At 41.1% G+C, this 144,179-nt stretch overlaps 1 protein-coding gene across 1 annotated transcript; it reads right to left on the bottom strand.

Moving 5' to 3' along the window:
* Positions 1–2,559: 2,559 nt before the first annotated feature.
* elfn1a (extracellular leucine-rich repeat and fibronectin type III domain containing 1a) lies at positions 2,560–89,519 on the bottom strand. The gene is made up of 3 exons (XM_020486566.2): positions 89,071–89,519; positions 44,230–44,325; positions 2,560–7,518 (listed from the first exon to the last, which is right to left on the bottom strand). Exon 3 carries the CDS (start codon positions 7,127–7,129, stop codon positions 4,721–4,723), a length of 2,409 nt encoding a protein of 802 aa, XP_020342155.2. The 5' UTR covers positions 7,130–7,518; positions 44,230–44,325; positions 89,071–89,519; the 3' UTR covers positions 2,560–4,720.
* Positions 89,520–144,179: the final 54,660 nt, after the last annotated feature.

Genomic DNA, 144,179 nt, shown 5'->3' on the forward strand with positions numbered 1-144,179 from the left:
AGGTCAAATAAAAAAATCTGGTTTTTGGTCACCTCTCTGACCAAGGTCCTTCTCCCCCGATTGCTCAGTTTGGCCCGGCGGCCAGCTCTAGGAAGAGTCTTGGTGGTTCCAAACTTCCAAACTCCAAGAATGATGGAGGCCACTGTGTTCTTGTGGACCTTCAATGCGGCAGACATTTTTTGGTGCCCTTCCCCTGATCTGTGTCTCAACACAATCCTGTCTCGGAGCTCTATGGACAATTCCTTCGACCTCATAGCTTGGTTTTTGCTCTGACATGTATTGTCAACTGTGGGACCTTAAATATATCCTGTCCAAATCATTGGAATTTACCATAAGTGGACTCCAATCAAGTTGTTGAAACATCTCAAGGATGATCAATGAAAACAGCATGCACCTGAGCTCAATTTCGAGTCTCATAGCAAAATGTCTGAATGCTTATTTTTTTATTCTAAAAAGCTGTTTGGTGGTGTATTGTCTATAGATTGCTGAGGAAAAACATTTATTTAATAAATTGTAGAATAAGGCTGTAACGTAACAACATGTGGAAAAAGTAGACAAATGTGGCACTGTAGACAAACGTGGCACTGTAGACAAATGTGTGCCTTTCCAAATCATGTCCAATCAATTGAATTTACAACAGGTGGACTCCAATCAAGTTGAAGAAACATCTCAAGGATGAGCATTGGAAACAGGATGCACACTTTCGAGTCACATAGCAAAGGGTCTGAATACTGAATACTGAAAACATGTATTTTGAATACATACGCAAAAATGTCTACGAACTTTGTCGTTATGGGTACTGTGCGTAGATTCATGATATTTTTTATTTATTTAATCCATTTTAGAATAAGGCTGTAACATAACAAAATGTGGAAAAAGTCAAGTGGTCTGCACTGTATTCTGATAACACCTGAGATTCTCTGGAGACAGTTACGTCATGTCTGAGAGAAAAGGAAATAGCTTTTTTTTCAAATGGTACCACAATTGCTAACAATCTCCTGACTCCTTATCTATTGAACGCTTTCCAGTCACTTTCAGTTGCTGAAATCTTATCTGAGATATGAAGATACACTTTCATAACAAATACCTGTGTTATTTCCCATCATTCCTCACAATTCTTTTTTTTTAAAGTACTGTTTTAACCTACAAAACAAATAGAATACATATATGTATTAGGTGACCCTTACATTTTGTGAATGATAGTGATTTTTCAAGAAAAGTATTAACTAAAATATTAAAATATAACTTTCTAAGCCAAATACACTTTAAGTGATAGTTCACCCAAATTAGAAATGACATATTGGTTTCCTTTCCCTGCCAGCAGTCTATGGACAAAGTATAACAGCAATACATGCTTTGGATTTTGCTTTGCAGGTTGGCATTTATTGTCAGGAATCTTGCCCTGGATGCAGCTCTGCAGAATGGTCACTAGCACAGCGACAAAGTCATAAAATCTGATTTTAAACTTAACCCTAACCTTAACCACACTGCTAACCCTAATGTCTATCCTTATATTTTGTTTTCATTAATTTTTATGATATAGCCAATTTTGACTTAGCAGCTTGCCCATATAGTGAAAAATTGCTCAGTTCTTTATTCAGGGCAAGATTCATGACAATAAATGTCAACCTGCTTTTGCTTTGAATGTTTTGGAAGCATATTGGTTTCCTTACTCATTCCACGGTCCTGTGTAGATTGTCAGACAAGCGTGATTGACTCTAAGAGCATTGCTTATAGAAGCGACACAGTATGTGCAGTCAATATGGGGTTTTAGGTTTTGAAGTTCAGTGTTCCACAGTTGGCACTTTTAAGGTTAAGATATCTGACAACCTTTGGGGACAAGAAAATTGATGTTTGTTTTTCAAAGTATAGGCAGTCCTAGGGCTCGATTCAATCCATGCAGCTGAAGATAAGCGCTGTAGTGCGATTGAAATGTAAAGGTAATTACCGATTGAGACGACATGTAGCGTTTATCGTGAATGCAGTCTCCGTGAACGCAGGAACATTAAATGAAATGTATATCGCTCTTCAGCGCAGATCTTCAGCGCTGCATACTGAATCTAGCCCTCAGCATTTTGTGAACGTAATAAATATCTTCAGCTCCCAAGATAAATGCATGCAGTCACTTCTTCATAAGCACTTGCTTGGATATGTTCAGCAGAGCATTGGAAACACTGCCAATACTCCGATGGAAAAGGTGTTGTATTACAGGGTAGCTTACATTAGAATATTTAGCTATACATGAAGAGTGGTGCAGTTGCTGAATTTCCTTGACTGCAGTATATTATGGACATTTCATAGTTTGGTAGAACCACTAACCTATCATAAAAACATGATAATGATGTGTGTGACACAAATAAGCAAGTCTTCTCATACATTCAGGATTCCATACATTCAGGATTCCATACATTCAGGATTCCATACATTCAGGATTCCATACATTCAGGATTCCATACATTCAGGATTCCATACATTCAGGATTCCATACATTCAGGATTCCATACATTCAGGATTCATGCCTTGATTCAGAATTCAAAAGCAGCAAAAGAACAATGAAGATACTGATGGGTGAACCCTTCCCTTTATTTCACAGTACTTTGTCTGAAAGCAGGTAACATAGTATTAAGAAATGAAATAAAAACACTTTATTGTGCTCTTGTTTGTTTCTGGTGTACTTAAACAACAGCTTTTCACTGTTTTTTCCACCGGTTTCCCAACAATTCTAACTTTTATGAGCCACAGAAGTGCTACAATATGCAATATAAAAACATGTAGCTTACTTGCTAATTTATCTATAAATCTGACAGCTCTTGGAATCTATTGAAATGCATTTAGAAAAATTACATCAAATAAGGACTTGTCAACAATATCAACACTGAAAGAAAAATAAAGAAAATTACAGTCGCACACATATCCCAGAAATTTAAGGCGGTTGAAATAAGAACTCAGACAGCCAAGTTACCTCTTGTATCCACTCAAAAATAGTGTATAGATAATGTACAAATCCAGCGGCAGAAGTTTAGTTCAGGCATTCATGGGATATTATTTCATAGTTAACCCAGGCATGTGGATATACCTCTGATAGGTGACTTCTAATTTACAAAAGTGTCATAACAGCCACACAGTATAGGAAAATATCCTTCAACAAGAGCTTTCAGTGAAACCAACAACTTTGCTGTTTTTTTACTTTGTTGGCTGAGACAAATATAAAATATGATAAGTTATGGGAAATATATTAATTGAAAAACCAAGTAGAGACAAAGGAAACTCAAGATTATGGTTGTAAATAGCAAAAAATTGCTCCGAAATCAAATTAAAAAGCTGCCACATACAGATGTCATCATCTATATTGTACATTCATCCATCGGGCTATAGGACAGATATTCCAGTAGAGAATGTGAACTGCATTCGCAGCATTCTGCCTAAACAACAGGTGGGAAACTAATGTTGCCTTCTGTGGAAAATATTGGTAATATAAAGGTGAACGGTCAATTACACTTTCAACAAAACTAACTCTTAAAATGTTTTGGCTCTTTGAAACACAGTTGAACAAATTCAAATTAAATGCATATGGAACCTGATTTACTATGTTCACACATATCTAAGACCAGTGTTTCCCAACCCCCAACTGTACATATTTTTGTTGTAGCCCCAGACAACCACACCTGATTCTACTTATCAACTAATCGTCAAGCCCTTGACCAAGTTGAATCAGGGGTTTTTGTGCTTGGGCTACAACTCAAATGTGTGCTGTTGGGGGTACTTGAGGACCGGAGTTGGGAAAAACTTTCTTAGACCATGCAGAAAGAAAATGTAAACACTTCAGCTTTTTCTACTTTGGTTCTAAAGATATGACTAATGGCTCACCATGCCGATGTCTAAGACAGACCATCAGCATCAGAATAATACAATGAACTGTCTTATGTGGAATATTACATTTAGAAAACTCCAGCCTTTTAATATTTTGTGCAGTTTGTTTAGTGGCCTCTAAAATGTATTATGTGAAAGTGCTGCAAATAGGGGAAGGGAAAGTTAAGTGGTCTGGGTAAGATAATACCAATTATCTGACCAGTGTAATGTTTATCAGTTAGGACACGGAAATCATTAGAAAACAAATAATGAGCTGTCTTTGAAATCCATGGGCTAAACCTGAATCAAACATCATTTTTTTAAATCTTATTAACAGCAAACATTGCAGATATAGAAACTGTATCAGTACATAGTTCCATTGTAGAATTAAATATATGTGAGGAGAAAAAATGTTCTTTTTCGTATGATTGTTCAGTAGTTCTTGAAGAAAAAATTTTGAGGTTTCAGTAGACATGTTTTTCAATATTTGTTACAGTATTTTCTCAAAGTACACAACAGCAAATCCACTGTCACAGGACTTGGCCATGCGATACCCAAATACCTATAATCCATTGCAACATATAATATGTATATTCTTAATTTGCAATATGTTTTCTTCTTGAAACGTTAGATTACAGTTTATTCCCATAAATTCCATACATAATGTGACAAATTTAAGATGGTCATTTCCAAGAAGGTCATTCCCAAGGTTCTTTTCCTATTTTACTCACAGTCAAAATATGTTGCTATATATACGTTTAAGTAGTTGATCGCAATATGGAAGTATCCATCCAATCAATAGTGAGTTTCACATATAAGGTTTCTGTGTCATTTCTGAAAGTTGTGGTCCAGTAGAAAATACTTGGAGAGATTAAGATTTCTGTTGAGCAGATACACCTTTCCAGTAGTCTAAAATGTCATGCAGGTCTTCATCCTTGGCAAACTGCACTTTTTTACGTAACGCATGCCCTGCAGCCATGTACTCGTCCTCGTCTTTGTGCCGTTTGCCGCGGAGTTTGAAGCGCTCCCAGATAGTGTGATGTGGTTTGCAGTAGTACTCAGGACTGGAGGAGTAGCTGAGGTTATGGTACTGAGGTGAGAGCGGAGAGTACGCCATGTCTCTGGGACGGGGCCGAGTTAGGGGCTCCAGGATGGAGGGCTTGTGGCTTCCGGGCCCTTCCAGCTCCTCGATCTGCAGCTGGTGGCTGTCGGGATAGGAGTGTCGGTGCTCATTGTACTGCCTGATCTTCTCCGCCTCTGCCCTAAGGATGGCAGCGGCTGGCGTTACAGTGAGGATGGTCTCACCCGTTGGCGAGGTCTTCTCTATGTACTTGGACTCTGAGCGGTAAGGCCTTGGGCTCCGCATTGGACCTCCAGTGGCAGTACTGGGCCGCTTTGGCGGGACATCCGAGCTGTGGTGCCTCTGTAACGAGTGGTGGTAGCTGTCCTTATACACCGGGGACAGGAAGCCAGACTTGCTCTGCGGCTGCTCTGATATTAGGACCAGCTGGGGCTCCTGGGTGGACACAGCTCCTGATTTCACCCCTTGAAAAGATGTGGATTCTGACTTCAGAGCATCGATGCAGTTGTTAATGATCTGATTGACCTTATCCACCTCTTTTGCAATGGTTGAAATCTCGGCCACTGACCCTTGGCTGTTCCCAGGCATGGACATCCCAGGCATGGACATCTCACACTCTCTGCGTTCATGGTGGTCCCCGGTTCCTCGCACCTCTATGTAACTTCCCTTGGCCATTTTAGGCGTGTCATCTCTTATCTCCTGCAGTTTGTACTGCTCCATTTCACTACCAGATGGTAGGTATGGCATGCGGGACATACTCTCCCCACCCATCATTTGCTTCTGTGACATCCTGGAAATGGTTCCCCCTTCGAGCTCTTGTCCATATTTTAGTTCAATTATACTTTTCTTTAGGCTGCCTGCCTTTTTGTGCTTTTCATCTTGCTGACGTTTTTTGCGCAAGCAATAGTAGACCACCCCTAGGACAATCACCATACTAAAGAGACAACCTAGGATGGTCATAATGTAGTGGGTAGCTGTTGCATGGTTTTGTGATCTCTCTTTCCCATTCCAGGGTCCTGTGGAGACTGCCAGACAAGTATGATTGAATCTAAGATTATTCTTTATAGAAGCGACACAGTACGTGTATTCAGTATGGGGTTTCAGGTTTTTAAGTTCAATGTCCTCATTCTGAATTTTGAGGTTTTGAATATCAGTGAAAAAACTGTTATTGTAGAGAACCAGGCTGTACATCTTCTTGAAGGGATGGGGGATCTGAACAGTGATGGTGGCGCTTGTTTTAGAGACTTGCTTGAGCTTCATACTGGGTTTTATATCCACATTAATCACCGTTGGGTTGATACTCATACTCTCATCTGGCTCAGTTCCGGAGGGACAGTCCTCCAGCCCACAGGGAGTGTAGTCTGGTGGGAGTGTGGTGGTCTCAGGAGGCACAGGTATGTACGGCGTCACATAGTCATCTGTACACACAGTAGAGAGCATATGGAGGGCATTCCGAAATGTCGGATTGTTAGGGTTCTGGCTGAGCAGACTGTAGCCAGAGACACCTGATGGGGAGTCACAGACCATCCGTTCATTTGTCCTGTTGGGGAATGCAGAGAGCCACTTCACAAAGCCAAGTAGTTCACAGGAACAGTTGAAAGGGTTGGTGTAAAGCTCACAGGTAGTCAGTTTAGTCAGGCTGGTAAACGTGGACCCATCTAGTTGCTGGATACGGTTCATGGAGAGGTCAATGTTTTCCAGGCTATAGCACTCCAAAAAGGCATTGGGTGTCACAGTCTCAATCAGATTGGCCTGGAGGTAGAGGTACTGCAGCTTGCCCAAACCCCTGAGGATGCCCTCAGTAAGGTTACGGAGTTTGTTGAAGCCTAACTGAAGGACCTGTAAGTTGAACTGGGCAGAAAAGGCCCCGTCATCTATGTAGTTGATCTCGTTCTTGGTCAGGTTTAGGTAGGTCAGGTTGGCGAAGCGGCTGAGGGCAGAGAAATGGATACTTTTGATCTTGTTTTCATTGAGCCGAAGGTCCACAATGGTGCTGTTGATATGCGTGGGGATTGCCTCGTATGGAGGCTGGTTTTGGCTGCAGATGGCCAGCCACACAAAACCCTTCTCGCCTTCGATGAGCCAGCAGTCCCCATTGACTCTGCCTATATGGGTCAAATATACTATGGCCACAGACCAGAAAAAGGCACTCATTACCATAGCTCCACCGCAGGCCATTGGTGCTCCTCTTGATTTCATGGGCAGGGCCCAAAAGCTCTAAGACGGGAACACCACTGTGGTTTCTAAAGATGCTGAACTGAACTCTTTGTAATCTAGCTGGACTTTCAAGTGTTCTCCTCCGCGAGGACAATCAATATATTGGCCTTGTGTCCAGGGAAGGATAATTCGGTCCCAATGTTCCAGCCATTTACAAAAAGGTGTTGGGCATGTGCATTTAGACCAGCATCCATCCAATGACTTTAGCCTGGAATGAAGTTCTAGAGATGGTTCGCTGAGATTCAGTATTTCACCACCTCAGATTGTCTTGTGCTTATTTCCCCAGGGATAACATCGTTGATCGGTCTCATCCTATTGTTTCTTCCTCTGTCTTTCTTGCTGTGCCACATTCATGGGCTCAGAGGAACTCCCTGTGAAGAAAAGAGAAGCAGGCACATGTTAGGGGAATCAATAACTGCTTGAATGTGAGGTTTTCAATTTGAATATAACCACATTAACACCACAAAACGTAAAAAGTATATATTATTTTGGCCAGAAATATTCAGAATACATGACATGCTGCACAAGTAGAATTAGATTTCTCCTCTATAGACCTTGTGTAGCAGTCAAACAACATGGTACCCAATCTGTATTTTATATTCTACATCCTGTTAATCTGTCATGTATACTGCACATATCAAATCAAATCAAAGTTTATTTGTCACGTGCGCCGAATACAACAGGTGTAGTAGACCTTACAGTGAAATGCTTACTTACAGGCTCTAACCAATAGTGCAACAATTGGTGAACAATAGGTAGGTAAAGAAATAAAAACAACAGTAAAAAGACAGTGAAAAATAACATTACGGATCCAAATAATCAAGACACATTTTCATTTTGCACGTTAAGTAAAAATAGCAAATATCATTTTAAAGGCAAAATAGGATTCATGTGTATGCTTCCTCTTTCATCGCCATCCAATTATTTCGTACACAATTTCAGAGGTGCTTTGCGTTCCCTGTGGCATATTGCTATTAAAGGAAACCTTTGGCCAATTACCACTTGACAGGTCGGGGAAAGCAGGGTCCCTATTCTCACATCAATAACCTGTGGACTGTCAAACACAACTGAGTCCAACTAATGTTTAGATGCAGCATGAAATTCATTAATTACTCTGCACCATACTGAAATGTTCCTTTGAAACGGTCTTCCCGAGAACCTTATAGAACCGAGAACTCGAGAACCTTATAGAACCTTACAGAAATAGAACTTAATGTCTTTCAGTGTCATGGATGTATCTCTTAAACATCTTACGGTAACTACTGCGGATACAAACCGTGAACCAAAAATAGCAAACTGTTCATTGTCAATTTAACCCTGTCAGACAGCTCCCCTGGGAAATTGCAGTGTTCCATTGGGTCTGGTTAAATCATTTGACCCAATCAATTTGATCAAAAAAAGACACAGCACACAGACTGTCCAAACAGCCCAAGGTTTCCGAACAAAGTTGATAGCTGCAGGAGGAAACCTTGGAGCCTATTATTCCTGTTTTTATGGAGAGGTATTAATGAATTATTAGTAATAAACAGCAGGTGACCTCAGCATGGGAGGTGCAGAGAGGAAGGAAAGTGAAATGTTTAAGTATATGAGTCATTCTCGTAATAGTCTTAGGTATTAACTTGCACCACAGTCGACCAGCACAGCCGTGGTCATAATCAGCAGCAGTGGCCAGCGAGGAATACGTCTTCAGCGAGGAACACGTCTTCAGCGAGGAACACACGTGGCCAGCGAGGAATACGTCTTCAGCGAGGAACACACATGGCAAGCGAGGAATACGTCTTCAGCGAGGAACACACGTGGCCAGCGAGGAACACGTCTTCAGCGAGGAACACACGTGGCCAGCGAGGAATACGTCTTCAGCAAGGAACACACGTGGCCAGCGAGGAATACGTCTTCAGCGAGGAACACACGTGGCCAGCGAGGAACACATCTTCAGCGAGGAACACACGTGGCCAGCGAGGAATACGTCTTCAGCGAGGAACACACATGGCCAGCGAGGAATACGTCTTCAGCGAGGAACACACGTGGCCAGCGAGGGAATACGTCTTCAGCGAGGAACACACGCGGCCAGCGAGGAACACGGAGACACTTCACGTCTTCCTGGAACAATACTTTTGTGTTTGGACTATGAATTGCATACACTAGTTCCATTCAAAGAACTACCTTATAACTTTGCTATTCCCACCATACTAAATCATGATAATTTTTTCCATTTCTTAACGGATTTCATTGTGCTGAAAATAAATTTAAAAAATGATGGGATAGGCTACTGCACGTGCCAATTACGATATTGATTTATATGTTATGACTGCATGCCAAATATAAAAGTATTTGTTCTGCTTTTTGAGAATAAGAACTGAGGCTGCAAAATGCTTATGGAGGAATGAAAAGGATTTACTGCATGCCAGACATTTCTGAGTGAGGGGGGAAACATTTCATCTGCATTCACTAATGTGTAGTCAATACATCTTGCTGACCCAAGGGCTACAGTATACTTCATTGTCAGTGGCACCTAGTATTGCTTTTTATCCAAACCTGAGCCACTTAACTAGCTTTCAAATCAGATTGGACTCAGTCAGATATTAATTTTTCATTGTTAAAATTCAATATGATGGCAAACATAGCCACAGAAGAAACGCTCACCACCAAGGCAGGGGTCTCGGCTCAGAGCGATGAATTACACATTCTCTTCTCCGGTCCACTTAAAGCAGCCCAGACATCTCAGAGGGAGATATTTGTTTAGACCTCACAGAGATGTGTAGGCTACTGTATAGAACAACACCCGGTACCTCGTCTGCCATGCTTACTGCTGTCACACTTGAATATTTCTAAGAACAATGAGAATCAAGAAGACAAGCAACCTCCAACCTGCAAAGACAGAGAGGGATTTGTGTATATTCATAATTTAACAAAGCCAATGAGAGATGTTTCAATTGTGAAAATCATGTTTATGAGGAGAAGTCATTTCTTTTTCATATTATACATATTATTCATATTAAGACCTGGAAGTATTCCTACTGTAGTTAACGTTTTTTTTTTAAAGAAAGCAAATCAAATTTTTATCCAATCGAATACAATATATTAGAAATCCAAGTCACTGTTCGAGAAATGGTACTTGTGGACTTCCCTTAAGTAACATCAAATGTTCAACTCTTCTAGATCCGGTGACTGTGTTATTACAGCCATTAATTCGTTGCGAATGGTGTGGGAGTGACTGACCATGAAAGTGGGCTGGAAACTCAAGTGATGGATAGGTTAAGCATAGAGGACAGCAGTTGAATACTTTAAACCCAGAGGTATGTGGTGTCCGCCCTCATCACTGGCCTCTCTTAGCCCTCTGATGCAGCTGCTGACACAGGCCAGGAAGTGGATGTGTTGCCTTGTGGGAGGCCACAGAGGGTGAGAAGAAAGGTGTCCCTAGGTGGTAGAGGACACGGGCCTTTACATAAAGGGGATAATCATGTTCCTACAACAGGATAATTGTGACAGTTAAGTGCAGAGGGAATACACCTCAAATTGGAACCGTGGACCTAAGGTCATTCCAGCAGTCTGTTGACCTTTCGTGTGGTCTGCCCACCGCGCTCCAATTAGGCCTAAACAAATATTGTATTGCCATCTAGCATTGCTATCATAAATGAGGAAGTGAGCATATGTTTTCAGGAAGTCAAATAACAAACAGCCATACCATGATCTCTAGGGCACAATACGGAACAGTTCATATTCAAAAACAAAACTGTCCGCAATCCACGAACTAAAGGACAATATGAATACCATTTCCATTGTTTAGTATCCTCTTACCACACAGTGTACATGATGCTGGCTTGATTCTAATGGGAATCCCTGGTAATAGAGGAAGTATGTCCATTGTTCAACATAAACCTATTCAGGACTACACTGGTCAGCATGTTTGCACATAAGTGCTGATTGGGACAGGAACAGGGTTGTTGAGGCTGAGATTCATCACTATGTAGTACTGACACAGTCATCAGTCAGTGGAAACCTTCCAGTGTTTTCATCTTCTCAATATGCTCTACCTTGAAAAGAACATTTATTATATCCGTGCAATGATTAATTATACGCTTAGCACCTTTCATTCAAATCACTGCTGTAACTGAGTCAAGCTATGCATTTTCCATTTTGATTGAGATGTTTAAGCCTAACTGAAACAAAAGAGTGGAGCCATTCGTAGCGCTGCCTTGTGTGGGGGGAAAGCATACTGTGGCTATGGATGAGTTCTGACAGTAAATGTGTACCATTGGATCGGAGGGAGCAGTGCTGAAGTAACCTACTGAGGGACTGTTTGTTTTGCTTGGATTTGTATGAGCCCCGAGGGAGAGATTACACACAAATCTAAAGCCCAGCTTTGTCTACTCGTGCCTGTGTTATGTGGGAATCGTAAACCCATTTGAATACTAAATAAGGAAGCACACTGTAATACAGCACAGTAGCAAACTGGGTTGTCTCCCCTTCTCATATTTCTGCACCCTCACCATTCCCGTACACAATCTGTCCCCATACATACCAAAGATCCCCCATTTTGGGTATGCGTATTGTGGGGGGACTTCGAAGCAGTGTTACAATAATTGACTTTGTTTCCATTGAGCTTGGGGATGTCTTGAGGCAGTAATATGCTGTGAGCTGCTCAACATAAAATGATCAGGTGGATGTTTGGGTTTGACAGGTTTCTATAAGGCCGGGCCCACTCACATCACTGTGTTCCACTGCTGTATGACATGGTCACCAGAGGAGGCTGGTAGGAGGAGCTATAGGAGGATGGGCTTATTGTAAAGACTGGAATGGAATAAATCAAATCAAATCAAAGTGTATTTGTCATGTGCGCCGAATTCGAAAGTTATAGACCTTACAGTGAAATGCTTACTTACAGGCCCTAACCAACAGTGCGTATTAGGTGAACAATAGATAAGTAAAGAAATAAAAACAATAGTAAAAAGACAATGAAAAATAACAGTAGCGAGGCTATCTATATACAGTAGTGGAACTGTATCAAACACAATAAACATGTGGAAACTGTTCCATTGACTCAATTCAATGGAACGTCCTCCTATAGCTCCTCCCACCAGGCTCCACTGATGGCCACACTTTATGTGGAGCTCTCTTTTAATGTCTGTCCATTGAAACTGGAGGATTTTGTTCACACTGAAGAGGACTGTGCCCATTGGCTGAAAAATGCATGTGGCCCAGATTTTAATCAAAAGCACATTAAGACAAAAAAAAATTGAGAACATGGATGGCATCTGTCCAAAGTATTTAAGTGACATTTAGTTTAGTATACCTATTTCCCACTATATCATGGGCATGGTAAAGTGGGTGGAGTCACTCTGTCACCTGCTAACCTAGACATAGAACCAGGAAGTACATTGTGCACCTCCATGTACTGTGTGGAACGCTCTGCAAGGAAATGCCAAAAGGCTACCACTACAAAAACCACCTACCACAGAAGTGCATTTACCAAGGGGCATTCAAATATAATCACTTTTAAACCCTCTGAAATAAAGAAGGTTCCCGTTTGGAAACCAAAACCAAATGTTCCATGAAATGAATATGAAAAGTATGGCTCTGGGAAATATCTGGCGAGGCTAAACTTTTTAAAGAGAAAATTGTCTCCTATCATTGTCCCCTCATTCTCTGACCTTTATCGTAAATACCGGCTGGCAGTGTCTGAGAGCCGTTCTGACCCGTCCTCAGCTCTCTCTTAGCATGGTGTTGTTGCGGGACCCCTTTAAGTGTTACATGGAAGTTGACGTTAAACCTGAAAAGACTCATTAATAATGCATAGAGGGGTTTGTTTGTCCACTGTGACTCACTCCAGTGGGCTCCGCATCAATTCCACCACCGCTACTGCGGTCCACAGCATAAATTACAACCCTGCTAGTTCGCCTCGTTAGAGTCACCCGCTGTTGCATATGAATGTTAGTGATTTAGTAAACTACCTTTTGCATAAACAAACCTCTCATCATACATTCAGGTTTAGTGTCTCCGAGTGCTTTAATGCCACCCTGGTGCCTGTATGCTTAACCAACAAATACTGCAGTGCTCACTAATAAAAAGAGCTTGGAGATGATGGGAAAAGAACAACCAACATTGGAATCCATGTGTATGCATTAGTTTCACCTAAATCAAATCAAATGTTATTATTTGTCACATACACGTGTTCAGCAGATGTTATTGCGGGTGTAGCGAAATGCTTGTAAAACGTGTCACATACTAACAATGAGCTTAAGGCAGTTAGGGCAGCATGGCATGTTCATCCTCAGAACAGCCTATTGGTCTATTTGCAGCCCTGGAATCTTTCCCCATTGGCAGCAATCTTTATGGTCCAGTGGTAGTGTAGCCCTGAGGGCAGTAGGCCAGAACACCCAGGGCATCAGAGCCAAGCTCCTCTCCCAGTGGACACCCAGGCAGCCCAGGCAGCCATTCCCCAGTCTACTTGTTCCCATTGGGTCCCTGCTGCATACAGATTAATTATGGATTTTCTTGTCATCCCCTATGAACAACTAATGAAGCCCTGATTCAATGGTCCTACATTAAGTTGTTGTAAATTCCCACTGTTTTGCTTGCTCAGGGCACTTTCATACACTTACGTAGCCACACTTTTTTGCATTGAATATGTTATTGATGGATTTTATTTGAGAGAGATACTGTATTCTCCATTAGCAGTCAGCGTTGAGGAAAGATACTTCTTTCAAATTATGTTTATCTCAGAGTGTAGATGCTATTTGATCTTTGTTGTAAGTAGTTGCCTTCAAAGTGCCTACAATTAACATATTGGGGCAATACATAGACCCAATGTTTACCATATGACAACTGACTTAACACTGTGTAACTGTGAGGCCAACTAGCGTTACTGTTTGATGTTAGGGGACAGACAAGGGTGCTTCGGGAGCTGAGAGCTCATGTTACCTTGAAGGGGAAGTCTTTCAATGCACTGAATTCAAGTCTGTGATTGTGAGACAGGCTTCTACTCTCATATGTCGAGCCTCTGGGGTTCTCTCCTCCGCAGCGGCGAGCCTGGGCTTCAAGGCAAAGACATGACAGAATCTCCCATAAGCCTTGTGGATGAAACAGATACAGTAACAAGTGCAACTGTCTCCCAATGAGGTATACTGTATGTAAAGCTGTCATACTGTATCCTTTCTCTCTCTGTCTCTGTCTCTGTCTCTCCTTCTCTCTTGCTCTCTCGTAGGAAAACACACATTTGCAAATTGTATTAGACAGCCTGTATTGGTCAGAAGGGCACAGCGAGACTGGATTCTCAGTTTAATCTGGTCATATCTGTACTGCTATATATAGTCATGTTATCTCCCTCTCATGTCTATGTGTCCAAGGCCTCACCCCCCCCCGTCTCTGCTGTTAGTCTTTATATCTTGCTCCGTCTTTCTCTTTCGGATGGTGACGGTGCCTCAGTCCCCTGAGACCGTCCTCATCCCTCCCAATGACTGCCCTTTATTTGATGTCATTGAAAATGCATGCGCTTCTTGCTTGGAAAGAATGAAAAAGGTAAAGATGGGCGACCAGAAGTGGAGAATCAATTGAGCTGAAATGGAACTGCTTCTCTTGGGGGAGAAAAACATTGTGCTCACTGAGGTACTGAATTGCTTTGGAGAGAAAGGGAGGAGGTGGATGCATGCTTCAGCTATATCCAAGGATATTAAAGTCATGCATTAATTACTAAAAGGAATATTGCCTGGAATTGAATGGAATGTTCTCCCTAGCCCCCAATCCTGTTTGTTTGGAAATGTGCTTGCTTCCTTTGTGGCATCAATGGTATACTTTGTGGACATGCCAGGCCTTTTCAGAAAAAGGGCTTCGTACAGGAGCACAAACAGCTGCAAGGCACTGCACACTAATGAGTTTATATCTAACTTTACTTCCCTGATAAGTGAGGGGTATTGTGCCGCATCTCTGTGATTTCAATTGTTTTTCAGACAAAGCCCTTTTCTTTCCCCATGATAATTGGAATCGCCTCATATAAATTCAGCCAGGAAAAGCTTTCACAATGGTATTTATCTCAATGGAGGAGAATGAATGTCACCGCAGTGATCAAAAACGTGACGAAAACGAATAAAGGAAATACGTAATGATAAAGTTGTGAATGTGGAGATGCACACAATTTCCAGGTTCGTGCTCTCAATGTGCTCTTCAGACGTTCTTTGAAACCACTTGAAATGCAGTACTCATGACCTTCTACAGCAGAGTCAGAAAAGGACGTGTAGCAAAAGCTATACCAGTTTTCTTAATGTTTTGCTAGATTGCTTTTCAGTGTTGTCACATACGGTATATCCTGTGGCGGTGTTGGGGGATGGTGGTTGTGGTGGAATGACACGCATGCACTATGTATGGACAGTGCACTACAAACCAGCCAACAACTTCAGCACGTTGGACAGCAGCAAGGGGGAAAAAAACAATACGTAAAGACGTAGGATCTTCATTTGAGTCCGTTTTCTACAGCAGGAACATAATCCTGCAGTAACAGGAAATGTGGATTATTATGTGGATTATAATTGATCTATATTTTTGTAGGGGTTGATACATTTTCCGTAAGGGAAAATCAAGTCTGAAATTTCAAAGTGGCAATTACAATCTTCAGAAGCCTTTTTAAACCTCAAATATACGACACGTTTTACATTTTCTGCATTGCAGGAACGTTCTCCTGCAACTGGGTGATCAAATTAAGATCTTGCAACTGTATGAAGTGCTGGAAGAAGGAAGTAAAGGCTGCGCTTACACAGGCAGCCCAATGCTGATTTTTTTGCCCAATTGTTGGCAAAGAGCTGATCTGATTGGTCAAAAGACCAATTAGTAGAAAAATATCATAATTGTGCTGCCTGTGTAAACACAGCCTTACACAACTCTTCCCCTCAGGGGGAATCCTAAAGAGCAACATTTATCCTTTCGTCAGGATGAACTGTAATATATGTAAATGTTGACCATTTGTGCGGAATCTATTTCCAATGCATATCTACTGGGAGAGCACTTTTTAAGTTGCTGAAAACAGCTCCACTTGCCCACCCAAATGAGGGTGAAACTGTGCTCACCCTTTTGCATGCCTGTTTCCATCTCCCCCAGCTAATTATTCGAAATAGCCAATTAGCCACATATATTAGCATTTCATACATCCACCTCCGTCATAAATCTATCTTAAGTGTAGTGTATTTGGTCATTTTGAAGGTAGAACATTTGCTTAAATAGTGAATGATTGGGCTAATTAAGAGCTTGAGGGCCAAGGGTGGAGGCCAACTATGTAAGTCCAGACCTCGAGAATTAGAATTTGACACAAATGTTCTGTTCTACAACAGAGGCTATTTGGTATTCCTGACGATGTGATGCTTTGTAAAACGTTAAATGACTCTTACTGCTCTGGCATCTCTTGTAAATTCCCAATACCACACTCAATTGTTCTTCAGTGGATCAAGTCCTTCAACAGGCTGATGACCTAGTACGATTCTCACCTTTCCAGGGAGCAAGAAATCTCATTACAAAGCACAAACTCCATTCTGGATGGCCCTTTAAAAAAAGATGATACGCCATGGAGAATGGCTTAGAATTACAGTGTGCAGTGATGGAAACAGTAGCCTTTAATGGAGAGAGCTTTTAGAGCTAAAGTCATATCCAAAGTGGAGTTATTGGGAACTGCGGTATGAAAGCACTTCGGACAGTTTGCTCAGTTGGTACTATGAGCAAAAAAAGAAAATATCATGGTCTGAAACTGTAGATCTAATATGCAAAACCTTCCTTTAACAACATTCATTGATTTGCCACATAAACAAACAAAAAAGTTATGGATTTGTCCCAACAATTGTGCATTATGCCACAGACTTGTATTGAGTAAACTTGTAGACAATTCAATTATACTAAGGCCTATTACAAACCGACAAACCAACCGAGCTATTGTCAGAATTGTCTTAACCAACAGCAGTAGAACAAATCCAATGAGAAAACAATTAGGTTGCAGACAGCCTGTATTTGTCATAAGAACAAGGAGAGCACAACCAACACTTACAGTTTAATTTAATTCCGTTCATGTAAGAGTAAGATACAACTTGGGATAATACCTGCAGGTTTTATTGCAATTTTCCAGACCATCAACTCACGTCTCTGGTCTTTGAGCTCACCAGCTGCCGGTGGGCAGGAGGATGTATGCCGACACCTCTTCTGCTGCTGACTCAAGACATGGCAGACTAAACTGGGATCTACTGTACAGTCTTACCTGGATAGTTCACCCAAATTACGAAATTACATATTGGTTTCCTTACGCTGTAAGCAGTCTTTGGACAAGGTTTGGCATCAACCCATGCTTTGGTTTAGTTTACCTGGCACTCTTTCCAACGTTTTAGCATTTGTGGCACAAATCCCATTCAAGTCATGGTACTGATAATATAATAATCTGTGACTTTGTTGAGCTTCACAGTCAATTTCGGTACTTTCGGGTGATTCAGACATGATGCGTGAAAAATGCTAATATCGGTACCATAACTTGAATGGGTTTTGAGCCAAAAATGCTAAAAGGTTAGCATTTAAAAATGGTACAAGGAAAATAAAACCACATTTTTTATTTTCTATTTTACCTTTATTTAACTAGGCAAGTCAGTTAAGAACAAATTCTTATTTTCAATGACGGCCTAGGAACAGTGGGTTAACTGCCTGTTCAGGGGCAGAACGACAGATTTGTACCTTGTCAGCACGGGGATTTGAACTTGCAACCTTTCGGTTACTAGCATGGATTACTGTCATACCTTGTCCATAGACTGCGTACAGGGTAAGAAAACCAATGTGTCATTTTGTATTTTAAGTGAACTATCCCTTTAAGTGTGACGTTAGATGGAGCACATATTGTAAAGCCTGAGTGTTTGTATTGATATGTTCCATTTGCCTGCTGCACAGTCCTGCTGCTGTTGTCAGTACATGTTGTGTCATACTGTATATAGGGGCTGTCTGTGAGGTAAAATCAGTGCATAAAGTTAAACGTCTGCTAACTATGCGTGTACAGGAACAACGGCACTAATTCCCTCTTCTTGTCAATTACTTTGCTCTGCCAAAGCAGCTTTCTACCCCACCAATTAACCTTCTGAAACCGAGTGGAGTTCCTCAATCAAATTATGCCGTGGGAGAGAACCATGGTTCTGAGTGACAGCGAACCCTGCCTCAGCACTCTCATTAAGAGGATATGAGCAGAATGATTCACTGTCTCCTCCTTTTTCTCCACTCAAGTCCATCAAATTACACATTAACATTTTTATCCGTCCAGGAACCTGTGAGGTTACATGGCGTGTTTAGGGACAGAACACTGACACTGTGTGATATCCAGCTTGGCCAAAAACAAATGTCAGAGTGGCCAAAAACAGATTGGTGGGAGACAGAGAACACCTGGGGGCCTGAGCTTAAAGGTCATGAACAGTCAAAATCCAGTTTTTCATGAAATTGGATGATATTTGAGGGAAACGAGATCAAAATATGTTGACCAACGTATGAAAAATGACTGTTGCTTCTACACTGACAAAGTTTGATCTTAAAGTTACTGGCCCCCTCCCCCATGTCCAAAACTTTGAATCATTATTAAGGGGACAAGGTGACATCACCTTAACTCTCATTTTAATACACCAATGGTAACATGACATTCTCTTACCTAATTTAAGTATGTACCGGCTTGTAACCAACATCGGTGTGTTTGCAGAGGGGCGTGGTTTAAATAGCTCGACTAAGGTGTCAGCAAATATAATTCAGAGTTTACCCTATTCATCTACGGCAAAGATACTTATATGTTTCACCTGTCATCTGTATCGGGTGTTAGCTAGTTACTGGCTAACTAGGTCTTCAGCCAACATGGAATAGAAAAGAGCGGGGGTTGTCGTTCAAAACTCAGACGCAGTTGTCAAGTCAACACGTCTGTCAGTGTTGCTATGAACGGCTTCAAAAGAAACATGCCAAATGGGAGATGAATAAAAATCTATATATATTATTGATGCAATTTCAATGTTGTTTGAGTTGCTTTGTGTATCACCAAATTAGCTTGAGATGATCTCACTGCAACACTGCTCACTGCATCCAAGTTTCTTGACATAGGAGTTTCAAAGAGCTGTCAGTCAAGGTGGGCTCATGAATTGAAGCCCTCCGCCCACTCAGCCTGTCTTTTCAAACTTCCTGGTAGTTAGCCATGAGTACTTTTCAGAACTTTTCAGAATGACTGTTCAGGACCTTTAGCCTAGCGAAGAGATTCTCACGGTTGAAATCCCAACAGCACCTGGAACCACTACAGCAGAGTACACTGTACGTCTGTGACACTGTGACTCACCTGCCCAAGGACCAAGTACCTACATCAACATAACATTGCAGAATGTGGGGAGAAGCTATTTCCCAGCCAACACGTAGGGCTTATTTCAGAGCTGTATTGGTTGTTTCCTTGAATCATTCCTCTGCCAGATTCTTACGCACACAGTCTGTAAGTCCTTGTGCCAATCATTTGACATTATCAGCACTCAGTGGAGTTACTGTATATAATGTACATATTAAGTTGTGGTATTTTAGCTATTGATTAATACATGGAATGTTGGGAGATAAGGAAGGTACTTTGGCAATCTATCGTTGAGGATTTGTACACATGTTAAAAAAAAAACAATACATAATGTTCAAGGCAAAAGCACTGTTGGTTTGTGAAAAAATCTAAACTTTTTTTTAAATATATGAATACACCAGCAAATTGCTCTTCTTTATCTTTTTAAATACTAATCACAATTCCCTGACAGAATATTTCATGCTGCATGTCTTATGATAATGGCTTTGTGTGGTTGTTTACGTTTTATATGTACTTCAATAATGGAACTGCATTCTGGACTCTTAGGCTAATTGTTGCAAGTCACTATTCAGCTTTACAAGGTCCAGCGAACCAGAGAACTGCATTACACATATCAACCCCCAATGCTCTCCCAGTCTGTGGTGACAAGGAACTATGCCAACAACAGACATGGCGCATCTGATTCACTCTGACCTTGGCAGCCCTCAGAGGTCACCGTTCCTCTCCAATACATCACCCATAAAGAAACCCAGCCTGCCTTATAATAGTGCTGTGGCAGCTGTACCATGAACTCATATTGTCCTGCAGCCGCCACCATGATGTGCAGTGCATCTTTATTAAAAGTTGGCTTGGGAGTTAAGACGTGGAACATAGAAGCATTAGCATAAGACTTTATGTGTATTTCTTTGTTACGCTTTAGTTTCATACAGTATTCTGCAGTGCTCGTATTTTCTACTTTGTGTATATTTCAACTTCTCTTAAATAATTATCTGAGCATTTCCTTTCAGCTTGTAATAGGACTCCTCAATACTTGGCGATGCAGACATCTGATTCAGTAGAGTTGAAGATGGAAATACCAGTAGTGGTTACTGAATATACTGTATCCTCCGACTTAGCAACAGATAAGGAAATACAATCTACTTAGTCATTCTGCTACGGTACTGTAGTCATTTCAGTACAAGAAGCATGTTCAGAATAATCTATGTTTGTGACTGTGCATGATAGGCTACATCTCCTTGTCACTATGGAGATACTGTACAATATCTCTAACCTCCATTCCCAAACATAGAAGATATGAGTAGCAGATGATAGCAGCCAGCAACGGAATGAAGGAAAGCTTCAGGATTGGATGAGATAGTAAGGAATGGAATCAATCATTGAGAGGCACAGTGGCAGCAAGGACATTGGGCTTGTCAGACTATTCCACTGGCCACATTTGATCTATACAGAAAGCCTCAGACTCTTGGCTGGAGAAAGCGATGGAAATAGGAAGGTTGGAGGCAAAATGGAGACATTGAAAGCTGTCTAGTGAGATGGCTATGTTGGGGAATAAAATTGTTTTTGTCTTTTGAAATGAAAGAATTTGACATGGTATATATTCCAGAGAGGACAATATGGAAGTGATTTTTTTTTTTTGTTAAGGTTAAGCTATACTGAACTGACAGGGTAGGATGTCTGGCATACAGTATCACAAAAAATGAATAGTAAAGTTATACTCTGAGAGGGGAGGTAGGCAAGAACATGCAGGTAGCAAGGATATTATCTCAGTTAAGGTGGGAGTGATGCAACAGTTTAAAAAGCATTTAAATGCTGACTGCTGGTAGAATTGATCTGTCACAAAATGTTCTGATTTGCATTTTTTCAGCATTTGCATTTTTATTGCTATTGTCCATTTGAATGTTCTCCCAAAAACTCATTGATAATGGGATGAGCATTTTGCGAGGCTGTGTATGAGCAGATGCTACCTCAGGTAAAAGGCAGAACAGACATCAAATGTGATGCTACATTCCCTGTGAAATGAAAGAATCAAGTGCTGAAGTTAAAGCCCTCCCAAGTAATGTCACAGCTATGCCGGCACCCTTCTGGTTCGATATACAGCAGTTCCCTTCCCTGGCAGAATGTCTCCTTCCCCGGCAGCAGCCTGGCTGTGGAAGCTGCGCCCTCCATCCGCCCACCCACAGTGATCCACAGGTTCCCTCACAAACAGGGATACCCAACCAACCAACATCAGGTGTTCCTCTGGCAGGTGTCATGTCATTTTGTATTCCCAGTGACTGGTGCCTTCCTGGCCTGACAGCTTCACAGCTACTCACACTAGCAAATATACATTACAGTATAAGTGCCATGTATTCATTTTTCTAACATGTTTATGCACTTACTGGAGTTACTTCACATCAAAATATGAAGTTAGGAGGGCTACTTTTGTGCAGTAGAGTACAATGGAATATTTTGAGTTATGTAAAGCAAAACAAAGAGACTCCATAATACCGAAATATATCTAAACCAACTTCACAAAAGACTTCAAACAAATGCTTGTTCAGTCATTTTGAGACTTACTCTTGAATAATTGCCCCAACAACATTACTAATAAAGTGTGTCCTGGAGCTGCGTCCATTGTAAAGTCTGAATCCTGTAGGAAGTGTACAAAGGGCGCAATGTGGTGTAATGATCCCTCGATTCATAATGTTCTGAATTTAATTAGCTATCGAGTATCTTTGTTGGGTTCCCTTGAACTGAGTTATGATACGGTTCACTGCAGAGACATGTTGCACAATCAGGTCCCATAGCTGTTTTGTTCACACAGTGACACATTCAAGGTCTTTGCCTGTTCCATAAATAGTTGAGAGACAAGAAGGTGCAGATACAGAAAGAGACAACCGAATAGAAAAGACAGGTTCTTTTCTTAAATACTCCCTCCACACTCGCTGTAATAATCACAGAATGCTAGGATTGATGGCTCCATAGCGGAGGCCACTTAAATAAAAAAAATCCACATGTATGTCGACACACTCCTGGACGGTCTGACAGCAGTTTATTTTGTCGTTTGATGTGATGATCCGATTCGAGTTAATAGTCATGACATGTATCTGTAGTGCGTGTCTGATGAAGTATAAACCAGCTTACAGTGCAGAATGTGTTGTAGGGAGGCTCCAGCAGGGAGAATGCTGGTTTATCGTCAGCAACTATAATCTAATCTATTCTGAAGGAGAGGCTCAGGTATAGATGTAAAGATCAAGACTAGATTGGATGCCATTCTCTAATTACTTTTGACACAATTACCCTTATAGAGCAATATGGGAGTCCTCTCTAAGGTCCTCTTAACTCTCCTCTGAACTTTGTCCCAGACCCAATCCTTTGAGCAGACGGGGCACTCGCCCAAATGAATTAAGGTTTCAATTAGTCACGCTAAATGGAGCCTCATCCAAAACGGATTGGATGGGATACAGAGACTGGTGCCTTTAGGCTACTTCTAAAAGAAAGGCCTGTGAACTGAGTCATCCTCATCAAAATAATCCAGGACCCATTGAAGATGCAGGTTCGATACCTGCAGGGAAATGAGAAGCCTGAACTGTAGCTTTCTTCCATTGATCATCAGTATTATTTCAAATAAGAGTCTCCCTTGGGGGTAAGCATCTGCAATACAGCACAGTATGTGGTGGGATTTAGGCTGAACTGAATTTAGACACGGAATGACTGTACTCATCCGTTCATATTACATTGATGAGCTAACTACAGGGTGTAAAGATTGGACAGTAGAAATGTAGTCTTTCATACCAATTTGAACTCTGAAAAGGCAGATTACATTGAAGTGTTTACCAAAATAGTAAACTATTGTTAGAGCCAAGGGTTGACTAAGCCCTGGAGTGAGGAAAAATGGATTAGGATAACCAGTATTCAAACTTAAAACGATTCTTCTGCCAGTAGATGGCACTTTTCCCACTTCACACGGTCTACTATCTCACCTCCCACAATCCGGTTATCACTGAGATCACTGCACACATCTCAAAAGCATTACTACGGCAGCCATAGACATGTAAAATGAAGCCTGCAAAAGGGAGAGGACAGTCTATGATATGTTCTTTCTTCAAGTACTGTACATTCGGCACAAACAGTTTCCAGTTTTTTTTTAAACCCTTTCACGCTATTTCAAGGAAATTCTCAACGCAAGATCACATTACATTAGAAAACACCAACACACATCTCTCCGTCTGGTCAATAGCCTGTTCTCAGGCAGTTAAGGAGAATAATGTTCTCATTCAGAGAACTGTGCATTCTGAGTCATGTTCAGTGTTGCCATACATTACTTACAGAACAGACTTATTTAACAGTGGTTTATGTCTGGGACAATAGTAAGAAGTCACCAAACAGCAGCTATGACCAATAGGGTCTCACCAAATATTATGAATTGTTTTAAGTACAGGTATGCCCAATTGTTCCTTCAATGTGTTTTCACACACAGTCTCAGCATTTACGAAACTGCCAAACGACTTCAGCAGAAGGATTCTCAGTGTTCTTACAACACAAGATTGAATAGCAAATGTTACAAATACATCTTCAAAGGAGCGGCAGGTGGTGGTTCGAGCATTGGGCCAGTAACAGAAAGGTTGCTAGGTTGAATCTCCGAGCTGACAAGGTAAAAATCTGTCGTTCTGCCCTTGAACAAGGCAGTTAACAGGCCGTCATTGTAAATAAGAATTTTTTCTTAACTGACTCGCCTAGTTAAATAAAGGTTAAATAAAAAAATAAAAAAAATAAAAAAAGGAAATGAACCTCTTGATGAGTGTGGGGGAGGGGAGGCATAAAAACAGATGGTCAAGTATCCTACTTTAAAGGTGAGTGGCCTCAGGTCTAAGCTTTTGTTGTGAGCTGTGAAAGATAAACCAAAGCCTGTACCGTTCCTTTCCTCGCCTGAGTACGCTACACAGTGAAGTGAAGGCAATTCTTCAATCTCATGTACTATGCGAGTAAATTAAACATTCCTTGTGCAATCCGTCACTCGTTATGTGAATCAGAGCATCAGATATTCACATGTTAAATGGATTTCCAATTGTCACAATGTTACAAAGCCCCACCAACCGTTCAATCTCTATCCGAGAGCTTGACATGACTTGAAGGTCAACTGGGGTGTCTAGCTGGCTTCAACGTGAATTGGGATGCGACGGAACAGAGAGCACAAAGGAAGTTTCACGCAGGGCAACCTCGTCACAGCTTACTGTCAGCAGTGAGGAGAGAATCGTCAGGGGTGTCTGTAATAAATGGGTGACAGCTGTCTCTCAATACGGCATCCATCTCCCTGTTTTAACTTACATTTATTTTCCCCATGATTGCCTCTCTCAATGCTAATTCGCTGCGGAGCAGGCTGCGCCAGCCTCTATTAACAGGCTAGTTTGCGCCGCGACACTAATCGCACTCATTATTAATCATGAAGTGCAAACCAACCATTTACCCTTTTCAATATGGATGATCCCCTCATGGGGAATAGGGCATGCTTCATCCATCTTGTGGCAAGGTCACAGTGAAATAGTAAGCAACGATACCCCACTTTGGTTTTATGATGTCACACTGCATTTAAGACATTACCATGGTGATATGGCGCTAACGTAATCATTAATAGTGCCTGCGGAGAACATAAGCAGGTCTGATCACTGCTCTCAGGGCTGAATGAAATAGAATGACTGAGACATAAACAGGCATTCTATTTCGTTCCGCCCTTGAGAGCACTGATCATTTCTATCTTCGCATTACTGGAACGCAGGGATGGAAAAATCACCACAGGAACAAGGCCTATATATATGTTTCAGTTTGCAAGTCACAACAGCAGCTTGCATGACAGCATGCCTTTGAAGAATGGGAAAGAAAGGGTTAGATTCCCTCTCTGCTGAGTTTGAGAAGCATCAATGGCTGACTCTATAATGTTGTTTTATGATCACTTTATGTGTCCACCTATGTTCCCTCTAGAACTCCATATTTCATGGGCTAATCATAGATGGTCTGTGGTAATCCATTCAAATGACTCTTCACTTCAATTAATTACTGTCCCAGGTGGACTAGAACCGGGCACTTAAAGCTAGAACCCTTAATTGAAGCAATAACAAAGTGTCACCCCGCCTGTGTTTTGGTACAAAGCTGAGGGAGGGCCTGAAGAAATGTAACCACTCTCAAATTCATAGACAGAGATGTGGATACAAGGACTGACCATCCATGATATCTAAATTATAGTTGAACCCTTTTTTAAGGCTATACAGTGTTTGTTTACATTTACATTGTTTACAGACATTGGAGTAAAACATGCTTGTAATCTGGGTTCTGATGGGGTACGACTGTTGAGCTAAGCTCATGAGGCATTTACAGTATAAGTTATTTTCTTCACAAATCAATGGGTATACACTGAGTATACCAAACATTAGAACACCCGCCATAAAAAAGCGAAACTATGGTTTGCAACTGCACATGTGGACAAAGATCGTAGTTTTTTGAGAAATGTCCTCGGGTCTGATGAAACAGAAATGGAATTGTTTGGCCATAATGACCATCGTTATGTTTGGAGGAAGAAGGAGGAGGCTTGCAAGTCGAAGAGCACCATCCCAACCGTGAAGTACGGGGGTGGCAGCTTCATGTTGTGGGGGTGCTTTGCTGCAGGAGGGACTGGTGCACATCACAAAATAGATGGCATTATGAGGTAGGAAAATTATGTGGATATATTGAAGCAACATCTCAACACATCAGTCAGGAAAGTTAAAGCTTGGTCGCAAATGGGTCTTCCAAATGGACAATGACCCCAAGCATACTTACAAAGTTGTGGCAAAATGGCTTAAGGACAACAAAGTCAAGGTATTGGAGTGGCCATCACAAAGCCCTGACCTCAATCCCATAGAAAACGTATGGGCAGAACTGAAAAAGCGTGTGCGAGCAAGGAGGCCTACAAACCTGACTCAGTTACATCAGCTCTGTCAGGGGCAATGGACCAAAATTCACCTAACTTGTTGTGGGAAGCTTGTGGAAGGCTACCAAAAACATTTGACCCAAGTTGAACAATTTAAAGGCAATGCCACAAACTACTAATTGAGTGTATCTAAACTTCTGACCCATTGGTAATGTGATGAAATAAATAAAAACTGAAATAAGAAATCTCTACTATTATTCTGACATTTCACGTTCTTAAAATTAAGTGGTGATCCTAACTGACCTAAGACAGGGCATTTTTACCAGGATTAAATATCAGGAATTGTGAAAAACTGAGTTTAAATGTAGTTGGCTAAGGTGCATGTAAACTTCTGACTTCACCTGTACATGTAGGTAGAGTTAAAGTGACTGTGCATTGATAATAAACAGAGTGGCAGCAGTGTAAAAGAGGGGGGCCTTCCTCTGACACCATCTGGTATAGAGATCCTTGATGGCAGGAAGCTTGGCCCAAGTGATGTACTGGGCAGTATGCACTACCCTCTGTAGTGCCTTGTGGTCGGAGGCCGAGCAGTTGCCATACCAGGCAGTGATGATCTCGATGGTGCAGCTGTAGAACGTGAGGATCTGAGAACCCATACCACATCTTTTCAGTCTCCTGAGGGGGAATATGCTTTTTCTTACCCTCTTCACGACTGTCTTGGTGTGTTTGGACCATGATAGTTTGTTGGTGATGTGGACACCAAGGAACTTGAAGCTCTCAACCTGCTCCACTACAGCCCTATCGATGAGAATGGGGGCGTGCTCGGTCCTCCTTTTCCTGTAGTCCACAATCATCTCCTTTGTCTTGATCACGTTGAGGGAGAGATTGTTATCCTGGCACCACACGGCCAGGTCTCTGACATAAAGGCTGTCTCATATTTGTCATTGATCAGGCCTACCACTGTATTGTTGTCGGCAAACGTAATGATGGTATTGGCCATGCAGTCATGGGAGTACAGGGAGTACAGGAGGGGACATTCTTGATACACACAATAGACTGTTGAGTGTGAAAAACCCAGTTGTGTTGCAGTTCTTGACACAAACCGGTGAGCCTGGCACCTACCACCATACTCCGTTCAAAGGCACTTCAATCTTTTGTCTTGCCCATTCATCCTCTGATTGGCAAAGACACACAATCAATGTTTCAATTGTCTAAAGGCTTCAAAATCCTTCTTTAACCTGTCTTCTCCCCTTAATCTACACTGATTGAAGTGGATTTAACAAGTGACATCAATAAGGGATCATAGCTTACACCTGGATTCACCTGGTCAGTTTATGTCATGGAAAGAGCAGGTGTCCTTAATGTTTTGTATAGTCATTAGGACCGGAGCCGTCTTGACCACCATCTCTAGTGGCTTGTAATGGGTAGTATATGGTGTTGTAGGTCCATTGCTGCTTTACATTCAACTCCAGCTGTTAAGTTCAAGGATATTTGAAGGCTGTTTCTTGTAGACTAAATATAGAACATGGAAAATCAATTGTGTTGATTGAGCACCTCTGGGCCCTGGCCTTTTCACAGGTGTTTGTGGATGTTTTCATTTGAAATCTCATAACTGTGTTTTTCCTTGAATTCGGGCTGTAGTTATATGAATTGCAATGCATCATATTTAGCAGGCTGCAGGAAAAAAACATTGGCAGAATGCATCATCAAGCCTGTTTGTTGATTAAAATGTCGTTCTCTCAATCCAGGCTCTGTCATGTGGATAGGATTGCACTGCGGAAATGGTACATATGTTTGCTTCACTGCAAGTGATAAAAGCACCTCAAAGTCATCAAAAGGTCACTCCTATGCCTCCAACCCTTAACCTGTCTCAGCACTGAATACATTGCCCCACAGTATCAATTTAGCATTGATACCTGCATCAGTTATGTATGAAACTTACTAAAATAGGTGCCATTTGTCTTTCTCTGGGTGCCAACATATATACAGTACCATTTAAAAGTTTGGACACAACTACTCATTCAAGGGTTTTTCTTTATTTTTACAATTTTCTACATTGAAGAATAATAGTGAAGACATCAAAACTATGAAATAACATATATGGAATTATGTAGTAACCCAAAAATATATTTTATATTTGAGATTCTTCAAAGTAGCCACCCTTTGCCTTAATGACTTTGCACACTCTTGGCATTTGCTCAACCAGCTTCATGAGGTAGTCACCTGGAATGCATTTCAATGTTAATTTGTGGAATTTCTTTCCTTCTTAATGCGTTTGAGCCAATCAGTTGTGTTGTGACAAGATAGAGATGGTATACAGAAGATAGCCCTATTTGGTAAAAGACCAAGTCCATATTATGGCAAGAACAGGTCAGTCAATACGGAACATTTCAATAACTTTGAAAGTTTCTTCAAGTGCAGTCGCTAAAAACCATGAGAGCCAGATAAAACTGTCTCTTATGAGGACCGCCACAGGAAAGTATTACTCAGATTTACCTCTACTGTGGAGGATAAGTTCATTAGAGTTACCAGCCTCATGAATTGCAGCCCAAATAAATGCTTCACAGAGTTCTAGTAACAGACACATCTCAACATCAACTGTTCAGAGGAGACTGAGGGAATCAGGCCTTCATGATTGAATTGCTGCAAAGAAACCACTACTAACGGACACCAATAATAAGAAGAGAGTTGCTTGGGCCAAGAAACATGAGCAATGGGCATAAGTCCAAATTTGAGATTTGTGGTTCCAACCGCCGTGTCTGTGAGACGCAGAGTAGGTGAACGGATGATCTCTGCATGTGTGGTTCCCACTGTGAAGCATGGAGGAGGAGGTGTGATGGCGTGGTGGTGCTTTGCTGGTGAAACTGTCAGTGATTTATTTAGAATTCAAGGCACACTTAACCAGCATGGCCACCACAACATTCTGCAGCGATACGCCATCCCATCTAGTTTGCACTTTGTAGGATTATCATGTGTTTTTCAACAGGAAAATGACCAAAACACATCTCCAGGATGTGTAAGGGCTATTTTACCAAATAGAGTGATGGAGTGCTGCATCAGATGACCTGGCCTCCACAATCCCCTGACCTCAACCCAATTGAGATGATTTAGGATGAGTTGGACCGCAGAGTGAAAGGAAAAGCAGTCAACAAGTGCTCAGCATATGTGGGAACTCCTTCAAGACTATCGGAAAAGCATTCCTCATGAAGCTGGTTGAGAGAATGCCAAGAGTGTGCAAAGCTGTCACCAAGGAAAAGGGTGGCTCCTTTGAAGAATCTCAAATAAAACATATATTTTTATTTGTTTAACACTTTTTTGGTTACTACATGATTACATATGTATAATTTCATAGTTATGATGTTTACACTTTTATTCTACATTGTAGAAAATATTAAAAATAAAGAAAACCCCTTGAATGAGTAGGTGTGTCAAAACTGTTGACTGGTACCGTATATATAAAAAAACGAATCAGAAGACTGGTATCTGATAGTTCCGACCTGGTCTCAGAGCATTTTGTATTATTCTGTATGTAAATCCAAAACACTCCATTTCTTTTTTTCAAAGCTTAAAACTGCGTATAGGTTGTTGCATCCATCAATGCAATTGTCTGCATAAATTCCAATCCCCCATATATTTTTTGTGGTATATATAGAATATAGAATATATAGAAGATATATAGAGATACACTCAATTAGTATTTGGTAGCATTGCCTTCAAATTGTTTAACTTGGGTCAAACGTTTCAGGTAGCCTTCCACAAGCTTCCCACAATAAGTTGGGTGAATTTTGGCCCATTCCTCTTGACAGAGCTTTTATTAGTCCCTCCATTCAACCCCTCCCATCTATCTCTTAACATCATCCATATTGGATTTCTATTTGCCATTTATTTTTTAACTATGCTGTGGTGCTTCACAAAAGTACTGAACCTTTCTATTCTCATAGTTTCTACAGATTGTAAATTAAAGATAAAATGTTTTGCTAAAATAATTAGTATATTATTGATCGATTGACTATGGCTTTTCAAATGAGTTCGAGGTAAATGTTGCAATTCTTCAGCCATTCCTGGACCAAAAAACGAGCTACATACAGTATGGACAGTACCAAAATAAATGATCTAATGACTCAAAAAACATCAGCAGAGCTGGGAAAAGTGTATCCTTCACATATGGCATGTATTCATTTGTGGATGTCCATCCCCCATTTCGTATGATATGTTATGAATTCCAATTCGTATGATATGTTACGAGTTTGCTTAACTTACAAAATGTTACGAATTTTCAAAATGTACTGTATGTTACGAATTTTACAAATAGTAGCTAGTTGGCTAATGTTAGCTAGGCTAGGGGTTAGTGGTAAGGGTTAAGGTTAGGGTTAAGTTTTAGGTAAAAGGGTTAAGAGTTAGGTAAAAGGGTTAAGGTTAGGGGAAGGGTTAGCTAACATGCTAAGATGTTGCAAATTACTTACAAAGTAGGTTGTTCATGATGAGTTTCGAACTCGCAACCTTTGGGTTGCTAGACATTTGTGTTATACACCCACTTATCCACCTCTACCAGCCTTAAGTAACCATCCGTCTTTATCTAACCATACCAAACGTAACATATCATACTCATTTGTGTGTCCCTGATTTCCATTTACTATGTTACGTCTAGTCTATGAGACCAGGCTGATAGTTCTTGTTCCTCTCACCAACTCACTAACATAGAGATAATATTTCACAAACTGCACCTTATCAGAGGTGTGATTGGCATTTCTTCATATTCTCACCGTCCAGTGTGCAGTGGCTCTACGGTGCTAAATGTCAGTCAGTAGAGATGAGAAGCAGTTTAAAGCTGATGCTGCAACGACCTACGCTACTCTTTTTAAATGACTCATATAGATCAAATGATTGTGCAGGGGAGTTAATGGCCATGGCAGGGAAAAGCACCAGGGATCCCCTTGATGATGGAAATTGTGACATTTGGCATATGCAATTGTGCAGATTTTTGCTGCAGAACAGCATTCATGACATAGTGGAAACATATTTACATCAAACAGTATTTTGTTGTGTGAGACATACTGCATGTGGCTTGAAAAATAACAGCCCTACAGGACAGCGACGGATCTCATCATTTAAGTTTGAGGTATTTTGCAATAACTTCACCAATACAGTAGCCTTCACAGAGTATGATATTCTTATAATACGTTTTTTTTGTTTTGTTTTCAGATAAATGCAATTTTGAGGAAGAATGACCTTACTGCACAGTATGTGTGTGAGGGATAGTATATTGACAGCACAACCATATGAGACAAACAATAAATAGGAAGCCTGTATGTGATTCAAGGCCAGAGTTGAAGGGAGCATGAAGGTCAGCAGTGGAAATCTATTCCGAGTCGATGTCAGTCAACGTTCTCCGATGTCATGAGCATGTCTTCCAGGGGGGGTTCTCAGTCCTCTAGTCTCACTATTAGGGGAAGATTTACTGTCCCCACAGGGGCTTTAATGATAAGGCCTGGATGTACAGAATAAATTAAAACAAATAAAGTCTCTATAACTTAGAGGGTAAAGGTTTTAAACACTGCCACGCTGGTTTCTTACTATTCTCCATTTTGTGTCATATTGCACATAATGCCACAGTGAATCTTGATCTCAATTGCCTCTACAGTACCATGGGAACAATAGGCGATGTTCCATAGTTTTACCACAGCATTCTTTCTGGACAGGCTCTGTCCCTTGTGACACGTGTCAAAGAAAGCAGCTTGGCACAGAGGGCCCTCACCTCTTTTCAACTGTTTAACTTCCAGACGTCCTCAACATCCGTCAAAGCAAAGTGTCAATCACAGGTTCAAAGTGGTCATTAAAAACCATACTCGCAGTCTGTATTGTCTCCTCAGTTTCTAGGCTCAGTTAGAGGAACTAAATAGAATGAGTGCATGGACTTGAAGTCGACCCCTTTGGGTCATCCTCAGATGAGAAGTCAACATGTTGCTTTTTTACTAAAGTAGGGCTCCCGAGGGCAGTACATCACCACTGTTGATACTGGAGAGATTAAATCAACGCCAGTCAATTGATCTAGCTATCCAGGCGTTCACATTGATGTGTTCAACTGTGATAACATTTTGAAGTCCTTCCAAATGTGCCACTCTCGCTAGTGATTGACAAAGACAGATCAAAAGGCGATTTGCCTCACATTGAAATCTAGTTGCCATGGACACTGACATTGTTTGAAATCAAAGGGAAACAGTGCCAATATTAGCTCCAGTTTGAAATTATAATCAAAAATTGTAACAGGTAAAAAACCATTAAAACATTAAAACATGAAAGATTAAAGAGTTCTAATCCTGCTCCTGATGTGCATAATAAATATCATATTTTAGTGACCCTTGCATTGCTGAGCATATTATAACTATAGATGGTTTGACATTATGGACTCAGGAAAGATTGCTCTTCATAGTATCTACAATTCAGTCCATACACAATTGTGTAAGTTCTTAGATGCCTTCTTCAAAGATTGACAGAGAGCAGCATACCACAATGTGTTCGACACACCCTGATCTGTTTCACCTGTCTTTGTGCTTGTCTCCACCCCCCTCCAGGTGTCGCCCATCTTCCTCGTTATCCCCAGTATATTTATACCTGTGTTCTCTGTTTGTCTGTTGCCAGTTCGTCTTCTCTTGTCATGTCTTACCAGTGTCTTTTCCTGTCTCGCTGCGTTCTAAAGTTCTGTTTCCTAGTTTCCATGGTTCTGACCATTCTGCCTGCCCTGACCCAGAGCCTGTCTGCTGTTCTGTACCTTATTGTCTCTGCCCTGGATTACGGACCTCTACCTGCCTTTTATTGTCTTTTGCCTGCCCCCTGTTTGGGTCAATAAACATCTGTGACTCTAGCTGTCTGCATCTGGGTCTTATCCTGAGTTCTGATAGTGTTGTATTGTCTAAGAGATTTGAGCCTTTACCTTAGCAGCAGACAACACGGCTATCTGTGGTTCTACCAACAGATTCCATCCCTTTAGGGTTTAACAAGGAGAGTTTGAGGCTTTCTAGCCGTTAACCCTGGTTAAATTCCTGTTCCCATGCTGTTTATTCTCCACTGCCCTCGGATTCTCCACAATGTGAAAAACATGACAGTTGAGGTACTGACTACAAGTTCTCAGAGAATTTGTTCAGATTGACCCGTCTGAATCCCTTTAACATTCAGTCTCTAGATTGCTGGCACTCAAGCATAGGGAGGGTAGTGTGTTTCTTCCCTGGTTTACATTCACTCTTTTGCAGGTTTTACCATATAATTTCTGCCATCCTAGACACATTTCCTCATCTGCTTGGTACTGCACTTATGCACTATTTTCCATACATTAACTATATGACAGGTTAATATTTAAGTCATAATTCCCTCTAAGCAAGTGTTTGGAGGATACATTGGCACGGGTGTTGTTAGGCTCGAGATGAAGTGGAGGGCCGGCAAATCGTGCCAATGTATCCTCCAAACACCGGCATTAAGGGCATTATCACTTTAATACAACGGATTTGTAACAAATTGAAATGATATTTTCATGAAAAAAATATTTTTATGAACTTAATCATTCTATCCAATCATTCCTTCAACAAGATATAGTCCCGACACAAATCTAGGGTTGCTACCCAAGCCGGCTGGTCGTTCATATATCGGTTCGATTGCCAGAGACTTGACCCTGTCATTCAGTCTTTTGTTCTGTGTTGCCATACTGGCTGGCAACGCTCTTAACCCTTGCTTGCTAGCTAGCCAACTACAGCTCATTTACTGTCATGTCAAACAGTGCAGCCAGAATAACAACAGTAGCTGCATTTACATTTGTTTAAGCTGTTTTCTCGTGACATTTATTTGGAAATATCCATAACAATGAGCTAATGAGGCACAATTTCACCTGGCATAGAAAATGTGCTCTCTCGTCAGGACACTGTTGTTCAGAGGAGCTAGCCAACAACACAGCTAACAATTTCACTTCAAACTGAAGTTGGAAAGATTGCAAACTACCTGCACTTCGTTTTGTTTTAGCTTTCTTCAATTTACATTTCTTTGTATATATCAATAAAAATGATGCCAGCTGATTCATGATTTCGACTGTCTGAGAATCGCTGTCTGTCTGTCTCGTCTCGACTACCGACCCCTACACCTTCTTTACTATGGGACAGCTGGAGATCGAAATTGAATATGGAAACAATGATGCAAATGTTAGAGAGACAGCAAGGTTTATACAAATCTTCGCTGTTGAAAACTAAATGTTGGTCTAAAAGAAATGTAAGATAATGTCTAGATGCTTTTTAAAGTGGAAATCAAGTTTATAAATTGCCTGGTTGGGCTGATGAGACACTGGATTGCACAGTAAGATTGAGAGTAAATAGTCATTTTCGTGTCATAGATTTAGCTGGTGGAATAGACACTGGCTGGAATGCTCTTTTAACCAATCAGAATTCAGGATTTGACCCATCCGTTGTATAAAGTCTACCAGACTAACTGTCTATCCTGTACTCTATCCACCATTCATAGTGACAATAGTGATAGGTGGATCGTTTGTCCAGATCTGCATTTGGCTAACTAGCAATCATACCGCACATAAAAACATTCAAAGCTGCATCAATTTTCCATATGAATCCACAAGAACAAATAGGTACAGCTGATAGGCAGCGGAGAAACCAGGTGCATAATTGCGCATGAAAGGACAGTGAAGACATGAGACATGCAGCTCAAAAATCTTTCCTATTGATCTAGTTTAGGGACATTACAATTATCCTACCTATAGTAGTCTACAACACCGCAATTACAATTAATAATTGCATTATTACACTCTAGGTTGCAGTGAAAATGTAATTTGAAAAGCAGTGGGAAAGCCCTGTAATTTGAATGTTTCATTCAATTTCAATTTTTAATTGTTTTTATTTAACCTTTATTTAACTAGGCAAGTCAGTTAATTAAGAACAAATTTGTATTTACAATGACGGTCTACCCTGGCCAAACCACTGACGACTCTGGGCCAGTTCTGCTCCGCCCTATGGGATCGGTGGATCAGTGGGTGGGTCTTCTCTCTACAGTTTATAAGGTCTAGAAAGGAACAGTAGCAAGCCCGGCTGGGTGTATTTTGACTTCTGTTTTATTTTCTATTTTACTAAGCTGCGCTGTCTGTTGCAGATCATCATTCTCCCAAGTCGTCCTATAATAGTGTGGCCACATACGCTCCTGGCAGGCCCAGTTATTCAGGAACGCTTAACACATGCTCTGCCTCCTCTCCAACCCAAGCCTAAATACTGTATGTGTAATTTGACAAAACCAGTAGACCTAGAGTTGAAAATGCAATGGAAATCCATTTAACTTGTATTTTATTTATTCGGTACATGAGAATTGAACCACAAAAGTTATTTTCATTTGCACTATGTATTTATGCACATCATTTTATCCGCAACAAATTAAATTAGATGGAAACACAACTCTGATGGGATAACACAATCTCACACTCAGTTCGCGCAAATATGTAGCAAAAGTATTTGGCTTAATTTGTAGGAAAATACATTTTGGGGGGGGCAAGCTTTGGAACAATCTGTTGAAAGATATTGGAGCAATGCATTTTGGGCAATGGTGTTCTACACTGCCTTTTTTTTGTATCACAAAACACATTTATATAAAAAAACAAGTGTTACAACCCAATATTGTTAATCGTGGGCGGCAGGTAGCCTAGTGGTTAGAGCGTTGGGCTAGTAACAGAAAGGTTGCTGGATTGAATCCCCGAGCTGACAAGGTAAAAATCTGTTGTTCTGCCCCTGAACAAGGGAGTTAACCCACTGTTCCCCGGTAGGCCGTCATTGCAAATAAGAATTTGTTCTTAACTGACTTGCCTAATTAAATAAAGGTGAAATAATTTTTTTAAATTACAAATATCAACCAGGTAGTGACCAAAATACTTACAATATAAAAGTAGCCTTAGGTTAAAAATAGTGCTATGCTTGTTTCTATGCTTGTTTTCGCTTAATACTTTACATCCAGATTGGAGTAAAAAGTTGTATTTGTCCGATTTTTCTGTTTATTTTCTGTGGTATCAATGAAGGTATTTGATTGGGGAATGGGGATACATTATAATAATGGGAATTAAATAACCAATAAGTGTGGGGAAACAGAAGACCCGTAAAAAAAATCTGTTTGGTTTAAATTCCCCTGGTGCAAACTGCATTTGCAACTATAACGAGTCTGTACTATGATCAATTAATCATATCAATGCAGTTAATAAACAGGTTCATGTAAAATAATGAATTATGTTGAGTTACACTTATGGCACTTCCAAGGCAGTTTCATGATGATTATTATGGTCGTGTCAATCATGTTATATACTTAAGCTATTGTGACAAGGCTTTTTCCAGCATGGCGTAGGCCTACTGCCTCTGCCCAGAGGCCTACTAGGAATTCATGGCAACGGCCGTTAGAGCTCACTTTGCCACGTATGAACCCTGGTTAGAGTCCTCGTTGCAGCTTTCCCTTTCTTCCGCTACATTGATGGCAGCGTTGGGATCACGTTCAGCTCACACCTAGTTATGTGATCTAGTGGTGGGAAGTCGTCCGGGTTAGGGAGGGTTTGGCCGGTAGGGATATCGTTGTCTCATCGCGCACTAGCGACCCCTGTGGCGGACCAGTGCACGCTAACCAGGTCGCCAGGGGCACGGTGTTTCCTCCGAAGCATTGGTGCGGCTGGCTTCCGGGTTGGATACGCGCTGTGTTAAGAAGCAGTGCGGCTTGGTTGGGTTGTGTTTCGGAGGATGCATACGGGAGTTGTAGCGATGAGACAAGATAGTAACTACTAACAGTTGGAGAAAAAGGGAGGTAAAATTTAAAATAAAATTTTAATTTTCAAAAAGTTGCCTGAAGCTGAATGGAAAGTGCCATACCCAGACCAGTTATTCAGAAGAAAATCCTCTGTATGTCTAATTTGCATAAGTTCACTTACCTGTGTGGACCCAAAACAAACACGTTCTACACCTTCACAAAGTACCTGTTTAAAGTGTTATTACACTTTTGTTAAAGCTTATACATATAATAACCTGACAATGATCCACATCATATGGTAGACAAATAATGTAAGTGTGCTCTGCAGCAAAACACAACTATCCGTTATTTAGGATGCAAACCAATAATATGAATCACTGTTGATCCATCCTGTTCTGATCTAATGAGGCGGATGTAGGATTTTCTACGGCCTAGAATCAAGGCCTTTCCCAGTCATGAAGGATGAAGCTAGGCCTCTCTTGGTTCTCATTGGCAAAGACTGAACTCTAATTAGGGGCTATATGTCAGACTCTCCTATACCACTTTGCCCAACATGTTATACCCCATAGGTTGTAAATTAACCCTTTTATAAGGTGATTTAACTTGTATGATTGTTTGTAGAGCTGTGAAACCCATAGCTGAATGGCTCAGACTGAGCATTTCTCACTGGAAATTGCTGCTGACATTGAACATAGCCTAGGGTTAGGTTATTTAATTAATTTCAGACTCTCCTATACCACATTTCCAAACTTCTTATACCCCATAGGTTGTAAATACAACTTTTTTAAGCTGATTCAACTTGTATCATTATTATAGAGCTGTGAAACCAATTGCCGAATGGCTTCATTTATTTATGGAGAGCAATTTAAATTATTTAACAGGTAGGGTCCATTTATTGACAGTAGAGTGTTGATTAATTATTGCTTTCTTCAGTGGAAATACAGAATATGTATAAAAATGCCAAATATTCCAAAAGCTAAATCAGGTAGAGATTTAGTGCTATTTAACCATATTAATCATTACTGAAACATGCAACTGCAAACATTTAACCAGTTAAAGATTAGGAATACATGACAGATACAACATTTTTATAAAAAATGATGAATACAAAAGTCAAGAGTTGGCTATAACATCAGTAAAAACAAAGTGAGTGTGTGTACATATGTGTGTAAGTGTTGGTGTGTAAGTGTAAGTGTATAATGGTGTGTATTATATAATTTCCCAACATGAAATTGTATCCACATTCCCCAATTAAATATCTTCATCGATACCACAGAAAAAAAAACAGTATTTTTTTCTCCAATCTGGGAACAAAATTCGACATACAGTGCATTCGGAAGGTATTCAGACCCCTTGACTTTTTACACATTTTGTTACGTTACAGCCTCATTCGAAAATTAAATAAATGGTTATTTTTCTGAATAAATATACACACTATAATTTATTATTTACATTTTATTTCACCTATTTTTAACCAGGTAGGCTAGTTGAGAACAAGTTCTCATTTGCAACTGTGACCTGGCGAAGATAAAGCAAAGCAATGTGACACATACAACAACACAGAGTTACACATGGAATAAACAAACATACAATCAATATATACAGCATGTGCAAATGAGGTAGGATAAGAGAGGTAAGGTAATAAATAGGCTATGGTGGCAAATTAATTACAAATAGCAATTAAACACTGGAATGGTAGGATGTGCAGAAGATGAATGTGCATGTAGAGATACTGGGGTGCAAAGGAGAAAGATAAATAAATAAATAAATACAGTATGGGGATGAGGTAGACTGGATGGGCTATTTACAGATGAGCTATCTACAGGTGCAGTGATCTGTGAGCTGCTCTAACAGCTGGTGCTTAGTGAGGGAGGTAAGTGTCTCCAGCTTCAGAGATTTTTGCAGTTCGTTCCAGTCATTGGCGGCAGAGAATTGGAAGGAGAGCCGGCCAAAGGAAGAATTGGCTTTGGGGGTGACCAGTGAGATATACCTGCTGGAGCATGTGCTATGGGTGGTGCTGCTATGGTGACCAGTGAATTGAGATAAGGCTTTACCTAGCAGAGACTTGTAGATGACCTGGAGCCAGTGGGTTTGGAGACGAGTATGAAGCGAGGGCCAGCCAACGAGAGCATACAGGTCACAGGAGTGGGTAGTATATGGGGCTTTGGTTACAAAACGGATGGCACTGTGATAGACTGCATCCAATTTATTGAGTAGGGTATTGGAGGCTATTTTGTAAATTACATCGCCGAAGTCGAGGATCGGTAGGATGGTCAGTTTTACTAGGGTATGTTTGGCAGCATGAGTGAAGGATGCTTTGTTGCGAAATAGGAAGCTGATTCTAGATTTAATTTTGGATTGAAGATGTTTAATGTGAGTCTGAAAGGAGAGTTTACAGTCTAACCAGACACCTAGGTATTTGTAGTTGTTCACATATTCTAAGTTAGAACCATCCAGAGTAGTGATGCTGGACGGGCGGGCAGGTGCGGGTAGCGATCGGTTGAAAAGCATGCATTTAGTTTTACTCGCATTGAAGAGCAGTTGGAGGCCACAGAAGGACAGTTCACCAGCAGCGAGAGCGACATCATTGATGTATACAGAGAAGAGAGTCGGCCCGAGAATTGAACCCTGTGGCACCGCCATAGAGACTGCCAGAGGTCCGGACAACAGGCCCTCCAATTTGACATACTGAACTCTATCGGAGAAGAAGTTGGTGATCCAAGCGAGGCAATCATTTGAGAAACCAAGGCTGTCGAGTCTGCCAATAAGAATGTTGTGATTGACAGAGTCGAAAGCCTTAGCCAGGTCGATGAATACGGCTGCACAGTAATGTCTCTTATCAATGGCGGTTATGATATCGTTTAGGACCTTGAGCATGGCTGAGGTGCACCCATGACCAGCTCTGAAACCAGATTGCATAGCGAAGAAGGTACGGTGAGATTCGAAATGGTCGGTAATCTGTTTGTTAACTTGGCTTTCAAAGACCCTAGAAAGGCAGGGTAGAATAGATTTAGGTCTGTAGCAGTTTGGGTCAAGAGTGTCTCCCCCTTTGAAGAGGGGGATGACCGCGGCAGCTTTCCAATCTATGGGAATCTCAGACGATACAAAAGAGAGGTTGAACAGGCTAGTATTAGGGGTTTCAATAATTTTGACAGGTCATTTTAGAAAGAGAGGGTCCAGATTGTCTAGCCTGGCTGATTTGTAGGGGTCTAGATTTTGCAGCTCTTTCAGAACATCAGCTATCTGGATTTGGGTGAAGGAGAAGTGGGGAAGGTTTGGGCGAGTTGCTGTGGGGAGCGCAGGGCTGTTGCCCGGGGTAGGGGTAGCCAGGTAGAAAGCATGGCCAGCCGTAGAAAAAAGCTTATTGAAATTCTAAATTTTGGGGGATTTATCAGTAGTGACAGTGTTTCAGTGTAGTGGGCAGCTGGGAGGAGGTGCTCTTATTCTCCATGGACTTTACAGTGTCCCAGAACCTTTTTGAGTTTGTACTACAGGATGCAAATTTCTGTTTGATAAAGCTAGCCTTAGCTTTCCTAACCGCCTGTGTATATTGGTTCTTAACTTCCCTGAAAAGTTGCATATCACGGGGGCTATTCGATGCTAATGCAGAACGCCACAGGATGTTTCAATGGCAAACATGTCTGGAGTGAACCAAGGGCTATATCTATTCCTAGTTTTAAAAAAATTGAATGGAGCATGCTTATTTGACATGGTCAGGAAGGCACTTGTAAATAATAACCAGGCATCCTCTACTGACGGAATGAGGTCAATGTCATTCCAGGATACCCCGGCCAGGTCGATTAGAAAGGCCTGTTCACTGAAGTGTTTTAGGTAGCATTTGACAGCGTTTGACAGTGATGAGAGGTGGTTGTTTGACCGCAGACCCATTACGGATGGAGGCAATGAGGCAGTGATCGCTGAGATCTTGGTTGAAAACAGCAGAGGTGTATTTGGAGGGCGAGTTATTTAGGATGATATCTATGAGGGCCCGTGTTTACGGATTTGGGGTTGTACCTGGTAGGTTCATTGATAATTTGTGTGAGATTGAGGGTATCAAGCTTAGATTGTAGGACGGCCAAGGTGTTAAGCATGTCACAGTTTAGGTCACCTAGGAGCACGAGCTCAGAAGATAGATGGGAGGCAATCAATTCACATATGGTGTCCAGGGCACAGCTGGAGGCAGAGGGGGGTCTATAGCAAGCGGCAACGGTGAGTTACTCGTTTCTGTGAAGGTGAATTTTTAGAAGTAGAAGCTCAAATTGTTTTGGTACAGACCTATAATGACAAAGCAAAAACCGTTTTTCAGAAATGTTTGCAAATTTATGTAAAATATCATACATTTGTACAATATCACATTTACATAAATTATTCAGACCCTTTACTCAGTACCTTGTTGAAGCACCTTTTGCAGCGATTACAGCCTTGAGTGTTCTTGGGTATGACGCTACAAGCTCGGTACACCTGTATTTGGGTAGTTTATCCCATTCTTCTCTGCAGATCCTCTCAAGCTATGTCAGGTTGGATGGGGAGCGTTGCTGTACAGCTATTTTCAGGTCTCTCCAGAGATGTTTGAACGGGTTCAAGTCCGGGCTGGGCCACTCAAGGACATTCAGAGACTTGTCTCGAAGCCACTCCTGCATTGTCTTGGCTGTGTGCTTAGGGTCGTTGTCCTGTTGGAAGGTGAACCTTCACCCCAGTCTGAGGTCCTGAGCGCTCTGGAGCAGGTTTTCATCATCTCTCTGTACTTTGTTCCCTTCATCTTTGCCTCGATCAAAGTCTCTCAGTCCCTACCGCTTAAAAACATTCCCACTGCATGATGCTACCACTACCATGCTTCACCGTAGAGATGGTGCCAGGTTTCTTCCAGATGTGACGCTTGACATTTAGGCCAAAGAGTTCAATCTTAGTTTCATCAGACCAGAGAATCTTGTTTCTCATGGTCTGAGAGTCTTTAGGTGCCTTTTGGCAAAGTACAAGCATGCTGTCATCTGCCTTTTACTGAGGATTGGCTTCTGTCTGTCAACTCTACCATAAATGACTGATTGGTGGAGTTGGTTGTCATTCTGGAAGGTTCTCCCATCTCCACAGAGGAACTCTAGAGCTCTGTCAGAGTGACCATCAGGTACTTGTTCACCTCCCTGACCAAGGCCTTTCTCCCCCGATTGCTCAGTTTGGCTGGGCGGCCAGCTCTAGGAAGGGTCTTGGTGGTGATGGAGGCCACTGTGTTCTTGGGGACCTTCAATTCTGTAGAAATGTTTTGGTACCCTTCCCCAGATCTGTGCCGCTCCAATCCTGGAGCTCTATGGACAATTCCTTCGACCTCATGGCTTGGTTTTTGCTCTGACATGCACTGTCAACTGTTGGATCTTATATAGACAGGTGTGTGCCTTTATGTCCAATCAATTTAATTTACCAAAGGTGGACTGTTGTAGAAACATCTCAAGGGTAATCCATGGAAACAGGATGAACCTGAGCTCAAAATCGAGTCTCATAGCAAAGGGACTGAATACTTATGTGAAGAAGGTATTTGTTTTATTTTTTAATACATTCGCAAACATTTCTAAAAACCTGTTTTCGCTTTGTCATTATGGGTATTCTGTGCAGATTGCTGAGTATTTTTTTTCTTTCATTTTAGAGTAAGGCTGTAACAATGAAATGTGGAAAAAGTCAAGGGGTCTGAATACTTTCAGAAGGCATGGTAGATATATAAATAAAAGTGGTAAACAAAAAAAGGGAGTGTAAAACACCATTGCCCATCATGCATTGCTCTAATAACTTTCAAAACACTGTTTTCTGAAGTTTGCCTCCCCAAAATGTATTTTCCTATGAATGAAGTCTCATAAAAATGTGTCGTTTCACACGAATTAAGACGCACAAAAATGCACGAAATCTGCTTAAATGCCATTTCTACATATTTGCACGAATTGAGTGTGAGATTGTGTTGGATGGGGAAAATATTGTTTTTATGCAAATGTTTGAACATTTGCATGAAAATCTTTCGCAATTGGATTGAAACCTAGCTATAAACACCATAAAGACTCTGGCAAGTGCTCTAATCCAGTGTCACTTTGATTATGCCTACACATCAAGGTTCAACAGCAGCCCCAAACATCTAAAGAATAAGCTACAGACCAGCCAAAACAAGCTTGTAAGAATTATGCTTGAACTACCCTCTCATACTCATCTGGAGGTCAATCATTTTAAGCAGCTAGGCTGGCTATCTGTGGAAAAAAATGGTAGTATTAATTCAACTTGGTCTGGTCCAAGTTCACAGATTTAGCTCCCAGGTACCTATCCAACTATTTGTTATTTGTTAGAGCTGTCCACCAGAAAATACCAGAGCCAGAGAGTAATATTAACTGTTTTAAATATAAGTCTACCTGGTAAGAACAATTAAGCAATAAGGCACGAGGGGATGTGGTATATGGACAATATACCACGACTAAGAGCTATGCTTTGTTAATTGGTTGTATGGTGCATTGGCACAGAAACCTGTTAATGGAAAATGTGTTGCATATATTTTACATAACTATAAATATGGCATCAAAATGTAGAAAATCTGATTTCCCCCTAGCTTATCATGGTCTGCAGCCGGCTCTGGTCGTAGTGTAGGCCTAGTGAAACAAGCAGGGGGAGCAAGCTCATCCGTGGTGGTTGGCGAACCCTCAACCTTCTAGCCTGTAGCCCTGCATGTCAACGACTATGTTACAAAAACATGGCAGAGTGGCAAAGCTGATGTTTATCCATGTTTATAAACGCAGGGTCGCTAGACTTCCCGTTATTTGTGGACATAAGCATCATTTTTTATCAATTCTATGAGGGTGTGCATTTTTATTTTTAAAGTTCAAAGTGAGGGTCAGGTGAAAATATTTGTAACGTTGGGGAGGTACTTCTTTTAATGACCCCCGCCCAGTGAATTTAGAACTGACCCCTTCAAATTCATTTTCTTTTGTTGGAGAATACCATTTCCTGTGAGGGCTTGTCTTGTCTCATGTAGTTATCCATGCATATTGTGACCGGTAGATTAGAGATAGATTCCCCGGGATCCTCTTAGGGACACACATTACAGGGCAGCGTAACACCTGGAGGGAGTCATGCTAAGATTGAATTCATGCCAGTCACTGGACTTACCTCTGCTATCTGGGTTAATGTCTCCGATAAGTAAAAGCATCTCTGGGATCCTCCAGTAGCATCAGTCCAGTCCTCATGGATCCTTCTTCTGGTCCTCTGGGGAAACACACAGAAAATCGAAGGGTAAATCAAACTGAGTGCAAAGTGTGAATGAATCTCTTCATAACGTTGGAGTGGTTTTAAAACATTTCTGTCCAAACAAAGATAGAAATCCACGTAGAAATCCATATTTTAGTATCTAGCCAGCTCACACTGCTGTTTCGGTTCAGAACAGGGTCATTGGTTTTAGTAGTGCTCATAAAGGAGTAGTTCCCAACTCCGGTGCTGGAGTACATCCAACAGTATACATTTCTGTTGTGGCCCAGGACAAGCACACTTGATTCTACTTATCAACTAATCATCAACCCCTTAACAAGTTGAATGAGGTGTGTTTGTCTGGGGCTTCAACAGAAATGTATACTGTTGGATGTACTCCAGCACCGGAGTTGGGAGCCACTGTCATAAAGGATTGATTAGGGGAATTCATCTTAGGTGGGTGACCCTTATTACCTATAATGACCTATCATTGCCGGGGCACTCTGCAATAGCAATTCATGAGCACGTCCAACAGCACAACAATTTTTTCAAAGGAGTGATTTGATTCACTCTATAAACCTCAATTAACAGGGACAAGCTAATGAAATCCTGTATACCATATTCTGGCCATGCAATTTCCTGTGATCAGCAAACTGCTCATACTAATTAAACAAAACTCAATTTGCTTTCCTCCCTCTAAATGGCTTCCCGTATAAACCCAATGACTATTTTCCATACTCACTGCCCAGGGGGAACATGGGTGCTCTCTCTGTTCATATTACGGAAAGGCAAGACAATGATGAGAAACGGATACTTTGTACCCAGTATAAGTCATTTGTTAGCTAAATAGAATATGATGTATAGCCCTGCTGTTGCCTTTACTCATGTTGGTAGGATCTTGTTTATGAAGTCTCTATGCAACACTGCACTAATGAAAAGTTCCTATATAGACACCTACATACATATTAACTCAAGCTTCAGATGAGTGCGCTATCAGTATTCATATCAGTACTCTTGTCGAAATGAAATGATTCTCTATTCCCCTCTCCTGTGATCCACTGTTTGCGTGACATGCAGTATCTTGGGAAAAACACAGACAGAAATTCAATGTAGAACAGTAGCTAATGGAAATCTGAAACACTGCTAGAATTTCAATAAATCCTAGGATGATAGATAACACCATTCAATTAGCTGGTAAGGATGCAATTTGCATTCTGTTGAAAGAGGTGATAGTTTGAGTGCCCCGAGGCAGCTGTCATATAGCGCAGGCGAGCCTATGAAAACCCCCCAAAAACGGCGGAAACAAGAACCAAAAGAAGAGTTTGGGGAGTCTTGGGCACTATTCTTTTAATTACTCATCATAATGACTCCATTTAGCTGTTCAATGGCCCATTTTATGGCATTGAACAGGCCTGGGAAGCCCTGTGTCCTTGGCAGGGTTGATCCTGCAGCTGCCCCAGCTAGCTGCCCCATCTAGCCTACACTGCAAAACTGCAAAACCCTTCCCTCGACTCAGAACCCTGGGGGAATACAAGGGTCTCTCAAATATTGACAGGAAAAACAACACGTCTACATGGGTTTTCACTGTTACTAAACACAACCGTAACTCAATACATTATTTTCCAGAGGAAAAAAAATGTAAACAGAGAAAAAAATATAAACGGACGAGAAGCGCAAAACCTCAGGGGGATTTCAAATGTAAGTAAATGGTGTTTCCTGCACATATTTGTAAAAAATCAATGAAGTAACTAAATGAAGGAAACAAAATAACAAGTAAACAGGAATCACATCACATCTCCTATTAGAGCAGAATCATCCCCTCAGAGGCTGATGCTCTTCTCTACTCAGACAGTACGTGTAGTTTTGACAGGATTCTGACCTATTTGTGATGTAAGTGTTTCTGAGGTGGGGCGGGGGGGGGGGGGGGGGGGGGGTGGGGGGTGGGGAGCGGGCCGCAGGGGGGAGCTGGAGCCCAGGAGGAGGTGAAGGCCCCATATGGCCTTGGAGAGAGAGAGAGCATGAGTTTATGGCACATCACCGGCACACTGACCCTGAGCACTGGAAGGCTGGGCATCAACTCAGTCCGATCTGACTGACTGACTCTGCTCAGCTGCTGACAAGTGCAGAGGGGCACACAGGGGTATGTGGACCAAAATAGCCCTGCTGTGGTCCACTTCAGTTTGAAGCAATTGCTCACAAATCACTGGCAGGCACTTTCCTCCAAGATAGCGTTCCATAAAATGAGCTTTGTTGCACTGGAAATGCATTCCCTTTGTATGTATTCATTATTGAGGACACCCTGGATACCTTGTTTCAATCCGTGATAATGATAGCAATATTACAGGACATTGCTACAAGCGATTAGTGAAGTCCTTAGGTATTACTGTCTCAAGTTAATGATGTTCCCCATGAGTATGGGGTTGAATTTCCTAGACCATTAATAAATTATTGCTCTGAAGATACTGCACGTAGAACATTCTGTCTGCCAAGATACACAGATTGCATTACAATCTGTTCAATGTCGAATATCACACAAATTATAAAGTTAACCACAGGAAGTAACGGTAATGTCGTGGCATTGGTTATCCGTGGTAGTGGAATTAAGTTAAGGCCCGGGATTCAAGACACACAGATTACACGCATCACACCGATTAGATGTCTTGGATGGGATGTCAACAATATGGATTCCCAATACATTGTTTTGTCTGGCTCGGTTGGTCTTGTACTGGATTCACTGTGGAAGATGTGTAGTAGAAAGATGTTGCCAGTTAGTTGTGAGATAACCATCTGTCCATTCCACTCCCTCGGTCTGTCGACAAGAAAATACAATTAATATTGTACTAAAGAAGAACATGACAAGGCTGAACACTAGAAGATGAAACTGGGGCCGTTAATGTGGAAATCCAACATTTCCCAATTACAAACTTTGTTGTGTATTCTCCTCTATGTATAATACTTCAAAGCAGTGCAGCACAAAATAGGGATGGTAATTACATTGTTAAGTTAGTATTGCATTGCAACCCTTCTCTGAGGGACCTCAATGTGCTTGGTTGGTTAAAGCTGAGACTTTAACGACTGCACAAAGAAAACAACAGAGACGGGATGAGAGATTTCAGGATGGAATGGATGGATTCATCTGAAAACAAAAAGAACACTGGAATTCCTCAAAAGTTCAATGAATAATGAAAGAACCCCTGGTCAATTAATTTAAAGATCATTTTGAACAGAAAGAAAATATGGGTTAGTATGTGTATCTTTGCTCTGAAAATCTCCTATATTTAATCTGCAGAAAATACAAATACAAAAATGAGATAAAAACTCAAATAATCTTCCAGGTATGAAAAAATGCCATAGGCTCACAAAAGATTTGTAGAAGAAGAAAGTGAATTTCTAAGTGCGTTGGCTTTTTGTACAAGAGCATAATTCCAATGGAATATTCCCAAAAGGCGGAGTTGGAGACAGATGCAGCATTACACAGCACAGTAACATACAGTGAAACCATAAGAATGATGTAAGGTTTAACTGCATTTTTAGGACTTAGTCACATCAGCATTTCGCTGCACCTGCTATAACACCTGCTAAACTGTGTACGCGACCAATAAAGTTTGATTTGATTTGAGGTGTCTTAAAAGAAAGACGGCCATAAGAGAGGGCTGAGGGCTTTGCCTCTAGTGGCTGGCCGTCTTGGAGGCCACTGTAAGAGGAGAGGTATGCAGTCGTGCATTCATGAGTATCCCTATAATTCTTCTCTATGATGGGCTGAGATGCACACACTGGGATTATGCTTAGACAATCACCGCGGGGACGCCCTAAGACAAAGAACAGCCTCCACATGATGGAAACAGAAGCCCCGTTTACACCTGGTCTAACATGGACTGTCCTGATCTTGTCGACATTCTGATTGTGCACACATATTTAGAGAGGCGTAGATGATTATAAGACTCATTGTGATCTGATTGTGATCAATTCTTCCTGACTACCTCCGGAGGGATCCATTGTATCTGGATATCAATCATGCGTAAACAGAGCTGCATAGTCAAACCATTTAAATCATCATTATACTGGTCTCTAAAATGGAAATATTTAGACCACAGAATTAATCATCAGTTGGATTGAAAAGTGACTATATTCTCTGGTGGTGCAATGCAACCAACCTTTCTAAATGCAGTACAGCCAAGCTAATCTAAAAACAATGGATTCAGGCTAATAAATTATGTTTGGGTGGAAAAGACTGATTCCAGGAAGACCTAAAGGATCATTTTCCGAGGCAACTATTTGTTTCGTATTTGTTGAATTCTCACTTTGTTGCGCTATGCTCAAGATCCAGTAGGAAAACAGACCCTGTTTTTGTGAACTTGATTTCACATCTGAGTGAGTCAGTCTCTCCGTTAGACCTGGAGGCATGGAGGCGAGGAGCCACACTGTTGGTTCCCCCTAGGGAGACTGAGAGACTGGACTTTTCTGATGGACCTGCAAACAGTAAGCCACTTGGAAAACAAAACACACTGAAATCCTTGAAATGAACATGCCAAAAATAGATTATACAGTATTATTGTCTACCATCAGGCAATGTAAATATTCTCTGTCTCTTCCAAACACATTTCAAACAAAATGGGTTCCCAGATACTTTTACTACAAGTTTACTGGTTCAATATTAAAGATATATGGCATTATTGTACAAGCATGTGTACTTGGAATGTTAAGATGAGTTGTTATACTGAAAGAAGTGTGAGACCAACACAACACGTGTGAGATACATGTCTTTAGTCCATGGGGAACTGGAATCTTCAGGCGATCTCATTGAACCAACCACCAAAATGCTAGTCAGCTAAAAATGAATCATAACAACATGCTTAATAACGCACTACCTTAGTTAAAGGAAGGACCTCAGGACACAAGAGAGGAGCGCAGTTCAAAGTTTTTTATTCTGGTTTTTTTTTGTCAGAAATTTTTGTCAGCTTGACTAACTCATTTTTCAGCTTAATACTCATGACCAGCTGTAATAGTGAGGTTGACTGACTAGCCTGGAAAGGGTTGCATGAATTGATAGCAGCAGCGAACGTTGGCATCATGCACACTATGTCTTAATTGGACTCGGGAGGTTAAGTGGTGCATTTGTGTAATGTGTACTGTACTGTATATAGCCATATTTTGTAACCCCATACACGTTTGCTAATGTTAATGCTCTGACAAACGCTACAACTACCAAAAGAGTGAAACTCTTCCAAGTACGCTGTGATACAATAACATCCCATCATTACTTGATGGCTTTCACCTTTTACGACCTGTCAGTCAAAATGCTAACGTTCATATAACATTCATGAGCCATCTAAAAATGTCATCACGTCATGAATACATCAAGATGACATTGTCATGACTGTATGGACCCCCCCCCCCCCCCCCCCCACTGTCCTATTAGAAGCTTGTCATGTCCAAATATGATGTCTGCTCACTGTTCCATTATGGAGAGTTAATGCTTCAACCTGTCAATGTAACAAATGTCACGCTCAATGTTATAACACCTAAAAGCTGTACGCTTAACTCTTGCCCTGTAAAAGAGGACTATGCAGATCTGTGCAAGGCTGAATTTCAACATCTTTTCTTATATCGACTTTAATGGAGTATAGGGACTGGTGGTTGTGAACATGGCTGTTCGGCTCTAACATAAAAAAGGACTGAATGGTACGCTGAGGAATGCTAGGGGAAGCTATTAAATGACATGCCCTCAGGGGGTTTCTGTGTACTTCGCCTGGGGAATTATTCATTTAGTAGCTGATTTTTACCTCTTTGGGAAGGCTCTGTGTACGAATAGTAATGTGCTCCTGAGAATGGCCTCATACACACAGATGTGACAAAGAGATTAATGTACTCCCTTGCCTGTTGTTGCACTCAAGAATCATTCACCAAGAGCATCTTCATTGAGATTTCTAAAAGGCCATAATGACTTTTGTACTTCATCAAAGAAGGATCTCTTAAGTGACACAGGCAATAATGTGTTATTATACTGGATATGTAGGGTGGAAAGATTAGCATGACAGTATAACAGGCTCACTGCATGTGTTTTTTACTCTGGGGCTATTATTGCTTCGAGCAGATTTTCTCCGGGGCCTCAAAAGCTTGCATGGAAATCCAGTGTATAATGGTATCTAGGATTGCTCTGAGGCACAAAAAGGAAAGTGTGGGAACCCTTAAGATACTAATGGATAGAGGTTCTTTTCAGGAATAGAATGGATTCTTCCAACATTGTGTGCTTTCAATACAACAAAGACAAAGCTACATGAAGACACCAAGTGATTGATGGATTGGGTATTTTTCGAACATGCATGGCACACTATAAGGTAACACTTTATTTGGATAGATCAGTAACATTTCTGCTAACTACACTCGATGTCGGAAGTTTACATACACTTTAGCCAAATGCATTTAAACTTTAAAGTTTTTCACAATTCATAACATTTCATCCTAGTAAAAATTCCCTGTCTTAGGTCAGTTAGGATCACCACTTCATTTTAAGAATGTGAAATGTCAGAAGAAAAAAAATTCCAGCTTGTATTTCTTTCATCACATTCCCAGTGGGTCAGAAGTTTACATACACTCAATTAGTATTTGGTAGCATTGCCTTTAAAATGTTTAACTTGGGTCAAATGTTTAGGGTAGCCTTCCACAAGCTGCCCACATTAAGTTGGGTGAATTTTGGCCCATTCCTCCTGACAGAGCTGGTGTAATTGAGTCAGGTTTGTAGGCCTCCTTTGCTCGCACACATTTCTTTCAGTTCTGCCAAATAATTGCTATAGGATTGAGGTCAGGGCTTTGTGATGGCCACTCCAATACCTTGACTTTGTTGTCCTTAAGCCATTTTGCCACAACTTTGTAAGTATGCTTGGGGTCATTGTCCATTTGGAAGACCCATTTGCGGACAATCTTTAACTTCCTGAATGATGTCTTGAGATGTTGCTTCAGTATATCCACATAATTTTCCTATCTCATGATGCCATCTATTTTGTGATGTGCACCAGTAGCTCTTGCAGCAAAGCACCCCCACAACATGATGCTGCCACCCCCGTGCTTTACAGTTGGGATGGTGTTCTTCAGCTTGCAAGCATCCCCCATTTCCCTCCAAATATAACGATGGTCATTATGGCCAAACAGTTCTATTTCTGTTTCATCAGACCAGAGGACATTTCTCCAAAAAGTATGATCTTGGTCACCATGTGCAGTTGCAAACCGTACTCTGGCTTTTTATGGCAGTTTTGGAGCAGTGGCTTCTTACTTACTGAGCGGCCTTTCAGGTTATGTCGATTTAGGACTCGTTTTACTGTGGATATAGATACTTTTGTAACTGTTTCCTCCAGCATCTTCAAGGTCCTTTGCTGTTGTTCTGGGATTGATTTTCACTTTTCGCACCAAAGTACGTTAATCTCTAGGAGACAGAACGTTTCTCCTTCTTGAGCGGTATAATGGCTGCGTGGTCCCATGATGTTTATACTTGTGTACTATCATTTGTACAGATGAACATGCTACCTTCCGGCATTTTGAAATTGCTCCCAAGGATGAACCAGACTTGTGGAGGTCTACAATTTTTTTTCTGAGGTCTTGGCTGATTTCTTTTGATTTTCCCATGATGTCAAGCAAAGAGGCACTGAGTTTGAAGGATGGCCTTAAAATACATCCACAGGTAGACCTCTAATTGACTCAAATTATGTTAATTAGCTTATCAGAAGCTTCTAAAGCCGACATCATTTTCTGGAATTTTCCAAGCTGTTTAAAGGCACAGTCAACTTAGTGTATGTAAACTACTGACACACTGGAATTGTGATAAAGTGAATTGTAAGTGAAACAAACTGTCTGGTAAAAATTGTAGGAAAAATTACTTGGGTCATGCACAAAGTAGATGTCCTAACTGACTTGCCAAAGCTATATTTCATTAACATGAAATTTGTGAAGTGGTTGAACAACGAGTTTTAATGAGTCCAATCTAAGTGTATGTCAACTTCCGACTTCAACTGTATCCACTAACCCTGATCCTAGTTCTAACCATAACCATAACCATAACCCTTATCCTAACCCTAAACTTAACCCTTACCCTAACACTAACACTAACCTTAATCCGTATCCTAACCCTGATTCTAACCCTAACCCTAAACGTAAATGTAACCTTAGCATGCAGTTGCTTATCAGCGGATATTTTGTTGATAGTATAGTTTGTTATAAGTGTGACCCGCTATAATTAACAGAAGAGATCAGTGATGAGATGAGCTTTAGAACAGTTGTCATTAAATCTCTTAACCCATGACTCCATCTGTAAACCTCTGAAACACCTCAAGTGAACATGCTGACACAAACAACTGATCTCCTGGTGTGAAGTCTTTTTCAAGTCGAGTTGAAATAATTATTAGATAATCCATTGAAACTAGAACACAACACCATGAAACGAGTAGCCTGCTCCCTGGTGCCTGATGCATTTTTCACAATACGGTTGCTATCAGGTTGCTATCAGGTTGCTATCAGGCTGCTATCACAATATAGCAGCCTGAAGAACCTCTATTTTTAACCAGCTCTTGGTATTTAGTTATTAATGAAACATATCAAGCAACACATCATATTTATGTATCTGTTTTCATGTGGAAGATTCATTTCCTTTGTAACCCCTGCTACAGGGCTGGAGTACTGTAGCGGGCTAATCAGGAAACACAAAACAAAAGTGAGGCTAATCAACAGGCCTCGTGGGGTACACTTTCGTTGAGGGATACAGCTAAGCCTGCTACCTGGATCACAACCAAGAACGTCGATAACCGACACTGCTCACTGAAAGGTATATTCAAGTTAATGTTATAAGGAAGTCAGGTGGGAACAAATTTGGTAACAAAACTCTGGAGGCACAACAGAACTACGTCCAAGAAGAAGATCTCATCCAGAGAATTTCAGCAAAACATCAAAACAGTAAGGGGTAGATCATCTCCTGATATGCCCCAAGCTTGAAATTAGAGTGAGAAGGCATGCAGTACCTCCTGGTTGCTCAACAACTCTCCCTGCCAGAAAGAGGAGATAACTATTGTCATCGGTGCCATTAGTGGTTTTCTGGGGACATTGAGCAGGATCACTGGAGCACTGCAGAGCATCACAGTGCTGAGTCATAAAGTTCCTCTCTCTGTCTGAGAAGAATATTAATCAGAGTAAGTTGGACATATTCAAAATGTACTATTCTAGACTTGGAGAATAACTAGCGAATCCAAAATGAACTCCTGGTGACAGTGGACTGCCGATGTATTGTGTCAGACCGCGCAGCGCCACAGAATCATGAGCTACAGCACCATGGAAACAAATATCTTCTCATTTACACATGTATAATAAATGCCTCCCTTATGTGTGGAATGAAGTTCTGCATGTAGATCTGAATGAAGGATGTGGCCTGTAAAGGGTCAACAGGATTGATATTCCATGAGGATATTGTATAGTGAGCCCCCCATTAAGGCCAGTTGCACTCTAATTGATGGAAGCAGAGCACTGTGAGGTGTAAGTCCCTGCACCCTGTGCTGCACGTTGATGTCCTGAGGCATGACGCTGGAACAAATAACATTGTCCTCTCCAAATGCATAAACAAAACAATTGCAGATTGCAAAGGACTTGGCGAGCGTTAACTCGCGGTGTGCCTGTGGCTTGACTGAATTTTATTGCAGTGAAAAATGCGAGAGGTTGGTACATTCCTTGTGGACAATCCACAATGAAGAAATGACCCAGGCTGTCTTTCCCCTACTTCACCTAACTCCTTTAAAGTATCGAGTTGAAGGTAAGGACGTGCAATGTTGAGGGTGGCTGACTGTTGGGCTGCAACAATCATTAGGGCTGTGTTGAACAAGCCCAATGCACACGTACAGTACTCTCTACAGGAGGGACGGTAAGCGGGCGTTCTGCTCCTGCTTCAGGAGTTTGTTTAACAAGCTTATGTTACGAGACACCATCTCCTAGTTGCTTTACGGAACAGAGAGAAGTGCCCTGTACTTTTAACACATCCTTGTCCAATCCTCCAAAGCAATCAGTGAAAGTGAACAGTCATCCTGCCATCCGGACAAGCCCTCCCACACTGTTAATGTATGCCCATTCAAATATTCAAAATTGATAAAACAAAAAGTGGAAAATCAATTTGCTGCTTCTGATTCCGTTATGAACATGTTATCATTCAGAGCACACTGGGCTTCTGCTGCAATGTGGCCCACTGAAGCCTCTGGAAATCACTCACCACCACGACATCCTACTTGCCAGGTTAGGGCACTTTGTTCTGGCTGTAATAAATCATAATAAATAATAAATCACCACACAATAACCTGGATCTTTCACAAGAGCTGGGTGGCCCTTCTGAATATAGACACCAATGTCAATAGCCTTGCACATATTGCTGAACCAAATCTTGACACTATATTAGCCTTGAGAGCATTCATTTTGGCAGAAAATCACACCCTGGGTTCTCTAAAACGATGAGCCTCTTGGATTCTCTAAGTGATCAAACACAAATGGATACATAAATCAAGAAACTGACCAATTGTAATAAAATCTTCCCGCAGCTGATTTTTTTCTGTGTACTTCAAGAGTGCTCAATAGTGGAAAGATTCAGTAGCTAAGTGTTTGCACTCTAAGCATTACACGACGTCTTCATATTAATGACTGTTGCCACAGTTGATTCATTAAAGGGCCTGAGAGAGCTGGTAATGTGCCTTTGGGTCTGATAAAGCCACAGTGTTGACGTCTACTGTAGCTTAGAATCCAGAGCAACACAGTGCAACAACATGTTCCAAACACAGCTGTGGTCTAGTATTCTATAGCTCACACCATACAGGTTGGATACAATAACTAGAATATATCCAAATATATCAAAGATTTTTAGACCTCTTTAAATGGTTGCTTGACATGTTAACCATCCTTAACAGCCCTAGTCTATTTAATTATGCTTTGATACAAAGTGAACTATTAAGATGCAGAAATTCATTTTCTTACATTTATTTGAATGAAAGTTATGCCAAATTAATATAAATTGCACATTCTCAGCTATTTTAGAGGACACAAAACGGGACACGAGACAATCATCATATATCTTTTGGGTCAATGTCATGTATCTAGAATGATTCTGAAGCGTGATTGAACTTGCACAGAAGTGCTTACAAAAGAAAACATTATGCATTCAATGATTATTATTATTCTCTTTCTAGGAGGCAATGCCTGAGCCCAACGATCCAGTCTTGATTTAACACTGCCTTTTTAACACTGCTGCAAGACACTCCACAAGTGACTTGCGACTCGGCAAATTCACACAATTCATTGTTTGCTTGTTGTCGCCACTCCTCCCAGCCCCCCTGCCTGCTCCAGGGATCTGTGTTGTATTGTGTCCGTGTGCCTGAAGCGTGAGGCCTTCATTAGAGAGACACTCTGAGAGCCTGCTGAGGCTTGGCCCAGACTGGGACTCCTGCCATGTCAATCAAACAGCAGCACAAGGGGACAGAGCCGTTTACAATCTCAAAGCAAAGGAACACCAGTCAATGCCCCAAAATAGATTGATGAGCTCGCCTTTCAACGGTGCAACATGTATAGCACCTGGAGCGCAGACAAGGAGTAGCTACAGATTGGAGTAATTGGCAAAAAGATGTCCACAAGCTGTAATCTGTACCAGCATCTCCAGCATCCTTCATTTTCAGCGGACTGCTGTTTGTGAGCCCGCAGTAATGGAAAGGTTTCGACTAATTACTATAGACAAGTAAACGACTACAATTTACAAGAGGTGAAGCTAAACCCTCAAGCCCAAATGCTTTGTTTCCTATGCACCACTACCATTACTTTAGCTGCCTCTGGTGTACAGCACAGTAGTGTTACGGAATCTGGTGTACAGCACAGTAGTGTTACGGAATCTGGTGTACTGTACAGTAGTGCCACTGAATCTGGTGTACAGCACAGTAGTGTTACGGAATCTGGTGTACAGTACAGCAGTGTCACTGAATCTGGTGTACAGTACAGTAGCATTACTGAATCTGGTGTACAGTACAGTAGTGTCACTAAATCTGGTGTACAGTACAGTAGTGTCACTGAATCTGGAGTACAGTACAGTAGTGTTACTTAACCTGGTGTAGAGTACAGTAGTGTCACTGAATCTGGTGCAGAGTACAGTAGTGTCACTGAATCTGGTGTACAGTACAGTAGTGTCACTGAATCCGGTGTACAGTACAGTAGTGTCACTGAATCTGGTGTACAGTACAGTAGTGTCACTGAATCTGGTGTACAGTACAGTAGTGTTACTGCCTCTGGTGTACAGTACAGTAGTGTTACTGCCTCTGGTGTACAGTACAGTAGTGCTACTGAATCTGGTGTACAGTAGTGTTACTGCCTTCTGGTGTACAGCACAGTAGTGCTACTGAATCTGGTGTACAGTAGCATTACTCCCTCTGGTGTACAGTACAGTAGTGTTACTGAATCTGGTGTACAGTGGCATTACTGCCTCTGGTATACAGTAGCGATACTGCCTTTGGTGTACAGTAGCGATACTGCCTCTGATGTACAGTAGCAATACTGCCTCTGATGTACAGTACAGTAGTGTTACTGAATCTGGTGTACAGTGGCATTACTGCCTCTGGTGTACAGTAGCATACTGCCTCTGGTGTACAGTACAGTAGTGTTCCTGAATCTGGTGTACAGTAGTGATACTGCCTCTGGTGTACAGTAGCATACTGCCTCTGGTGGACAGTAGCGTTACTGCCTCTGGTGTACAGTACAGCAGTGTTACTGCCTCAGTATTCATTTTAAATCACACCTATTGCATGAAAGCTGCTCTCTACCCGATATACAGAGGCAGTCAAAAGTTTGGACTACTCATTCAAGGGTTTTGCTTTGTTTTTACATTTTTTTTTACATTGTAGAATAATATTGAAGATAAAAACTATGAAATAACACATATGGAATCATGTAGTAACCAAAAAAGTGTTAAACAAATCAAAATATACATTTTATATTTGAGATTCTTCAAAGGGGCCACCCTTTGCCTTGATGACAGCTTTGCACAGTCTTGGCATTCTCTCAACCAGCTTCATGAGGTAGTCACCTGGAATCTTGTTAAAAGTTCATTTGTGGAATTTCTTTCCTTCTTAATGCATTTGAGCCAATCAGTTGTGTTGTGACAAGGTATAGTAGGGGTGGTATACAGAAGATAGCCCTATTTGGTAAAAGACCAAGTCCACATTATGGCAAGAACAGCTCAAATAATCAAAATGAAACGACAGTCTGTCACGTCCTGACCTTAGTTCCTTTTTTATGTCTCTGTTTTAGTTTGGTCAGGGCGTGAGTTGGTGGTGGGCATTCTATGTTTTTGTTCTAGGTTTTGTATTTCTGTGTTTGGCCTGGTACGGTTCCCAATCAGAGGCAGCTGTCGATTTCTGTTTGTTGAATAATTTTGCACGCCCCATTTTTCAGTTTTTGATTTGTTAAAAAAGTTTGAAATATCCAATAAATGTCATTCCACTTCCTGATTGTGTCCCACTTGTTGTTGATTCTTCACAAAAAAATACAGTTTTATATCTTTATGTTTGAAGCCTGAAATGTGGCAAAAGGTCGCAAAGTTCAAGGGGGCCGAATACTTTCGCAAGGCACTGTATATTTTGATTTGGTTAACACTTTTTTTGGTTACTACATGATTCCATATGTGTTATTCCATAGTTTGGATGTCTTCACTATTATTCTACAATGTAAAAAAATTGTAAAAATAAAGAAAAACCCTTTGACTGGGACTTTATATGTCTTTCTTTTTCTGTAACTTCAATGCTAATGGATTGGAAACACTATTAGCACTAGTGCATACTACTGTACCAGTTAAACATAAGAGTACGTGCCTGAGTGACATGGTGCTTACTATGGTTATATAAGCACTTAGTAGTAGTAATACTGTTTCTATCCTGATAACCAAACGAGCAGTCCATTAACAACCCATTAACAAACCATATCTCCTCACCACCATTCAAAAGCCATGGGCTATATTAAAGAACCAAGATGTGCTGCCTAAGGCAATCGCACACACTCGACATAATGTCCTTTCCCTCAGTATTATCTGAGGTTTTAAGGTTCTAGATTGTAAGGACACGCCCACCTTATCTAGGGAAGTCTTGACCATGCCTTTCTATGCCATAAAGGTACCATACCTTCTGAACCGAGAGGTGGATTCATCGAAATCTAAAAAGTGCCTGAGTGTAAAGTAGACTCAGATTCACAGTTCACATGGTTATCACGCAAGCCTACGTCAGAAAATGAATAATTTACCGTAGTAAGTAATATGAAATGGAACTTAAAAGGTATTTGTCTTTGCTCTTGGGTAATTTAAATGTTTTCCTTTGAAACAATTGCATTATTCATGGGACCTATGAAAGTCATGGCAGAGATTGTGTGCACCCGAGAGAGTAATGTGTAGAATATACTGTAGCAATGTTCACGCTTTCTCCCCAACCGTACTGCACTGTGCCTGGCTGGGAACCAGGCACATAGAGAACCACTGTGCTTACAATGCATTACACTTCCAATGAGGATGGGAGGTGAGAGATTTGCCTCCAACACCCTTACCTAGACAACCATCAGGGGACTGATGAGACATTGGTATGTTGCTACACAAGGATGAATTTCCTTTCTGCAAACGACTGTGTGCAATAGAGGCCTACCGTAGCTTCCAGGGACACACTCTAGAGGACCATGGTGGCACCGTGTTCATTATGGATCACTGTAACGGCAAGTAGCCTAGCGGTTAGAGAGGCAAGCCAACAGCCGGAGGGTTTGCAGTTCGAATCCCGGGTCTGCCATTTATGTGTCAGTGGAGATGTGGCTCTGCTAATGTGAATATAGATCAAGCTTATGAACCATACTGCCATTGGGGCAAAACAAATGTAATGTTACACGAGCAGCACTGTACATGTACAGTTGAAGTCAGAAGTTTACATACACTTATGTTGGAGTCATTAAAACTCGTTTTTTCAACCACCTCACAAATGTATTGTTAACAAACTATAGTTTTGGCAAGTCAGTTAGGACATCTACTTCGTGCATGACACAAGTAATTTTTCCAACAATTGTTTACAGACAGATTATGTCACTTATAATTCACTGCATCACAATTCCAGTAGGTCAGAAGTTTACATACACTAAGTTGACTGTGCCTTTAAACAGCTTGGAAAATTCCAGAAAATGATGTCATGGCTATAGAAGCTTCTGATAGGCTAATTGACATCATTTGAGTCAATTGGAGGTGTACCTGTGGATGTATTTCAAGGCCTACCTTCAAACTCAGTTTCTCTTTGAGTGACATCATGGGAAAATCTAAAGAAATCAGCCAAGACCTCAGAAAAAAAATTGTAGACCTCCACAAGTCTGGGTCAGCCTTGGGAGCAATTTCCAAATGCCGGAAGGTACCACATTCATCTGTAAAAACAATAGTACGCAAGTATAAACACCATGGGATCACGCAGCTGTCATACCGCTCAGCAAGAAGATGTGTTCTGTCTCCTAGAGATGAACGTACTTTGGTGCGAAAAGTGAAAATCAATTCCAGAACATCAGCAAAGGACCTTGTAAAGATGCTGGAGGAAACAGGTACACAAGTATCTATATCCACAGTAAAATTAGTCCTATATCAACAACCTGAAAGGCTGCTCAGCAAGTAAGAAGCCACTGCTCCAAAACCGCCATAAAAGAGCCAGACTACAGTTTGCAACTGCACATGGTGACCAAGATCGTACTTTTGGAGAAATATCCTCTGATCTGATTAAACAAAAATAGAACTGTTTGGCCATAATGACCATCATTATTTTTTGAGGAAAAAGGGGGAGGCTTGCAAGCTGAAGCATCATGTTGTGGGGGTGCTTTGCTGCAAGAGCGACTGGTGCACTTCACAAAATAGATGGCATCATGTGGAATGGAAATTATGTGGATATATTGAAGCAACATCTCAAGACATCAGTCAGGAAGTTAAAGCTTGGTCGCAAATGGGTCTTCCAAATGGACAATGACCCCAAGCATTCTTCCAAAGTTGTGGCAAAACGGCTTAAGGACAACAAAGTCAAGGTATTGGAGTAGCCATCACAAAGCCCTGACCTCAATCCCAAAGAAAATTTGTTGGCATAACTGAAAAAGCATGTACGAGCAAGGAGGCCTACAAACCTGACTCAGTTACACCAGTTCTGTCAGGTGGAATGGGCCAAAATTCACCCAACTCATTGTGGGAAGCTTGTGGAAGGCTATGTGAAATGTTTGACCCAAGTTAAACAATTTAAAGGCAATGCTACCAAATACTAATTGAGTGTATGTTAACTTCTGACCCACTGGGAATGTGATGAAAGAAATAAAGCTGAAATAAATAATTCTTTCTACTATTATTCTGACATTTCACATTCTTAAAATAAAGTGGTGATCCTACCTGACCTAAGAGAGGGAATTTTTACTAGGATTAAATGTCAGGACATGTGAACAACTGAATTTAAATGTACTTGGCTAAGGTGTATGTAAACTTCCGACTTCAACTGTATATAGTACTGTAAATACTGTACCCCCAATTCATGTCAAGTTCAAATGAATACTAGACCAAAATTGCTGACACCTTTCAAACCAATGAGGGATCAAAAATGTTAAAGCCAATTATCTAAGAAAACTCTTTTTTTAGAGCCTTTACAGTCCCAAGCTCTCAATATGTTGATGCAACGTGAATACTTTGATAAAGCTCAAATAACAAGGGAGCGATGTTGACTCAAGGGGTGTAACCTTTAATGGATTAGAAAAGTTCAGTTAGAGAAGAGATTTCTACGTCCCTTTCCGCCAGACAGAAAACAAGAGTGCACCTTTCCCTGACACACACATCCATCTGTAATGTGAGGCATTTGACTGTTTGTCGTTAAAATGCCTCATTTAGTGGAAGCTTGACAGTGATTTGTCACTGTGCTGGCACGGGGAAACATAGTGCCAACCTCATTAGGACAATGATTCCATGAGGATGGTCCGTCCTGTAGGAGCCAGCAGAATGCACGATCCACAGGCCCACAAATGGCTTGCTTCCCTAATGACTGCCCATTTGGTGTCTTCATTTAATTATTTCTCCCATGCCTGCAATCAGTAAGTAAGCCTGGAATGTACCCAACCCAGATATTAATGTGAACTAAATATCCCTATTGAAGATATCTTTATTGGTTGTTTGCTTTAGCTCCGAGCCCCCCGAGAGTAAACTTCAGGGAATGTTTGACCTTTTCCAAGCTGGAACAATAAAGGCCTGATGAGATTCTTCATATTTCAGCTATCTCACAGCACAGCTAATTAACAATAGACAGAGAATGAGCTTCCACTTGCGCTTGTATAATCTCTCTGTAAACATGGTCCAGTCACAACACTTTTAATACTCTCCTTTGATGTTCTGACACGTGCCATTGATCTGTATTATGACGCAGCCCATAAAGACAATTTCCACGAGGGAAAAGGTACACAACGTGAGACGCAATGTGGGAAAGGCATGTCTGAGCAAATTGTTGAGGGAAGAGGACAGCCTTTTGGTTTCACAAACCACTGCAAAGCAGATCTTTCTTTTCTGTCTAGAGAGAAATACATCCTCACTACTCAAGCTGGTATTACTTTTCTAATGTGTTATTCTTATTCAGAGTTATTCTATGATACAATTTAATCGCAGGCAAAATAGTATTGAATGCTATAGTCATATACATTTACCAGTTCTTTGTTTTTGATTTCAATGTTTTTACACATCTCTAAAGTCATGTGGAAATGTTTTACTGTAAATAGACCTTGTACATGGTGTTTTAACTGAACCCTTGCTTGTACATACAGGTGAGTAAGTTTTAGGAAGAGGTGAGTAGCACAGCTTGTCCTGGTGAACTGTATCTCCACACCCTCCGTGCCTCCCCTTCAGCTCTCCTGCCACTGGGTTCCATTAAGCAGCTGAGATGTAAGACAGCAAATTATCCCCGTACGTCACCTCCCTGATCCACACTGGCTGACACACTTGTCCATCACTCTAATGTGTTAAAGGAGCACCGCGGAGAAAGAGAGCCCAGAGATGGACGTCGTCCTCTCTCCCCTCTGCCTTGAATTAGGATTGACTGAGCCTTCTTTTGGAAAAGTACTGTAAGAGTCTGTCAGTAGAGCAGTAGAGTTTGTTTTTGTTCTCTCTCTCTCTCTCTCCCACACCCTCTCTTTCTTACTCTGCCTTAGCTCTTCCTCTGTGCAAAATACACTGTGGATCGAAAGTTGCCCCAAACCAGTACAAATATCTTGTTATCTCTCTACGCAGGTCAGAGTTTCACCTCTGGAACTTACAAATCCGATCAAATTCTCAGTGTGACAAATGTACCTTTCAGTCTGAGAATGCGTTTTCTCTAGGCCTCGGGGAAGAGGGATCTGCTTAACACATTATCCCCGGATGAAAATGTCATATTGTTTGACTGATAACCACGAGTCTCTCACAAATGAGTCCGACTCCTGAACATGAATAGCTAGTCGTTTTGCACCTCACTGTTGAGGTGCTGCTCGTGACACGACTACGCCTAGATGTCTTCATCTGGCTGACTGAATTCACGTGATGTAACAGGAATTCAGATCTTGAATTCTCGAGCAGTATGGCTGAAAATTGGTGTTGAAAGGAAGTGATCTGGGTAAAGGTGAGACGAAATGTCGTAGCGAAGCTACAGGATATGAAAATGTTTAACATGCATTTGAGCAGAGCAGATTACCATTTTCATTCTAATATACTGTGAAGAATCTCTGAGGGCAGTGGGAAAGGTTGTGTTTGCGCCCTAATGTTGTGTTTGCGCCCTAATGTTGTATGGAGACCCCAAGATAACAACTAAAATAGTTAAAGGAACCATGCAAATGTGTATATATTGAACATTCAAATATAAAATACAATATAATTTAGTAGTACAGTCCACATATATATATACACATATTGGATTACCTGACAATTTCCAGGAAAAGAATGGAGAGGAGAGAAATACCATTGAAAGCAATCCCAGTGTGATTTGAATACTGCTCACTTGGTTTGAACAGTCTTGCACTTAATCCAACTCTGTTCCAACACAACATTCTGAGAACCTAATTTACGACGCTCTGTAGGAAATGGAGAGGCATTAGCAGCCTCTTGACCACTGCAAGGAGTCAAGGTGAAGGTTCGATGCAGGGCAGGAGCTGTTTGAGGGAAAGGTGTCCTGCATAACATTACGTCTGTGTGCTACTCCTTAAATTCCTGGACAGTTGGTTGAGGCACCAGCCCTCAGAGGGATCTTGGGAAATCTAAGATCAATGGACAGTACTGGGGGGAGGGATCTGCTCAAGGCACTGTAGACTGTGATCATGTCAGCTAGCAGTAGAGAGGGCCCCAAGTCCTGTTCTCCAGTCCCACCATGATCTCCTTTTCCTACTGAACTCTAATACTTACAGCGCACTCTAAGCATGACAAATAATGGATTAGTGTGGATTAGAGTCAGACAAACATGAAAAGAGACACATGTTTTGAACCTCCTTCTGACCTAGATATATGTGCATGCAAAGGGGAGATAAACCTAGTGTGCGTGAGCGTGTGCATGTGCAAGTTCTGTCCAGAGCAGTTTTATGTGGGCATGTGTGAGTTGTTACAACTCTGCATGTGGCAGAAATCAATTTAAAAAAGATAATTGTATATTTCCGGAGGGAGGAGAGGCAATAAAAGGATGAGTCTCCACCATTGTGCAGAAATAGTGTTAATGAGGACGATGATCATCTGTAAATGAATCCAATTAAGGGAGTGTTATTCTCAGACCTCATGAATCTACAGAGTTATTCATTTGGGGACAGTTTGTCACCCAGGGAAAGACAATGAAAAGTTGTTGACCATCACCATCCAGTGCTAATGAACTCATATCTGAGCCAGACAGTTAAATGGAGAGAAAGAGAGAGAGCGAGAGAGAGAGAGAGAGAGAGAGAGAGAGAGAGAGAGAGAGAGAGAGAGAGAGAGAGAGAGAGAGAGAGAGAGAGAGAGAGAGAGAGAGAGAGAGAGAGAGAGAGAGAGAGAGAGAGAGAGAGAGAGAGAGAGAGAGAGAGAGGGAGTTGGCTGTCCCTCACCCTGGAAGGTATAGGCCGTGTGGGCATAATGGAGTCAGTCGATGGGATTACCTGGGGGATTAGGAATGATAAACACAATAACAAAATGGCTTGACGAGGACACTATCGTTCAACTGTGCTGTGTTTGAATCCAGCTGATAAAGGCTCTAAGGATCCGTCTGCAGAATGTTAAGGGGCTGAGTCACTCCCACCCACTCGGACAGACAGACAGACAGAGACAGACAGACAAGAAGTCGTGGCAAAGCAAGAGGCCACTAGAGTCTGCTGATTTGAAAGGAGAAGACAGCAGGATAGGAATAATGATGTAACATCGAATCAACCTTTGTCCACCATTTTAACTTGACACTCATTTCAGGTTAGATACAAGACTAGTGTATCATATAGAGCTAAAATGACTGTTTCCTGTACCTTGAACTGTGATATTTTGCTACAGACTAAACACATTTGGACTATGCACTTTAATGGTAATTGACCATTTTCAATTGCGCTATTTGACCCTCTTCAAACCAATATCATGTACTGAACAAGCTAGACGTTCTGCATCTGCATGGTAAAAAGGCACACTAGAATTCCCTGCCGACATATTGTATCTGAGAGAGAGAGAGAGAGAGAGAGAGAGAGAGAGAGAGAGAGAGAGAGAGAGAGAGAGAGAGACATCAGCGACACAGGTAACTTCCACAAAGCTGTGAACGATTTGAGAGGCAAGGCAAGAAGGGCATTCTATGCCATCAAAAGGAACATAAAATTCAACATACCAATTAGGATCTGGCTAAAAATACTTGAATCAGTCATAGAGCCCATTGCCCTTTATGGTTGTGAGGTCTGGGGTCTGCTCACCAACCAAGACTTCACGAAATGTGACAAACATCAAATTGAGACTCTGCATGCAGAATTCTGCAAAAATATCCTCCGTGTACAACGTAGAACACCAAATAATGCATGCAGAGCAGAATTAGGCCGATACCCACTAATGATCCAAATCCAGAAAAGAGCCATTAAATTCTACAACCACCTAAAAGGAAGCGATTCCCAAACCTTCCATAACAAAGCCATTACCTACAGAGAGATTAACCTGGAGAAGAGTCCCCTAAGCAAGCTGGTCCTGGGGCTCTGTTCACAAACACACCCCACAGAGCCCCAGGACAGCAGCACAATTAGACCCAACCAAATCATGAGAAAACAAAAAGATAATTACTTGACACATTGGAAAGAATTAACAAAAAAACAGAGCAAACTAAGAATGCTATTTGGCCCTAAACAGAGAGTACACAGTGGCAGAATACCTGACCACTGTGACTGACCCAAACTTAAGGAAAGCTTTGACTATGTACAGACTCAGTGAGCATAGCCTTGCTATTGAGAAAGGCCGCCGTAGGCAGACATGGCTCTCAAGAGAAGACAGGCTATGTGCTCACTGCCCACAAAATGAGGTGGAAACTGAGCTGCACTTCCTAACCTCCTGCCCAATGTATGACCATATTAGAGAGACATATTTCCCTCAGATTACACAGATCCACAAAGAATTCGAAAACAAATCCAATTTTGATAAACTCCCATATCTACTGGGTGAAATTCCACAGTTGTGCCATCACAGCAGCAAGATTTGTGACCTGTTGCCACAAAAAAATGGCAACCAGTGAAGAACAAACAACAAACAACCCATATTTATGCTTATTTATTTTCGCTTGTGTACTTTAACCATTTGTACATTGTTACAACACTGTGTATATATATATATATATAATATGACATTTGTAATGTGTTTATTGTTTTGAAACTTCTGTATGTGCAATGTTTACTGTTAATTTTTATTGTTTATTTCACTTTTGTATATATCTACCTCACTTGCTTTGGCAATGTTAACACGTTTCCCATGCCAATAAAGCCCCTTGAATTTAATTGAGAGGGAGAGTGAGAGAGAGAGAGGGAGAGAGAGAGAGGGAGAGAGAGAGAGAGAGAGGGAGAGAGGGAGAGAGATGGAGGGAGAGAGAGAGAGGGAGAGAGAGGGAGAGAGAGAGAGGGAGAGAGAGGGAGAGAGAGAGAGGGAGGGAGAGAGAGAGAGAGAGGGAGAGAGAGAGAGAGAGAGAGGGAGAGAGAGAGAGAGAGAGGGAGAGAGAGGGAGAGAGAGAGGAGAGAGGGAGAGAGAGGAGAGAGAGAGGGAGAGAGAGGGAGAGAGAGGGAGAGGGAGAGACAGGGAGGGAGAGAGAGGGAGAGAGAGAGGGAGAGAGAGAGCGGGAGAGAGAGTGGGAGAGAGAGAGAGAGAGGTGTGGAGAGTAAAGGTGAGGAAGAATGAAAAGTGACAAGTGAGGTAAGAGGGGAGGAGAGATAAGAATAACTGAAAATAAGAAGTGAAAGATAAGGTGAGAGGGGATGAGGATTGGGGGCAGAGTGGAGACATGAACAGACGAGAGTGTGTGCGGTGGAGAGATTGTGTGTGGCTGCAGGATATTAGCGCTAGGGGACCAACAGCAGAGCTAACAGACCTCACATCACATTCTCGAGGAGGGTCAACAAGGGGCATCACAAACAGCGCGGCAGGAGATTATCTTAATTCTGAAGGCAAGAAAATCCAAGATACCGTCCATGCTGACACCCTCTAATCGATGCCGACAGGTAATTCAGACGAGTGCATGGGAGAGTTTACAGCTTGCAGCTGGCCTCAGCAGAGCATTCGTGGACGTAGAGCCCCCCCCTCGCACTCATTCAGGTTCAGCCACGGCAATTCATTCAGGAGCACTTTGCTCCTCTATTATAGACCACAATAGGTAGCATTATGTAATATATAATAATCACATGAGTGGATGATAAGGGTAGTAACAATATGGGAGAATAACATCTCCACCACTAAACTCTGAACATTCACAGGAAGTCGTTTGTCTCTCACAGGAGTATTCAACTCTTAGCCAATGAGGTCCAGAGCTTGCTGGTTTTCTGATCTACCTGATAATTAATTACACATACCTGGTGTCCCAGGTCTAAATCAGTCCCTGATTAGAGGGAAACAATGAAAAAAACACAGTGGAACTAGCGTCGGTGTCCAGAGTTAAGTTCGAAGGGTATATAACAATTGACTCTGCCAAAGCTCTGCAGGGTTCTCAGCTGCCTTCCAAATGTTCCAACATAATGTTGTGACTGTCACTGTAGCGTCTATCATGCTGCCTACTGACAATAGGCCCGAGAACTCCTTAGTTGCTCCTAAGGACAGTATAATTGTTACACTCACGGTGTAGAATCATATACTACGCCAGCTGTATTAAATCGGTGCAAATAACACAGTTTACAGAATCAAGGCCAGAATTGTACACTAACAGCTTAACCGTTTGGAATGAGCACATCTCTAAATAGGGGCCAAAACGAATGGGGGAAAATGGAGGACGGGTTACTAGGGGAGGTTGTTGCCGGAGTATATCCTGAGGGCATTCGAGAGAGAAAAGATGCCCAGCCTAGCTGGTGTCTCACGGCTGTCACTGGCACTGCTCCAGGGTTGTGAGAGAGGCACTGTTATGTAATTCCACATACGTGGCTATTGCTTTTCAGTCCAGTCCAATGTACCTGTGTTGCCAATTCACCAAAAATGCCTCTGCATCAAAAAAAACATCAGGCCAGAGACCAACGTTTTGTTAATGTGTTTGAGAAGCCGGGTGAAGCCAAGAGTGTTAGGATTTTAACATTCACATCACAGGTAGAGCAATATACAGACAAGTGCTACATATTTGGAAGTTAAACCACAAAATACTCAAGGACGTACATTGTTCAACGCCTAGAGGGGAAAAAAACGCTTCATAGTTTGTCTTTGTTCTAAACACACAGGTATTCAAAAGGAAATATACACAAAAAAGAAAAGAATGTCGCCTCAAAAGGCTGAGATTCAGACGCTGTCAGACAGTAAATGAAACATCTCAGGAAGTACATAAAACACCCAGGAGATTTGGAAAAGTAAACATTTTGACACGCAAGAAAAATATCTGCTTGATCATGAAAATAAAATATGTATGTTGGCGCATCATGCAGCACATCTTTGTCTCCGCAGCAAAAAATCGTCCTCATATGAGATCGAAAGACGACCCCACAGAATTAGGAATGAAATAGAATCTCTATGGACTACCCCATGCAGTTTTAAGGACATGAATATCTCTGTTTGTGAATGTGCAGCGAGAGTAACACATTTCACACCCTCTTCCTGTGTATCTAAAGAGAGTGGATTCATTCACATCTTTCAGAGGAATATTTTCAAGCTCTTACTTGGCAAAACATCATGAAATAAACACAGGTGGACATAAAATGACACAAACCATTGTCATGTACAAACCTAGGATAGTGTCACCTGCAACCAGACAAACAAAAACAAGGATGTTGTGCATGGTATGAACGCAAACAGTCTTCTAGGTAGAGAAATAACAAAGAAACAGACAGCGGCCCCCATGACTGTAGTTCCATTACAGCCCCAGGGCTCACAGCCTGGACGTCTCACCTACACTCTTAGAAAAAAAGATGCTGTCTAGAACCAAAAAGGGTTCTTCGGCTATCCCCATAGGAGAACCTTTTGAAGAACCCTTTTTAGTTCCATGTAGAACAATCCCACAGAGGGTTCTACATGGAACCTAAAAAAGATCTACCTGGAACAAAAAGAATTATCCTATGGGGAGAGCCGAAGAACCCTTTTGGAACCCTTTTTTCTAAAAGTGTAAGTCCACACACACTTAAACCCACTGACTTTGCCACTTCTACCTGGAGAGACCATGACGCACAAATACGCATGAAAAGCTTTCAAGTCCCACTGTTCTTCTGCCTAAGTAAAAAGACTGACACACTCATGTGTCATTTTTAATGAAAGAGAAGCAGTGGCACGTTCTGCACACCTCTGTGTGGGGAAAAGCACCGCGCCATCCCTCTTTAACAGTGATTAAATAAAAGATGAATGTGTCACGTGACGCGCCTTGGCTCATTTCTGTTGGACAGGTTCACGGCCAACGGAGTTGACGTGAGGAGTCATCGAAGTGGAAAGGGAGGTGTGCTCAAAGCGATGTGTGTCTACAGTGTGTCTCCTCGCAGTAGAGGGACTGCAGGTGAAGGCCTATAGGTTCCTGATCCTGTGGAAACGAGTCGGAGAGCAGAACCTGTTGCATATTTAACCACCATAGTTGCTCCTCCATTGGTCATGCGGTTCACTATTCGGCATGCCTTCAGGCTTCAGATATGCTCTTAGGAAGCTGAGACCAGCAGTATACTAAAAATACCGAGGCATTGCTAGACCCAGCCCTGTCTCAGCACAGCTGATAATGCTGGAGCTCACTAAACAGCCAGGGTAATGAGAAGCGAAAGCCCAAAACCGGCCTAATTAAAAGTAAACAGACATGGGCATGTAACACCCAGGATAAGCATTTAGCCGTGAACATCAGATTAGACAGTATTATAAGGATACAGTTGTTGACCTTAAATCTCAGAAATAACAGGGGCCAAAGACGAGCATCGGCCGTGGTTTACTTTCTTCTGCCCCTGCAGGATCAAACAGGTTCCTGTGTTTGGGGTGTGGTTAATGTGGCTTTCCATGGTGTTCAGAAGGGATTATAGTTGATAATCAACTCAGATCTTATAGGAGAATCAAAGAGAATTAATTGGATTCTCAGCCTTCTTCTATGGTGTGATTAATGTGCCAACTTAATTTATGCATCACAGACCACTTTAGATGCCCTTATTTACTTCTGTGTTTCTAGGGATGTGTTCACACTCTTATTACTGGAAAGAAGTAATGGAATGCATACCTCACATTACGTAATTGATACTGGTGGTGGATAAATAAATAATACTAGTTGATGATTAATTCAAAGATCAAACATCCTTTAATCTGGTCATATTTAAGTGAAACAAATTAGAAAATGCAATCAGACATGGTTAATTATGATCCAGGAATGTGATTATGGTGTGCAGTTGTTAACCTACAACATGGCCATTGGGTTACTGCCTGTGGGTACAAAGAGTAAAGGTTCAGACCAGTCACTGCAATAATACTAATAAGGAAACAGAAGACTGCAGGGGGTGCAGTTTCATTTAAGATTCTAACACAGATGTGGATTCCAAATGGATTTGGTTTCATAAATGTAACTTTTAACTTGCATTCTCATTCTCAATGGTGCCCTGAGAACAAACAAATCAACATGAACATTTCTATAAAACAGGAAAAGAATTCAACAGATACACTACATTTCAACAACACAAACAAATGATTCCAATCAACCAAAACGCTCGCATACCTCAGTGAATTCATTCCTCGTTCGAAACTACACTATTGGCACCAGGGATTCAAGATGTAATGAGGATTATAATTTTTCCAAACATGGGGTGCGTTAAAACGAAAGGCTGATTTACCCAGGTTGGTAGAGACACGAGGGACCTCAGGAGTTAACCAACCCCTGTGAGCGGGTTTTGTGCCTCGTATTATTCTACTTTAACAGAGAAGTGAGATATTTTAGAAGCTTGTGCAGCAGAGCTTTGTAAACAAAATGGGAGAAATGAAGTGATCTACAGGAATTTAGAGAGGTCCGGCTGACCTTTTGATAAAAGATGCAGTGATGAGTATTAAACCTGTCACCTGTGATAAGCACTCTATGGTAGATTGTATCCAAGGGTTTTAGAGTAGTGGCTGTTTAGGGAGAGGCATGATCTATTTCTTTAAATCAAAATGCCTTGATATTTACAGGCATAAATGTGTAAACCATCTGAAATATTTCTATGAGAATAGGAAAAAATCATACATTCAGTTTTTCCCGCATTAAGTGCCAATTTTAAATCAGCAAGGTCTTTCTGCCAGGCAACAAAATCAGAATGCAGGTCTAACATAGCCTGGTCAGCAGTAGGGGCAATAACGTACATAACAGTGCCATCTGCATACAGATTAATATTACAGGTTTTTGCAGATAGACCAATATTATTTATATACAGTAGAGGACAGGACCCAAAATCAACCCCTGCAGGACACCTTTATTACTATGGAGGTAACTTGACACCATCAGAAAGCACACATTGTGTACTATCTGACAGATAGTTCCCCAACCACTTGCAAAACGCATGGTCGAGGCCCATTTCAGACAACCGTTGAAAGAGTGGTGGTCGACAGTATCAAAGGCCTTAGGTCTATAAATGTGGGAGCATAGTGATTCCTATGAAATAAGCAATTTAACTCAGAATCTAAGACTTGCATAGCTGCTTCAATGGTGCTATGTCCAGGTCTAAAACCAGACTGGTGCACATTAATTAAGAATATAATTTGAAGTTCTTAGCCGAGAGTTTGTGAGTGAATTCTAATATTTTTTTGCAAGGCAAAATAGTTTAGAAATCTATCTCCATGTCCCCTTGATCTGGACATATCCTTCTATCCTTCTATATTTATCTTCCCCATCTCACACTGGCCCGGCACAAAGAATCACATGGTCTTCCTAAAAAGGTAGGATGGCATAATTGACATGCAGGACATGCAGGATTTACACAGATCTCCACATTTATCTCAGGGATAACACCTCACATTTATCTCAGGGATAACACCTCACATTTATCTCAGGGATAACACCTCACAGGCTCAGCAATGTGGCACCCCAAATCCCTCTCTCTCTCCTTTCTCCCTCTCCTCTCCCTCTCTCTCAGTGCTCTGGTCTCACAGTGGGTGATCACCAGGCTGAGCTGATGCGGCCTGAAAGGCAGCACTGTTTAACGAGCAGCGCAGGGCGTGTGAGTGAGGAGACAACAGGTGGACCGTCAGATTGATGCGCCGCAGCTGTGGAAGCACCACTATTCTTGCCAGCTGTCGGCCTGAATAATAATCATTAAAAAAGGGATCTTTGCAAAGAACCTAGCATGCTGCCAAGATGTTTGTCTATTCCTACATCACATGGGCGGGAAGGAAAATAAGTTATAGACATAGAGATGTTGTTCCTTCCTCTGGTTTAAGTGACACTGCATGGCTTCGCTCATGGCGGTTGCATCGTGTAAATATTGAAATGTGTGTGGCTCCTGTCTTCAGAACATAACTCAGTTACAGTGAAAGTCTACACACCGCGTGCACACTCTTCTTTTGCTGCCTTACAATTTGATCTAAAAAGGATTTACATTTAGATGTTTTCTCTAAAGATCTACATAACCTAATCCACAATTTCAAAGTGAAAGATTTGTTTATATTTTATTACAAAATTAATAACACAAAAACGAAGATGTCTTGATTGCATATGTCTCCCCCCCCCCTCCCCCCCCTCCCCCTGGTCGAAGCCCCTTTGGCAGCTATAACAGCTGTGAATCATTTTGAATGAGATTCTAACAACTTTGCACACTTAGGAAAACATACAGTTGAAGTCAGAAGTTTACATACACTTAGGTTGGAGTCATTAAAAATAGTTTTCAACCACTCCATACATTTCTTGTTTACAAACTATTGTTTTGGCAAGTCGTTTAGGACATCTACTTTGTGCATGACACAAGTAATTTTTCCAACAATTGTTTACAGACAGATTATTTCACTTATAATTCACTGTATCACAATTCCAGTGGGTCAGAAGTTTACATACACTAAGTTGACCGTGCCTTTAAAAAGCTTGGAAAATTCCAGAAAATGATGTCATGGCTTTAGAAGCTTCTGATAGGCTAATTGACATAATTTAGGTCAATTGGAGTTTTACCTGTTGATGTATTTCAATGCCATCCTTAAAACTTTGCTTGACATCATGGGAAAATCTAAAGAAATCAGCCAAGACATCAGAAAAAAATGTAGACCTCCACAAGTCTGGTTCATCCTTGGGAGCAATTTCCAAATGCCTGAAGGTACCAAGTTAATCTGTAGAAACAATAGTACGCAAGTATAATCACCATGGGACCATGCAGCCGTCATACCGCTCAATAAGGAGATGCGTTCTGTGTGTGTGCGAGCAAGGAGGCCTACAAACCTGACTCAGTTACACCAGTTCTGTCAGGAGGAATGAGCCAAAATTCACCCAACTCATTGTGGGAAGCTTGTGGAAGGCTACGTGAAACGTTTGACCCAAGTTAAACAATTTAAAGACAATGCTACCAAATACTAATCGAGTGTATGTTAACTTCTGACCCACTGGGAATGTGATGAAAGAAATAAAAGCTTAAATAAATAATTATTTCTACTATTATTCTGACATTTCACATTCTTATAATAAAGTGGTGATCCTAACTGACCCAAGACAGGGAATTTTTACTAGGATTAAATGTCAGGAATTGTGAAAAGCTGAGTTTAAATGTATTTGGCTAAGGTTTACGCAAACTTCCGACTTCAACTGTATGTCTATTGTTTTTGCCAAGATAACTCAAGCTCAGTAAATTTGATTAGGAATCATTGATGGACAGCAATATTCAAACCTTGTCTCTGATTTTCAATCTAATTTAAGTCAGGACTGATGCTGGAGCACTCAGGACCACTCAACACCTCTTCGAAAGCCAATCTGGTGTGTCTTTGGCATTAACATTTGGGTAATTGTCCCGCTGAAATGTTGAATTTTTATCTCAGGGTTATGTTTTCAGAAGACTAAGGCAGGTTTTCCTCTAACTTTATCTACCTTGGATTTGCTGCTATCATATTTCTTTAAACCCTGAAAAACTCCCCTGTCCTGCCACTGACATGATGCTGCCACCACAATACTTTCACTCTGTGTTGTGTTGTATTGGATTTGTCCCACACCTGTAGTTTTTAATTTAGGCCCAAAAATGTATTTATTTGCCAAATTGTCTTGCAGTATTACTTAATGGCCTTGTTGCAAACAGAACAGATGATTTGGAGTGGATTCATTATTTTGACGTTGTCATAGAGGCCAGTAATGTGGAGTGAATGTGGAGTGAATGCAATGTGGTTGATACTCTGTATTTTCAAGTATTGTGGTGGCAGCATTATGTTATACGTATATTATGCCCGTCACCGGCAGGGACTGGGAAGTTTGTCAGAATCAAAATAAATATGAAAGTAGCAAAGCCCAGGCAAAAAGAGGAAAGCCCGCCCTAGTCTTCTGAAAACCTAACCCTGGAATAGAGTTGTACAGTTACAACCGGACGACTATACAGATTCTAATGATAAAGAGGTGCTCAGTGTTCCTGAATGGTCCAGTCCCAGTCCTGTCTTGAAAATCAGGGACAAGGTTTGAATATTGCTGTCCATCAATGATTCCCAACCAAATGTACTGAGCTTGAGCAATTTTGACAAAAAACAATGGTTATATGTTTCCCGAAGAGTTGTGCAAGGTTGGTAGGATCTTAATCAAAATTAATCACAGCTGTAATGTCTGTAAAATGTATTTTCACCAAGTACTAATATATAAGTCATCAATACATGTTGTTTTTTATTTGTATTCATTTGGACAATTTTCTATAATAGTTGTTTCACTTGTGGAGTAGGTTGTGTACATCGGTAGGAAACACATCAAATGTATTTCCTAACGTAAAATTGTACGTCAGCAAAATGTGAAGACTGTGCAAGGGGTGGGTAGGCTTTCACTAGGCACTGCAACTTCTCAGAGGAATCTAGAGTCTGATCTGAATCATGATGCACGGCTCTGTGCAACGCTACTCTCCAAACTTGGCACGGCAAGGGATCGACTTCATTGCTCAAGGCACACAACATATAGTGAGCTAAATGTATTTAATTCATTTGGTGTTGCTGTGTGAAGCTGTTGCCCTGAAAGCCCAATGCTGTGTCCACCTTCATTACTCTGCAATCGATCATCATCTGGGCGGCCACTTCTTTGGAAATGACTAGGCTGTGGTCAACATGCTCTTAAAGATCTCAGACAAAACAATAGTGACAACAGAAACTGTTTCTAAATTGGGACAAAAAAGGATTACGTTATTCCAAAACTAAGTTAGATTATTTATTTTTTAATTCAAGGGTTTCAACACACACAATACTTGACAGTACTGCAAATCAGGACAACACTACTGTTCTACAAACAAATCAATATGCAAATCATGTTTTATTTCATATGCGCTACCAATAGTAAAAGCAGTTGAAAGACCACTACCTTATAATGTAATGACATGTTTTCCATACATACAGTCTAAGGAACAGGGAGGACCAGTAAGTAAAGCATGCTCTCCAACATAATTGTTATCATACACTGTGGCCAGAAAACGGTGTGAATACTGGCACATTTTAATAAGTAGATGCTAGTATGTTTAGAGGCAGTTCCTATGGTAACAATGCCATCTCTTCACTCTCTTGTTGACAATCCATTAGAATCCTCCAGTAATACTGATGGAAATCCTGAGTTTAGATTAGATTAGATTAGTTTAATAGTCACATGTATAGAGTGACAGATGTCATTCTTGAGCGCCAAACTCCAACAATGCATTGAAATAACAAAATAAAAAATATAGTAAAAACATGGATAATAATACGAATAAATGTATATAGAAATGTCCATAAAGAGGGGGTGGGGTCTGGGTGTGCAGTGGGAGGAGGAGGGGAACAGGGATTATTTTAACTCCTAATGCGGACATTGCATGAATGATTTTAAATCTCTAATAGTCTTTAATTATGAATCAATACTTGAGCTTAGGTAATTGCGAAGCCTCAGCAGGCCAAAATGTTGATTTATGGTGCATCTTGACAGAAGTGCTTAGAGACCCTTAAAAGAGCTGCATTAAAGCTACAGCTGCTTCACAGTCTGCAGTCAATAGAATTTCAAATGCATTTTGCTTAATTACCTCACTACCTTAAAAAGGGACTTTGGGTCCTAAATGGTGCCCCTAAAAATGGGGCTGAATTGAGAACATGGATGTCGCACATGAAAAAGTAGCTCCCGGTCCATGGCTTTGTAAGCAATCATCTTTCTTCGAATGACGTAGGCATTGATGTCAAGTGACATCCCCGTTCTCTCGTCTGGTGTGACACTGTGGTTACTGATGCTATGTCTGAGGTCAAAGGTTGCTCATAGAGGCTCAACATAGAAGTCATGCTTCACTAACCCTGCTCACATGACCTATGACTGATGATGGCTTGGCTCTAGCGGCGCTGTCACCACTGTTCACTGCCATGTGTCCTACCTCACCTCATCCATCATAAGGGTGCTCATCTAGCCACACGCCCACCCAAACACCTCACTGGACCCCGGGACAGACACTATTGATGGTGCTCCAAATGAATATTCATGAATCATAGTTTTGTTTTGTTTGGGGATCCATTTTTAAGAGAGAGGGAAAACCACTTAGACCTTCTACACCAGAGGGCTCCCAGTAGTTGAACAGATGCTGGGCTTAACCCTCGCACAGCAGATGTTGATGATTTATTCTCTTTTTTTGCCAGATTAGAGCACTCTGCCTCGACAGCCACACGGTGGCCTTTTGGAGGTATCAAGCATTTGCCATTGGATGAAATGGTTCATCACCAACTGCCACCTGTAGCATTACTCTTCATTAGGAAAACGCATCACACTAATCCAGTTAAATGCTTAACTGATAATAAAACACTATAATACAAAGGGATGTGTTCCATCTAGGATCAACTGCAACTCTTTAACTATAGCAAATCACACGATTCATATTAAGATGTCAGAGACCTTGATGTGGCACAGCTTCATGGAAGAAGGGTAAAATAACATTGTTTTGTGACCACTGTCCCCAAGGAATCAACATCTTTGAAACCTCCTGACTTTTAATGTCCCGGAGTTATCCTTGAATTCCTCTGTTGTCACTTCAACGTGCAGGGCAACGAACTAAGTCAATCTTCCGTCTACGACCCCTTATGGGTAAAGCATTACCTGTCATTCCCTGACGACGGGGGAGATAAGAAATCTTCTGAAATCAAAGGGAGAGTGTTTTCTTTATAGCCACAGGCGCCAGATTACCCATCAGCGATGGCCGTGCAAAGATGCAGAACGGAGGTTGCAAGAATAACCCGTTGGGATTTGTCAGGTGGGGCGGAAGCATAATTTGTCCTGATAAACAAGCCAGACTCAACGTGTGTAAATCAGCCTTACATATAGGTGGGAGTGCAGCTACATGATATCAAAAGGGGGGAAATAGTGCTGCGCCAGTCTGCTGCTGTGCTGCGGCAGCGCCAATTTGGACTATTTCTCTGCTGTGCTGCGGCAGCGCCAATTTGGACTTCTTTCTCTGCTGTGCTGCGGCAGCGCCAATTTGGACTATTTCTCTAAGGCAATGAGTTCCTTTCAATTCGGTTTCTCCTTCGCTCTCTTGATTTCCCACGGTAGAAATGACAGAATTACAGTGTGTAATGTTCATGTTTTGTCAACTTTTCCATGTCTGTTTAGCAGACAAGCACGTTATTAATTAGATAAGCAGGGCATTAGACAATCCATTCCAAGAGGCAGGAAGTATTTCATTGCAGATGGCAGTGTGGCTGTCTCCATCAAATCCCACCTGTTCCATTGACTTCACTTCTTCACTCTTTAAAACATACCTGTTGTCTCAGCTGTTTGGCTGTACACACCAATGGGAGTAATGCTCTGCATCATAAAAAACAACTACCAATTGCTTTACAGGGTGTGTATCATCAAAAGCCCACACATATAGATCCATACTGAACACCACAAAGACATGTGCTATTGCATGGATTTCACATTGCATTTGATCTCTTAATAATTCACATAAATACTGAAAGCACTGTCAATCATAAAATCTCTCTCAGGCAAAGACAAGCATCTATCCACAGCATTAGCATGCACAGGGGCAGATCTGAGGCAATGTGATCACTTGACATTCAAAGAGAGAGAGAGATAAGTATTGATTATGGTGAGGAGGGTTTGGCACTTCCACGGCTTGAAGCGGCTATAGTTAAAACATGCAGCACAGGGTTGGGCAGTGCACACTCACCTCTCTGCCGGAACCTCAGTCATTACTGCAAAGTGAATCACCCACCTGCACTGTGATGGAACTCTGTATGGAAACTCCCTCTAGGTAGGCAAGTGTTTATCTTAATGATCTATTACATGATCTTGCTGAGAGACTGCTGGTTTGTAAAGACAATAGACTATATTATTTAATATATTTACAGTTTACTGATTCGCACACCATCATACCATACATGCAATTGTAATTATCAAACTATTATGAATCCAATCTCATCTAAAGGGTGTTAAACTTATATACATATATATTTACCTGAAGTAAGACATAGTCAATTCACTGCATTTCTAAATGTAGATTTTTTTTAAGACTTACTGATAGTTCACCTTTTTTTTGTGGTAGCTAAAATTTGCTTAATTTTAGTTTACGTGATAAAACAAGCAAGTATAGTAGAGAGAATCATTGTACCATCTAAACCGTTGTGAAATATATTTTTCATAACCACAAATATAATGTTTTCTGCTGTTCGAAGCTTGTGTACAAAATCTAAAGTAAAAGACACAAAAACTAAATAGCGCACATAGAACAGATCTACCGCTTCGTAGACTTGCTTTCAATGAGAATGACAGATCTATAACACATATTTCTATAAGTCAATAAGTCACATATTGCAGCTTTAATACATTCATACAATTTATTTCCTAGCTACAGAGGAACCGGAATTATTTGGACTTTGCGGGTCTTACTCCTGCGGTTTTGTATTTCACAGAGGTTCTAATTCAAGTGACTGGTATCCAGCCTTTTCATTGATCAGGATGTTGCTGATGTGTGTGTGTGTGTGTGTGTGTGTGTGTGTGTGTGTGTGTGTGTGTGTGTGTGTGTGTGTGTGTGTGTGTGTGTGTGTGTGTGTGTGTGTGTGTGTGTGTGTGTGTGAGAGAGAGTGTGCGTGTGTGTTGGTCCCACCTCACGTTTTGCAGTAGTGTCCAGTCCCCTTGCAACCAGTCTAATCGCTTAAGCGTGAATAATAGACTCAAGCATCATACCTAGTGGAACACATATTTTGCTATATAACTAAACAATATGAACAACATCAATATATTTGGCTTCAACTTCTTTATCTTTTCCTATCATCTGATATGCATAACGCATTGACACAAACAATGTATTCGGCCAGAGACTTCACAGACAGTGTGCTGTTTCAAAGCGGCAATGTTCACGTCATTTGTAAATGTATTGGTGGGACAACTGTATAACGTATTGAAGAAAAAATGTTTTTGACAGGTTTTTAAAACAAGTAAACAAAAAAGATGATGTTGTGTTGTTATGCCTGATTGGATATGTTTTTAATAGAATACATTTGCTATTATTGTTACTATTTCTGACAGTTTCTTGGCATGTACATACATTGCTTTATCTTTCCTCTGTATTATGCGGTTGACCTTTCACCCTGAATTTCTGCAGTGTGCCTCGTATGCATATTCCGCCATCCAAGAGTATGTAATTCAGTGAAGGAAATACTGTTTCTCGTACACTCACTCAATAAAGCCAGATCAATAAGAAAGCCTCTGAAGTGAGCACATTGACAAACCCGTTATGTATCGCCCGTTTTAATGGGTTCTCATGCGCAGGATATTCATCAACCCGTGCGCTGCTGCAGCCTGCAGGTATACAGCCCCCGTGGTATTTTGTAGCCCTGCCCTGTAATTACTTTGCAGAGAAGATGGCAAGGGAGAGGGGGACGGGGGAGGGGGAGAGGGACGTTCAATATGCCTCGCTGCCGTGCCACTTGTGTGATGCTTGTTTGCTAAAGGTTTTCTTCCGTCATAAATCAGTCAGCATGAGGCTGAGGAACTACATGCCTGGCACACCAGAACGATTTTCATCTTTGTGCACTCGTATATGAGTTGTGACTGATTAAAATGACCAACCGAGCCAACCCCTTCGAAGGAAAACTTCTCAACAATTAGACTCCTATTATAATGTATCTGTCTCCTTTTCACATGGACACTCTTCTTCAGCAGGGTGGTACGGCATGATCAGGGGCTCGACTGCTTTTGCTTTTAAACAACAGTGATCTTGAGGAAATTTGACCTTTGTGAACTGGAGACAGCACTTAATCGTCAACCCAACAACACTCTGAAACTGACACTGGACGCAAACTTTTCTCAAGTACAAAATATGCTTTGCATCATCTGGTCCCATTTGTTTCTAAATGAATCAGGGATCTAAATGGTCACCTCTGCCACCTTCAATAAAGTCTCCTAAGTAAACGCCAACACATTTCACATTTCTTTCTTGAGACGGGTCCAGGTCACAGCTCAGTAGACGCCATACACAGTTAATGAGTCAAACAAGCTGCTGATTCAAGGTGAAGTTTGCGAATGCCATTTTGTATGCTTTCTAAAAGATACTATCTCGGCAATTGTGCCATCTTTGCTTTGCAGAATTGAAATACAACAGGACCCAAGGGCAACCATCCAGCTTTAGGACATCAGCTTTGTATTTCCAGCTTATCTGCAATTTCCAGGCTCCATTAGATACAGAAAGTCCTCAACCTTCAGTCATATTGTTTCTTGCCACTGAATGCTCAGGGACTGTCAATAGACTTTATTTCGGATATCAATTGTCCCGAGATACAATTCAGACAATGTCTTCATGACAAACATGTCCTTCAAATCAGAGGCATTTATAGACCCTCCATGTTTCAATGAAATGTTGAACTTGTGTTTTACAGTATAGAACTACGCAGTTTCTTCAGTTGGGATTTGCAAACTGGAATCTCACCTTTAATTTAAACGGATGCAGTTTGACTACAGAACAGTGGCTCAATCTAGCATATGCCACCACAGTGTGGTACAATGCCTGTGTCACAGTGTTCATTGTCTTTAAATGACAAGAGACAAGGGTGTGATGTTGACTATAATGGAGGGGTTTCAACATTTACAATTTAATTCACCAATCATTTCCATCCATTTCAAACAAACAGATTACAGTCTGCAAATGTTAATGAGAGACATTTATCAAAAGGCACATCCCACTGGGTACAAACTGGTTGAATCAAAATTGGTTGAATCAAAATGGTTTCAATGGAATGTGTCAAAGTATTGTGACATGGAATCTGCGTGGAAAATACATGGGATTTGAAAAAGTCATCAAAGCGTTTTGTTTTGAGGGTGAAACTTGTTTTGAGGGTGATTATGTCATCATGGTAACCAAATATCAGCTTGGACAAACCTTTTATAAAATATATTTAATGTTCACCTTTAAAATATATGTCATGTTCACCTTTAAAACAACGTCAGATCTTCAGCATTATATCCACTATCAGAAGAAAAAAAAAGTCCTACAAGAGAATTGATATATCTACAGTGACCCTTTGCTCTCCCATCCAGGTTGTTAACCAAGCCCAGCCCTGTTAACCTAAGATATGTGTCACTGACCATTGCCAATGTGCTATTGTGAGAATAATTGTTGAGAGCTCTAACATGTAAAACTAAATAGATTCACTGTTGCTGTCAAAGTCATTCCATAAGGTAGGTTTTAACAGAGCAAATGAAACGTGACCATATTTTATCACTTACAGTATATCATCAATGATGCTATTTAGGCCTATATAGCATTTGCAAAAGTCATCAACAGCAATTGTTTCATTTCAACCCAGAATTCAACCAGAAATAGACAATACACTAAGCCTAGGGATTCAAGCTCTGGTTGATTTCAAATGTAATGAGTGGTTTAAATAATGGTTGAAAGCACAAGGATAGACATTTGGGTGACAGCTAAACCACAAATCCAACATTGTTTTCCATTTGAATTTGGTTGGGCTTTTAGATGGTTGAAAGAAGAGTGAATACACATTGGAAATGCAACTATCTTTTGGCTGTCTTTTTGAATGGGTGAATATAGGTTGTAATTTCATTGATCGACATCTCAACCAAATATGACCCAATTACCCACGTTGAAATGACATAGTGTACCCAGTGGGATACTTGTTATCCCAAAGGAGAGGGAGGAATTGCAGCACATATGCTACCTCAAGCTGATATCTTATTAGTACCACAGACACTTCCCTCACATGTGCCATTTCATTATCTTGTCTGAATTTTAAAGATGATCATTTCACAATTGCACACAACTTTTCTCATAATCCTGCCATGTAACATGTTTGACATGATAGCATTTCAGATATCTGTTTTCCATAGCAGGCCTAATCCTATTCCTCATCTGTATGAGATGAGATGAAACATGAAGTAAAGCATATAAGGTATTATGCCCCCTACGTTAATATGTTAAAAAAAAAAATGATTCTTATAGATTCCAGCCGGTGTTACTGCATAATTTACCAAGACACCTCTTAGTGATGAGGCTGACTTGGACTATGCTGGTCTCACTCAAAACCTCTTGGTTTGTCCACATACTAGTCAATACTCAATGCAAACACTACTCATGACATCATATTGTAGCCATAACTGGACTCAAAGTCATCAGTACTATAAACTATAATACCAACAGGTCTTAACCTCTTCACAAGATCGTTGGTGTTGTATTGAGGCTGTGATCGCTGCAGGTCCTATGCTTCTCTGCGTGATGGTCCCTCAGGCCAAGGCCCCGTACTGATGCTCTCACAGCAGCACCAACCCACCTCTGGGTTAGACCAAATGGGACTCCATGACCTCGCAGCTGCCAATCCAACACCAAAAGGTTACTACAAAAAAAGAAACGTCCCTTTTTCAGGACCCTGTCTTTCAAAGATAATTCAGAAAAAGCCAATTAACTTCACAGAAGTTCACATTAACTTCATTGTAAAGGGTTTAAACATTGTTTCCCATGCTTGTTCAATGAACCATACACCATACATACCAAACAATTCATGAACATGCACCTGTGGAACGGTCGTTAAGACACTAACAATTAATGTCACAGTTATGAAAACTTAGGACACTAAAGAGGCCTTTCTACTGACTCTGAAAAACACCAAAAGAAAGATGCCCACGGTCCCTGCTCATATGCATGAATGTGCCTTAGGCAGCTGCAAGGAGGCATGAGGACTGCAGATGTGGCCAGGGCAATAAATTGTAATGTCCGTACTGTGAGACGCCTAAGACAGCGCCACAGGGAGACAGGAGGGACAGATGATCGTCCTCGAAGTGGCAGACCACGTGTAACAACACCTGCACAGGATTGGTACATCCGAACATCACACCTGCGGGACAGGTACAGGATGGAAACAACAAGTGCCCAAGTTACACCAGGAATGCACAATCCCATCATCAGTGCTCAGAGTGTCCACAATTGGCTGAGAGAGGCTGGACTGAGGGCTTGTAGGCCTGTTGTAAGGCAGGTCCTCAAAAGACATCACCGGCAACAACGTTGCCTATGGACACAAACCCACCGTCGCTGGACCAGACAGGACTGGCAAAAAGTGCTCTTCACTGATGAGTCGCGGTTTTGTCTCACCAGGGGGGATGGTACTCTGGAGAGGGATCAATGTGGAGGTGGAGGGTTTGTCATGGTCTGGGGCGGTGTGTCACAGCATCATCGGACTGAGATTGTTATCATTGCAGGAAATCTCAACGCTATGCGTTACAGGGAAGACATCCTCCTCCCTCATGTGGTACCCTTCCTGCAGGCTCATACTGACATGGCCCTCCAGAATGACAATGCCATCAGCCAGACTGCTCATTTTGTGCATGATTTCCTGCAAGACAGGAATGTCAGTGTTCTGCCATGGCCAGCGAAGAGCCCGGGTCTCAATCCCATTGAGCCCATCTGGGACCTGTTAGATCGGAGGGTGAGGGCCAGAAATGTCTGAGAACTTGCAGGTGCCTTGGTGGAAGTGTGGGGTAACATCTCACAGCAAGAATGGCCAAATCTGGTGCAGTCCATGAGGAGGAGATGCACTGCATGCAGCTGGTGGCCACACCAGATACTGACAGTTACTTTTGATTTTGACCCCCCCTTTGTTCAGGGACACAGTATTCAATTTCTGTTAGTGACATGTCTGTGGAACTTGTGCAGTTTATGTCTCAGTTGTTGAATCTTGTTATGTTCATACAAATATTTACACATGTTAACTTTGCTGAAGATTAACACAGTTGACAGTGAGAGGATGCTGTTCTGTTTCTTTTTTTGTCAAGTTTAGTTGGCAGTCTGGCTAGATGACTTTAGCCTGCTAAAAACATAGCAAGCTAGCTAGCCTTTTTAGCTTCCCCCCTCTCCGTGTCAAATAAGGCATGTCTCACACTCAATCTTCAGCTATTACAAGGAGCTTCCCCTTTTGTGATGAAAAACGACATTGCAATACCGAATCTTGCGTCTGCGTAGAGTTTGTAGAAGCTTAAGACATTCCACTAAGAGGCCCTATTGAGGAGGATACTGATGTCGTACGGATGCTGGGTCCGCTACAGTATTGTGGTATTATAACTGCAGATTTTGGCATGCTGTTGTACCATATGTTTCTTAGCTCTGTCCACAAAGCATGGCTGGTCTCTTTGATTACACTTTACACATTGTTAACCATTTACCCAGAGCATCTGGGTTTGAGCACGCCATTATGTCATGCTTAGGTAATTTCTCTACAACATGCAGCGCATCTACTACAAACAATTCTGAAACAAAGCATGGATGCCTCCTACAAGACAGTCATGTTTTCGTTCATCTTCAGTATGATTCCTTATTGTGTAGTACTTATCATCACTTTTTTTCCAACAAGAGAATAATGCTTTGTTGCTTTGTCCAGGAAATCACCAGTTACCATGCCGGATTAAAGGTACTATGTCTTCGCAAAGTTATGCACGAATTTACTTTAGTTCAACAACTACATTGACAACCTATCCAGTAGACTCATCATCCTCCTCCTCATCATCATTATAAGCATCACTCTTTACAGTGTCTTCAGAAAGTATTCATTCCCCCTGACTTATTTCACATTTTGTTGTGTTTCAGCCTGAATTCAAAATGGATGAAATATATATTTTATCTTTACATAAGTATTCACACCCCTAAGTCAATACCTTGTAGAAGCACCATTGGTGGCGATTACAGCTGTAAGTCTTTCTGGGTAAGTCTCTAAGTGCGTTGCACACCTGGATTGTTAAATGTTTTCCCATTATTATTCTTTAAATTATTCAAGCTCTGTCAAGTTGAGTGTTGATTTCTGCTAGACAGACATTTTCAAGTCTTGCCATAGATTTTAATGCCGATTTAAGTCAAAACTGTAACTAGGCCACTCAGGAATATTCGATGTTGTGTTGGTAAGCAACTCCAGTGTAGATTTGGCCTGGTATTTTAGGTTATTGTCCTGCTGAAAGGTATATTTGTCTCCCAATGTCTGTTGGAAAGCAGACTGAACCAGATTTTCCTCTAGGATTTTGCCTGTGCTTATAGCTGTATTCGGTTTATTTTTATCCTAAAAAACTCCTTAGTCCCTGGCGATCACAAGCATACCCATAACATGATGCAGCCACCACCATGCTGGAAAATATGAAGAGTGGTACCCAGTGAATTTCTTGTGTTAGATTTGCCCCAAACACAACGCTTTGTATTGAGGATAAAAAAAGTTTATTTGTTTGCCACATTTTGTTGCAGTTTTACTTGAGTTTTTTGTTTTGTTTTATGTATTTATTTCACCTTTATTTAACCAGGTAGGCCAGATGAGAACAAGTTCTCATTTACAACTGTGACTTGTGCCTTGTTGCAAACACAATGCATGTTTTGTAATATTTTATTCTGTACAGGCTTCCTTCTTTTAACTCTGTCATTTAGGTTAGTGTTGTGAACTAACTACATTGTTGTTGATCCATCCTCAGTTTTGTCCTATCACAGCCATTAAACTCTGTAACTGTTTTAAAATCACCATTGGCCTCATGGTGAAATCCCTGAGCGGCTTCCTTCCTCTCCGGCAACTGAGTTAGGATGGACGCCTGTATCTTTGTAGTGACTGGGTGTATTGATACACCATCCAAAGTGTAATTAATAATTTCATCATGATCAAAGGGATATTCAATGTCTGCTTTTATTCTACCAATAGGTGCCCTTCTTTGCAAGCCATTGGAAAACCTCCCTGGTCTGTGTGGTTGAATCGGTGTTTGAAATTCACAAACACAGATTCAGGGACTTTACAGATAATTGTATGTGTGGGGTGCAAAATCATGTTAAACACTATTATTGCAAATGTTCACTCCTGAACGTATTTAGCCTTGCCATAACAAAGGGGTTGAATACTTACTGACTCAAGCTTTTCATTTTCGTTACTTAATAAACATTTCAAAAAACCTAATTCCACTTTGACATGATGGGATATTGTGTGTAGACCTGTGACACAAAATCAAAATGTAATCCATTTTAAATTCAGGCTGTAACACAACTACATGTGGAATAACGTCAAGGGGTGTGAATACTTTCTGAAGGTACTGTATGTCTTTTTCCAATGGCAATATCGATCAGGACAGCTTCGTCTCCTCCACTCCTTACCGTCATGAGAAGCTGTAATTATTTTCAGTATCCGCAGCACGATCTCACTCTCTTCCACAAATAACCAAGCTAAGGCAACTTGCATACAAAACAGCTGACTCAATCTTCAAGCTGAATAATCAAGATAAGAAAGACAGGGACAGGAGAAGGAGATGCGGGATGCTAATGTGAGGCAAAGCTCCAGCGACAGTAGCTATGAAACTGTGTGAGGATGTTTTAAAATCGTCAAAACTCTCTCGGTTTAGCTGCAAACATCAAGTTAGGTTGCTCATCCCACCACTATTTACAAAGACGTGGAAAATAAATGGTGTTATGAAAATGAGGGGTAAACAATAGGAAGATAAAAACATCGATTTGTTTTAATTATTGTCTTCGTAGCCTACTGTCTTTATGTATACATGTTTCGTTCAACATATTGATACAATGCACTTGTGCCATGTGCCAGGTGAGCGCGTAACAGACGAGTATACCTTTTATTTTACTTGTCAACTGTGTAAGCCGAGGTTTTACGCACCACTATACGCAACAGCTCAAGCTGTTGTCGTAATATGTTTGGCTGAGTATCAGCTGAGCATTAGGCTCTTGTCATGGCAACCTTTGTAAGCGAACCACACTTTCTCAGCACTCATGCAAATAAGGCCTACTCAATATCGTGAATCAATTTCGAATTTCATTATCAATGCCACACATTCATCAAATGGTGCAGTTGATCCACAAAAATAATGCAATATACAATATTTGCATATTGCTAAAAAAAAAGAAGAAGAAGATAAAAAGAAGATTTGCACAAAAAAAGACGTGTAGAAAGATATTGCAACAATATTTGTAAACAATATTTTACAAACACCTAGGCTATACAATATACATTTGCATACAAGATGAATAGCAAAGACGCCTTATATTCAACCAAGTAGATGTAGGCTGCACCCCCTGCCCCATACACTAGCTCTGCCTATATCCATAGAGGGTCATATTGTTGTTTGTATAGGTCTGACTTCAACCGTATGAATTATGTGACGACGGATATGAATCCCAGGATAAAAACAAATATTTTGTCGTTGAATAAAATCAACTGCAATCCAAAATCTCTGAAATAATTCAATCATCTGATGTCACTTTTATAGGGATAAATCCATACCCTAACTTAGCCTGCCTGGGTGTTTATATACGTCACAAACCCTTATTTCACATGAATTACTAAATGTATTACCATGCTCAGAGGCATGCAACTAAGAGTCTACATAGTCACCGATCTATTATACCCGCGATGTTTAACTGCACATGGTGCAGCAATATGTTACAGTAGGCTAAGTATTTATGTGTACTGTAGGGTATGTCATGTAGACTCACCAGTACAGATTAGCCCTGTTGACTGGGTCAGTTCCTCGTGTCCTCACGGACCTGGCGCGCCTAGCACATCGGGCTGTACTCTGGATGTCATACAGTATGTTGCTTATTCTGTAACCTACAATCCTGCACGCAAACTCAAATTCTGAACGTTTAAGACCTCTGAGAAATTATCCGATAAGGTGTCGCCTTGACGTCAGCAAGGATCTGCGCACTAGTGTACATTTAGCAAATTGTTCATAATTTAATTAAATAGGAAAGTAACACAGTTGTCATATAATTCTCAGAAACCCCATGAAGCGAAGCCATGAGAGAAATATCTTCTATGGTTCAACGCGAACTCTAGCGGTAAAGAGGGTCCGTTCGCTGTCCATGGTGCTGAAATGCATTTCAGACAATAGTGGCTACTTCAATGTTGGCGTCCCTTTTACTTTTGCATTCCAATTGCATATTACATACAATGAACATTAAATGAGATAAGATAAAGATGTTTGGAGCTTGGCAACCCTGATTTTCTATTTAGTCAATATGGTTGTGTATTTCTCTATATGGGACATATTATTGTAAACCTAGCTATATCAAATAACTTAGAAACCACTCTACGTGAATATTATTTGTAACGTGCTACAGTTTAAATACCTAGATTTGTTCGTTCACTGATAAAATAAACACATTCCAAACCACTTAAACTATGCATGTCATCATAAAGGCATGTGCAAAATGTGTTTTATGCATGGATATGCAACTTCAAACCAGGTCTACATTTTCTACAGCTAACTCAAGGATAAGTGATATGCTACAATGTGTTGCTAACACACGTAGCCATTGGAATATGGCTCATGTGTGAAAACTATTCTCGGTAATAACACGCAATCACTTTTACATCGTTGACTTTCAATGTACTGTGCCGATATTTAAAGACACGACTACAACGTGTACGTTGAATATGTTGGAAAATTAAGTCGTATTGTGTCTACTGCGGCATTGAAGCGTATTAGAGTACAGCATTCCTCCACTAACCAGAAACATTTAAGCGCTTACCTGCTTACAACAGCGGAGCAGAATCCCTCCAGCCTTTCCCGATCAAAAACTGGAACCCTATGTCACCATGAACCCCAAGACATTTTCAAGGAGGCAGCAGGTTTCTGATGAAAAATCCAGGGTCCTGTTGGTCTCGGAATAGAAGAAATGCAGCTCCTCACTGCGTCAAGCACAAGCCTCAAAGATCCATTAAACAGTGAGTGATTAATTCAAGCCAGAGAGCCCTGATCGAAATCTCTTTCACTCCTTGCCTTTATGTATTCCGAACAGGAGTCGGGAGTTTCCATTATGCCGCGACAGGGCTCATTTTTTCAATCATATCGGGGCTGACACCACGTTTTAACCATAATCGGCGGGTTATTATTTCAGTTGGGAAGCTCAGTGGAGAACTATGAGACAGGAGAAGAAGCATGTTGATCCTCAAACCCAGTTGGGGTGAAGATAAATCTCATAATAAGATTGTTTGTCACCGCAAGTCTATAAATGGTGGAGTTCAACACAGTCTGAAGGGTAATTGTAAATCCTTTTGTTGAAGTGTGCCACTGCACCTCTAAATATAGTATAGATCAGCCATATATATCATAGGGCCTACATATTTAACCTGGCCTCACAACATGTTCATGTAGAAAAATACTTGTTCTATGGTGGAACTTCATCAAGATAATGTTGATAGGCATGGTTCACTTGTATGCAAACATGGCACTTATTCAAACTGAGGCACATTATTTGACTAAAATACTTAAAGGGACACTGTTTTGCAATAAGTATGTATTTTTTATAAATCAATTACATCACATTTTTGCTTAATTTTGTCAACTTGGCAGAAAGATAAGCTGGTATAGCTTTCCAAAATACAAACACAAATGTATTGAAATTGATATAAAGACGTTGAAATTAACTGTACATTAAGACCACCCAGTATTACTTGGGCCATGCCATAACAACCACAGGTCGTTCAACTCCTGATGCTGGATTTTGGCAGCCGTTGATGCCCATGAGAGCTCTTACATTTGATTTATAGAGAGTGCAGCCTGATGTCCTCTATGGTGACGTAGGCTGGATGGGGGATGACCGGTGTGGCCGGCTGGCCAGGCTGCAGATGCTTGTCTGTCAGAGTGAGGGAGTGGGCTTGTGAGGAGCTGGCGCAGGAGGCTGCATTGCCCCTGTCTCATTGCAGCACTCAGGCTCTGGACATACTGTAGGCAGGCGGACGGCCAGGCAGCATGGTTCTGCTGCTGCAGCACTGGGGTTGGCAGGAGCACAGTGTCACTCTCACTAATATCTTTATGATACTGGGGGAGGCCTGCTGCTGTGCTGTGCTGGGTTTCCCTGGCCCTGGCTGTTGCAGTGCTGCCTAGCTGCCTGGATGTCTTTGGGCCTGGTGCAGCAGCTCCACACGCCCCACTCCTCAGTCAGGCATCAGGGGCTACAGCTCTCTCTCTCTGAGACATTTGGGTTATTCCTCCATCCTCCCTTGGCCTCCAGTAAAAACTATTTATTCTGTTTCAGCAGGCAGCACTAATTAATTTAGGTTGTAACCTGCCTAGGTTGAACTTGGGATGACTTCTGCCCCCCCCCCTCACCCACTAATCACAAACAACATACCCAATTCTGTTTGTTATCTCTGCACAGTTCATCAAAACCTACAGTACAGGAGCTGTGCTGTATCTTTTCAATGTTAATTTATTTCCCACAAAAAAATGCCTTTGATCATAACCAAAGTGAATGGACTGTCATCCAAAGTCTGCAGGGCAGCTAACAGTAAACATGGCACTAACATCAGATGAATGAAGAAGTAGATGTCAATGCTAGTGTATCTGGATCTGAACAGTTTCAAATGATACATCATATGAACAGGAACTTTCTGTTCTATACTGGTTCTGTTTTATTCTGTGACGGAACAAATGGGATTGATTTCTGAGGCAGTGAAGCAGTGAAGTAAAGGGGAAAATGACAATACCACGGCATGTCGTCCACAGTTCTTTGATATGTTTGTCTGTTCATAGACATTGACACCAAGATGCACTGGGGAATACAGTACAGGTTCTAGGAATAACTGCTTGTTAGGCATACCTGCCAGCAGCATACCACCCTGCATACCACTGCTGGCTTGCTTCTGAAGCTAAACAGGGTTGGTCCTGGTCAGTTCCTGGATGGGAGACCAGATGCTGCTGGAAGTGGTGTTGGAGGGCCAGTAGGAGCACTCTTTCCTCTGGTCTAAAAAAATATCCCAATGCCCCAGGGCAGTGATTGGGGACACTGCCCTGTGTAGGGTGCTGTCTTTCGGATGGGACATTAAACGGGTGTCCTGACTCTCTGAGGTCATTAAATATCCCATGGCACTTATTGTAAGAGTAGGGGTGTTAACCCCGGTGTCGTGGCTAAATTCCCAATCTGGCCCTCAAACCATCACGGTCTACTAATAATCCCCAGTTTACAATTGGCTCATTCATCCCTCTCCCCTGTAACTATTCCCCAGGTTGTTGCTGCAAATGAGAATGTGTTCTCAGTCAACTTACCTGGTAAAATAACAGATAAATAAAAAATAAATAAAATGTAAAGCCAACATTAAATATTTTAAGTAGCTTTCAATGCAAAAGAGAATATTTTAATGTCAGTAAATGGAGTTTTGGGGAAAGAAGGCAAAGCAGGCCAATAGGTGGGAATGTCGGGTGTTATTTATTCAAATCCTCCATTTACTGGCTAAGCCTGTTTGGGGCTGAGGAGAAGAGACGACAGGGCTAGTTATAATTCAGGGCAGGACATGGTGAGTCGCAGTTGGTATAATGGAGCATCTGCTGACACTGAATGCTCCAGATCCATCTTAACATCTGGGCGGTGGGATTGACGAACAGACGCCTACTGCAGCAGCTCTCCTATTGATGGTGTTGCGTCAAGGTAAATGAGATCCCATCAACTCGGAGATTGTTTGAAATGTTTGTTTAAACACCCCCTGTAACATGGTTGTCATTGTCTCCGCGTTAAAGCATTAATCCGGTGTAACAGATGAAGTACTACGACGCCTTTGATATAGCCCAGTGGAGAATGTATTGATTTGGGTTTTTGAAGTGGATGGGATTGTCTCGTCGTAAAAGCGTGGGAGCAACCAAAAACGGTATTTGCCCTTTTCTAACCAAAAATGGTATTTGCCCTTTTCTAAATGTTAAATGAGTGATATTTGATTTCATTGCCCCACGGTATTGCGTATTGTCTAAACTGGATTGAGTAAATCCATGTTTAGAGGATTAGAGGGTTTGAGCCCTGTGACCAAAAGGCCTCTTTTTAGGAATGGAAATCTCACCGGATAAAAAAAATGGAACAGATTAAAGGAGGGTCTTTCTATACAAAGGGGCATAACCATTGATATTTTTCAAACTTGTATTTCACTTAAAGGACCAACCCAAATAATCCAGTTGATCCAAACCTAAATCAGTATTGCTCAGTAAAGTCAGTGAAGATAACGTATTACTCTGCTGTCCTGACGTTCCCTTTTTCTTATGAAAATCACATGAATTATGCACTGGCCTAGTACGACAGCATTCATAAGCGTAAAATAATGTTTGTCTTTGTTAATATGTAAATACGAATGGAAGTGTAGATCAAGCTAGATAAAGCTATTAATCCAGATACGTAAAGAAATTATATAACCAAAGCATATCTTTGTTTGACACTGACAGGGATTTTAATAGAACATGAATATGTACTCTAAAGTGAAAATAACATTGCAGACTCCAGACCATCTAACGAGTGCAATGGGAATCATGTCTCAAAAATATCTAACATTATGTGATAGTTCCCAAAACCTTCGTCACGTTGCGGCAAATGTTCTCTCCTTACACAAAAACTGTCCAGTTGTGTTGATGATTATAGAATATTTGTATAAAACGTTTGTCTGATATGTTTTCAGAACACATTTTGTCTGTTCTTTACCTGGAAACCTAATGATAACGTTTGGGGAATGTTCTGTGGTGGTTTGTTACAGACGTTGTGCACAACATCCACTGAAACGTTGTGCACAACATCTGTAACAAACCACCACAGAACATTCCCCAAACATTCCCATTTTCATGAAATCAACTATCACTCAATATGATACTCTGAGGTTAAAGTGCGGACTGACAGCTTTAATTTAAGTGTATTTTCAACCATATCGGGTGAACCGTTTAGAAATTACAGCACTTTTTGTACATAGTCCCCCATTTTAGGAGATCAAAAGTATTGGGACAAATTCACTTAGAGGTACCAGTTTGGACACACCTAGTCATTCAAGGATTTTTCTTGATTTTTACTATTTTCTACATTGTAGAATAATAGTGAATACATACAAACTTTGAAATAACACACATGGAATCATGTAGTAACCAAAAAAGTGTTAAATCAAAAATACATTTCATATTTGAGATTCTTCAAAGTAGCCACCCTTTGCCTTGATGACAGCTTTGCACAGTCTTGGCATTCTCTCAACCAGCTTCATGAGGTAGTCACCTGGAAATAATTTCAAATAACAGGTGTGCCTTGTTAAAAGTTCATTTGTGGAATTTATTTCCTTCTTAATGCGTTTGAGCCAATCAGTTGTGTTGCGACAAGGTAGGGGGGTATTCAGAAGATCGCCCTATTTGGTAAAAGATGAGGTCCATATTATGGTAAGAACAGCTCAGATAAGGAAAGAGAAACGACAGTCCATCTTTACTTTAAGACATGAAGGTCAGTCAATACGGAAAATTTCAAGAACTTTGAATGTTTCTTCAAGTGCAGTCGCAAAAGCCATCAAGCACTATGATGAAACTGGCTCTCATGAGAACTGCCACAGGAATGGAAGACCCAAAGTTACCTCTGCTGCAGAGTTACCAGTCTCAGAAATTGCACCCAAATAAATGCTTCACAGAGTCCAAGTAACAGACACATCTCAACATTAACTGTTCAGAGGAGACTGTGTGAATCAGGCCTTCATGGTCAAATTGCTGCAAAGAAACCACAACTTAAGGACACCAATAATAAGAAGAGACTTGCCTGGGCCAAAAGAAACATGAGCAATGGATAATAGACCAGTGGGAATTTGTCCTTTGCTCTGGAGTCCAAATTTTAGATTTTTGGTTCCAACCGCTGTGCCTTTGTGAGACTCTGTGTGGGTGAACGGATGATCTCCACGTGTCTATTTCCCACCGTAAAGCATGGAGGAGGAGGAGTTGTTATGGTGTGGGGAAGCTTAGCTTTATTTAGGGTCTGTGATTTACTTAGATTTCAAGGCACACTTAACCAGCATGGCTACAACAGAATTCTGCAGCGATACGCCATCCCATCTGGTTTGCGCTTAGTGGGATTATCATTTGTTTTTCAACAGATGACCCAACACACGTCCAGGCTATTTGACCAAGAACTAGAATGATGGAGTGCTGCATCAGACGACCTGGCCTCCACAATCCCCCAACCTCAACAAAATTGAGATGGTTTGGGATGAGTCAGACCGCAGAGTGAAGGAAAAGCAGCCAACAAGTGCTCAACATATGTGGGAAATCCTTCAAGACTGTTGGAAAAGCATTCCAGGTGAAGCTGGTTGAAAGAATGCCAAGATTGTGCAAAGCTGTCAAAGGCAAAGGGTGGCTATTTTGATTTGTTTAACACTTTTTTGGTTACAACTTGATTCCATATGTGTTATTTCATAGTTTTGATGTCCCCCTGTTATTCTACAATGTAGAAAATAGTAAAAATAAAGAAAAAACCAGCTGGTCAACTAACAACTGAGGTCAGCCTGCAGGTGCCCGGCCCGCCACAAGGAGTCGTTAGAGTGCGATGAGCCAAGTGAAGTCCCTCCCTCGGCCAAACCCTCCCTTAACCTGGATGACTCTGGGCCAATTGTGCGCCGCCCTATGGGACTACCAATCACGGCCGGTTGTGATACAGCCCAGGATCCAACCCGGATCTGTAGTGACGCATCTAGCACTACGATGCAGTGCCTTAGACCACTGCACCACTTGGGAGGCCTCTAAATAATTATTAATGAGATACATAGATGTGTGAGACATAGACAGGCTAACATATGTAGTACTCTAAAAGCTACGAGTAAAAAGTGAGACAACCAGAGTTAATTCAAGTGCCTTCATTGAACGTTCTGGACTTCATCTACAGAGTGCACAATGAAACAGTAACGAGAAACAGACAGAAGAAGGAATCTCTGACTGAAAGATTTATGCAGCAACTAATGGAACTTTTACCATGGAACTTTTACCAAAGAATTGAAATGAGCCAACTAACTCTGGGGTAGTTAGATGAGGTGCAAGGAATGATTTACATAAACACTATGTATTACAATGAGTGGGGCTGGGTTCAAACACAGAGCCAAAGCAGTTTATTTCGTGGGAGTTCCATTTGAATTCATTTAAATAGACTGTCTGAAGCGATAGACTCTATGAACAACAGTATCCCTGTTCAGATTCACCCTCACATTTCACTCTCACTTAAGTTTATAAAAGTTTCTAAATTAAATTAGTCAAGGAATTTATTCACTGAGGAGAATATCCAGCATCCATTCACCTACTAAAACACAAGAAATGCCACATGGTTCTGTTTCAAGGAAAACCTGTCATGCAAAATGCAAACCCAAGAAGACAACACAAAATCAGATACAATCACACAATGGGTTTATCCCTACTGTTTAACATGTAGCCAATACAATCCACCATTGATATAGAAGATACAGCAGAGTCAAAAGCATTCCAGAGACTTTCCTTCTACAGTGCATTGTCCTTAGCAGCTTCCTGGATTGTACTTCACATGTATTTAAATGACTTATCTCTATGCTAAGCATCAAACAGTGGAGGTGTCCATTTTTTTTCATCATCTTTCATCAACCCTGAGTGAATCAGCGGGGGGGTCAAACTCACTCTATTATTTAGTGCAAATTATTTTTTTCCCTCTAAATTTACAGTAAAGGCTTTTGAAGGCTTCAGCACAGCATGAGTCGACAGGCTCAGAGGAGAGGAGTGGAGAGCTGAGCGTGGGCTAACTCAGTCAGTCTTCACTCAGTAAGGAACAGTGGGGCCCCATGGTGGCTCCCTCGGCCTGGCCGTTGGGATAAACACACCACCTACACTAGAAGCCTTGCAAAAGACACATGGCTTTTCAAACAGCTGTGACATGCTGCCTCTACCCCCATGACTCTGGAATGAACAAGGTTTATTTGTGGCTTAAATGGAGAGGGGAAAACAGTCAGAAACGGCCTGACGTCTGTGCTTTCAGCTGTCTGGGTCTGGAGCTCCTCTGGGCTGCAGCGGGGAGCAGGACCTGGGGCTAGGCTCCCGGTGGGGGCAGTGCTCCATGTCTGGAAATAGTGCCAGCCTCAGATTGATACACTTATAAGGAACAAGCAGAATAGTTACTTTGACAGTGGATGCAGACCATACATAATTAAAATTGGCTAAGTGCCTGGGCGCACTGCCTTGGTCATTTTTACCTTCCCGTTGTTCCTTCTCTCCATTTGCCGTGGAGCAAAGGGGGGAAAATATGGCGTATGCTATGGCTAAATATCACGCATCCCCTGATAACTCAGCTGAGAATTTTCCTATCCTGCATGGTTCAGAGATTTACAGGGTCTATATTTGACTTGTCCTGGCTTGCGATGTACTCTATTTGACAGAGACGTATGAGTCTCTGGGAGGAAGGGGTTAAACGGAATGTATAGCTGGCAGAAGGATTTTGTGAAAGGTAACAATTGAGGGGGGAAATGCTTGCCAGTGCAGGTTCCTTTACATTAATTGACACCCTTGTAAAAGTGTAAAATCTCCAAAGACAAGTGTGAAATACAGTACCCAAGAAAGTTGAGGCAGTGTATGAGGAAGTGTTTCAGATCATTCCCCTGACTGTGTCGTTGAAAGAGGTTAATGATGTTGTATACACTGATCAAGAAGGAAGACTGAGCCTTCACATGTTGGGGGTTTAGATCATAGAAATCTGAAAGCAGCAGGCTGCATTTAAACGTGGTATACGCCTAGAAAGAAGCAAGTCATTAATTGGCTAGCTTGGCTGAGGCCCGTGAAACCATGAGACCTTCTGACTCCCTGCCAGTGCAATCGTTAATGCAGTCCACAATCCTCTCACCTGTCTGCACACATACTGGCACCTCATTCATGCCCAAAGGAGTTAAAGAACCTGGATTCATTATTTAGGCCTAGGAAATGTCATTATAGATATACAGTATAGTGAATGCTTCAACTGTGATACTGTGAGCACTTACCAAAGATCTCCAAACATGTTTTCTTACATCACCATGATGCACTTGGTTATGATATTGGGATTTTACTTACCATAAATCAGAGTCCACATTGATGTTGTCTTCAGTAAAATGCTGTACAAGTACTGTTAGACTCATTGTGCACTGCGAACACCCACTGCAAAGGAATCTATCTAGCGATACAGTGCAGTCTACTCATTCAAGGGGCTTTTTAAGATGAAACATTAATGTGCACTCTCTCTCATCTCATGTAATTCTTCTACGTTGTAGACAAATACCAGACCTGAAGCGTATACCGTTAGCTACTACTAGGGGTCAGGGGACAAAAGGCAAGCAAAGCTTGAGTTAGAAAGATCCACATGCATATTTATATCCATTTCCAGGGCTTCTTTACATCACTCTACATTGGCATGGACTGTGGTTCTGTCTGTCTCTGACTGCAGGCGGTTAGTTCCCATCGGGGCGCCCACCAGTATGCATCTGTCTGTGAGAAGCAGCAGAAGCAGCAGCCGGGGAGTGTGTGGCCCTTCCATGAGAGAGCCCAGCCCAGCAGGCCTCCCACGCAGACGCTCAGCGCACAAACAAAAGGGACATCCTCCTACGCTTTGTCGGCCAAGTGATTCCCAGCTCACGAAGCAGGGGAGAGAAGAAGAAAAAAAATAGATTGAGTGCCGCATGATGATAGGGAGGGGGTGGTGATTTTGAAAAATACCTGACTCATTTTCTCAACTACTTTTTTAAATGTTTTTGCACAACGTCTCTCTGGAAGTTGGAAGCAATGTTGTTGAATATCCAAGGGTCACTCGTATACTCCCACGACTTTAGCTCCGCAAAAGTGATATGTAGTTTTCTAATAAATGCCTATACGTTGTTGGTAAAGGAAGATTCTCAATCAACTTAGTTGAAAGGCCTTTCTTGCCTGTGGAGGAAAAGGTCTCTGACCCTGTGCCCTGGGAACACTTACTTCTCTGCAGCTAAGACAGGTTCAAAGTGGATTAATGCACAAGTTACACACACACACACACACACACACACACACACATGCACGCACACACAAACCCTTCTTGTTGTGGTTTGATAATCCTCTAAAAGGTGATCCAACTGTGCTGAAAGTTTAATCAGGATTGGATGTGTCCATTAACCACAATCTCTAAATTCCGCATGAGCATTAGCTTGACTTGATAATCACTGTTCATTAAGACATGAATTCATTTATGAAGTCCTGTTGGGCTGTAACTTTTCAGAATAATTACATTCTTCCTTCATTTAAAAATTGCAGTTTGAAATGTTAATATTTCAAAGCTGTTCAGTCTAAGCTGTAATAATTACTTTTTGTCACAATTTGCTGCTCGGGTGAGTTGTTGGGAGCAAAATATCTGACTAAAGTGTATTAAAATTAATGAACTGTGCTTTCTGTTACATAATGAGGGTACTAAAACACACTTGTTATATTTAATGTACCCATTTATAAACTGTTGGTTTAATTTTCTATAATTCCTTGTAATTGACAAGCCTTACCATTGGATTTGAAATGGAGTTTCAATTTCTGTCTGGGTTTCTTCTATGTAACAGACGCTCGAGGGTAGACTGACACACTCGAAGAAGATTGCTCTCTAATTTAACACTTTCCTTTAAATCAAGACAAAAATAACCTTGAGCCATTTAGATCTGTAGAAAAGTGAATTGAAATGTCTGCACTTGACTGTTAGCACATAGAAGTTATGAATGTGCCTCAAAAAGGATACTTTGGGATTTGGGGAATTATTTTTCCTACTTACCCAGAGTCAGACGAACTCATGGATACCAGTTATATGTCTCTGAGTGCAGTTTTAAGGAAGTTGAAGGTAGCATATCATTAGCTTAGCCCAATTGCTGGAACTCTCCATGAACTACTAGCCAGCTCCTCTCAAAAGTGGGGAAATAGATCTTATAGTCTTACAAAGCTATACATAGTAATTGATATTTAATACATGTGTTAATTTTACTGATAATCATAAGGAACAAGATTCTAACCACTTCCTCATATTCTGTCCCATTGTGGAGGATGGCTCATAATAAATGTCCGGAATGGAGTCAATGGAATGGTATCAACCACATGGGAACCATGTGTTTGATGTGTATGGGCAGTGTCATTGAGACAGATATAATGGTGCGATCTCTATATCTTTATGTAACAACTTGACCGAATATGAAGAAGTGGATAGAATCTTGTTTCTTACGATTATTAGTCAAATTAACACATATATTAAATATTGATTACTATGTATAACTTTGTAAGATTATAAATGACCAACCGCCCAGCTTTTTACTAGTTAGAAAGTCTATTTCACTGCTTTTGAGAGGAGCTGGCCAGTAGCTCCTTGAGAATTCCAGCAATTCCGCTCTGCTAACAATATGCTACTTCCAATTCCCAAAATCCCGAGGAGTCCCTTTAAGCTTCTCAGGATAGGAAGATAGTCCCTCACATCAGATCTGAGCTGTGAAATCCTCCTGTCCTGGTACATGGTCCTCAGGACAGACAGCAGTCAGTGCAATGGCCTCTCCTCTCCTGAACTGAACCCTCATCATCTCCCTCCTTCACCGCCAGAGAGTCTTTGCATTTCATCCAGAGTCACGCTGACTAACACTCCAGCTCAAAACCACCACACACACTTCCATTCCCATCTGAAATTGAAATTCCAGTTGTATCAATGAGAATCTCTCTGAGGCTTGATATCTAAGAGAGATGTGAAGTGACGTGAATGCTTCCTTTTCGCCTTCTCAGCAGAGGTCTCTCAAGGATGCATGAGCTATTTCCCACCTCAGTCCTTCACAACTTAACACATCTTCAAACCGCTGTGTTCCCGTATACGCAGCTTTAATAGGTGATGCTTTATGCAGGTAAAAAAATTCCTGGGCTCCTCCTGGCGCTTTGTATTCATGTGCCATGTCAAAATGAAGCGTGATATTAAATCTCTAAATTGCATTGATCCCATCTTCTGCAGTCTGTTGATGTGCTTTCAAGGGTCGTTTGCTTTGGATCAGAGTAAAACGGTTGTGCAAAAGCTCTATCTTACAGTCTAGTGGTGATGTTCCTGATGGATAAGGAAACTCACTGATGATTTGACATAGAAACAATGTTTTTAAGCTACCTGCTGTGAAATCATATGATATTAATAGCTTCACAGCTGCTCAAGCCTGAGGGAGCTATGTGTCAGTGTAGAATGTGGCAGACAACATTAGGTCATGTGTCTACAGTTGGAATCAACTTTTCTTACCACAACTTACTGTTTTCTCATTTCATTACAATACTTCTGAGACTTACTGTTCTCTCTACAACACTTCTGAGAGTTACTGTTTCCTATACAATACTTCTGAGACTTACTGTTCTCTCTACAACACTTCTGAGAGTTACTGTTTCCTATACAATACTTCTGAGACGTACTGTTTTCTCTTTTCATTACAATACTTCTGAGACGTACTGTTCTCTCTTTTCTTTACAATACTTCTGAGACCTCTGTGTTTCTTCACACCATCTGCGCTAGAATATGTTAGAAATTAATTTGGTATACGTTAATAAACAGGGATAAAAATGTTAGCAATGGATATTATGCAACGTAAATAAAAACATGCTGAAAGTCAATGCAAAATTATTCATTTGACGAGCAGATTTAAGATCGACATTAAGACAGGACTTTTTTTTATCAAACCAAAATGTTTTAGTAAGGCATGACCCAGAAATACATTTTAGTGTGCTGAACCGTACTTAAAATACTACCCAGTTAAATGCAATATTTACAACAAAGCTTTCAAAGGGCAGAGTGATTGGACTGTAGTGAATGTGTCATGGCATAACCGTATATATTCATAGTATAGCATTCTGAGTCACAGCCATAAAAAAATATTGATGAATATGTAGTAACCAAAAATAAATGGTCAGGGGTTAAAATAGCATGTTAGTAAAATGTTTACATTCTCAATTATGTAAAGATTTGCATGCTTAAGATGTACTTTATACTGTGCACTTTACCATATACAGTGCGCAAAACTGAGTGAAAGAGTCCAGAATGTCGACTTTGACAGTCAATTTGTGTTCATAGTTTCAGTACTTTTATTACTTTAAGAATGATTAAAAATCCAACCGTCACTCCTGCAGTTTGTGGCGGTATCAAGCCTCATCCATTTCAAGGTAGCGGTATCAAGCCTCATCCATTTCAAGGTAGCGGTATCAAGACTCATCCATTTCAAGGTAGCGGTATCAAGCCTTATCCATTTCAAGGTATCGGTATCAAGCCTCATCCATTTCAAGGTAGTGGTATCAAGCCTCATCCATTTCAAGGTAGCGGTATCAAGCCTCATCCATTTCAGGGTAGCGGTATCAAGCCTCATCCATTTCAAGGTAGGCTGGGACACCGCTTCCAGGGGTTCTGCTGACGAAGCACTCCAGTTAAGTTTAAGGCTTGGTCTGTCGTTTCCTCACAAAAGCCTGCATCACTGCCTGCCTTTATATACAGTCTGCTTTTCATGATCTCCTGTTTAGGAGAAATCATTCCCATCCCTAAAAGGAATGACAATTTAACTCACCATGTCCAATATTTCCTAAGACTCCCATTACTTTTAATCTGTCAACTAATGGGCTCATCTTTGTTTTAGAACTAGATACGTTTCTTTACATATGTGTGGTCATAGAGTTCCCTGCACATTCCCTCTGTCAATATGAACTGTACACACTGGGTTCCCCTCAATATGAAGACTCAGACTTTTCATTCAAAATGTTGCTGCCATGTTGACAGCCATCTTTTATGGCTGAAGGGAAATTTGACAATTTATATTCCCCAAAAGATTGAATCTAAGCTGTTCTAAATTCAACGATGGCTGAACTCCCAGTGACTGTTAATAGGCTCCAGGAGATCTCTTTTCACTTTTAGCTCGCTGCAATAGTGAAGCTAATGTGTCCTAAAATGACTTCCTCATGTAGTCCTTAGCCTAAAGCTTCCAATATGTTGCCACATGTCTAGCCCGTGTGTCTCAGTTGGTAGAGTATGGTGCTTGCAACACCAGGGTTGTGGGTACAAATCCCATAGGGGAATGGAAAGGTCTTTCAATAACAGACAGTCAGTGTCTACAGTTCTTTAATATCTTTCTTTCCTTAGTATTTTAAAAAAGGGGGCTACACTATAAAAGCAACACAGAACAAAACACAAGGACAGGTCCTGGGCACACTCACTCCACATACACACTGGTCCATTGTTGTTTAGCATGGTGGTTTGTCGCATCTTAGTTGGCATCATGGGGTTCCAATGCGGTAGTCTAGCAGGCTACCGTCAATATACTGGGAACCACTGGTACACACTCTCACGTCGTTCCACTCTTCATCAGTACCGTCAATATACTGGGAACCACTGGTACACACTCTCACGTCGTTCCACTCTTCATCAGTACCGTCAATATACTGGGAACCACTGGTACACACTCACACGTCGTTCCACTCTTCATCAGTACCGTCAATATACTGGGAACCACTGGTACACACTCTCACGTCGTTCCACCCTTCATCAGTACCGTCAATATACTGGGAACCACTGGTACATACTCACACATCGTTCCACCCTTCATCCTGAGCAGGGTCATTCCGGTCGGCTCTTCATCCCGAGCAGGGTCACACTCATCCGGTCCCCTCTCCCCAGACGCCACCGTGGCTGAATACAGCCTGTGGCACCTGTCCTCTCCCGTTGCTGGCTTGACTCTGCTGAACCATGTCAGAGAGCTGCCTTTGTGCAGGTACAGCTCGTTAGCCCCAAAGTTCCTCAGGTGTGGGGGGCGTGGCTCAGGTCCCTTATTAAGACACTCATTTGCACAAGGAGACTAACACTCAAGGAGGTTAACCAATTCAAAGTAAAGGAAGTTACTTAATTAGTAAATACGAAATAAACCAAAACACAGCACATGATAGGGTAAATATTTAAAGCACTTCAAGGTTAATACTTTTAAAATAAAGCAAATAATGTAATAAATAAAAATTACTAAATAGAGCCGCAGGCACACGTGATATATGCACCCATTACTGTAAAAGACAGTGACATATGCACCCATTACTGTAAAAGACAGTGACATATGCACCCATTACTGTAAAAGACAGTGACATATGCACCCATTACTGTAAAAGACAGTGACATATGCACCCATTACTGTAAAAGACAGTGACATATGCACCCATTACTGTAAAAGACAGTGACATATGCACCCATTACTGTAAAAGACAGTGACATATGCACCCATTACTGTAAAAGACAGTGACATATGCACCCATTACTGTAAAAGACAGTGACATATGCACCCATTACTGTAAAAGACAGTGACATATGCACCCATTACTGTAAAAGACAGTGACATATGCACCCATTACTGTAAAAGACAGTGACATATGCACCCATTACTGTAAAAGACAGTGACATATGCACCCATTACTGTAAAAGACAGCGACATATGCACCCATTACTGTAAAAAACACTGCCATATGCACCCATTACTCTAAAGACACATGGCATATGCACCCATTACTGTAAAATACACTGCCATATGCACCCATTACTGTAAAAAACACTGCCATATGCACCCATTACTTTAAAAGACACATGCCATATGCACCCATTACTGTAAAAGACACGTGCCATATGCACCCATTACTGTAAAAGACACGTGCCATATGCACCCATTACTGTAAAAGGTACTGACATATGCACCCATTACAGTAAAAGGCATGGCCAATCCAACGTCTGCATTGGGCGTGCAGCATTTACCATGATATGGCCTCTGCTGAAGTACTTCTTGTGCTTCGCGGAGAAGCGCAGAGCTGTAGGGAAGGAAGTTTGTGTTTCTACAGGACCTTCCGCCTCCGCCTCCACCTACCGTCAACCAATCAATCATGTCAATGCAAATTTGGGAGGCGCACAGCGATGTGGTACGGAGCTCGATTTGGCCTCTGCATTTAGCAATTGCCTCACACCCTCCATACGGAGCCTCCAACCACATCTTTGGATTATAGCGCATTTCATACGTATATTGTGGAGTTGGGAAACTATTGCCCTAAAATCACAATATCACAAGTTCTAAGATGTACCCAACATCTGCATCAAATAACAACCTTATCTTGAAATATCTCACTCGAGCATTCTCCACAAACTCAAAAATGGAATATGACTTCCTTCACATTCCACATCTTCGCTTCACTTTCAACTTTTTACCTTGATTCTAAAAAGGTCCTGCTTTTGAACATATCCAAATATAGCCATTGATTGGCTTCTAGCAATCTACCAGCTCCACTAGTATGAGTGCCCATGGGCAGGCAGGCAATAGATTAATGACACTGAAGAGATTTGCATTAATTACATGCATGTATCTGTGGGCTCGGAGTCATCAGCTGAACTTGTTAACTAGCCTTGAGGAAACATATTTAAATCCACTCTTTTCATAAGAACTAGTCAATGCTAGAGAACTATTCAATGCTAGAGTACATTCAATGCTAGAGAACATGCTAGAGAACATTCAATGCTAGAGAACATTCAATGCCAGATAACAATTCAATGCTAGGTAACTATTCAATGCTAGAGAACATTCAATGCTAGAGACAACTAGTTCAGTTGTATGTGTCTGCTGTGTTACTATGATATAGTTCCCCTCTCTCCTGGTAACTGGATTATAATCTGTGCTTTTCCTGAATTTCATTTGCAAAGTAATGCGCCCCGGTGCTTTGACACAAATCGGCTTTGTGTGGTATCTAAGGGATGAATTCCACTCTGGCCTCCTACAACTAAAAGAGCACGATACTATATATTTTAAAGCAGTTTAGATTATTGAAATGACATCTGGGGACACACCTATGTCTAGAAATTTGCATTTTAAAACGATCCTATGCCTTTGGTTCTCATGCAAATGACCAGAGAGTGATTTAAATGGAGAATTATGGTCTCATAGAAGACATGGCTTCATATAAACGATATGTGGCCTTTTCCTGCAGTCAAATTATTTAGTGGCCTCATGGGTGAAATGCAATTTAAAAATATATATAATATCATAATTAATCAACATTATTTTTAAAAAGCAGTTGAAAAGTGTTTCTATGTCAAACTGTGTTGTTATATTTCAGTCTTCTGTGATGCATATAAAGTGTAATATTGGGATGCAAACTCAAAATGTATTACATTTCAACTCTAAATCTGACATGGTGTGAGGTGGGTACTTTTGCTTCAAAGTAGAGTTGTTTAAGACTACCAAGAAACACTGTGACCCGGATTTAACCCAAAAGGTTAAGACATTTGGAAATGTTGTGAATACTTAACCAACTGAACATCTTAGTGCATTGTATTCATGACGATGTTGAGGATGGGTGATGATGATGGATATTCACCATGGAGACTTAGAACACAACATTTACATAACTCCCGAGTGCGCAGTGGTCTAAGACACTGCATCCCAGTGCAAGAGGTGTCACTGCAGTACCTGGTTTGGCTGTGATTGGGAGTCCCATAGGGCAGCGCGCAATCGGCCCAGCGTCGCCGGGGTAGTCCGTCATTGTAAATAAGAATTTGTTCAGGTTAAATCAATTTGAAAAATAGCGCAACAAGTCAACATAGTGAGATTAGCCTACATTTTAACACATCCACAGCTGCCATGTTTACAACCCAGCCCACTGTCTAGTAAGGAGGTTGGATTGGGGGATCAGGAGTCCAAACAGCTGACACTTAATGTATCTCCCATCGATGATAATCCTTACCACTTCTTGCCTGCTCCTTGTAACTCATTGTCTGCACCTATTGTGAAACGCCACTTTAAAGTGTCTTTCAAATCCCCTCTCCCTCTTTTCTTGCGCTCTCTCTCTCTTATTCTCCACAGCTGGCTTTGTTCATTTCATGGCCTGTGGCAAATGCCAATTTTCCTGAGAGACTTAATCTACCATTCTGAATGATGAATACTTGAATGCTGAAGTAAAAGCACAAAGCTCTTACAAGGAAAAGGTATATAGGATATAGGATCTGACCCTTTAAGAGTGTTTTCCTGACTGCTTCACCATAGGGTGCGCCGATATAGAAAGAGAGACATAGACAGCGCTTGGCCCCTGTCCAGTACACACACACAATGTGCACACACACACACACACACACACACACACACTCACAATGTGCACACACACACACACGCACGCACACACACACACACACACACACACGCACGCATGCACGCACAACAACCTATTTTTTGCCTTGTACTGCCAGTTGTATGATGATTTGAAAAAATATGCTTCTTGGCTGTGTGTGGTACTGTATGTGAGGCAGAATAGTTTCCAGTGCTCTGAATGGATTAGGCCTCACATATGTGCATGGTGGAGCCCCAGAGACAGAGGATGCAGCATGGAGCCAATCCCGCTGAGAGCAGCTCCAGTCCTGTCTAAGGCCCGCGGCTCTCATGTGTGAAAAATACAGTGTATGAGGCAGTCAACTGAAAAGCCTACCAGGTGCTTTAGCAAAGATGACACAGATCTCTGTTTCCGTCCCAGACATATGGAACTGAACTAGGCTACTTACAAGGATTCTTCTTTGATATGACATCACATCAAACTTTTTTGTAAGAAATATAAAACAAAAAATACATGAGTTTGTTGTTATGCATTTAATTGAATCGTATCGAGCCAGTCACTATTCTGCAGACTCAAGGGTTTCAGTTTTCAGATCACATCTCCAAGTACCCAAGCAGTGCTGTGAGTTCTGCAGACTGAATCAAATTGAAATGAGACATATGCAAAGTATGTATTGTATACCTGTGATACTGCTCCTATAACATATATATTGGCTGTGTTTTCTTCAGGGCTGCTACTGTAAATGGTAAGTGCATTAGTACAATGGAACATATCTACGGCTAATATATGCATTTCGAGAAAGCTGCATAACAGAGGGCTTTAGCATCTAAATGAACTGTAAGACCATACACACTGCAGTGTTGATTGTGTTCTTTCATAATGGAAAAGCATTAGGTGTAGGTTACAGGTGGTTTGCTCGTAGTGGCACAAGCTTGGATACTGGATCCTGGACAGCGGACACACCACTGCAATATGACCTCACAGACACATATCACTGTCCAGGGACAGAGCAAATCTCAGTCCTTTTCTCTAATGTTTCTGAGACAGAATGTTCGAATGAGACCATTCATATGATTCAGGGCTGTCTGTGTGCAGCTTGGAAGAGTTCAGAGTCGGACAACGGTGACCCTGTGACTTCAGCACTGTCAGCGGGAGATGAACGTGTTCGATGGTTACCGTCCGAAAGTAGAGCCAGACCTGCCTGTACTCCTCAATAAAGAGGAATGGCTGAATGTCTGTGGCCTTTCATTGAATATTTCATTGAGGTCAAGGGCAAACCGCAGTCATTCCTGAATACATTGAGCAACAGGAGAAGGCACTGAGGCTGCAGACTGGACAGTTGATCAGCTTTGTCCTGTGACTACAAATTAGTCAATTACTAGTAATTGAAATCTAAAGTTATCTGAATTGCGAGACTTTACAAACTGGGATTTTTAGCAGTGATAAATCTAAAACTCAGTTCTCACACACTTAAATACATTTTCTCTGATTCAACACTCTAATATTGTTATAATGGTTCCTTTGACAATAGAAGAGCAGAGAGAAAATATATGCCTATTCTAGTTTTACTTCTGTGTAAATTGTATTAGATATTTTCAACTGTGAATGGATTTTTATTCCTCCCAGTTAACGAGCGTTGCACCCACGTAGTGTTCCACAGCTGCCATCAGCTGTGGCACTCCAACGGAGCAGAGGGAGAGACATGTTCAAATGAATTAATGGGAAGTTCTGCATTGGAGAGAGAGTGTTTTTCATTATTTTTCTGTCACTCTGGTCACCGCAAAGTCATTCTCTATGATTAACAGCCAAATGGCAGAGGTACAAAGCACCGGAACTATCCATTTCAAAGACGGTTAACATAGTGCTACCACACAATAAAACATAAGCATTCATTAATATGCAAATCAAGAAGTTCTCTGTAGGAACCACAGTAGTCCGTTTGTTGCCGGGGGTTGTTTGTCTCTAGTCTTACTGTTGACATGACAAAAATGTTCTCCTTCATAGACATCATCTCTAGCACCACCTCAATATCACCATATGTGACAATGGTGTGTTTCTATGTTTTGTAGTAAAAAAAGATAGAGAAAGATAAGTGTTTCCAATGACATCGTCAACCAATTAGTAGGCAATGCCTACTCACAATTGGTCAAAATCACACGATGCACACCGATGATGTCATTGGAAACCCTTATCTCCCTCTATTGTTTGGACTACAAAACATAGAAACGAACCATTTCCACGTATGTTGATGTTGGGGTGGTGCTGGAGATGATGATCATGAAGTAGAACATTTTCCCCTTTAAGTGACATCGTGTACTTCTTTGGATCATCCCTGTAATGTCGGTCTATCACTTATGTAAATGGTAACACTTTAAATGTGTTACATGTTATTTTATAAACTCTTCATAAAGTACACCTTAATATTTAGTGTTACCATGTAAGTAAAAAAAACACAAAAAAAACACCATAGGTCTTGGTACGTTTTGGCATGTATTTTTTGAAAGTCAGCCTAAATTTCAAATGCACTTTTTCAATCAAATCAGTAGTGCAATGAGCAGGCTGTGTACTTGGCATCTCTTACTTATTGTTTTGCTCGCTGGGTTACTTGAGGTATTCATATTTGTATTTAGCCCCGGAGAGTACCTAGTAGGCATTGTTTAAGGGCCTTCCTTGACATTGTGTTAAAAGTCTGCTAATTAGGTGCAAACGGGAACTTAATTAGAAGCTACATATCTACAGATGTAACCTCGTTAACGAACAACAACGTATTACATTGCTAATGGTTATCCCAAAAAACTCACAACATCAAAATAAAAAAACACTGATAACATCCTTGAAACTCAACATAGATTCTAGTCTGTCCACCAGTTCCTGCGTTCCTTCCCTGCATCGATTACTTTACCTCCAAAAGAAAGGCAGTCTATTAAGCTCAGTATTGCTCAGTGCATAGATAGGTAAGTATTCCCACAGATCATTAATAAGTGGCAGAGCTGAAACCCTGCAGCTATAACTGTGCACAAGGTAATATCTTCATCAGGTCCCCTCATCTGCATACAATCAAACTGGGCAGCCAGCCATTAAGAAGTGGAGGATGAGGACCTAGCAGAACCCCGATGAAGAGTATGCATTCCGAATGACCGGATGGGAAATGAATCAGTCATTCACCGGTTTGGAGAGTGCCTTTTTTTCCCCCCCTCCATAAACTTCTTCCCACTCTTTTGAAAACTCTCAAAGCTGGAAACTCTGGATCCACTGTATATTGATCCCTTAGAGAGAGCTCAAGACAGATCTTAAAAGCTAGCAAATAAAAAAATGAGCTTGCACTGTCAAAAATAAGTAGATCATATTTTTCTCTGAATGGCAAACAAATCAGACTCATTATTTTCTTAGAAACAGATGGTGTGCTGCCAATTAGGCAGTGAATTTACGTTATTAGTAATTGAAATTTGCTGCTGGCTCCTGCACAGAACTTTCGTTGAGCATCTTTTATTTGCCGTTCAGCAAGAGAATAGCTCTTAAAAACCCTGTTTCTATCCCTTTCCTCATCACCATACACTCATTTTCTTCTAGGTCACTTTTGCAAAATAAAAGTTGTCATTCACTGCAGCTCAACATGGGATTTCTCTACAGAAACAACTTACCCACAGCTCCCGGAGCATTACAGCTGAAAATATTGATAGTTGCACAAAGAAGATGGTATATCAATGCAACCCACTCAAAATGACAGGCATCCTGAAAACGTATGTGCATTAAAAATGTCTTATTTACTTCAAAGGTTGTTTTCTGTATACTTCCCAACTGTTGAATCAATAAATACGCCACGCAAGTTTTATCACACAGATGACACATTCAATTCAAAATGAATAATAGAACATGATAAATACTTAATAGGTTGGCAAAACAAGACAAAGTTAGTTTTGGTCCATGAATGACATCGAAAACATTTGATAGCACTAGTGTTTTAGAACCAACTATTTTCAAGTTAGTTTGTCAATCATGACTTGCTGGCCAGTATGCATCAATTTCAGACTGACTCCATTGGTAAATGAAAATAGAAGCCTTTTGACCCTCTCACAACAAGATCTTACTATTGGTTCGTTAAAATTCAGAGGACATTTCTACTCTTTTGTGAGGGTCAGCAGGGCGAGTGGGTCTGTGAATATGAAGGTATTAAGAATGATAATTTTATGCAGAAAAACACATTTTGTCATTTAAATGTGTGACCGTGATAAGCTTTGTCTGATTAACATTTACCTCAGGTTACAGAATGAGAAGCATGTATTCAAGGCTCTGTTTCACTGACTTACAAGACAAAAAAAGCATCTCTGTGCATTGTATGTTTTGTTATCCGCTATGCATACGGACCATTTAACTCAGAAAGAGTACATTCCACATTTACATGGAGGTCGTTAAGCAGACGCTCTTCATTCATTCATCTCAGGTCGAAAAGAGACAACCGCAAATCACAGTCAAAGTAAGCACATTTTCCCTCAATAGGTAGCTATCAGCCAAGTCAGTGCTAGTAAGAAAAGTCAAGTGCGAGTGTTCTTTTTGTTGTTGTTGTCTTTGCAAACATGCACTTGGTTATTCCAGTTTCTAGTGTATTTTGCCTACTTTTGCCCCTTTTCATCTCCTAGGTAACGCAGCTGGGTGCCTGAAAACACACACAAAAATAAATAAGAACACAGTGCTTTTTTGACAGCTCCTCTATTTCCCGACAAGGCCTTCCCTCAGAACCAGAGCAATGTACTTTATTGCCAATGTCCTCTAAGTCATAGCTGCTGCAAGTAAAATGGATTGAATATGGACCTGTGGTTGCTCATCAACTTCTGGCTATGGTCATGCTGAATACAATCTTGGTCGGATTCAGATATGTTCAAGTGCCTCCACACACCGTGGCCACTAACATGAAACCTCACCGGATGTGACCAGGGAGCAAATCAGAACATAAACACACATGGTACCAGAGGCTTTACACAGGAGCAACCATAGCAACGGGGGTTACACAACAAACCTTATAAGTGTCCACTGAATCAGACAAGTAACTAGTAGGAGTCCCTTACCAAAATAGCCAATTTCTAAAACTAAGAACAGACGGGGTGTTTGAAGTTGACTGATAAACGTTCAGAGTTATTGAATTCCTATCAGATTATAACCGGTATGAACAGAGGAGCTACTGATTGGCCTTGCCGCGGAGGGGAAGAACTCCGACCTCCCACTTCTTCCCCTGACTGTTGCTGGGATGGACAACACATCAGACGACTTGACATGAAACAGAATGGAAACTGAAAACATACAAGGGGACACATACAGTATTTTGTGAGTCTTTGATTCCTGGTTGGAACCCTTGGCAGAGTTAATTTAATTTCGACCTGTAAGCATTAAATCCCTACTTTGAACCATATGCTGCATTGAGATTAGAGGGTGCCTCGGGTATTTCTCAAGCAAGAGACTATGAAAATATACTATGTACTTTCGCCACTGATGATTATGTTCAACAGCAGTCAAGAGAAGAGCTAAGCTGGTTAACTAACTACTGTTATGGACCTTAACATTTGATTTGGTAACACATGTTGGGAGTTCAGGCAACTACCTCATGATGAATCTGATGAATGCTCAGGCCCCTGGGGGAAAAAAATGCTTAATAAATGTATATGAAATTCTGTGTACTACTAAAATATATGGAATCATATAGTGTACTTAAAAAAAAACTCTCCATAACAATGAAAACTATGATACAGAATGTGAACAAACAAACACCTTCAGCCAATGTCAATGGGAACACTAACAACATGACTAATGTCATATTTTCTCAAAATGCCTTCGGTTCGTGTCAAATAATAATTGACTGATCATCTGTGGACAAAGGAATATTTTGAGGAAATGCAAGATTGCCCCTCAGTAAATCTTGTCATATCTGGTTTACTGGTGTATCTGTAATGTCCCCCTTGGTTTGTCATTGCATCAATCCCAATTAAAGTGAACCACAGCCACACAGGATTGTTTGAATTGCAATACCCACTGCTATTTTACTAAAAAGCTTGGAAAGAACAGCAAGCTCTTAACACAAGCACATTAGCCTTTACATTAATGGTGAGAAATGTTGAATGTTTCATTCATTTATTAATTAGCTTGCCTCAGCCCACACTAAAGTGGTCCATAATGGATTTGGAGCATCGTCCTTGTAATATTCACAACTTGATAATGAATTCAATGTTTGTTTGACGTTATAATGTGTTTCCTTAAGACGGCTAAATAGAGTTAATGCACTTAGGGAACAGAATGATGTACAGAATGAAGTAGGAAGAATATAGATTGTGGCTAATCGTCCTGTAAATGGGATGTTTTGTTAGGTTTCTGTAAGAAGGCAAGCACAGTGCTGTCCTGTCAAACATAGATGATCCATGCCCTACTTCTTTCTTGAATGTTTCAAAGGCAGTTCTGCTATGACTCAGTGTGTCACACCCTGATCTGTTTCACCCCTTTTTGTGCTTATCTCCACCCCCTTCCAGGTGTCACCAATCTTCACCATTATCCCCAGTGTATTTATACCCGTGTTCTCCATTTGTCTGTAGCCAGTTCATTTTGTTTCGGGAAGCCTACCAGCATTTTCCCCCTTGTGCCTGTCTGTTCTAGTTCCTGTTTTCTAGTTTTTCCTGGTTTTGACCATTCTGCCTGCCCTGACGCTAAGCCTGCCTGCCATTATGTACCTTGCCACACCACACTGGATTATTGACCCCTGCCTGCTCTGACCCTGAGACTGCCTGCCATTCTGGACCTTTTGTACTCTATCTGGATTACTGACCTCTGCCTGCCCTTGACCTGTCATTTTGCCTGCCCCCTGTTCTAGTAATAAACTCTTGTTACTTCGACACTGTCTGCATCTGGGTCTTACCTGAAACGTGATACAGTGTAGATCAAATGAGTGTATGAGTGTAATTTACATGCTGTAAATTTCATCATGCTGTTAAAACAATTCAGTCATATCAGTCATTTACTTCTTAGACATCATAGTATGACAAAAGGAACATAAAAATGCAGGGAGACAAGCAACAGTCTTACAGAATGATCAGAAGAATTAAAATATTTCCATGATCCCTCATGGCTTCCCAGATACTGCCTCCTAATAATTACATGGACACATGTTATTTTATGGTATCAGTCCCTATCCAATCATAATACTGTATAGCTTCAAGTTAACATGGATGCTGTGGGTGGTGTGGGCCTGCCAATATAACTTCTCCTGAGAGATGGATTCTGGGTTCTCTGTCAAATCCCTCACTTGGTCTGACTTCCTCCACAGCAATCATCCATCCAGGGACACTGTATCAAAGAGGATGGAGAGGTTGGTGGGATGGGGGTAGGAGGCATGAGATACTGACTAGAAGATTGCAAGTTACATTACTGAAGACTCTACTAGATTCTGTCCAGTTCCCCAAAAGGAAGACTTGTGTTTTTTTTTAAAGTACCCCTTCTGCTAAACAGCCCCCTTATTTAGGAGAAGTTCATGGCATCCATTTCCTAACTGAACTCACGAGCTGCACTTTGTGACACTTTCAGTTTAGATCCTTTTGCCTTGCAAGGACAGTTTACTGCAGTCTCCATGAAAGTGCATTGCGAGGGGAACTAAACCATCAAACTCCTCCGCAGTGACTTCAAAGGCTTCAATGTTTAAAGACACCCGAGATGTGTTCCAGCGTGCGTTTAAAAGCATACAGTAAGCAAACAATGCCGTGTTTAGCACAGATGTGTGGGAGATAACGATCATCTGGAAACATCTATTATGGGGAACTCCCACTATAGCCTCTATTATCTACATCATCATTTCCCACTTTAAGGCATCATACTTTGGTCCACAACACAGACATTCAGACAATAAAACATCATGTCTTTTCAGAGCTGCACTGAACGCTGTGATCCTAAATGGTTTTATCTTCCACATATGGTTTAGAGAAGTGTGATTTGGTTACTAATAATGTGATGTTTCATAGAAGCCTATCATGCACATGTAAAATGTATGGTATTCAAAGCATGAAGATGAACAGAGGAAGCCTGACATTATAACGGGCAGTGAATGATCAGGTCCCAATGAGGTTGCTGCAGCGTTGCTCGTCTCCATAAACGTCTCGTGTAGAACGTATCTCCCATCACTGGCTGTATAGTTACAAAGTACAGACTGCTCAATGTGCAAAAAGTTTGAATACAAAACTATTTGCCATTTTGAGACTTCATGACATCATCATAACATGCCAATGTCATAACACAACACTTTGTGATCACTAATTAACTGTAATGGATGTCAAGCTGAGCCGCGATTTGAGACTGATCAATAGACAACGGAGACAACTGGGGAATGATCTGAATCCTCCTAGGTTTGGAGGATGCATCATTGATTACTCTGTAGAGCATGTTGTCTCTATCATTAACACAAACTGACACTGTACGGAAACCCACACACACAGCCAGAGCCTTAATGAAAGCGTTACAACAAAAAATTGTTGACAAAGACGACAGTGAGATAAAAAAAGGACCAAAATATCTTCAAAACAAGAAAGAAAAAAAGTGTGGCAGAAAAAACAGTAAACAAATGCATAATCCACATTCTATCCTATTTATTCCAGACATCCAACTATCTCCGCTGTCAGTGGAGGCTCTGGTACACCTCTCCTCTTAATAACATGTTACTTCAGGCTTTCAGGGGAAGGAATGGTTACGTTGACAAGTTAATGTGTCTCCAATAATTCTCTTAAATTGTCCTCTTGGATTGCAGCCCAAGAAATCTACTGAAACCCATTAATGCATGAACTAGATTAAAACTGGGCTTTAACCCTTTGGCATGGCTACAGGTTATGCAATAGCTAATCATTCGGAGTGCCGGGGAGTTTGTATAGGAGGCCTCTATATTCTTGAAATAACACAAGTGACCATGTAGCATGTAATATGATGTGTCTATTTCCTTGAAGAGCTGGGATCTTAAAACCAACACGCTACACTGTAATTGTCAAAAGCCTCTCAATTGTCATGTATTACGTACTCGTATACAACAGGGTGCCACGAAAACCCTCAATATGCTTAATTCAAGTACCCTCTTGTTCAAAAGAAATAAACGCACCTGCTGTACTGTGACATTCAACTCACACATACAGTTGCCATATGGTACAGTATATACAAAATATTGGCAACTCCAATGCACTTATCTTACACACACACACACACACACACTCACACACATTCCAGTTTCTCTGGACCCCCGCAATAAAATCGAATGCGTCTGCAAGACAGTCACTCACAAAATATAGACTACCGATCGCTGTCCATGGTGCTGAAATGTCCAGCTGCCTATTGAATTGATGATAGGCTTTCTGTGGTGCCTGGGCATATGGCCTATAGCTTTGCTTTATCTAATGGATAAATGTTTATTGGTAGGCCAGTTTGGTCATAATTTTTTCATGTTAAGCCTAACGTTTTACAAAGCTTTATATGGTGTCGCAGTAATTACTTGTTCAGTGATTAAAGTTGTAAATTGAAATAGATTGTAAAAGCTCTGTCAGGTTGGATGGGGAGCGTTGCAGAACAGCTATTTTCAGGTCTCTCCAGAGATGTTCGATCCGGTTCAAGTCCAGCTCTGGCTGGACCACTCAAGGACATTCAGAGACTTTTCCCGAAGCCACTCCAGCGTTGTCTTGGCTGTGCGCTTAGGTTTGTTGTCCTGTTGGAAGGAGAACCTTCGCCCCAGTCTTAAGTCCTGAGAACTCTGGAGAAGGTTTTCATCAAGGATCTCTCTGTACTTTGTTCTGTTCATCTTTCCCTCGATTCTGACTAGTCTCCTAGTCCCTGCCACTGATAAACCTCCCCAAAGCATGATGCTGCCACCACCATGCTTCACAGTAGGGATGGTGCCAGATTTCCTCCAGACATGACTCTTGGCATTCAGGCTTTTTTTCATCAGACCAGAGAATCTTGTTTCTCATGGTCTGAGAGTCCCTTAGGTGACTTTTGGCAAACTTTTGGCAAACTCCAAGCGGGCTGTTATGTGCATTTTACTAAGGAGTACCGTCTGGCCCCTTTACCATAAACACCTCATTGGTGGAGTACTGCAGATATGATTTTCCTTCTGGAAGGTTCTCCCCATCTCCACAGAGGAACTCCGGAGCTCTGTCAGTGTGGCCATCAGGTTCTTGGTCACCTCCCTGACCAAGGCCCTTCTCCACCGATTGCTCAATTTTGCCTGTTAGCCAGCTCTAGGAAGAGTCTTAGTGGTTTCAAATTTCTTCCATTTAAGAATGATGGAGGCCACTGTGTTATTGGGGACCTACAATGCTGCAGACATTTTTTGGTACCCTTCCCCAGATCTGTGCCTCGACACAATCCTGAATTGGCGCTCTACAGACAATTCATCCCACATCATGGCTTGGTTTTTGCTCTGACATGCACTATCAACTGTGGGCCACTATTTAGACAGGTGTGTGCCTTTCCAAATCATGTCCAATCAGGCGTGTGCCTTTCCAAATCATGTCCAATAATTTGAATTTCCCACAGGTGGACTCAAGGATGATCAATGGAAAAAGGAAGCACCTGAGCTCAATTTAGAGTCTCATAGCAAAGGGTCGTGACTTTTTCCATTTTTGTCAAGCCTTATTCTAAAATTGATTAAATTAAACATTTTCCTCTGAAATCTAGAAACAATACCCCATAATGACGCAGCGGAAACAGGGTTTTAGATATTTTTGCAAATGTATCAAAATAATAAACAGAAATATCTTATTTACATAAGTAGTCAGACACTTTCTAATGAGACTCAAAATTTAGCTCATGTGCATCCTGTTTCCATTAAACATCCTTGAGATGTTTCTACAACTTGATTGGAATCCACCTATGGTAAATTTAATTGATTGGACATGATTTGGAAAGGCACACACCTGTCTATATAAAAGTCCCACAGTTGACAATGCATGTCAGAGCAAAAACCAAGCCATGAGGTCGAAGAAATTGTCCGTAGAGCACCAAGACAGGATTGAAGCGAGGCAAAGATCTGGGGAAGGGTACCAAAACATTTCTGTAGTATTGAAGGCCCCCAAAAACAGAGTGGACACCATCATTCTTAAATGGAAGAAGTTTGGCATCACCAAAACTCTTCATAGAGCTGGTCGCCTGGCCAAACTAAGCAATGGGGGAGAAGGGCTTTGGTCAGGGACCCAATGGTCACTCTGACATAACTCTAAAATACCTCTGTGGATGTGGGAGAAGCTTCCAGAAGGACAACCATCTCTGCAGAACTCCACCAATCAGGCCTTTATGGTAGAGTGGCCAGATGGAAGCCACTCCTCAGTAAAAGGTACATGACAGCCCGCTTGGAGTTTGCCAAAAGGCACCTAAAGATCCTCAGACCACGAGAAACAAGATTCTCTGGTCTGATGAAACCAAGATTGAACTCTTTGTCCTGAATACCAAGAGTCATGCCTGGAGGAAACCTGGCACCATCCCTACGGTGAAGCATGGTGGTAACGCACGTGGAGTTCTGAGACGACTCATCCAACCTGACAGAGCTTGAGAGGATCTGCAGAGAAGAATGGGAAACTCCCCACATACAGGTGTGCCAAGCTTGTAGCGTCATACCCAAGAAGACTCGAGGCTGTAATCGCTGCGAAAGGTACTTCAACACTGTACTGAGTAAAGGATATGAATAGTTATGTAAATGTCAGGGATTTAAATAAAATATATTTCCAAAAATCTATTATTTGCTTTATTATTAGGGGGTAGTATTGTGATTAAAAAAACATGAGGAAAAAACTATTTGATGAATTATATAATAAGGCTGTAACGTGACAAAATGTGGAAAAGGGGAAGGGGTCTGAATACTTTCCGAATGCACTGTACACACACACACACACACACACACACACACACACCTGTCCTGTTTAGCCTACCTGAACCTGCATGACATGAGCTGTCCTGGCGCTCTCTCGAATAGAAAGTTGTTGTGCGTAAAACCAGTCTATTAATAACAATCTCTTTATTCTATGTAAAGGCCTATAGTAGCTACGGTATGTGACCGTGTCGCCTTGTATTTTTTGTGTGCAAATGTTTTCACCACGGCCTGTGGGTCCAGGTTGCAGTCCAGACTGTTTTCTATACTGAGTGTTGACAACCCAGACAGTCTTTCCTGAGACATTGTGCACTGTGTGTCCATTGCACTGCACACAATTTGAACTTAATCTTGAATGATGTATGCCAAGATTTACCAGAGACAAGGCACTGTTGATATTGCAATCACACAACTCAAATGCAGATTCATCATTATGAACAAAACCTCAAACCGCTTTTTTTTGTTTGAGCCCTCAAGAGCTGTTGTCTACTAAAGATGATAATCTGTTTGCATCTGCTAATTCATTGGCTGTTCAGTATCCAGACGGTCTGCCCCATAGCTTCCTATACAGTTAATCTCTTTCCGTAACGTGTTGAGGACAGCAATTAAGGAGAATTAGTATTTGGAGCACCACTTCCTTCTACCCAGTTTCCCTAATGTTGCTATGGCAATCATGCTGTTTTTAACCATCCCTGTAACTGTCGCTTCTGGAGAAATAATTTTTTAGTAAATTCACTCAGGCGATCTACTCTGATTTCAGAGCACTCCCGTCTGAGTGTGCCAATGCACAGAATAACTGATTCATTTACTAACGAGCAACATCTGTTGAATATGACCGGTGTCAGTAAACGTCTGCAAAAAAAAAACATCATTCAATTGTTACGATCAGCACAGTTAGTCACAAACGCTCTAAATAACATGAAAACAGCCTAACCAGCTCTGCTAGGGCGATTAAAATGGTCAGAGTGAGGTGTTCTCTCATTTGTGTCTGAAAGTAGCTAGCAAGCTAGCCATCTTTGGCCACCTAGCTTGGGTGCTTGACTGCCTTGTGAGGTCAGAACACTCGGATCAACCGTACTCCTCAGCCACTGTGTCCAGTGTCCTCTCTGAACGACTCACAAAGAACTACTTAAGAAGCATTAGGCTCTCGGTCTGATATGTTTTTTTGAACACCTGAGTAAGTTCCACTCATTGCACTGGCGAGTGGCGTCGTCGTAGTCTTGAACACAACATTTGTTTACCAATATCATTTAAATTATTTATTTTTCAAGGCCTGAGGCACTTAGTCTCATTCTTGAAGCCCAACAAACAAATACTTAGCTTCCTAGTACATATGGAAATGAAAAAAGGTTTACGAATGACTTTTGGATGGTTACTGTCAAAATTATTTTGTAAATTAACATCGATGTCAGCCATGGGCCCCCCACTGTGTGGGGCTGCGGGGTGTCGGTACGCCATTGCACACACACTCAGTGAGCGGAAGAAGTAGGTGTCCATAGTTATGTATTCACTGAATAATTAACGCGGGTATCCCTGGAGTGAAAACACAGAAATGTACTCTGACATTCTTTATTCAAAGGCACATGAGAGAAGCAAATCTCTTTCGTGGTCAATTGTTGTTTTCATATAGCAGTTTATATTATTTTATATATATACTAAAGCTACTAATCATATGCAGGGTAAATGTCCGTCTTCAGAATATGTGATGGCCGTGCAGTTATTGATCTCTAAGTTTATTGGTGCACCATTCCGCTCCATTACACAAACTAAGTTTACAGTTTGGCTCTGAAGGCAGGAGTGTTGTTTGCAAAAAGCTACTCTTTTTTTTAAATGTACCAAAGCATAAATCGTTACGAAGTACTGTTTTTTTTATATAGGAACACTATAAACATGACCCAGTTCAGCTTGCATGTGACTTGTCTATTTTTTTAAACTTTAGAGTGGCATACATTAAACCATGAAAATATATGATCTGTTTAGGGTTCAGACTGGGTTGTTATCATAGTAGCTACATTGAGTATAGTCAAGGTCTAGAACCTCTGCTACCCCATGGTCCTCATCATGATTATCTTAATGAATCATCAGAGAACAAGCTAGAACCTGTTTAATCCACCTACGTCAGTTCAACTTAACTTTCTAGAATATATTTACTTTGAGGCGTTTACCACCGGAGTTATTTCTACCACTGCCATAGCAACCCACAACATTTAACTTATACTTATCACATATGACTCAGTATCTTTTAACCTGCATGTTCAGCAGCAGTTGCCAACGCCAAATTATTCAAGACAACACACATTAACGCAATGGACTCAGGTAATGAGGCTGTCTATGAGGTATAATAATAATAACCACTCTCAGAGACAGATTTAGAGTTTCAAAGACAAATCGTTTGGTATAATTAAAAAACTTCAGTGGATACCAAATTGAGAAGAAAAAAAACATTACACATCATGAAAGATTAGTGTTGAGATGAGACATGGGGGGGAAAAAAAGAGCGGACAACAGACAGTCCATTACACACATGGTGTGATGGGGTCAGCATAAGTACAGGACTATCTGATGAAAACTCTCAAATGTGGCATGTAGGCCCCTCAACTTTTAGATTCTTTATCGGGGACGGGAAGAAGAAAAACAAATCGGAGGAAATTATTTGAAATTATTTAAAAAAAAGGCCATGCAGAATCCGCTTGAGTGCACAGGTTCCAACCTGTCCTCCTGATTTGTGGTGACAAGAAGCTGTATGCTAACGTATTGGTCTCTTGAGACTTCTGTAGGGAAACTAATCCGTTACAAACAGACAGATTGTATTAGAGGGTGGATAGCAGAGGGCGATATGCATCGCCTACAAAATATAAGAAACAAAACTGATGCTCTCCCTGATGGCAGCGCGTGCTATCTTATTCTATAGCAGATGAGACGGGAAGAGCAATGGATTATTCATGAGCGTGGCTTTATCATTGAGAGGCTCTAATTAAATGTTAAGAGCCGTAGGGCCTGATTCCCTGCATTTCTCTGGTGCAAACTTTGCACCTGTTCTTCTCTTGAACCGAGGTATATAAAAGATGTGTTTATAGGATTTTAGAATTGTTTTGGTCTTGTATTCCCTCCTGAAAATAACATTTGAAACATATACAGTTGTAAACACTTGATTCTACTGAAACACTGGCACAGTGTTAACTTGACATTGTGTGCCACACAGCATCCATGGAAATTACAGGAGGGATTTTCGACATCCCTTGTTACCTTCCCACAACAAATACACCACCGTAGTATGGTGATTTTGCATCACACAGACTGTGAAATGTAAACAGCTTGAGACACTGTTCACGTCTCACTTTTAACACAAATGGTTCCTTTCACACATACCAACATCTGACAATCATCACAATACTTGGCATGGCTACAGGCAGCAACATCCTTTATGAATCTCAAATTCCAAGCCTTAAGGGAGTTTTGTCTGAAAAAGGATGAAGTCAAACCATCAAAAAAAAAAAAGGTCAGGATGCCTTTAGATCAGTTTCAAATGTTTGTGAACTTTGAATCAAATACCACTTTAAAGGTTTTAGGGTGACTCTTTTGGGTTAAAAGGGGGATATCGATGTCAATATAGTATTTTTGACAATATTGTTGCCTCGCAGCAATGACCAGCAGTTGCCTACTTTGTCAAAATGCTTTCACAAAAACGGACCCAGAGAATGGAAAAGGTTCATCTTGACTTGATAGGTTTTAGGCCTAATACGCATCTCTAACGTTGTCATATCGGGTCATATTAGGTTATTTTACTGCAGGTTATATGATCTTGAAATATGTGCTAATTACTTATTGACAGTAACTGAAATGATCCAAAGCAGTTTCCAAGAACGCCATATACAGTACAATATTTCTTCGCAAATTCTGATGTGGTGATTTGTGACAAATTAGCCAAAGTCTGCGGGTCCGCTGGTTTTAAATCAAATCAAACTTTATTTGTCACATGTGCGTAATACAAGACCTTACCGTGAAATGCTTACTTACATGCCCTTAACCAACAGTTCAAGAAGAGTTAAGAAAATATTTACCAAATAAACTAAAGTAAAAAATGCTAAAACTTCAAATTTAAAAGTAACACAATAACATGGCAATATACCAGGGGGTCAACGCAATAGTCCGGTGGCCATTTGATTAATAAAGCCTTCTGGTCCTAGACTAGGCGCTCCGGTACCGTTTGCCGTGAGGTAGCAGAGAAAAGTCTATGACTTGGGTGACTGGAGTCTCTGACAATTTTATTTGTAAGCGTTGTGATGTACAGCACATGAAAGATGCAAGTCTGCACGATGCATCCCAATAATTTACTACCAGTACAACAAGTATGTGTATCAGCCTCACACACTACTACCGAGGGTGGAGAAGGACAATAATAAGGCAACACGTATGAACCAATGTGTGTGTGTATATGGACAAATGACATTGTAGGATTAGCAAATGTTCTACTGTGCACCCTGGGAGAGGTCAGTGATTATAAATCAAAGTCAAGGCCATGGCTTGTGGATAGCCAATGAAGAGGTAAAGCCTTAGAGTCATGACCTGCTACTTTATTAAACTGGGCCTCTGACATATTGACTTGTAATTAATTCAATATCATGGGCTGTGGAGCAATTCTAAAAGACTAAATGTGTATCCTTGACATGAGCAATACAAAGTACACACTAATATACAAATGCACTACAAAGAAGAATGAAGTATTTGGAATAAGAAACCAAGATAATGTTACAAAGTCAAGTATGCATTGTTTTCAACACAATCAACTAGGGAGTCACTCAATTCATGAGTTGATTGATTGCAATTACAATTATCCAATGTTGTCATTTCCAATAAGCAATGGGAGTGAATTAATTCATATAATTCAGCTACAGCCTCAGTATGTGGTCTATAGAGTATGCAATCAAGTAATGAGCTAATTGCATCATAGTAAAAATGCATAGGCTGCATAACAGTGAGTTGCAAACAGTGAGTTTGGCTGTCCTAAAATTGCAAGCCTAGAGGTATTTGGGCTCTTTGGGTGATAGCCATGTGGTGAACCAATCCATTAATATAGTTTTCCAGTATCCTGTTTCATTGATAAAATATATGATGTAGATGTGTTATGGGTCAAAGTTATAACTAAATATTCCATCATTAGAAATCAAAACTGGATGGTCTTCAGAGATAGATGGGAGGGGTTGAGGGTAGCTGAAGGATGGGACTACAAACAAATAAAAGATGACTATTGTAAAATATACTGTGTCCGTAAAATGTATGTATGTATAAGCTGGAAGTAGAAGCCTAAGTGTTGTTGTCCATTAGTTTACTCCAATTAAAATGCTCAACCACTGTTACTCCCCCTTCCGGGATGCATACAAGGCTCTCCCCCACCCTCCCTTCGTTAAATCAAATCTCAACTCAATTTTGCTCCTCCCTTCCTATAGGCGGAAACTCAAACAGGAAGTACCCGTGCTAAGGTCTATTCAACACTGGTCTCACCAATTGGAATCCATGCTTCAAGATTGTTTTGATCACGCAGACTGGGATGTGTTCCGGGTAGCCTGTGAGAATAACATTGACGTATACATGGACAGGGTAACTGAGTTCATCAGGAAGTGTATAGGGGATGTTGTTCCCACTGTGACTATTAAAACCTACCCAAACCAGAAACCGGGGATAGATGGCAGCATTCGCTCAAAACTGAAAGCGCGAACCATCGCATTTAACCATGGCAAGGTGACTGGGAATATGGTCAAATACAAACAGTGTAGTTATTCCATCCATAAGGCAATCAAACAGGCATAATGTCAGTACAGAGACAAAGTGGAGTCGCAATTCAACGGATTACAAAGGGAACACCAGCCACGTCGTGGACACCAACGTCTTGCTCCCAGACAAGCTAAACCCCTTCTTTGCCCACTTTGAGGATAACACAGTACCACAGACGCGACGCGCTCTCAAGGACTGTGGGCTCTCATTTTCAGTGGCTGATGTGAGGAAGAGATTTAAGCGTGTTAACCCTCACAAGGCTGCTGGCACAGATGGCATCCCTAGCCGCATCCTCAGAGCATGCGCAGGCCAGCTGTCTGGAGTGTTTACAGACATATTCAATCTCTCCCTATCCCAGTCTGCTGTCCCCACTTCCTTCAAGGTGGTCACCATTGTTCCTGTACCCAAGAAAGCAAAAGTAACTGAACTAAATGTCTATTGCCCCGTAGCAATTCACTTCTGTCATCATGAAGTGCTTTGAGAGACTAGTCAAGGATCATATCACCTCTACCTTATCTGACACCTTAGACGCACTTCAGTTTGCATACCACTGCAATAGATCCACAGACTATGCAATCGCACTGCACACTGCCCTATCCCATCTGGACAAGAGGAATACCTATGTAAGAATGCTGTTCATTGACTACAGCTCAGCCTTCAACACCATACAGTAGTACCCTCCAAGCTCATCATTAAGCTCGAGGCCCTGGGTCTGAACCTCGTCCTGTGCAACTGGATCCTGGACTTCCTGACGGGCCACCCCCAGGTAGTGAAGGTAGAAAACAACACCTCTACTTCTCTGATCCTCAACACAGGGGCCCCACAAGGGTGCTTGCGCAGCATCTCTGTTCACCCATGTCTGCGTGGTCATGTACGCCTCCAACTCAATCATCAAGTTTGCAGATGACACAGCAGTATCCTGAATAGGATCATTCACCAGTTTGGTGAAGAAGGTGCAAGAGCGCCTCTTCAGCTTCAGGAGGCTGAAGAAATTTGGCTTGGCCCCTAAAACCCTCACAAACTTTCACAGACGCACAATCGAGAGCATCCTGTCGGGCTGTATCACCGCCTAGTATGGCAACTACACTGCCCGCAACTGCAGGGCTCTCCAGAGGGTGGTGAGGTCTGCCCAACACAACACCAGGGGCACACTGCCTGCCCTCCAGACAACTACAGCACCCGATGTCACAGGAAGGCAAAAAAAGATAATCAAGAACATCAACGAACTGAGCCACGGCCTGTTCACCCCATCAAAGCTGGGACGAGAGACCGAAAAACAGCTTTTATCTTAGGGCCATCAGACTGTTAAATAGCCATCATTAGCTGGCTACCACCCGGTTACTCAACCCCGCACTTAGAGGCTGCTGCCCTATATACATAGACATGGAATCACTGGTCACTTTAATAGTGGAACACTAGTCACTTTAACAATGTTTACATACTGCTTTACTCATTTCATATGTACAGTATACACTGTATTCTATTCTATTGTATTTTAGTCAATGCCACTACGACATTGCTCATCTTAATATTTATATATTAATTACTACTTTTAGATTTGTGTCTATTGTTAGATACTACTGCACTGTTGGAACTAGTGTAATGCGTCTGTGTGTAGCTGGTGTAGATGAGGCTGGCGCAGGACAGCAGATATGAGTAATGTACGCAATTTTACTCAACAATAATCACAATACACGTCAATAAATCCAAGGCCACAAATACGGACTGCAATACAATAAACAATCACTCACAAACAAACATGGGGCAACAAAGGGTTAAATAATGAACAAGTAATTGGGAGATTGTGTTACGGCTTTCTAGTGGTGAAGGAGAGTCGGACCAAACTGCAGCGTGTCGATTGCGATCCATGTTTATTTAAACAAACGTAAACACGACTAAACACGAACACTACAAAAACAATAAACGAAACGAAAACCGAAAACAGCCTATACTTGTGTCAACTAACATCAAACAAGGACATCAAGACACTCAGGACAAATAGGACAATCACCCACGACAAACTCAAAGAATATGGCTGCCTAAATATGGTTCCCAATCAGAGACAACGATAAACACTTGCCTCTGATTGAGAACTACTCCAGACAGCCATAGACTTAGCTAGATACCCCACTAAGCTACAATCCCAATACCAACACCAAAACCCCAAGACAAAACACACCCCAATACAAAAACCCCATGCCACACCCTGGCCTGACCAAATACATAAAGATAAACACAAAATACTTTGACCAGGGCGTGACAGATTGAAACCAGGTGTGTAAGACAAGGACAAGACAAATGGAAAATGAAAAGTGGATCGGCGATGGCTAGAAGGCCGGGGACGTTGACCGCCGCCCGAACAAGGAGAGGGACCGACTTCGGCGGAAGTCGTGACAACTACGAACACAAGCATTTCGCTACACCCGCAATAACATCTGCTAAACATGTGTATGCGACAGATACAATTGTATTAGATTAGGGGAGGGGTGGTAGGGTTAGGGGAAAGTAATAAAGGAAAATATATTTTAAAATATATTTATACAGTTGAAGTCGGAAGTTTACATACACTTAGGTTGGAGTCATTAAAACTCGTTTTTCAACCACTCCACAAAATTCTTGTTAATTAACAAACTATAGTTTTCGCAAGTCGGCTAGGACATCTACTTTGTGCATGACACAAGTACTTTGTTCAACAATTGTTTAAAAACAGATTACTTCACTTATAATTCACTGTATCACAATTCCAGTGGGTCAGAAGTTTACATACACTAAATTGACTGTGCCTTTAAACAGTTTGGAAAATTCCAGAAAATGATGTCATGGCTTTAGAAGCTTCTGATATGCTAATTGACATCATTTGAGTTAATCGGAGGTGTACTTGTGGATGTATTTCAAGGCCTACCTTCAAACTCAGTGCTTCTTTGCTTGACATCATGGGAAAATCAAAAGAAATCAGCCAAGACCTCTGGTGCACTTCACAAAATAGATGGCATCATGAGGTAGGAAAATTATGTGGATATATTGAAGCAACATCTGAAGACATCAGTCAGGAAGTTAAAGCTTGGCTGCAAATGGGTCTTCCAAATGGACAATGATCCCAAACATACAGTGCCTTGCGAAAGTATTCGGCCCCCTTGAACTTTGCGACCTTTTGCCACATTTCAGGCTTCAAACATAAAGATATAAAACTGTATTTTTTTGTGAAGAATCAACAACAAGTGGGACACAATCATGAAGTGGAACGACATTTATTGGATATTTCAAACTTTCTACTTTCTACAAACTTTCTACTTTCATGCACAAAGTAGATGTCCTAGCCGACTTGCGAAAACTATAGTGAGTACACCCCTAAGTGAACATGTCCAAATTGGGCCCAAAGTGTCAATATTTTGTGTGGCCACCATCATTTTCCAGCACTGCCTTAGCCCTCTTGGGGATGGAGTTCACCAGAGCTTCACAGGTTGCCACTGGAGTCCTCTTCCACTCCTCCACGATAACATCACGGAGCTGGTGGATGTTAGAGACCTTGCACTCCTCCACCTTCCGTTTGAGGATGCCCCACAGATGCTCAATAGGGTTTAGGTCTGGAGACATGCTTTTGGCCAGTCCATCACCTTTACCCTCAGCTTCTTTAGCAAGGCAGTGGTCGTCTTGGAGCTGTGTTTGGGGTCGTTATCATGTTGGAATACTGCCCTGTGGCCCAGTCTCCGAAGGGAGGGGATCATGCTCTGTTTCAGTATGTCACAGTACATGTTGGCATTCATGGTTCCCTCAATGAACTGTAGCTCCCCAGTGCCGGTAGCACTCATGCAGCCCCAGACCATGACACTCCCACCACCATGCTTGACTGTAGGCAAGACACACTTGTCTTTGTACTCCTCACCTGGTTGCCACCACACACGCTTGACACCATCTGAACCAAATAAGTTTATCTTGGTCTCATCAGACCACAGGACATGGTTCCAGTAATCCATGTCCTTAGTCTGCTTGTCTTCAGCAAACTGTTTGCAGGCTTTCTTGTGCATCATCTTTAGAAGAGGCTTCCTTCTGGGACGACAGTCATGCAGACCAATTTGATGCAGTGTACGGCGTATGGTCTGAGCACTGACAGACTGACCCCCCCACCCTTTCAACCTCTGCAGCAATATTGACAGCACTCATACATATATTTCCCAAAGACAACATCAGGGTATGACGCGGAGCACGTGCACTCAACTTCTTTGGTCGACCATGGCGTGGCCTGTTCTGAGTGGAACCTGTCCAGTTAAACCACTGTATGGTCTTGGCCACCGTGCTGCAGCTCAGTTTCAGGGTCTTGGCAATCTTCTTATAGCCCAGGCCATCTTTATGTAGAGCAACAATTATTTTTTTCAGCTCCTCAGAGAGTTCTTTGCCATGAGGTGCCATGTTGAACTTCCAGTGACCAGTCAGTATGAGGGAGTGTGAGAGCGATGACACCAAATTTAACACACCTGCTCCCCATTCACACCTGAGACCTTGTAACACTAATGAGTCACATGACACCGAGGAGGGAAAATGGCTAATTGAGCCCAATTTGGACATTTTCACTTAGGGGTGTACTCACTTTTGTTGCCAGCGGTTTAGACATTAATGGCTGTGTGTTGAGTTATTTTGAGGGGACAGCAAATTTACACTGTTATACAAGCTGTACACTCACTACTTTACATTGTAGCAAAGTGTCATTTCTTGTGTACTCACTTTTGTGATATACTGTATAATAAAATATATATTTTTAATATATATATATTTATATAACTTTTCAGAAGTTAATAAAGCATTGCAGCCAGGGGCTACTTAGACTGGCACCGTAGAAAAGGTTTTGGTAAACAGATCTAATGAAATTCTGATTTTGTCGAGGTTCCCTTGTAACATTTGAATTGAAACAGGCCCTTTGGAGGATTTGTGGGGAATGATTTCACCTGAAAACTAGCCTACTTGTAGAAACACTACTCTGTTACATGAGTTTATGCCATGTTTGATACTATTTATGCATTCTGTGGTAGTCTTCATTTGAATAATATAATTACACAAATGCCTTTCAGAAGAAAGTAAATCAGAGCACAAGAAGGATACTACCAAGGGGCAGATGACCAGGTGAAGTCAAACATTATGTTGCTGCTCAGTGAGCACATGAAACTGACAGATTTCTGTTCCTGCTGCCAGACAAGCCCTGGACACTAAGTACACTTGAGAAAACACACTCGGATGTAAAGCAATCAACACAGAGAACCACCAAGCCCATCAACCATTTACACACAAGAATGTGAGCGAGCAAACACACACACACACACACACACACACACAGATGTCCTGATGCCTTTGTGACCAATGACAGGCTCTACACTCCCATTTCAAATTGCTGCTGCCGGGTTGTTAATTTAGTGTAGCGCTACAGGGGAATTAAACATCCGGCTATTGGGGGGGTCGATTTGCTGAGTAACACAAATTCCCCACCATCCCAATGGAAAAGACTGTGCTCATTCAAGTAGCTCATGTATGGAAATGCTGCATGGATATATCTGGAATATAGGATTTCAGAGCATCCAACTGTAAATAATTTACCATTACATAAAGATAGTCCAAGCATATCCAGAAGAATGTTTGAAAACTTTTTAGACAATCTGATGCTAGGAATTAAATGTAATGCACAATTTACAGTAAAGCTATGCACCACAACACTGTGGATTGGTAGTAGTCTCTACAGCTCTGTCTTGTTGTGTCTAAGTTTCCATATGCATGACATGATCTAAAAGATTTGAAGCGAGTCAACATTCTGTCAGGTTGACATGGTTTCATGGATAGCTATGACTACACAAACATATGGCATTCCATTTCCTTACCATTCCATCCTAATGGGAGTTTTGCATCATGCAGATGTGGTCCATGATCTTCAATTACACTAGTACCATGGACGGTCAGCATGATCTTCAGTGATACATTTAGCATCTCCGTCTGTACCCCACCGACTGGGTGAGGATCACTAACCTTGAGAGTAAATAGAATAGAGCCATTCATCTTTGGGATTACATGTCTTGGTAAAACACACACAGCACTTTATTTCCATCAAGACCCGAGCATTCCAAACCACAGACATAAGAGCTATGGGACATAAATCATTTACTGCAATGTATGGTGCTCATTCAATACAGTCAGTAGGAATCCTCCCCAGCAAACCCAAAATTGGTGGTGTGAAAGTTCCCTGAACATTCGTTAGGTTGCGTCAAAGGTTCTCATGAAAACAAAAAAACTGTCCAGTTGTGCCGATGATTATTCAATGTTTGGATAAAACATTCGGCTGACGTTGCAAGAACGTTCCCAGAGTCTGTTCTTCAAAAGGTTCCAGAATGTTTCATTAGGTTGTGGGAACAGTCTGGTGAGAACATTGTAGGGACATCCCAAAATATGTGTTCCCAAAACACAAAACTGTCCAGTAGCGCAATTGATTATACAATGTTTCTTTTAGGGTGCAAAAAAACCATTCACCTGATGTTACAAGAACAATAATTCACTGTATATGTTCCCAGAATGATAAAATGAAGTTTTGAACAGTCCATGGAGGTTTCTTTCATGTGTTCGTGTTATTTTATTGTTGAAGAAATTAGTTGTACAACAACACGTGACAATTACTTGGAATCACATTACAATTTATTAGACATTTATTGCACAAACAGTTCCACTGTATTTTGTTGATCGTCTCAAGCGGGGATCGAGGTTTGGCGTGTTAGTCCTGGAATGAATCCACTGCGCCACTTGAATGGGACCAACACAAACATAAAGGTCTTTATACCTTTACTCTGACTTCAAGGTTGTGGTCTTTGTCTTAATCTAGAAAAATAAATATACTCTATAATTTCTTACTCTACCAACCTTCTTTATATACTGTAAAGTTGGGATGTTTTGCCTTTCATCTTCCCTACAAACTTAATTTCAGAAATCATGTTAAATTCTTGCCTGGCAGATTGCATTGATGTGCACATCGATGTGAATATGTACTAAGACATTAAGCCATAGTTTGGATCATAATTGAAGGATTTCTACACTTCTACACCTGCATTGCTTGCTGTTTGGGGTTTTAGGCTGGGTTTCTGTACAGCACTTATATATCAGCTGATGAAAGAAGGGCTATATAAATACATTTGATTTTTGATTTCAGCACAAAGGGAAATCCACTTGAAACATTATGATCCTGGTGGTGCAGCAGACTAAATAACCTACAGGGCTTGAAGATGACTTGATTACTATTCTTTAAAAAAGCTATAGCTATGTTTGGACAATACCCTAATAAAATATAGTGATATAAAAATATTGAAATGACATTTGTTTAAAAGTTTGCCAACTTCCTATAATAATGTTACATTACACATCAGTATTAGCAGAACATTGCAGAAATGTTTTCAAAACTACTTCCATTAATCGTTGAAGTATGTCATAACCTTACAGAATAACGAAGAGTCTCGCAGGAACGATCCTTGTGGTGTTGTAATAGGAATATCCTTGGAATGTTCGCCTTACATTCACTAAAATGTTTCTGGTGATATCTGTAAAAACGACCAAAAAACATTCCCCTAAGGTTCTCATTAGGTTGTCAGGGAATGTAACAACACAATGTTCCAGTAATGTTCTTAGAACATACTGCCACAACATCATGTGGAAATAACAGAAATGTTTCTGGGGAAACATTACAGGAATGTTCTGCTAATGATGGATAGGTTATTCAAAACGAGCATAACAACAAGCAGGGAATTCCTACAATGGTCTCATGAAGTTATCGTGTGACATTATAACACGATGGTTCTAATAATGTTCCCTGAACGTGGAGATATGTTACTACTTCAATTAAAATATTTGGTGATCAACAATATTCTTTAAATGTTATCATAATGCAGTGTTACTGTTCGAGACCAACTAAAGCGAGACCGATTCAAGACCAAGACAGGACGGGGGAGAACGAATCAAGACTGAGACCGGGAGGGGGACAAGAGGTCCGAGACCGATTAAAGGCCGAGACCAGAAAAAAGTCAAATTCAAGACCACGTTTGTAATTTTGTCAAATCGTCAGCATAATAAGATTTGAAAATGTCCTGTGTTTCTGTGTTCATATTTCAGAAGAACATATGGATTCTTTAGACATTCAGAATGGGGTAAAAATGCATGCTGAGGGCAAATAGAGCCACTCTACAATGCTTTACTAACCCAAACACAGTGGGGAACAACGAGGGCCTTCGAGGCTTTAAGAGAAAGGCTAAAGGTTTATACAATTATTATTAATTTCAATGATGTTCTGATTTAATCTCTTACATTTTTGTTAGAAAGGGAAGGGTTAACACTGAAGAGAAAAAATCTGGATTTTTCTTTGGTGGTCTCTGTGGAGATAAATCTAGCTAGCTAAGTCAGCCATTGGCTAGGTCATCAGAAGCTTGATGGAAGGCGTCTGCCATTCAACTGTATTAGGGCAAAATGCTGGAGTAACAGTGGAATCAACCAATCACAATGACTTGTAATGGGTGGGACCAAAAATTTCACTGTGCAATAGCGAGCAGTAGTTTTCCCATGGTCTAGCTAGCTTTTGTTGTAGGCTAGTTTGCAGGCTGCAGAAGGATTTATCGAAGAGGTTGTCCCTTTTCAAGAATAACTTTCAACAAGAAGTAAAGTTTCATATGATCATCTTCTGGTGAGTGGAACTGTGTTTTTTATTGCAGCTCGCATGATGTTAGCCATCTCTCTGAAAATAACTTACAGTATGTGCGTAAAACATTGTTGCATTTACACTTTAGATCAATGGTTACTTTGTGTGCCAAACATGACATGTTTTTTGCAATGGGAAGTAATTGTCGTACATTTCGATTGGGAAATGCTTCGCCTAATGGTTATGTTTTTGTATTCTTATGATTGGGACCTACTGGCTTATTATGTCCGAGTGAACGGATCGGCTCTATGCAGTGGTGTGGTGGTGCCTGGAGAAGTGGGTCCTGTGTGAAGGAAAGGCGCTGTGTGATATATCCTATGTTTTCCTATAGTTTTGTCAGATTTTCATACTTTTTTAGAAATAAAATATGAAAATGTGATGTTCTAAGTCCACAACAATGCTTAAACCACATTAGCAGACCATTTGAGGTCTGGGAAAAATAAAATATGTATTTTTGTCAGGTGTAGTTACCCTAATTAAATTGAGCAAAATAAATGCCCTACCCATTTATACAAAACAGCATTATATAATTCTGTAGGCCTACATTGCAGTCTACATTTAATTGGGAAGGTTTTTTGGGAATGCCTTAAGAAATGTTCATGCAAACAGTGCATGATGACTGGATTGCTCATTGCAAATATCTTACTAACCAAGATGATGGACCAAACCTTTTCGATACCTGGTTTGCAGACCCATTGTTGCCTTAGTTAGCATTTACTGGTACATATCATAAGTTGAAACATCTTTCCTACCCTACCGGCTACCGATGTCATTCTTCTGTGAGCTGCTCCATGCCACAACCAGTTGAGAGTTGAGCACTCTTGCTGTCTGCAGATGATACTCTGCTGAAGCTAGGCTATGTGTGCTGCTCACATGTGAATATATTTCATGTGCTTTGCAATTGTTTAGGCTATTTTTTTGCATTATTTCTCTATTGTACTACATCAACAATAAATCGTATACCTCCAATACACTACTTTGATACGCAACAGTAGGGATTAAGAACTGAGTATAGGCAGTGCCCACTGAAAGAAAAGTGGGTATAAGGCAGTGAAGGCTGCTGAGGGGAGAATGGCTCATAAAAATGGCTGGAACGGAGCAAATGGAACGGCATCAAGCACCTGGAAACCATGTGTTTGTGGTATTTGATACCGTTCCATTTATTCCGTTCCAGTTATTACACACGAACCCGTTCTCCGCCATGCCTGTGCCACCAACCTCCTGTGGTATAGGGCATATACCTGTGTAGAACCTCCACTACACCAAAGGGCCCTTTGTGTTTTACAAAAAGTGCACTCTCCTACATGAGTGCACTGGTATTACGGTTGCTGTCCTTTCACCATCACGGACCTGTCACACACTGAAGGTTTAATAGGTTTGCCACTGCGCAAACATGTCTATACTAGCTATAATTTCCCCCAGCGAGTCAAGGAAATTTGGACAAAGTTTGAGGATATTTTTTAATATAAGTAAAGGACAGTAATGTTACGAGTAAAGTAAGAATCCCAGGTTTCAATAGGCGATATGATATTAATGGTTCAACAAAGGAGTGTATATATTTGGCTTGACGAATCACTTTTATGCGCTGACTGAATGGAAGCTGATAATTGCTGGTCTCGGCAAGAAATTTTGAGTCATCACCATCCATGACCTAGTCAAGACCGAGTAAAAATGCATCCAACACCGATACAAGACTGAGACACTCAATATGTGGTCTCGAGACTAGACTCGAGTACTACAACACTGTTGTAATGATAGCTCAAACCCTAACTAGAACTTAATTGGTATGTATTGTAGAGAAATGCTATTTCTTATGTAGGTGACCAAACTATTGTTAATGGGGGGCTACAACTCAGAGTAGAGCCTGTGGGGTCCCCTACAGGATAGCTCCCGCATTACACTAATTGCCAAAACCAGCGCGCACACACATGATCTCCGTTGTAGCTGAACATTGTATGCCCGAAGAGGATTCTACGATGACGGACAGACAACTGAGCCAATGGCGGAAGACTACAGACTACACCCCAGCTGAACCAATCCAAAGATCCGATCTTCCAGAATCAACCTACTTTCTGTTCTATATAAGTGGTGTACTGATTGTATCGGCCTCTTCTTCGTCTGCGTTTCCGTACGAACCAGCGGGAGAGCCGTAATTACGCTGTTCTAGATATCTTCACTCTGAATAAACTGTAGCTTGTCATACAATTTACCACCTTGTCTGAATCGATCCTTGACCGACTCGCCCGTCTACATATCCAATTTCTAACAGTATGCAAATGTTCTGGGAATGTTCCCAGTTTGGTGTGCTGTTTGTTGTTATCAATACACATCATTGGTTGTTAGGCCTATACCGGATCCTAAACAGGCCCACCCTGATGCAGGAGAGATGTTCCTGTGCCGCAGAAATTGAAAACTTGTAGTATATCCACGGTTTAAAAATGCTTCTGAAGTTTGTAATTTCCACTTAAAAATTTCACACCTGATTTGGCCTAACGAAAAATGTGCAACTATGGGGCAAAACAGATGGGGTTGGCTTATATTGTTGATAACATATAAACTATATTTCGTCTCCAATTTGATTGAAAACATAAATAAAGTTGCACAAGGAGCACTTGTCTCTCAAATACATCATTATAGTTGTTGGTTAGCTAGCTAGCTAGCACATGTCTGCCATATTAGCATACAGTAGATGTGACATCAGTCAAAATACGTCAAAACAAGACATGGTATCAAGAACAAGATCAAACTGAGCTGAAACAAGCCACTTACAATTCGTCACCTGGCAGTTCCTTGTCATTGTTGCTCGCTATCTGGCCATCCAGAACCACAACAACACACAGGCTTTTGCCCCTTTGAAGCGTGCTCATCGTTTTTGTGACGTTGTCAGCTAACCCGTCTATATTGCTGTAGTAGGTTGAGGAAACGTGCTTCTACACCTGCATTGCTTGCTGTTTGGGGTTTTAGGCTGGGTTTCTGTACAGCACTTTGAGATATCAGCTGATGTACGAAGGGCTATATAAATAAATTTGATTTGATTTGATTTGATTTATTGTCTGGAGGATACATTGACAAACTCATGAAAACCCATAAATAAGCCCTTGGGATATTCTCTATGATATTGAAAAATAAAGACTTTGAGAGTGTGAATGACAATCTACATCCTGCCTAATGACTGATTGAATAGGCCATATAGTTTAATTGATCGAGAGTCATTTCGAGAGCGTTTACGGTCAAAATGTATCACACATCCTTGTTTGCTAAATGTCCTTGATTAATCGTTGGAACAATCATCCTATTGAGAAACGAATAATTATGTTATTGAACAGTGTAAATGACCCAAATGCAGATTAATGCAAACTAGTCAATGTGCTCATACTCAATCAGAGGCATGCCTTCACAATGAGCCTACATGACCGACTTGGTAACATGAAAGGCCGATAACATGATGGAGAGGCAATTTACTGCTGTTCTCCATCTCTCTCCACGACCTTTTCCAAAAGGTGTATAATGTATTTGTGTGCCTACCGCTGCAGTAAATAACACCAAGGCAGAATCACAGACCTGTCATCACACCTGTACTCTACACAAAATGCCGCCCAACCATCAAACAGAGGCCACCGGATTGATGTATGAATTTAAAGAGGGCCGCCTACAACGGCGTGGCGGTGTCATTGTACAGTATTGAACCCATTATTTCCTCAAAAAGGAAATGCCTTAAATGGTCTGAAAACATGAACCCAATAATGATGAATGAATGTCAAGATGATAGGCTAGAATAGTATCAGAATGCAGAATGACTTTTGCTGTAGGAATTAGGACATTTTTAATATAGAACATCATCCCCAGCACTGATTATTAGGGTTATGATTGCTAAGTTAAGGGGGGGTCTCTATCAAATGTCTAATGTAATTCCCTTACTTTTTAGGAACATTGTCGGATTCCTTGTCAGAGAAGGAAGAGGATGGGAAATAATAATGAGTAATGACTTCAATTAGATTATTTTATTTTAAACACCAACACTTTTTTGAACAAGTCTGGAAACTCTATTGAGTGGGGACGATATACATTTTACTGACACTATTAAAGTTGAATTAACACAGGCGCTTTTTGCTGTGTAGAAACACATAGCAACACAATGTGTTCATTTCTCCGGTCCTGGTCCTGTCCCAAAGCCATCCCTTCAGCTTTTTAGTCTCTAAGAATAGCTAGACACAGGAGATGAGCTGCAGCTGCTCCTCCTGAATCTCATTTACCTGCTACCGTAGCCCAGCTCTGAGACTATATCGGTAATTAATAGGTTTTTTCGTCTTCTGAAGAAACTCCCCTCAGCCATTTCCCCAGCAGGCGCTGGGACAGGCAAGACAGACAACAGATTTTCTCCGGAGACACCCCTGCTAAGCAGCCAACTTTGAGAGAGACTACTGAAAAATTGAGAAGCCGCAAAGAAAATTAAAAGCACCCATCCTCACCGAAGCCACCATGTTGTTTTATTCATTGATTGATGTGGGGTTTTGTTGGCTGCGCCTTCCAGTCACAGGCCAACATAACACACAATAGGGCTGGGAATTGAAACAATGCAGTTAAAAATATATGAATAAGAATAAGAAATGAAAGTAACACGGAATTAAAGAGCAGCAGTAAAATAACAATAGCGAGACTATATACAGGGGGGTACCGGAACAGAGTCAATGTGCAGGGGCACCGGTTAGTCGAGGTAATATGTACATGTAAGTAGAGTTATTGCATAGATGATAACAACAGAGAGTAGCAGCGGTGTAAAGGGGGGGGGGGCAATGCAAAAAGTCTGGGTAGCCATTTGATTAGATGTTCAGGAGTCTTATGGCATGGGGGTAGAAGCTGTTTAGAAGCCTCTTGGACCTAGATTTGGTGCTCCGGTACCGCTTGCCGTGCGGTAGCAGAGAGAACGGTCTATGACTAGGGTGGCTGGAGTCTTTGACCATTTTTAGGGCCTTCCTCTGACACCGCCTGTTATCGAGGTCCTGGATGGCAGGAAGCTTGGCCCCAGTGATATACTGGGCCGTATACACTACACTCTGTAGTGCCTTGCGGTCGGAGGCCGAGCAGTTGCCATACCAGGCAGTGATGCAACCAGATGCTCTCGATGGTGCAGCTGTAGAACCTTTTGAGGATCTGAGTACCCATGCCAAATCTTTTCAGTCTCTTGAGGTGGAATAGGTTTTGTTGTGCCCTCTTCATGACTGTCTTGGTGTGCTTGGACCATGTTAGTTTGTTGGGGATGAAGGAACTTGAAGCTCTCAACCTGCTCCCCTACAGCCCTGTCGATGCAAATGGGGGCATGCTCGGGTCCTCTTTTTCCTGTAGTCCACAATCATCTCCTTTATCTTGATCACGTTGAGTGAGAAGTGGTTGTCCTGGCTCCACACGGTTTCTGGGATAATGGTGTTAAATACTTATTTTCCACCATAATTTGCAAATAAATTCATAAAAAATCCTACAATGTCTAATTTTGTCTGTCATAGTTGAAGTGTACCTATGATGAAAATTACAGGCCTCTCATCTTTTTAAGTGGGAGAACTTGCACAATTGGTGGCTGACTAAATACTTTTTTGCCCCACTGTATATATCTTATACCATGTGGTTTGATCTAACATGAAAAATGAAGCCCCACCCCCTTCTCAGAAGTGTGAAATGCTGTAAGCTATATTATGTTACTTACCTCATTTGTCCATGTCATCTCATAACATTCTGTATCTATATGTGTGGAAGCTGATCTTAAGCGGAGATGGTGAATTACTGGGAATTAAAGGAGGTCTATTCCAATTTCATATAATATAGAGAAACAAAACAAACTATGCATATGTACTGCTCCACATTCTGAATCTCCTCCACCCCGGCCTCTTCAGGGCTTCGAGAATGTCTCAGAGTGTTCAATTAAAAACCAAAAGTCATTAAAAATGTAGCCACCTTGAGACTGTTCAGTAGTGAACTGCTTTGGATTCGCTGGGCGTTTCAGGGTACACCCAGTGTCGCAGATAACACTTGAATTGTCTACACTTGAAATTAAGATTTAGAGGTGCCATGAAGCAAAACAATCCTGTGTGAATATTACGCTGAGGAAAAATGAGGAGAGAGAGATCAAAATGCTGGAGACACTGCCAAAGAAACAACGACACAATTGACTTCAAACAGCTGCATATGGGTCAATGCTGACAACTGAAAGGACTGAAAGGGCAACATGAATCTAGTGAAAGTACATGATATAATTGTTGTGGTGAGTTGAGAAATATTAGATTCCCTTGGTAAATGTTCCATTTTGATTAACATTTCCCCTAGAATAATCATCTATTTTGATAAAACTGTATATATATTTTTTTTTTACATTAAAACCACTTAAAAGGGGCAAGATTGGAAGAAATTATGTTGTGTTTTTAATATCGCTGGAGTCAAATGTACCTTGCAATAATGCATCCTATGATAAATGTGCATACTTAAAAACAGGTACTTGACTGCTTGGTATGCAAAACAGTAGTGAAGCTGTCCATCTTTGTAAATCCTTTAAGCAGGTTATTAATCAATCAATAATGAACTAGATAGAAGCTTTGCAGGTAACTGAATGTCTGATATTAATTGCTGTGAATAGTCCATGATAATTCAATGTATCAACTAAAGCATTAATAATGCCTTGGAGCAATTTGCATTTAATGAGGTGCTGCATCATAAACCAGAAAGACACTCAACGGCACAAACTAATAAAGTTATTCAAATTAATCAGGTATTACAGATATCTCCAAGAGTTTAAACAATACCAAAGGGCATACTACTTTGGTGTAATTTACATACATATGTCAAGAGGTATTTGAAATACATTACAGTTAATGAACTCATCAACCAAACTATTTAGGTCCTGTCATGGTAACTAATTAATTTCTCCTTACTGCGATGGAACTGACATTGATGCCATCTCATGGTAACTGTGTTTTCATAATTGCACAGGCTCATAGAGGCAGCAGTTAACCAAGATAAGAGGAAGCAGAGGCCTGTTACAATGATAAACTGGGAGACACACAAGGTTGCAAACCCAGCTCTAATGCACAATGTGAGCATTATGGAAATGTTCACAATATGTTCTGTAACAAGGAAATGAGCCTATGTGTACAATGGTCCATTGAATAAATAGTAGCCTTGAAATATAACTAGTAGCCCTGAAATATAAGCAAGTCAAAATAATGTGTGGAGCGAGGCTTGCTATCGCTTCACCCTGGCAGAGCTGTTCCACATTGGAAACAGGGTCTTGGTAATAGGGGTATTTCTCTTTGTCCAAATCAAGATGATGAGGGGTGTCATTACCAGCAGACAGTGCACTGAGGTGCACACACCTCAATAACTGGGCAACTAATGGGGCTAGACATCTGCATGGTGATCCACAGCAAATGGGGGCAAGGCATTATTGCCAGGAATACCGTGTGCAAGTCAAATACAGAATGTTAACCATTCAAATACAGAATGTTAATCATTCTCATTTTCATGGTAACAGCATTGAAGAACATACTGCAAGTGCCTAGGGAATTGTAATTGCATAACAGCACATCAGGCAATCTGGTGGGCTGCACCAAAATGGAAAATATTATATTCTCCATCCAAGCTGCAACCTTTTACATACGGTATATCTGTACTTGTGAGAATGTACAGTCTACCGCATGTCAACAGAAATGAATTCTGTTAAAAGAAAACACAATGACTTCATGTTTTGCCACCACTTAGCACCTAAAGGGAAATAGATTATATTCCGGTATTGTCAGTAGTTAACATGTTCATTTGCCGAATCCCCTGGAATTTAACATTCTCTCTCCTTGGCTCTGAAGATGTACGGTCTGCAGTGAAACAACCTTGTATGTGCATTTTTGTGGGAAGAAGCACTTTATTTAAAAAGAAAACGGGACAGGCTAACCATCTGAGAGGGAGGGAGAAACTCAGCCTTCTCTTCTCTCCTCCCCTCTCCTCCTTTCCTCTTTCGCTCTCCTCTCCTATTCTCCCTTTCTTAGTCAGCCCCTCCTCGGTGGGTCCACACAGCAACAGCAGAGAGAGACTGGCCAAACCCATGGCTGATTTACAAACCTCAGTTTAATTACTCGGTTAAAGATAGAGCTCTATACACCAGAGAGTTTAGGGCTGACACTGACATTGACACTCATTTTCCTTCATCACAAGTACAGTCCAACAAAGATTTCTGGTTTTGCAAATTGTGCATCAATTGTGGTGAAGCAGATTCGTTTTTTTGATTCTGCCGGGAAATATTACTATCCCTGACACCAAAACACCAGCCACAATTAGAATAAAAGTACTCAGTACCGTGGCTCAGAATAACCACAAAAAAATTATAATGGGGAATTAAATTTGACCCAGTCTTAACCTACTGTATATTGATGAAGGTAATCCCAGTCCCTGCTCAGTAGTCCAGGTAATAGTGCTGTAAATAAGGCTAGTATATGTACTAACCTGTGCTGAGAGGCTTATACAAACCAATGTACATGACAGAGGGCAGCCAATTAAAAAGAAGCCCATGCATTCCACAGCAAAGTCCTCAAGAGTTTTGCTTTCAGCATTCATCCAGTCTGGTGTTACAAACACCATGCTTCAACCAACTGAGCTATTGGAATCACGTCTAAATGTGTTCTTGTGTGAATTATTTGGAAACCCAGAATACCAGGTTTCATAGAATACAGACCATAGTCATTGAGTTTGGTCTATTGTTAAGATAGACAAGTAGCCTCAGTTCTATCAGCAATACAGCACAGCACTCTAGTGGTCACAAGGGGAATGTGTGTGTGTGTTTGTGTGCGTGTGTGTGTGTTTGTGTGCGTGTGTGTGTGTGTGTGTGTGTGTGTGTGTGTGTGTGTGTGTGTGTGTGTGTGTGTGTGTGAGAGAGAGAGAGAGAGAGAGAGAGAGAGAGAGAGAGAGAGAGAGAGAGAGAGAGAGAGAGAGAGAGAGAGAGAGAGAGAGAGAGAGAGAGATGTATTCTATTGCTGTGTTTTTCAATACTGTGATGTGAAGGTACACTCCATTTCCACCCCATACATTTCCATGAATTAATATTTGACGTTAGACTCCAGATGTTAGGACAGAAATTTCAATTAAACATATTGTTAAGCACCATATTACATTTTGAATCTGTGTTTTACAGATAATAGTAAATGAATCACACATCACATAATATTCAGGCAGGTGTCATTCAAAGATATGCAAAGAAAGAACACATAATATCCATTCATACAGTATCGAAGAGACTTGATGAGGCTATACATAGAAGAAACACATTTGAATACATTTGAAATGCAGTGTAGTGATGGGAGGGAAGGAAGTGACTTATGCAATTAGGAGATAATTACTCACAGTTAAGATGACATTTTGACACTGCAAGCTTTTATCTGCATATGTGTGTGTGTGTGTGTGTGTGTGTGTGTGTGTGTGTGTGTGTGTGTGTGTGTGTGTGTGTGTGTGTGTGTGTGTGTGTGTGTGTGTGTGTGTGAGTGTGTGTGTGTGTGTGTGTGTGTGTGTGTGTGTGTGTGTGTGTGTGTGTGTGTGTGTGTGTGTGTGTGTGTGTGTGTGTGTGTACGAGAGAGAGAGAGAACCCTGTGTGTCCCTGAGCTCTACTGTATGTGTGGGTAGAAGGGTGTTTGTAATCTCAATCTCTATGTAATCTGTGAGGTAGGTGACCCATCAAGGCTCCTATTAACCCGAACAGAGCTCATTTTGCTCCATGCCAAAACAAGGATGCCATGACCCCTCCATAGCCTTTGCTTATTGAATGAAAGAGTTACATCAGAGGGCCTAGTCACTTCTCTTAGTTACTGGGACAACTATTAGGTGTAAGGCTGTGCTTATTTAGCCAGCAGCCTGCATTAAAGTGAGAAAGATTATTATGCCGGCTAGGGCACTAGCCAAATGATGAGGTGACAACCAGGTTTTAGTAAAAGGGTGCTTTTCAGGTTCTCTATTAATATAATGGCAACAAACAACTTCCAGTTAATGTGAAAATGTGATATGCATTGTTTACCATCAATATACAGTACTTCATTAAATTGACCGGGAGGAGAGAAAGGACCTCATGATGTACTTAGATTGCACTAACAAAAATGTCTGCCGGAAAAACTTCCAACGCTGGCTGACGGCTGAATAAATACTAGCAAAAAGTAACTTGCATTAGTGAGCAGTCCATGTTATGCAGTAGGCCTATCAAAACATGTCAGTTTAAAAAAGGAAATAGAACTCTGTTAAATATTTCATGACTCTTTATGAGTGCAGTAAAATGAATAGCCAACTCCTCTCTTCAATTAAATGATTCCTGACTCTGTCAGTAGGCCTAGTGCAGTACATTTTTGAATGTGAATAGCTGCTATAAAATGTCCAGCTATAGCAATTAAGAAAGACAATCACACTTTAATTACCCTGGTCTTAAATATCCTCACTATTAAAATGGAGTCATTCAATGGATTTAATACGTCAATCATGGCTATATAATCCCTGTCTCATTAGAAACCAGCTTTAAAATCAAACGAATATGAGAAAATGCAGTTGAGAATGGGAACAAAAGAGGGCTAGGTATGTGCTGAAATGTAGGAGTTAACACTGGGGATGAAATGTATTTTTAATTAAATCCTGCCAGAGTCAGACAATCACCTTATCTCCCCTATGTGGGGGCGCATAAAGAGATAAAACTCCATACACAGTTTTACAAGAACACAAAACAGATATTAAAATGGTAGTGCTTTAACTCCAGAGGTATTCATGAACAATGCATGAGCTTGTTCTTTCTTTTTAATTTGCATGATCGGCCACTCCCATGCTTTTCTCTCGCTGTCTTTCTGGCACAAAACTAAAATCTATAATGTCCTAATTGGAATGGTTATGTACAGTATCTGTGCAGTGTGGAATGATGAATCGTTTTTTTCAGCAAGTCTACTGCATGAGTGCATGAATACAAATGGCTTTGCATTTTGTTAGAAGAAACATTTGAACTTAAAGGTAGACTCAGCAATATGACATAGCCGCAGAAAGTAAACAGCAAAGTGGATTAATTTCCACAACAACTAAGATTGTTGATACGCGAGGCTCAACTTCTCCGCTGTTTTGATCCCGTGGCTACCACGCTGTGACAGCGTGAAGCAAACCCGTACACATGCAGATACTGCGTGTGACCGTACGAGAGAAAAGTCATACATCTCATCATCTGTGGCGCTGTTCATGGCAACCCCATTTTGCCGAGTCTACCTTTAAAAAGCCTGTAATGTCAGTTTCACTGCATCTGTTTCATTTGCCATTCAGTACCATTCATTCAGTGTTACATATGAATTAGCCTGGACTCATAGATTAGATGTAACATAGTAAATGTAGATCCAGACCCTCAAATTATTAGGATATGTTAGGTTTGGTTACATAAGACAAA

The sequence above is a fragment of the Oncorhynchus kisutch genome, linkage group LG10 (assembly GCF_002021735.2).
Source record: "Oncorhynchus kisutch isolate 150728-3 linkage group LG10, Okis_V2, whole genome shotgun sequence".
Classification (NCBI taxonomy): Eukaryota; Metazoa; Chordata; class Actinopteri; order Salmoniformes; family Salmonidae; genus Oncorhynchus; species Oncorhynchus kisutch.

Coding starts and splice junctions, on each gene's coding strand:
- elfn1a (XM_020486566.2), bottom strand. CDS start 7,129: ATGAAATCAAGAGGAGCACCAATGGCCTGCGGTGGAGCTATGGTAATG.